Below are 142,499 nucleotides of genomic sequence, written 5' to 3'. Positions count from 1 at the left end.
TTGTGTTATTTAGGCTGCGTGTGTTTGGAGTTGCTTCTGTCACTAACTGATTATAAATTTCACTTTAAAACTAGTCACTAGTAATTCTTTCTGATTCAATAATATTTTTATGCATAGTTCTCAGTTCATAGGACATAGTATTTTGAGAGCCTTGAGAAGAAAGTTGTAACTGACAGTGCTTAGTCTGGAGCAAATGCCAGCACTAGTTAAGGCTGAGGCAAGCCTTACCAGGGCTCCTACACATCCACTCCATTTAGAAAACCAAACTTTATTCCTTTGGTTTGCTTCTGTAATTGGAAACCAGAAAGGCACTCTACACTGAACTAGTTCACTGCTGTGTAGTTCCTTTATGAGAATCAGAGTAAATCTGTAGATTACCCCTGACATACAGAAGTTAATGCAGCTTTGCCATGGAAGCTTCATTGTGCAGTAGACTTCATTTAGGAGATGCTTAACTTCTCCAAACTTTCATTGTAATGGGAAGTTATGTTCAGTGTAAATTGTAAAAGCAATTATTTAGAATTAGGATAACTTTTAATGCTTAGTCACAGCTTATGCATTTTTCTAACTATGCAGTAGGGAAAAAATACCCATTATGATCAGTGTGTCTGATACAAAATTTATAAGAATTACTGGATAGAAGTTACATTGGTTTTGTACCATGATGGAAAAAGTTTACTTGATATATATGGAGAGAAGGGTCAAGACCTCACCAAAACATAAACTATAGAAGACTGAGTAATAGGTATGATACTCTGAGCAGAACTTAAACCTTGAATTTATATCTATTCACTTCTGATTTTGGAAGTTGACCAAATTTCTATTTTTAGCTAGTAGATCCTGAGCAAGCCATTATCCTGTTCCATGCATGTTTACCTTGGGGCACAAAGATTACTTCACAACAGTTCTATCATACAGAGTACACCTAGAAAGCATTACAAATGTATATCATACCAAATGTGATGGTGTTTCATCAGGTTTGATGGCTCTCATTTAGAAAGTTTTTACACTTCCTGTCAGTTTACTGGTGTGATTTTTTTTTTTTTAAGTTATTTTTAGGCTTGGTCTTCAGCACCTACTGCATAGGAAATGTATGATCTTCTAATAAGAATGAATAGGTCACAGGCTGAAAGACCTCTTTATCAGGGTTCACTATAACTGCTTTTACTGTCTGCCTCAGCAGCTCAAAAAAGCAAGCTTTCAGGATTTTTGCATCTCTTCTTTTACTGCTGTGTAGTAAGCTCCCTCATTCCTTTCCTTACCCTATGAAAACAACATTTCTCCATCCATGAGGCCAGAAGAACATTGTGTAGTATGCTGGGAACACCCTGAAGGGATATTCTTCACTTACGCTTGTAATTATTTCATCTCCATTAGACATGAGTAACACACATGTAAAAAAAGGTAGAAAGTATACATATATACCAAATACTTTTGAATAGGAGAGAGGCTATAGACTCACCCCAAAAGGATCTTTCAAGAGTGTGAACCTTAACTGGTATATAAAAATCACAACTCAAGTACTAAAAATTCAGTTAATTTATGTAGTTTTCTTATGAGCATGCTTTGTAACAGCCTAACTGCTTAGAAGTGTTCAAATCTAGGTACCATTTTTTATCTTAGAGTAAATTTCTGTCACAACTATCTGTTGTTTAGAAGATGTCACTCTTTCTTAACTCAGCTGATTTTTGGTGTTGTTCTGCCCCTTCTCATTTTGCTTATGCTGGCAGACACGTTGTTTCCTTGTGGCCTTGTTTCTGTGCTTACTGTCTTTCCTTCTGTGTTAGTTAAACAGATGAGAGCAGTTGACTTTGGGTCACCGGTGGTTTTAGCATTATCTCAGATACACTAAATTGTAGTGACTGACTTCTAAGCTGCAGGCTGGAGAGATATCATGGAGCTGGGGTTTAGGACAGAAGCCTTTTTCTGAACAGCTCTGTGAAAGGGGCATAAACTTGGTTATCAGCACCTTAGATGATAAGGATCATAAAGTCTCAGAAGTCCATTGCCATAACCATGTGAAGCATCCAGCACTGTCAGGCCATGGACCTGTAGCAGAGCAATTAGAGTATGATGTGTTTCTTTGAATAGTAGCAGGCTTCTGTCAGTAACAGTAATAGTAGTTGCTTCTGTCACTAACTGATTATAAATATCACTTTAAAACTAGTCACTAGTAATTCTTATTGATTCAATAATATTTTTATGCATAGTTCTCAGTTCATAGGACATAGTATTTTGGGGCAGGAAGAATAATAAATAAATAAATAAAACCAGACTTATATGGTGATTATTTTTTCCTGACATATATAATTGATTTAGTAAAGAATAGAAGAACGGCTTAGTTTAAAGCTTGAAGCAAAGCTTGCTTCATGCTGTCACAGCTGTTTGCCCTCAAAGGAGGATGTGTAACACGTCACAGAATGGATTTCTTACCAAGTTTTCCATAGCTGTAATGAAATAATCTCAGGAAGAGAACAAGCACATACACATTTTCTCGACATCATTCAAAGCAGTCTATGCTGGCCAAAGAGGCTGATGGAAAGACTTTCGTGTCTATTTTCACACCAAAGTTCAGTTCAGTCTGGTAAATACTCTCAGGGTAGGCACTGCACACTGTAATACTGAATTTCCTAATGCAGAGGCCTTCATTGCTGCCATTTGGTTATTTTTGCCCATTGACCATGCTTAGTGATTTTCCTTGGATTTTGGAGATAAAAAGAGGAGTAAGGAGCGGTTCATTTGACATTCACCATTTCAGGAAAGTAGGGAAGACATAATGTAATCCATACACGTTCAGGTTTTTGAAGATACTAGCTTGAATATGTGTAAAGTTTGCAAATCAAGCTAGATATGGTAATGCAAAATTCTACACTAAAGCAAGCAGAAGAGAGCCTGATTTATTTAATTGAAAATTATCAAAACAAAAAAGTTCCTTAGTCAGTCTAGAGCAGCATAACTGACAGGGCTGTGCTGCTGTCTAAACCCAGGGCTGGAAATTTAGATCTACCCTTTCTTTTAAAGGAAGATGCAGGGAGGATTACAAGGAGCATGGTACATGTGTGAGATGAGCCTCACAGGCTGTGTCTGCACAACACATACAAGAATCACCTGTATTTTCACTCTTCAGTTGCAGCGAATAGCTTAAAAGTGAGACATCTGTTGTGGTTTTAGGGGAAAAATAACGGTTTTGTGAATATTGATGTTCCCTTCTCCCCCTAGTTTGAGAGAACCTGGACTCTACAAAGTGCAAGAGGGGATGAGCAGCTGGACATGTCTCTTTTAACTGCTGAGAAAAAAAGGACTAGCACATCAGAGAAAATAAAAAGGAAAAGAGAAGGGGAAAGCAGTACTCATACCTTCTAAATTTAGTCATCCAAACTTAGGTACCTGCCTGACATCATTTGCTTCAGAGAGAACTGATGGTCTTAAATTTAGGGTCTCCAAATCTTACCTTAGTGCATTTTTGAAGTGGATGGTGGCCTCTGCTCCTATTCCCTCATGAGGGAAAGAAAACAGAAAAGTCAGCTGAGAACTCTGACAAAGTAAACTGGCTCTCCCTGGAGTAATTTGTAGTAGAGCGTGGCACAAAACTGAATGGGAACCTGCCCCTGCATAGTGGAGAGTTTCTAAGCAATCTGATCCTATTATTCACTTATTTTGATGGTTACTACTTGACATAATTTTTTTCTTAACATGTAAGAGTTAACACCAAAAGAATTCAAGTGAGTGTCAGTCTTTAGGGAAAAAAAATATAATGCCCCTATGTTGAAATTAGGTCACACTCTACTTCAAGAGTTTGCCTCTAAGTCCTCCATACTTACTGTTTATTTCTGCAATTGCATGTGAACACGCAGTACTGTGGGTGGAGTTTAGCTTGATCTCACTGGGACAGCAGGTAATGCTGAACTGTCATTTCCAGTGAGCATTAAATATTGAAAACACATACTCAGCCTCTCTTTTTGGCAAGTCTTAAGTTTCCATTAGAAGCAGATGGTATACAAGGCAGGGCTAGGCACCTAACTATAAAGACCTCTTGTTCCTCAACTGTGTATTTCTACCACCTGACAGCCAGTCCTTCTCTGATTAGAGTCAAAGGAAGTGGGTGTGCCTTCCATTAGCAAAGGCGGAAAGTAATATTGGTGGAGACTTTTCCTCTTGTGAGTTTTCTTTTTGTGACTCTTCCTCCTAAAAGCACTTCTCTACACAGAATAGTACTTTGGGAGATGGACTGCCTAAAAGATGCTGTAGAACATGAGCTGTGGCATTTGTGGTGCTACACAGGATTTGCTGATGTGGGGGGAGGAGCTGGAAACACATCTTCAAGTGGCTCTTATTTAGCACTCTGGTTTCAAAAAGCAAGGGAAAGCAGATGAGCCTCTGAGCAATGTATGGACGTGTGATAAAGTCATTCCCCCTGAGCTGCTTGTAGCTGTAGAGCAAAGTGCAAGCTGGAGTTCTGAAGAAAATAGATTAGCTTTGCTGTGAGACTTGAATGTGTAGACTGAACTCCTAGACTTGGTAAGGCTCATCAATCAGAGCATTGCAGAAAGTGTGGCCCCTGTACACTGCAGCTGCCCACCTGTTTGTTGGCTTACTGTGCTATCCTGCAGTTACCTCTAGACAAGAGCTCTAATGAGCATCTCTCCAGCACCAAGCTAGAGCAGAACCACAGGTTTAAGGCAGCTGCCTCTTGCCACTTGGCAAAGTCCCTCCTTGGAGGTCAGTCCCCAGGACGCAGTAGTAGCCTGTACTTTAAAGGCAAACTTTTCAATACATTTTTGCACACTGTGATTACCTGTGGGAGCTGCATGCAAGGATCAGAGCACAGAGCCACTGGGGCTACTGGCTGGTACATCCTGCATCATTGAATCAACGCTATTTCTGACACTTTTAACCCTCTTAAATTTCATGGTATATGTAGCTAAATCGAACACTTAGTAGGACAGCAGCAGCTTCCTAGGAAGTCCTACAAATAGGTTTGAATTAGTCATCACTACAGAGAGCTTGAAGGACTTTGGATACAGCTTTAATAAGCTGCAAACATTAGATCAGGATTTACATCATAAATCTTGCCTTTTTGTTCTACTCAAACAGGAGTGTCTACAAATCAGGTTAATATAATTTAACAGTACAGTAGTTAAGTAACAAAAAGGACCGTAATTGGTAGTATTATCTAAGAAGCCACAGCAACTCTGCTTACAGCTGTCAGCTAAGATCTGACTCATCTAAGGTATTTTATAGCAACCATATGTTAGGCACGTCTATCTCACCTATTATGCAGAAAAATGATAACGTTTCCTAATCAGGATTTGCCACTAAGCAGGATTTTCCGTAAACACCTCGGTATTGCAAGTGCTATCCACAGTCAGGAGAAAACCTTTTGCAGACACTTCTGATTTGTTAATTTAATAAATAGAATAAGTGGTTGCAAATCTGTGGCTAGTACTGATTTAGCAAGGCTGGCTGTAGTTCAAAGTGTAGGTACATTACTTTGACAGTTGAAATGGTAAATATCACTTTAGCACAGAATTCATTAAGATAATTTAAGGGCAACCTAACTTTTGCCCTTGTTCGAAAGTTTCAGATTGAGGACATAGTCTCAAAGCATGTGATCATTAAAAATATTTTGCTGAGATGGTGCAAGCGAAATTGTATTGGTGTAGTATCTTTACCTGCATAGCCATAAAAAAGAGGGTGAATTCACGTCAGTATAGGAGAGAAAGACTAAAAAAATAAGTTTGAAAATACTATGGTCCTTTGATAACAATGTGGGTGGTTAAGTTAGGATAATTAATAATTGCACTTTAACAAAGGCAGACACTGTTGTAAGCCCCAATGGCTGTTGATTTTTGAACAAGGTTTAGATACAGTTCACTGTTACACAGAAACATGCATAAGCCTACACCCCTCTGCAATTTGACTTGACTCCTTCTTGCACAAAGACTGGATAAATGTCCATCAGCCTTAATTATTCCCAAGCAGTCTTGGGAATACAGGGGATGAAGCTGCAGTCCCAACATTTCCTTCTGTTCTCAGAAGGGCAGTAGTTTTACTGCTTAAAGCTCTGACTGACTTAAAAGCTTTTTTGAGTACATTCTTTATTATTTTTTTTCCTGAACTATGAGCTGTCAGTAAATAAAAATAAAAATTAAAAGAAAAAAAAAGTAGATATATTTGCTGTTTGACATCCTTGGCTTATTATAAAATTTCACAACTAGAAGTGTAGTTAGTTTGTTCCCCATTAAGATAATTAAGAGCATTTGAAAACTTGAAAAATAAGTGATTTTACGGATACCACATTAGCCCTCTACGGCTCTGGGTCATATATATGTCATCTCTGCTAAGTATTCATTTCTAAGATCCTCCCAAGCTCTGCTTTTTTGTTCTCTGAACATCTGATGCTTCTTGTTATTCTATAACCACAGATGTGCCCTCTTCAAAAAACTCACAATCTCACAATGCTAAACTGACAAGCTGAGTGTCAAACCACACACCCCAAGCAGCCCTGAAGAAAAACAGAATCACGCTTGAAGAAAAACAGAATAAATCACACAAATTGTTTCCAAAGAATGAATCTGAAACATTGCAAACTGTGCACAGGCATTGTTCCCTAAGAATGTAAATGTAATTTTTATGCTGACTTGCTCTATAAGCAGAGACTGCTCTTCGAAAGAAGAGATTAATTTGAACAACTTTTTATTTCCTTGTTTTCTCTCTCTCAGAGCTGAACCGGAGCTCGCTGTGGAGCCCAGCTGAGTCTCCGTTCAGCTGAAAAGCAGCACGGCTGTTGCTGCGCCGGCCGAGTTGCACAGGCCAGGTGAGGCCGCTGCCCTGGGAACGCGTGGTTTGCGCTCCGCGGAGCCGCTCTCATCGCACCCGTGAGAGGCAGCCTGGGGCGAGAGCTCAGAGAGCTCGCACCGAGAGCTGCCAGTGCTAGCACCGAGAGCTCAGAGAGCTCGTACCGAGAGCTTCCAGTGCTAGCACCGAGAGCTCCCGGGGCTCGTACCGAGAGCTCCCTCCCGGCCACCGCGGGCCCTGCGCCACAGCAGCGCTCTGGGCACTGCGCACTGAAGCCATTCATGCAGCTCCCCGTGGCCTGCCTGCAGCAGGACCCCGCAGCTCTCTCAGCTCTAGTGCCTCTGCAAGCCGTCCCTTCTCACACGGCCAGGGCCGATGTGGGACGAGATTGAGTCCACAATGCTGTAGTGCTAAGGCAACCAAATAATTTGGCTGGGCACTAATGCTGTAAATTACCTAAAAAGTTTTATGGTACTGTCCTGCAAAGAATGGAGTCATCTAGCCATTTTCATAAACTGTCAAGCACACTTCATTCTTTACAGCATGTTATCTCCTTCTCCCTACTGTTCAAAATTTGTCACAGCATTAAAGAAATAAAATACAATTTAAAAGTGTAGCTACAAACATTTACCTAGCTGCCTTGAAGGCTCTTTCACTAAGTGTAAGTAGTGCTATTGTGTGGACTTCACTGAAAGAAACTGTCTATTTTTTAATATGGTGACTCAAAGGTGAAACACTGACCTCCACTTCTGGTACTTGACTGCTGATCTGTGTAGGAGTAATGCTGGATTCTGAGATACATAATTTATATCTTAAGGGTGATAACCTTGAATACAAGATAGATGACGCCTGAAGCAAAGCTGATAAAGTCACCAGTGCTAAGAAGCACGAGGGAGGGGGGAATGGGAGCACAGGATAGATACATATCTTCACATCCTTATTTCCTTTACAAATGGAGGAAGGAAGTTCTCTGCAAGTTAGCCAAAGAGTATCCGCTCTTACAGTCTAAGAGTGCAATTTCTAAGAGCCATCAGCTCTTAAAAATATTGAATTCAGAATTGCACAGATAATACTCCATAAATAATACTCTATATGTTTTGCTTCTGAAAAACTTCTACTAAAAAATTCACAACTGGGTATAAAGCTAGAGTTATGGACACCTGCCCCACCCTGTTTCATATCTCTGTTTCTATCCCCTCTTCTTCCAAATCCTTCCTGTCCTTTCCATCTCAGTGCATGGCCGTTCCTTTCACTGTACCACTTCACTAATTCCGAGAGTTGGCACTCATCCTCCTGCCTGCTCCCTGTGTGCCGCTGTAAAGATCCCAACGCAGCTCTTCCCCAGCAAGAGACCCCCGGGTTTCCCACCCCTGCCGCTGGCTCCGTGAGCCCAGGAAGGGCTGGCAGCGTCCAGCCTTGCGCGTCCCTCCTGCCGTGCGCACACGGACCCACTGCAGGGCTCCTTCCCTCGGCACAGCCCGACAAACGGGCCCGCTCCCCCCTGCTCCTCCAAAGCGTGCCCGTGCCCACAGGGGCCTCTCTGCGGCTGCGAGGGCACTGCCCCAGGGCCACACGGCTGGTGCGCAGATGAAAGTACTCATACAGAGTCTTGCAACAGCACCTACAGATTAGTATGAAAGCTGTCTCTAAACAGGTATGAATCACCCAACAGCTATAGCAGTACTCCTGTGCAGAAATGATTAAGAATTCTTATGCAACTTTAATCAGAAGAAGTGTACTTGGTTGAAAATGAAACCTCTGTAGGAAAAGGTTGGTTTTGATTAATTTCTCAACTTGAAAAAATGTCCAAATTGTCAGTGTGTTTCACTTTGACGTTTCTAGACATACAGAGAAGGAAAGAAAGAATGAAAGAAAAAAGAAGAAAATCAAGTTTCAAGTCACTTTTCATTTTAAGATGGGTTAAATTTCATTGTATGATGAACTGGTGCAGTAACAGCTTTGCTCAGAATTTCTTGCTCTATAAGAATCCCCATATAACAGCCCCTGTATCTCTACAGGCTGTTACCTATCAAGGCCATTACCTTTCATAATGCAACCTCAGATTTTTTTTTACTGAAAAGAAATCTGCATTCCTACTTTTAATTAATTGTTGTAAGAAATTGTTTAGTTTCAGAACTTTGACCAGGATTACAGATTCACCACTGAAGATGGATCATACTGATCAGTGACTTCACAGGATCATGATTATTTTTGTTTGCTGATTTTTTTTTGTTTGAGCTAATGGTCTCCTTGTGGAATGTTTACATGCATTGAGGTGAGTGCTTTACCACTACCTGTCTCCTTTAGAATGATTCTCAATTGGCAGTTTTATCATCACTTTCAAAGCATTTTTCAAAGATACTAACCCCTTTTTCACAGAAAAAGAAAGTGAAAGGGGAGCGGAGTGACTCATCCAGGCACATGGACTATGTCACATGCAGAGCCAGAAATATACTCTGAGCTCCTGGTACCCATACTCATTGCCTGGGCATTAACACAGTTTGTACCAAAACTGATAGCAGTATGCACCATGTTGCAAAGGAACATCCCCTTCTGGTGGAACATACATTTGAAATTCAAAATATATTTGTTTGCTTTTTGGCAATACATGCTGTAATGCCTCCCCTACTCTTTTGCCTAACCCTACACAGAGCTGGAAGAATAATAAAAGTACATTGATCATATTTTTCCATATCAGTTGCTTTGCATTGATGTTGCTGATACTTTAAACTTGGCTGCACACCAAACAGAAGCGTTACAGCTGAACTGGGTCAGATTTTCATAAGTAACCACCACCAGATTTGGGTCATATCTGTAGTACAGCCACTGCAACCTTTAGACTCAGTTTTGAACATGGTTAAGTATGTTGAGGCCAAGCACTTTGAAGTAAGAGACTAAAAGCAGACCATTTGCTCTGGCCTCAAAAGTGAATGCTGAGCTCTTTGATGAATCTGGGCCTCTCCAGGCATCTTCTCTATTTATAACCATTCTGCCCATCAAAGAAGGCTACAGATGTAAGGGGAGCTGATGGCTGGGACAGAGCTACACCACAGAAGTTTGAGAGCTTGAGATCCTGTAGTTCAGAGCTGCTCATTGAGGCCACCTGACAGTGAACAGCTCTCAGGGAGAAGATAATGTGGCCACTCTGGTAAAATGGACTGTTCTAGGCTATACAAGAAAGAAAGCAGGATGGACTAGACCAAATAATGTTACTTTTTAAGAGTCTTGCATAATCAAAGTATGTTTGAAAGCAGCAGTGAACATCAGCATGTTTGTAGTAATAAAAGGTAAAAGAAGGTATGAGATGGTCCAAGGAATCCTAAGTACATTGTTAACTACTAATACAAACCAGTAGTTCTGATTCATTAGGAATAAGAAAGCAAGAAAGAAATACATTGGGGTTGGGCATGGGTAGAAGCTGTTATTACAAACTAGTAAGATTGCAAATCTCAAGTTTCTTCTACCAGGCATCCTTACTAAAAATTAACCATTCTATTAGGGAGAACAGAAATAACAGGGCTGCACATTAAGTGTATTGAAAACCAGGGTGGAATCCAGCAGTAAATGGGGCTGAGTATGAGCAAAGATTGTAAATATTAGTTCTTGGTTCATGGTGGGTTTGGGCAGCTGTTGGGGATATTTTTTTTTTCAATCCAGGCCCTCCATGTTGAGGCACTTTTCATGCAATGAATTCCATCAGCACAACAGGTGAGGTATCTACAATGTCTGTGACAGCAAACCTACAGCTGATACTGAACTTGCCTGGGATTAACACTTGTTCAGAGAGAGGAATAAGGAAGAGCTGGCATCAAGCGCCATGTGGAAACTTCAGCAGAGGTTTAGTGAAGAAAATAAGGATGTCAACAGGAGGGAGATGAGCTCACAGTGAGGACAAAGGGTGGGGGGAAGAAGCTGTCATACTAAAAATCTGTGCCAGTAAAATTGGCAGAGAATTAGAGCACATGGAGCTGTAGGGTGATAAGGAGGGTAGGTCAGTGTTACAGCGTGATCTGATTCACACAGTCACAAAATTTGTTTTAATACAGCCAAATGCAAGAGAACCTATCCGGGAGAAAAAGAAATCTGCGGTAGGGTAAGAATCTGCCTCTGAAAGCAATAATGAATACAGGGTGTGAAGTCAGGCTGGATAAGTGAATGCTCAGCACAAAAGTGTAATTATATTTTTAGCATCTCCATCTATGTTTCAATGTTATGTACTGCTTATATCTGTACAGATGTTTCTTTAAGTACAGTAGTAATAATAAGTAGAACCACCACAAAATCCGCGCGTCACAGACCTGTGAAACCATTGCAGACCCAAACCATGATGCAGATGGTGAAACACAGCGTTGTGTGGGAGTTAACTATTTCCACATTAACGTTATTCAATCACAGTGGACCATTTTCAAACAGCTTGCTGAACTTCAGAAAGTTTGCACAAAGGTTAAGGTTTGACATATTGAGACAGAATGGCTTAGTCTGCTATCCTCTAGTGGGAACTACAATAAATAATCAATAATAGAAGAGAAACAGACTCTTACTGCATCTCTTTCCAGGGTGGAAGCACTGAAAACATGTTTTTTTGACACAAATGCTTATTCTGAGGTCTTCATTACCAGGATTTCCACTAAAATAGCCATAGGCAAGAAAGCACTTAATCTGACTGTTGCATTAGGCTTCCTGAAACCACATATAGGTGCAATTCTGAGTGAAGCACAAGAAATTGTCCTTATACATCTAAACAGACTAACAGAATTATATTTCTATCAATATGTAAGGTTTTTATGAGGTCCTACTTAAAGGGCAGTCCTGTAGTGTGTTAGAATTGGGTTTTTTTATAAACCAGTGTGATTTCTGTTAGTTTATGCAAAGCATGCCTCTAAGAATGAAACAGATTGAGATGGGACATAACATCCTGTCACAGCAGCATAATTCATGACTGCACTCAGAAATCACTTCTCTCTTTAGATTTAGGTATTAGTTCAGAAATTACTTCTAGAAAGCAGTATTCTCTCTCAACCATTCAGTTCTATATATCTCTAATTAAGTGTTTAGCTAATTTATTACTGCTGCACATCTGTTATTTCTGCAGTAGTGGGTAAATACAGCACAGTATTTTCAGTGTTATTACCATCACTGTTTCTGTAGGTGTTGGCTCACTTCTTAATCAGAACCTACCCTTCTAACTGTGGTACTTGGTGTTTTGAGGCTGTGGGAGGAGGAGGACTCTGGAGGTCACCTGACTGCTCTCACCTTTGTCTCCTGAATGCAAGGAACCAAAGTAAGGGAATTAAGGGAATTTAGCTGCAGACCCCTTGAAGGTCTCCACCAAACCTGCTTGACTTCACAGGAGCTGCAGGTTGGACAGAGGTAAAAGTCCAATACTAAACCCAAGATGTTTGCTACAGGCCTAATTCAAATGTCCCAGAGCAATGAAAGGGCAGCAGAGGCACCAAACTGACACTCCACCAACATAGCAGGAGTGAAAAGACCTCTGGTCTGTGGGCCAGTCCCAAGTCAGTAGCTGAAGCCAGCTGCACAGCAATTTCCTGGTACATAGCTGAGAGCCACTGCTTTGCTCAAGCAAACCCAGTGATGTCATCCAGACACCACTCACAGACATGCAGCTACAAGCATGAGGTAGAGGTAATTGGCAAGGTCATTAAGGAAAGTCCATACTCCCTTGTTTGCCCAGATATAGGTCTCATTTCCTCATCACACACTTTGAGGTGAAGACACAGAAGTGCCCATCTCAGAACAGCAGCTTGAGAGGGATGAACTCTTTCAGGTGCTTTTTACCCCTTGGGACAAAGCAAATAGGACTGTGGAGAAGGGAAGATGTCCCACCCAACATGCCATGAGAGGGAACTGCAGCTTCCTAAGGAGGAGAGCACAGAACGAGAGTGACATTTTCCCAACATCTTGTTCTCAAAGATGGCTGAACTACAGTGACTGCCTGTAAACCCAAGCAAACAGCAACATAACAGGTAAAGCACTACCATAAGAGAGTTCAACCTATTTTGTTGATGGGCAAATGATAATAGGGACCACAGCAGCAACTCTTACACAACATTTAAACACAGTGTTTCCTATACGCTCATAATATACAGCAATCTCCATGAACAAGTTCTCTTAGGTCGTAATGACTGCTAAGTCACCCAAAATTTTTTTCAATAAAAAGAAGAGCACTAAACAATTCTGCTTTTCGAATGCAACAAAAAGATCAAATAAAGGGAAATTTGAAATAAATACCTGCTAGGACAGGACTTGTCAAACTCTACTCTGTGTGTTCTGTAAGTTTGAGAAACCCACACCCAAAACCACAGAGCAGTCAGGCAGGGTCCCATTGCAAGGAGGCTTCTGTCACACAATAATCTCCCCTCTCCACTAAGGCTGGGTTCTGACCAAGAATGCGTTCATCCTTCACCTCTGGTTTCTGAGGATTCACTGTTTTGTTACAGCACTGGATATATCACTTCCAGTTTAATGCAATGAATTTCAGGCTGACCACAATCAGGTGCAGAGCTACTTAACATGAGTTCTTTCTCCAGGAAGGTTTATGAGTAGCCCTTAGTGTTATGTTAGTCCCTGGCCTCAAGGAAGAACAAAGTGAAAAACAGATGCTGCAATAAGCACAAAGACCAAATGTGCTGAGCCACACACAGTTGCAGTGGAAGTACTGAAGATAAGAGTAACGCCCACTGTTCTGGCCTTTCCAGCAGCCAACAGTGACCAGGAAATGACCTTTTAGCCCCAGCGGACTGATCATTGCTGAGTTCAGTTGGCAGAGGCACCTCACCAGCACCAGTGAGATTCTTGCAGTACCAAATAGATGCAATCCACACACTGATTGAGCTACAGAGCTGCAAAAACATTCAGTTCTGTTTAGAGCACAGACCACTCAGATTTACGCTAAATATGACATATTAAATGTAGGTCATTCTACAGTCAAGTTCCCGTTCTTTAATTTCATTTAGAGTAAGACAAATCTGTCATATGTGAGTCAGCTTCAAAATGCTCTTGGAGCAGTGGGAGTTTCCCTCTATACAGAACTATGTAAATACCAAAAAAGAAACTAAAGATTTGACCTTTGTTTACCCAAGCGAGTCTCAATTGACCAAAAGGCATGTTAGATTTTAACAGTATTTCTAGGATTGATTCAGCTCGGACAGGCCAACTTCCACAACTTGACTGCAAGTACAGCACATCTGTCAGCAGGAAGCCTACACAGAGACTGCAGAGGTACCAGGAACCCACAAGTTACAAAATAAACACTTTGGTGCAAAAATCTGAAACAGGAGCAGAGCCAGCATGATAGAATGCACTGATTTATTCACTGCCTTCACTCTAGTGAGGATCCCTCCTCCAAATGTCTCCATCATCTGGCTCTCCCCGGGGAATGCCCAGAGGGCTGGAGAGGGTGCATGAGCAGTGATGAATCAAGCCCTGTCTGCACTTGCACATGGGGGCCAGTCATCAAGGGGTCCATCTGAAACTAGCCATGAGCACCACCAGCACGGGGGCAGTGCTGTCAGAGACGCCCCATCACAAAGCTCTGTGTCCCTTTGCTCACATGTAAGCCCAAGACAAATCCTCAACCAGGGCACTTTTACCTTTAGTCAGTCACAGCTTCATGACCGTCTCTGTAATACTTTGGGCAAATATTGACTCGGATCCAACAGACTGAAAATATTTGGTTTGCACCAGATGTGGTGCGTATGTATCTTTGAAACATTAGCTAAAGGAGTGATTTGGGAAAATAAAAATTGTAGGTGGATGTGTTTACTTTGCAAGGTTGTTCACATTGTGCCCAGATGCCAGAAGTGTGCGTGAAGGTTTCACCCACAGGAAGAAAGCCAGCTGTAAGTGCTGTGATGCACAGTCAAACTGTGTGCACGTGTGTTCCTGCGCCTGCAGCTCACCACATGATAGAGGAAGGGCTGAGGATCACTGGTGAGACGTTAACGGATCCATGTATTCCTGCTCTGAGGACACCTGAAAAGGTCTGTTAGCTATAGAACAATTACTGAGCTTATTGCTTCAGGATATAGGCTCCAAAGTTCTTGGTGTGTAGTGCTGGGGCTGCTTTCTGCAAGAACTTGGGCACCATTTCCACAGCCCACGGCCCACAGCAGCTTTGGAAATGCAAACACTGTGGGAAGGGAAGGGAAGGGAAGGGAAGGGAAGGGAAGGGAAGGGAAGGGAAGGGAAGGGAAGGGAAGGGAAGGGAAGGGAAGGGAAGGGAAGGGAAGGGAAGGGAAGGGAAGGGAAGGGAAGGGAAGGGAAGGGAAGGGAAGGGAAGGGAAGGGAAGGGAAGGGAAGGGAAGGAAGGGAAGGGAAGGGAAGGGAAGGGAAGGGAAGGGAAGGGAAGGGAAGGGAAGGGAAGGAAGGGAAGGGAAGGGAAGGGAAGGGAAGGGAAGGGAAGGGAAGGGAAGGGAAGGGAAGGGAAGGGAAGGGAAGGGAAGGGAAGGGAAGGGAAGGGAAGGGAAGGGAAGGGAAGGGAAGGGAAGGGAAGGGAAGGGAAGGGAAGGGAAGGGAAGGGAAGGGAAGGGAAGGGAAGGGAAGGGAAGGGAAGGGAAGGCAAGGGAAGGGAAGGGAAGGGAAGGGAAGGGAAGGGAAGGGAAGGGAAGGGAAGGGAAGGGAAGGGAAGGGAAGGGAAGGGAAGGGAAGGGAAGGGAAGGTGACTGCTCACTCTTCTCCCATTTCACTTGTCCCAGCTAATTAGAAATTAGAGTTCCAGTAAAAACATGCATCAAAAGCACACATCTAAGCAGAAAAGCACCTTTTGTTAGAAGGCTGAAAGTAACAGAAAGGTGGTTTGATTGGTTTAAATTACTTCAGTTTTCAATTCTTAAGTCACTCCCTTACCCAGCTGTCAATTCCTCATGTGCATCTACTCTCTCCTGCTAAAAATCATCAGTCAGGTGCAGCTTTGGCAGTCACAGAGCTTGCTCATGGAAACTGGGAGAGGGAGGGAAAGCACTTTAGCACCATTCAGTAACCTATCTATATTTCTGCTATCCAATATTTTCATTTTGGGAATTGATGTGCATTCATTTTGGGAGCCTTTCAGAAGGAACAAGAGTGTGAAAAGAGGTTCTTTTCTGTATATATTATACCAAATAAGTATAGAAGAAAAGAGGAAACACTGAATTTTGTTCAGTATATTTGCAGGAGGAACAGTATATTTGCAGGAAAAAACCTTAGTGAAATATTTGTTTGCTGGACCACTCAGGGCCAAACTCAACTGGTAGAATTTGGTACAGAACAGAATTATTCTTTGGGGACTGGAAATTCATAGCAATGCCCTTTAATCACCTCTCTTAAAATAATTGAATTGGCAGCACATCCCAGCCAGCACTTGAGGAGTACAAGAGTAACGTTTTGCTGAGTCTTTTTCCACAAGCCAATCTTTTAATCAGATACACACCACCTGGCACCTGGGGCTTTTATGCCCTCTGAACAGTCAACAGATTTTGCCCAGAGCAAGAAAAACCAGCAAGCCACATAATGATCCACACATACATCTACCTCTAATGCACTGCCTCCCAAACCCATTGGAAATTCAGGGATGTTGGAACTTTCCTGATCATGAAGAACCACTACAGCACCCAACCCATCCTTCCAGACAGCTTACCTACAGGCTTACTGTGAATCTCTGCAGAAAACTAACTCCAAAAACCACTTAGGGACTAAGCTTGCAACTCATCTGATAACACTGAGCTGCAGGAACATCACACCTTCCAAAAGGGGAGTTACAGATTGGTTTCAACATCATGATCAGTTAAACCAGCATCAGGAAAGAGATGAATCTTTAGCCATATGTTTCCTTGAAAATATTCCAAGTTCATTACCAGAGGCCAAGACGCTTCACAGTAACATACCATAGGTTCAGGAACTAAGGTTATTTTAGAGGAGCCCTAAAAAGACACTTCTCTGTACTCATGGTAAGGTACTTAAGCTCAGGCCTCAGTGTCACAGCAGCATGCAAAGTCTCCTAATGCAGCAGTAAATCTAGAAAGGCTATCTGAGGTTTCTCCCTGCCAAGGAAATTCTTTAGACATGTTGCAGTCAATGTGCCTCATACCCAAAGGCTTTTGAGCCATCATTCTCTCCATCCACTGATAGGGCTAGGACGTCCCTCCCCAGCTAGTTACTGGCAGTCCAGCAGGCTCTCAGCTCTGCGTGTCCAAGTGAGTTCAGCCTAGGTTTCCTTCCTCCAGATCACTGCCTGCATTTGAGTACTCCATCTCCCAAGTCATATTCAGGTTATAGTCCCCCTTCAAGGTGTTTGAGGGTTTCCTGTGGAGGAATCAAATCTGTCCAGCACCACCTCATGAATCCTTAGCCTGACCTTTCTGGCTGAAGCTGCCCAGAGCCTGGATGTGCCAGAGGCACTTACTACACACACATTTTCTCTCAGTATTGTGGTGGAGTTTCCTCCACCTCTTTGTCAACCACTGTTACAACATAAAACCGAGCACAACTGTTAGCAAGATGTGCAATTACCCTATTTTAAATTTCTCTTTCAAGTTTATAGGACTGCAAACACACACAAGGAGTCCCTAGCAGGTCTCTCTATGCCATGGACAGGTGAACTTAAACACAATCTCTTCTGGCCCATGACTTTCTTATACTGATGATGTCTTCCATGTTCCCTCTGTTCCTCTGCCCTGGCCAGCCTTTACACGTAGGAGCAGTTTAGTTTATTCTAACAAAAGTGAGTTTTAGTCCTCAGGGCATCATATAAAATTAAGTCATATTGTCAGTCCCATGAACAATGCTTTGTCAGAAGCAACAATGAATCTGCCATTCAACAGATCCTCATCTCAGTATGGCTCATTTACACTTGTTGAAGTTGACAAAATATTTTGTTATACTGGAGAAAACATAAAATGTCTCAGAAGCATGGCAGGGCAGCTGCAGTGTCAAGGTCATCAGAGATTTTATCATGTCTCTGGCTACTGTGGGCTGTGCTAAAAGACCACTTTAGCTCCTTTAGCCCATAAACCTGATTTCAGTTACCACCCTTTATTGTCAACATACATAAGAGCACCCCATTGGAGTAAAGGGACTGAAGAAATAGGAAACAGAGCACCCAAAACACAGATGAGGAGCAGGGCTTCACCATCACAGGCCTGTGTTTGCCATGCACTGTACTGCCTGGGGGCTCACATGCAGGAGCCAGATCTTGGCAAGGTTGACTGTCACCATCTCTCACACAGTGGTGACACTTTTCCTCTCACAGCATGGGGGGCCAAGAAAACTCAGACACCTGAGTCACCCCCTAGCAGCAGCAGAGAACAGGCACAGCAATGCCTGCAGCCCAGCCAGAGACAGAGGAGAAGCAGCTTTTTTGGTAGAAAGCAAGGCCTGGTATTTTTTGGCTTCTACACTAGTCAGGAAAATGAAGCACAAGGAAACAATTTTTTGTCTTTGTTGACAGGTTTTTTTACCCTTTATACCCTCCAGCAAAACAAAGCCCATCAGAGCTGCAGGACTGCCAGGTCTCTGGCACTGGTACCACCACTGGAGACTGATTCACATGCCAGTACTTGTGACCTCAGGGAGCTTCAGTGATTGTCAGCTGAGTTGCCACCACACAGCTAACAGGAAGAGGGATTGGAGAGAGGGCAATAGCATTTACCTAGGAGACTCTCACTACCAGCACCAACAGACACCCTCACTGTAACACACGCTGCACTCCAGTCATGCTGCTTAACTGCAGCATTTCCCCCGATTCAGGTGGACAGTGGTAGAACCCAACTCACCCGATGCAGTTGTCCTTTTGTGTTACTCTTTACTGTTATGGGAGCCATAGGATCCAACAGTTTCTGGGTGAGAGCCACACCTCCTTGCATTTTGTAGAGATCATCTTGGCTCTCCAGCCTCTGTTGAGATCTAAAAACCAGGAGCCCTTAACCTTACCAAAGCATCAATACAAAGGCTGTGGCAGCTTTCTCCAACATACAGAAGTTCACAGAAAAAATTGCTCAAACATGAGATTTCAGCAACTGAACATACAGAGGAACAAAACCAACATTCAAATGGCAAGTGGAAAGAGCCACAGTTAAAAACTAAACCACAGCAGTCTCAGAAGAGAGAAGTAACAAGCTTCAAGCATCTCCCCTTCTGCAATTATTTGGTGCCTAGCAGTTTGAGGCGCTTCACACTTAAGAAGGCACATGCTCTTCCATGGCCCCATGTCCTCCTGGAGTATAGTGAGTAATGTGAAAGGTTTCAGACAGATATATTTAGAATTTAGGGAAAAGTCAGAGATGACAGAGCTTACCCCACTTGCATAAAACCCCTTCCTCCCATAAATGCAACCGTTCTTTCCCATCCCTGCAAGGGTCTGTGACGCAACTTGGGCTGGGGAAACTGGGAAGGAAATGCCCGCTGGAACATCACCCCCCTTGCCTGGGATGAAGGGAGAGGTGGCAAACGGCCTCACCACCTCAACTGGCCAAGGAAATCAATCCGAAGATTGCCAAACCCCTGCAGGGAACAGCAGCAAGCCCTGCCAGAGCCAGGCCCTGCTGACAAATGGACAGGGAGAGAGCAAAGCTAACCTGGCTTAGTAAAGGAGCTCGCTAGCAAAACACCTCAGCAATGGTGGAAATATCACACAGGAAGGAGACTCTTCTCAATTGCCATTAATGTTAATTTAAGCTACTGAAAACACAAATAATTCCAAAACCAACTGACAGCAGATACATAGAGTACACAGCAGAGCTCAGCAAAGGTCAGGCCCCTTCAGCACAAAGCCCAGCACAAGCACACAGGAAGACCCAGCTCTTTGCTCTCAGAGCTAGAGGTGACAGCACCCTGACTCACACTCGCTATTACTCAGTGTGAACAAGAGCATCCTGGTCCAGGAGTTCCGAGCTCCCTGACTGCAGGTTTGCAATAAGGGATCTCTACCTCCAACCATCATTTCTGCAGCACCTTAGAGTTAGAACAGCTACATAAAGAGGATCAAGACTATTTTTTACCCATTCCCTTTTTGGGTCTCAGCCTCCTGCCTGCCTTTCCATGTTGCTGTGTTTCAGGGAGGCAAAGGGCAATAGTACAGGAAGAGCTGATAGTCTGTGAAATTGGGAATTTAGCAGGCAACATAAGATCCCTTGGCTTAAATCAGTTAAAGTTAATTGCTAGAAGGAATCTTTGGAAGCTATTTAGACCAAAATAATGTTTATTCTTTTCTGAATGTGGCTGATTCTTTTATTATGTGGCTGACCACATAATAAAATACTATTAATTTGTTGTGGCTCTTCACTTCAACACTTGAACTTTCCTACATGAAATACTAATAATGTATTTTTTTTTTCTTTTTCAGATGACTGTACTCTTTTGAACACTGGGAGTTAGCTTCTTGTCTCTTGCAATGATACCTCTTTTTCCCCTTTGAAGTCACCCCTTAAGTCTATCAGTGAGCTTTGGGAATGTATTATTCACAGGGGGGAAAAAAAGTGTAAAATATAAGTTCTATATCATAATGAACTGTCTGTCACCTCAGAGGATTACAGTTTCCCTTTAATGCCAGCTGGCCCTATTACAGTACCTAAATCAATGGAATACCTTGGCCATTTTCAACACCTGCTGTGCTGCACTCCTGCCAACCAGTGCCAGTGCGGTGGTGGAGCAGCCACCTCTGAGGCATGTGCCACAGAGGGAGCTGGCAGCACAAGGCAGCAGCTGAGCAGAGGAGCCCAGCATGGCTGCAACAACTGCCAGTGCCTTGGGAAGCTGAGCCTGAGTGAGCTGGGGTGGATGTACCCCATGCACTGCAGTATCCAGCTGGATGAGAGATCTCACATGTGTCAGAAAGTGGGCTGGACAGTATTAAAATAATTTTGATACCTGTTACATTATTTTCCTTCTATGTTTGCCTTGTTCACTATTCTTTTGTCATGTCACCTCTACTAAAAAAAAAATGCAGATGAGAAGCAGTATCTTGGAATAAGCACACAAAAGTGGTTTGCTTTCAACTTATTTGAAAGTAGTATTTATCACATGTTCCAGGTAAATCCATTAGGCAACATTATTCCATCAAGGTGTGGCCAGCATTTTTGTAATATATGAAATATTTCCTTCAGATTTATGTGGTCTCTTTACAGTCTGTATGTTGTGCATATCACAGACTGGTGTGACACAGACTCAAGAAATGTTCTGAGACTGATGTGGGGTTTTATTCATTTTTCTTCCCCCAGTAAAGAAGTTGGAGACAAAACTAGATACTCATATCCAATGCACATTCAGACATATCTTCAGCTTTAGATGTGTATCTAAATATGTATGTATGTATGTATGTATATATACAAATACCTTTAAAATCTGGTTCCATCATTTTATGTGCTTTATAATACATAACAGATATTTACATGCCTGAAATCTATTTAGACTGCTTTATCTCAGAGGAAAAAATACTGGAAACTACCACTAGCCTATTGACAATTTTAAAAAAATTACCCTTGGCATTTTCAGAAGCCAACTCCACTGCAGGTGAAAATAGACAGGATGTGGCTTGGCAATGGAGTAAGGTCTAAGATTAAGTAGGGAAAATCTCTGGAATTTTAACTCTAAGCAGGCATCTAGTAAGGTCTCTGCTAGAGACACACTCCATTGACTTACATGCATATTTCAGTGCTTTTCTAAATCAGAATTTCCTCAAAGGGCTTTATGCTGAGCTATGTTTCACTATTTAGAGTAAGACCCAAATCTTGCAGAGTAAAGGCAAAATCCATTCCTGATGTGAACTGGGGTTATGCTGGAGACGAATTTGATACAACTGACCTGTTTGGTTTTTCTCCCTTACGGGTGGAAAAAGCAGAGACTTGAGGAGCACACCTTTGTCAAAGTGCAACAGCAGCACAGCTTGCAAACAGAGTTGCACAAGTCTCGCAATCTTTCATCCAAGGCTTATTCTAGAAACCTCTTCCTCCCTCCCCCCATGAACTGCAACAAATGTTTTGCTTGAGGAAAGAGCAAGACCCAGAAGAGCCGCTCTCTAACTTGTGTTGCAATATCCAATCTGAGTGTTACTATCGGCTTTTGGAAACTGACTGTATAGCAAACACAGATGATGTTTGCATATTTTAATTTTAAACATCTCTGCTTGGCATAAGGATGGAACCTAATAAGGTGCTTTGTTTCTGCCTCATGAATTAATTCAGCCTGCTAACTGATTTGGATAAAGCATTTTGATTCCAACTAGTAAACTTGTTTTCTGTGCAGGCAAAACAACTTTTGGAAGCAAAGCAAAAAGTTCTTTAGCTTGCGAGAGAAGTACTTCTAAAGTATCTGTAAGAAACAGGCCTTTTATTTTTATAACCCACTTGTTCCACCCATGTCTTTTATATCAATCAGATAAATTCACCTTGTTTTTCAAAGCCCTGAATCCTGATAGCTCTGCACACTTGATAGGTAATTTAATCATTGTTGGTGTGGATGAACACAAGCTCAAATTAGCTTCTGAAAGGCTTAGTTGTCCCGTAGATAGCTCTGCCCTTCCACTTTTATGCAGGAACTGAGCTTCACCAACTGGTTAGCTAGAGGTGTCATTAAAAATTTACAGAAAGAAACAAAGGTGTGCTCCAGTGTCTCTCCTTACCCTTTCTACTGTTACTCTGGCAAACAAAAGGTATGGAACCTGCTTCATGAATAATGGGTCATGTAATATGCATAATGCATTTTTAATGGCACACAGTAATAACACTGAGAGAGATATTTCCAATCTTCAGACTTGCTCCACAGCCTCTCAGTAGCCTGTTCTGATTCTCCCCAGATAAATCTTCCTTTCCTTATCTTCATTTCAATTCCTCACCTTAAAGCCATGACTTTTCCCCACAGATAGCTGCATTTCACCTATACCAGCAGCTGGCACTCGCACAAGCAGGGCTGGGGACATGGGAACACCCTCCCATGCAGCAACACAAACATTTCAGGGGGTTTGGATCTGAGCTGAGCCCAACAGTGGTGCCCTGAGACACACCATTAACTGCACCATGCTCTGGGAGGAGACACACTTAAACTAATAAAACATCTGTGGGTTTCTTCTGTGAAGAGCATTCTCGCCACCTGGGCTATCTCCATGCTGCCTCCCCAGCCACCCACCCCACCCTGTGGTCAGCACTAGACTCAAACCACACTTGTTGCCCTGTTTGGAAATGGGATGCTCCAAGGGGACAAGCACACATTGCTATTATCATTTTAAAAGTAAATACCAGCAACTGAGCCGCTCGGGGCCTGCTGGAGCAAGGCCTGCCCAGAGGGAGGAAGGAGGGAGGCTGTGCCTGGCAGGAAAGGTCCTCCTGAGGGCAGAGGGACTGGGGGCAACAGCTGCACCCCGGCTAACCCATACCCAGGTCAGCACTCATTCCATCCACAGCAACAACTTCTCTGTGAAATAAATACTTAGCATCACCCTGGGGCAGCCCCAAGCCTACATGTGCCTCCAGAGCCACACCTTAAAGCCTCCCCTGGCCTGGGTGGAACCCAGAGCATCACAGGCCTTCCGCATAAGCACCGAGTCTCCTGCACTGACCTTCTGCATTAATTAAGCCAGCATAATGGGCCTAATGTGGTCTTCAGAGCAGCTGGCACCTCTTGTGTCTTGGTTGCCATGATTGTGGCCATTTTTCTGCTCAGCGAAAGCTCAGCCTGCAGTGCCCGGCCTGGGCAGCCTCAGGAGCAGAGCCCAAGTGGGTGAGCCCTGAGGGGACACGGCCACAGCCTGCCAGGGCAGCCCCGTGGGGATCCAACCAAGGTTCTCAAGGGTGACAGAAAGCAGAAGCACAGGGAGGATCTTGGTGTCACCAAGGCAGGTGAGCGCCCCAGCCTCGGGCGGGCAGGGTGCCCCAGGCCTGGGCCAGCCCAGCAGGGCACAGGAGGACTCTGCTTGCTGGGTTTTTCCAGAATAAATGTACAAAGCTGGAAATATGAGTATATACCTCTGTGGGCACACAAGATTACATGTACATGTAAAGAACCAGGCTACCATGCCGTGTGTGCTCTGCTGGGAAAAGGACAAGGGACCCCTCCATCATCCTCCTGCTTCTCTTTTGTATGGGCTGCAACTGCCAGATGGAGCCAGCCCTGCTGACAAGGCAAGCAGGCAAAAGGCCGTGAGTCCCAACAGGCTTAAGTATAAATGATGCACCTGCTGCTCAGGTGTCCCTGCAAACTCCCAAGCACAGACATTTAATCTTGGAGGAGACATTCAAATTGCTCCTGGGCCATGCAGGGACTTCTGGCTGTCTACATTTCCAAAGTAGAGCCTTAAAACTGCTGTTTCCCCCCTAAACCCTTTTATGGTGATAGTCCAAGCCACGATGTACCCTAGTCCTCAAAAATGTGAATTTTTATCTGAAATCAGTATAAGAATTGGACAAATAAATATGGCAGTTGTGTTCTTTAATGCTGCATCCCTGATAATCACTGTGGTGTATTGTAATGGCTGACATTCACAAATGTGCAGTTACATATTAAATAAAAATCACTCTGGACCATCCTCGTTACTTTATTAACTTAAAACCTTGTTCTAATAAATATGTACCAAGAAATGTAAGACACTCCATAAAATCTAAATAAGGACATTTACAAACTTGTCAACAAAGTAAAAACAGCTTTTTTTTTTTTTAACTGAGGTACATGCAGAGTTGTTAAGGCAAATTAAGTGAATTATACTTTTATAGTAAGTCCTGCCTACCTCAGAAAGTTTCCCTTTAAAAATTAAAAAAACAAAAATACAACTGATGCTATTGTGTAGCTATTTTCCAGTTATTAGAACAAGCCCAGAGTGTAGAAGCCAGTAATGGTTCTGGACAGAAAGTCTGTGCCTTCCTGATGCTCCTGCCCTCCTCAGGCAGGTTCACTTGTTGGATTGATTTCTATTTCTAAGGCATAATTCTGTGCTTTGGCTTTTCCACTGGTCTTTCACAAGCTTCCTTATCCCTAGTGGATGTAGGAATAAGTAACCCTCCGTTCTTCAAACACACTGGTAGTCAGGCCTTGGACAGACAGAGATGGCTCAGGGAGGATAACAAGGACATCTCTGTAACTGTTAATGCAGATCCTGATTTGCACCAGAGTAAGTGAGAGCAGGATCAGTCCCAAGTTGGTACCTTTGGTTAAAAAATAGCAAGATGTCAAACTCCACACTGGACCTGATCCTCCAGGTTTTCCTGACAGGAAGTCATCCAAGAGTGAACCCATTCAGCACTGAACTCAACCAGGGCAGCTGCTGATGGCTCTCTGTCATTACCCCATGTAAACACTGTTATACCCATGTTTCCCTGCCAGCTGATTCAAGCTACTGAAAACTTGAAGGGGCTCATCATGGCCATGGGAGAAATATTTTCCTGCTTGCAGATATTTAGTAGCTTATCCATTTTTGGAGTATTAGGCTTTATATCTAAAAGGCTTATATTTCAGTGTTATTTCAGAAACAACAAGGGGAAGAGAAAGAGAGAAACCCCAGCCTTTACTTTCCCCTTCCACAGTCATTCAGGTTGAGCTGGCAACACATGGCTCTGTCCTCTTCTTTCCTCTTTGAGCTCCTGTTCAGAAAGGTAATGCCAGGTCTATGTTCAAGACAGGGCTTGGGTCCAGCAGGGAAGCCAAAGGAGTCTGTTCTCATAGTGTTGTAGGTGTTTTCCATATTGTAGTTTGGACTCATTTCAGGCCATGCTGTGTCTCCCGGTGTCTCCGTAAATCCACCTTTCGTTGGAAGCCTTTGCCACACAGATCACAGCCAAAGGGCTTGAAACCTGTGTGCTTCCGACTGTGGGTGATGAGGTTGGAGCTCTGACTAAAGGCCTTTCCACACACCTGGCACTTGTGAGGCTTCTCACCTGCAAGCAGAGGGTGGGAAAGAGAGAGGCTGTGAAAGAGGCAACATGCTGCTTACGTGGGATCACAGCAAATATACACTGGTACTTAAAGTTTATCAAAGAGATTTTTGTGTGATTACCTAAGAAGTCATTCTTACAAGAAAACATGCAGTTGGGAGCCTGAGAGAAACCATAAGCTGAGCCTCCACTGCAGCTGAGCAGGCCCAAACTTGGGTGCACCTCCAATAGTCCAGTATAGTCCTGGGAGTAGCCTGAAGCACAGAGTACTCTCAGGACCCCACATCTTGTGAATTGATTTGTCTGCATGGGCTCTGTGCAATTTAAACTGGCTTTGTGTCCTGGAAACATGAGGAACTCCTGGAAAAGTGACAAATGCCTGACATTGATTACTATACCATCAGCATGAGGGCAGGTGGAATAGGTAGATAGAGATTGTTAAAACAAACCCAGTGATCTGGGGTCTGTCCCCAAGGGAGGTATGAGGGCCATTAAGTGAATCCTGAAGGGCAGGGTTCATCCAGACATCTGTTCTCTCTGTTCCCCACACTACAGTGCTGGCAGTCAGAGCCCTGAAGTTTTTACCTGCAGGTAAATAATGTAAGTGGGAATAAATGCAGAACTTCTACAGAGGAGTCAGTGGCAAAACTCCATGGGAGCGGGATGTAAGTATATTTTCATACTGTTTACTATCAAATAACAAATAAAAGGGAACCAAACCACAATATCAAGCAGGATTTTCACAGTGGTTTTGCACCTGCAGAGCCCACTGGCTTCAGCTGGGAACAACAAACTCTTTGGGTATTTGAAGATCAAATTCTCAGAATCAAAAAAATAATACAAAATGTGCTGAAAGCTCATTTCAAAGTATATGGTGCATATGAAAGGAATCCCTCATTCAGTTAAGGATTCACTTTTATATTAGTGATTTAAAAGCCCAGGCACAGTTTGTGGTCTTACAAGAAAATAATCTGATTCAGAATTTGTCTGAAATTCTACTTCATCAAGCCTCATTTGAAAAGGTTACTATGGAAATACTTCTTGAATTTCTTCATAAATAGTCGATTTTCATCCAGCAACCTTCAGTGAAAAATCTTTATAAGTAACATTTATTATTCACTGCTTGTCACCTAGAAAAGTCACAGCCAAGCAGTGCTACATGTAGTGCTATTTCTCTACATTATTTGCCCTTTTTAGGCTTCACCCTTTATATCTGCTAGTGGCCATTATCAGGGAAAAGAATTTTGGTCATCTGAACAGTAGGTTTGGCTGGTACAACTGATATTTCATGTCTACAGATTCTTCCATATCTTACACATTCATTTCCCTCTACTTCAAGTGAATGGTGCAGGTCTGAAAGGCAAGATATTCTTTTAATGATTTCTGATAAACCTGCCTTCTCACTGAATGATACCTTTGAAACTATTTCCTTTGGTGATTCACCTGCACTTTATATTAGTTTCCATGTTTATTAGTAACAGTGAAACTTGAGAACTCTGCACCTCTCCTTCCATTCTGTATCAAACTGCAGCCATTTCTCAGAAAGTCCAGATGGAAGTGCAGACAATCTCTGAACAAATATTTAGACTAAGACCTAGGCCCTCCAGTTTAGTGTTTGATCTAGAGGAGGAGATTCCTGTTGTTCCTATTGTAAATTGGTAGATCCTGCAAAAAACAGTGCTGTTATCAAATTCACCTGTCATTTTCCCGGGACCTTAGCTGTAAATCAAGGCCACATGAATATAATACTCTACAAATCATCTTACACAAAAGCCCTTTGAATAAACATTGGTGGATCCTATTAAGGGAACACTGATTGGATTGCGAGGATTTTTGTAGGTTATTTTGCAGCTGCTGTTCATTAAAGCACATTCAGATCACCCTCCTTTGCCCAAGTACAGCTCAGATCGTGTGAACAGCAGCAGGACAGTGGAGGTGTGTGCCCTGTCCCAGCTGAGGAGGAACGGACTGTTGCAGAGAAACCTCTTCAGAGACCTGCCCTCGTGTTGGGGCTGACACCAGCAGCTGCAGGGCTGACCTGTGTGAATGAAGGTGTGTTTCTTCATATCAGATTTCTGGTGGAACCGCTTCCCACAGTACTGGCACGGATAGGGTCGGGTGTCTGAGTGGATGAGCAGGTGGGTGGACAGAGTAGAAGATCTCTTAAAACTCTTGCCGCAAATCTTACAATCAAAGCTGCGTTCCTGCAGAGAGATGAGCCCAGACACACACATTACCTCACAGCAATGACCCCAGCATGAGTGTTGTGCCTTCTGCCTTGGCAAGAACTTACATTTCTCCAGAGAGCTGGACTGGCCTACACTGATGATAACACTGGCTTGATAGCAGCACCACATGATAAAAAAAAATAATACATCTCTCCTAGTGCTGTGCACTACTAAAATTTAATTGAACAGCTCTTCCTACTGGCAGGAATGGCCAGGTGGGAGCAACCCTGATGGACCAGACCAAGTCTGCCAACACACTTTATCAGAGGCCCGAGACACAGTCACTCTACTGGGAAGCCCAACAGCTGCAGCACTGTCCTGAGGCCACCTCTCCACTGTACACAGCAAAAGTGGGTGCCAAGAGCTGCTTGAGTCTCTTGGAAAATCCCTGTGATGGACTGAGTTCTGGCATAGTAACAATTAATTGATTTTTTTAGTTCCATTAAAATTCAAGTGGAAGGCATGTAGAGCACTTGGGACAAACAGCTTTTCAGCTTACTGCTTTAACATATAAAACCAAATGCATCAAGACCTCTCACCTCTCCCCTCACACATTCCTCTCAGTTTCTTATACCATATATCATCTCTTCTTTCCATCCTTTAACTTCTATTGCATCTTCCTCTTCCTTCTATGCTTTCACATATCACCTTTATTTGGCTTTTAATGCATTCTCCCCAAAATTTTGTCCCTTCCATGGACACATTATGCAGTGCTGCTCTTTTCACCACTGTTTGATGGATAGTGAGATATCTCCCTTCATTGTGTGCTCTGCTTGTTGCACACTCATGCAATGATAAATTAAAGAGCAAAAAATTAAATTGCTGTAACTCAATCCTCCAAAAGTCAATCTGAAGAAGGAAGATTTGCCAGGTCAGGTGGGTGGGGAAGGGGAAATATGGCATAGTATCAGCAGGTGGAAAATGTTACAAGTCCTCCTACCAAAATTAACCACCATATTCTTTTGGTATGTGACTCAGTGTGTTGCAACGGGTGAAGTCAGTGCTCTATACCTGAATGATCCTTCAGATGTTCCCTGCACTGACAAAAATTACTACAAACAAGGGAAGACTCACTTCTTTGTGGGAGGGAGGAGAAAGAATGAAGAGTGCTGCATCAGAAGAAAGCACACTGAGTTGCTTTAGCTGTTAAAAAGAAACCAATATCTGCATTACAAGTTCCAGCTCTGAGAGTGAACATTTATTATTTTTTGTTACTTCTGGAGTGCCAGAAGTGCCCAATGCTTAATACGTGTGCGAGATCTGAAGAATGGAAACAAAGCCTATGTTCTTTGATTTGATTAGCTCCTTTGCTAATCCTTTCCTCTGACTGTCACCATATTCTTCACCTACAACTTCCCACTGCAGCCCCCCACGTTCTTTCCCCTCCTCAGTTTAGGTCCCTGCCTCCTTGCCCTGTATTTGCCTTCGTGGCTTCCCCACCCAGCAGCATAGAGCAGCTGGCCCTGGCCCCCAGCCGTCTGTCCTGGCAGCCTGCCTGCTCTCACCTGTGAGTGCACGGCCTTGTGCTGCTCCAGGCTGACTGCATGGCCGAAGGTCTTGCCACACATGTCACAGGCAAAGGGCCTCGTGCCACTGTGTGAGCGGCGCACATGTACCTCAAGGCCATGCGGTGTGGAGAAGACCTGAGGAAAGAGAGTACACGGCGTCAAGTTTGCCAGGGAGAAAGGGCTGGGGGAGAGTCATACCCAGTGTGGGAGAAAAGGACTCCTACCTTGCTGCACTTGACACACTTGTAAGAGCCAGTGCTGATGAGCAGTGGGCGGCACAAGAGGTCAGTCTCCACTTTGAGGCCACCTGGCCCCTTCTCCTGCTGCAGCCCAGGCTGTGTTTCGGCATAGAGTCCAGGAGCTGCTGCTGGCGGCTGCTCAAACAGCCCCGGACCCGGGGAGCTGAAGTCACCATACAGTCCCAGGGAAGAGCTGCACTCAGCGCCATAGAGGGCGGGCTCGGAGCCTCGGTCACAGAAGAGCCCCAGGGCTGAGGTCCGCTCCAGTGTCGGGCAGGGCCTGTAGCTTTGCACAAGGTGCCTGAGCTCGGAGCCACCCAGGCTGTTCCACATATACGGTTTGAAGGGCACTGAGAAAGGGGGTGCTTCATCTAGGGATGGACACACAGATCTCTCTGAGGCTGTGGAAACACAAGGACATGGGAATTGGTGCACTTCTTGATCCAGACACTACAATGAGGCAGAACAGTCTCAGCACTCAGGCTTGTGTCCAGAGCCTGGCCCCTGTACTGCACTTTGAGGCTGCCCTTTCATCTCAATGGAAGGACATTTTATATTGCACATTAGGGTCTGAGTGTCCAGTACTACCTACTTGTCCAGTGTCCCAGCCAAATTATTTAAAGCCAACACCAATTTTGTCTACCTCCATTTCTGGATGCCTGGTTGTGTACACATTGATCTGACTAGCAAGACCCTAAACAACTCAGTCTACAACTTTCCATAGTTTTATCTGCAGCTTCTTGGAAACATGTATCTACCATGTCCCAAAATGGACATCAAAGCTGACTCTGATGGAGACCACACACAAACACACACACATATGTGCAAATATAACATTACAGAGGTGCCAGACAGAGCAAATGTGCTGAGATTTACCTGGTCAACAAAATGAAGAAAATCTTGTTGCACAATTTAATGCCCAAATCTAGTCTCTCAACTTCATGCCACAATTAACCATAACTATATTACAGCATAACTTAAATAAGTAACACCTTCTGAGGTGCTTGCACGTTATGCTTCATTTTTTCAGAAATAAAATAAAATAAAATAAAATAAAATAAAATAAAATAAAATAAAATAAAATATCTCCTCATTTGAAAGAAAATCATGGTTGTTTGAGATTGCTCTGAGGTTCTCCATGTAAAGAAATTTAATCCACCCAAAACACAGAGCTTTGTAAAGTCATTGGGATGGGCCACATTAAAACCTGAGAGACAAACCCATTTTCCTAACAGTTGTAATCAAAGTAAAGCAAATTTCCACCAGGGCAAGCTCAAATGCAGCAGGCTCTACAAGGCTTGCCTTCAGCAGTGGCATCTGACCAATGCAGTGGGCACATGAATCACATGTGGGGGCCCACAGCAGTCTGATAGAGCGGCAGGAGCACAGCCTTTGAGAGGAGTGTCTAAAGGCACAACTACTCAGGGAGCCTCACATGTAGGAAAGCACAACCAGGCAAGGAACATGAGGCACCAGACCCCAACTGTGTCTGCCAGAGATGCTGGTTAATGCCCAAGGTGCACTGCTTTCACTCCTCATCATAACAGGCAGCAGCACTGGGAGAGTCAAATATCTCCACTGGACAACAGTTTTAGTGAGCCAAGGAGGAGATGAATCAGTGAACTACTGAAATGCTGATGCCTTCATAGAGATATTGGCATCCCTTATAACTTGGGCTTCCAGAGTAACCTACATTAACCAGAAACTTGTCCACCCACAATGGATCTCTTACTCGTATCAGCTCCCATGGCTTTTTCAGCCTTTGACAAACCAAAATAAATGGGGGTGGACTAGGGAAAGAAGGCATGATGTGTTGGGCTATCCATCTGGATAGACAAGTGGTCACTGAGGGGTTACAGAAGGCAGTAGGAAATGAGGTTAAAATTGAGCTTTGAATGACTTGACTTTTTCCTATCTTTTACATAATTTTGGATATTAACAGTCTCAAATTCTTCCACTGAAATTAGTAATCTTTTGGTTAGAAATATATGCACATATACCAGCTGGGCCATTTGAAGAGAGTGATGAAATCAAATTAGCTGACATGGTGTTCAGCATGATTTTTCCTGTTCTGCACTGACTGCAAAGTTGTGGTCAGCATCACATCATCTATCTTGTGTCTTTGCAACCAGTTTCAGTGTTGCCATCTCTCACGATTTTATCACAAAATTCAAACCTATCTTAAAGTCCCAGCTCTTAAAATGGCATGATTTCATCAAGCCCTCAGCTTTGCTTTTGTTTGTTCTTGTTATAACTTTATTTTTTTCCTTTTAAAGTCAACTTCTAGCTCAAACTGTAAGAAAAGCATGAAAACAGAAACCCTCAATATTTCAACACTAGAACTGAATATCCATAAGGTATTAGTTACAATCTTGATTTCTGAGCCAGTTCATTGAGTGAGAGGAAAGGCTGACCTGATTTTTGAGCCCTTGGAACTGGCAGTACAGTATACAATGAACGTTGCACCACAGATCAGTTTGCGTGCAATGTTCCTTCCATCACCTCATGCTTTGGAGACCTCTCAAGCACAAATGCAGGGGAATTCCTCACATTATTCTCAAGCTATCCAAGCCCACTGGCAAAGCAATCTCCAGACCCTGCTCTGCCACACTGCAGGGTGTTTCTGTGTGTGCCTCTGCTCCACAGCATCTTGAGGGGGGAGCAGAGACAGAGAAATATTCTCCCTCTTTTTCCTAGAAATTCTGTGCAGCTGTTATAGAGACTACTTCTGGGAGGAAAAAAAAAAATCAATATTTGTTTTTGGAGGCAAAACAAACTCAACCTTAAATGGCTGGGAACAGATTGATATGCAGAGCAAAGAAAGATTCAAGTGTCCTCTTACACAAAACACCACACTTTCTTCACAAGTCCATTATACCCAGGGAAAGTCTGTCCTTCTGCAGCATCAACAGGCTCATCAGGAGATACTAATACTGCTGCACTGAGCTCCCGTGCACCTTCTGCATGTGCATATGCATGTGGTTACAGACACATGTAGAAAGTGAGGTTAAATAACAAAGTGATTTGCACTGATGGAGTTAACAGCTATTATGTCTGTATGTTGTATGACCGCCTACATCAGCAGCACAGTGCTCAAAGACAAAAGTGAAATAAACACAGCTTTCATTGCATACTGAAGTGCAACCTGCACCTATGTTCACTTCTAGAGATAAGGGAGTGGTAGTACTACTCACCACACATGCCTTCAGCATGATTTAGAACCATCATTTCCCATCTGCTCTGCCTGGCAGAGCATAAAAATTGTGCCCCATCCAAACACAATTGTAGGAATACAGTCTCTCACCACTGCATCTTGCAGAAGTGACCCAGACACGAATTCTGGCTTCACATTGAATCTGACAAAGCAGTTTGAAGGCAGAGGGGCTGGAGGAGGTGAGCTGTGGGAGGAAGCCCAGCTATCTAATCCTGTTGCCACTGTCCACCTCTCTTAATACACTAAGATAAGTTTAATAAAGCTCTTACAGTACTTGGAGTCCCATCCCTTCCCGGACCTCCTGTGAATGGGATCAGACAGCCCCAGGACTGCCCACCCCACCCTGAAAAATCTTGATCTGTGGACACCATCCTCATTTTGTAAAGTTACCTTCCCTGGACAGCCTGATGGTTGGCCGGAAGTTGATGAATCCCACAGTGAGGGAAGAAATGAGAGGGAAGGAGGAAAAGGCAGAGCAGACCTGGTAAAATACTTGCTCTATTTTATGTCTGTCTTTTTGACACCTCGTGAAAATGGTTCATTTTCTGTGCCAAAATTTATTTGGGAAAAGAGGAGCAGGAAAAATTCATTGGAACAAAAATTACACACATTGTTACAATCTGTGCAGAAATATTACCCGAAGAGGTATGCAGCAATGCTGCATTTGGTCTGGTGTGTCATTTGCACAGACTAAAGTGTCCTGTGGCTGATGCTAGACAGCATTTTGAATGTCCCCTCAAAGGAGCTTAGGACTCTTGAAAGAAGATGAGGCTTTAAATATGCAGATCCACATCATTACAATTAGCCATTCATATGCAAGGACACTGTAAAGACCAAGTGGGAAATGGTGACAAACTGGGACTAAGTACTTGTTTGCTGTCTGCCGGTAAAGCTGACACAATTTTTCCTTCATCAAGACAAAAATTGTTCTTTTTTCCACCCATCTCTTTTTAATCGAGGCAATAAAAAGTGGTTTTATATATATATGTGCATGTTTTTGTTGTAAACGACACCACTGTATTTTTAAACGAGATAAGTATTTGTGCCACCCTGGGGCCAGCATCTCCCACTGCTCCAACAACATCAAAGGCAGGACAAGGGAGCTAGAGACAGGCGCTGCAGCCGTGAGTTTCCTAGATTTGGGGTGTTTAAATCTGACTGTCATTGGGTTTTTTTTCCTCTGTTTTTTACAAATGTGTTTTTAGAAAAGAAAAATAAACAAACATTAAAAACACAAAACCCAAACAAAACAAACAAAAATCCCCAAAACAAAAAACCAAACAAACCAACAACCAAATAGCAAAAGAGAAGGACACGAAGGATGGGAAAGACAGATCTTTTTTGTATGCAAGAGGCAAGAAATAACCTGAAAGGGAATTAGGAAAAATGTCTAGCAGGTTGTAGAAGACACAAAATCAACGCTGCTTACTACAGGTATATAGATTGCCTGTACTGTCTTAAAAGACTAAAAAACTCTATGTAGGCACGACCCTGTTGGAAAATGCTGGGACCTTTTATACATAACTCGGTTTGCCTCTAAGAATTAATCACAAACCAAAAAATCAACACCCGATGGCATGACAACTTTACTACAGCCTGTCACCCACTGCTCCCTCAGCAGCACAATGCGGGCTGGAAAAGCAACCCAAAAGAAGTAACCCGAAACGAGTGCAAGGAACAGATTCTGGCAAATCTGGGGAAAAAATAATAATAATTTTAAAAAGGAACTGGCAAATCTGTCCCTTCTATTCGTTTGTGGTGGTGGCGCCTAGCCGAGCCATGCTCCATTGCCCCACGGGACGGGCACGGACATGCAGCCTGACCGTCGCCGAGAGCTGCTCGCCCCCGTCCTACCTGGCGAGACAGAAGGCGAGGGAGGTCTCCAGAAATCCTCGAACTCGGACACTCTGTCACACACACTGCCCTCGCAGCTGGGCGCTGACTCGGAGGTTCCATCTGCAGCCTCGGTAAGATGGGATTCCGGAGAAAAGCGCCCCTGGGAAGGCTCGGGATCGGGCAGGGCGGTGCGGCACAGCTCCGTCTCCTCGGGGATCTTGCCGTCTGCGGGGCAAAGGAGGAGGGAACTCCTCAGTGTGGGTCCGTGGTGGGAGCCAGCCACCTCCTGCGGCGGTCCGCTCCCGCCAAGGTTTGATGCACGACTCTCTCCGAGCCCGCATTAGCCCCTCCGGCGTCCCGCACGGGCCGCAGAGCCACCGCCCGGTGCCGGGAGCACCGAGGTGATGTCGGGCGGGTGGGCAGTCTCCGAGTGAGGCTGCGACCGAGAGACTCCTACCTGCACAGATCTGGGCTAGCACCGTCTCCAGCCGCAGGCTGTAGTCCTCGTCGGCGGAGCGAGGCTGGTGGTAGCTGTGCGCTTTCTTGCTCTTCACTAGGAAGGACCTCGGCATGGTGGGGTGCTGCCACGGCCGGCACGCCCGCACTCCCTCTCTAAACGCCGGGCACAGCGGCGGCGGCGAGCGTCACCCCCGAATGTCCTGCGGGGCGGCGACCTGCGGGAAGGCGCCGCGCCCGCCGGTGAGGGCCAGGGGCGCCGGCCAGGAGGGGCCGCTCGCCAGGGGCGGCGCGCCAGGTGGCGACGCGCAGGTGGCTCCGGCCACCGCCCCCGGCCCCGCTCGCCTCGCCCCCTCTTCCAGGAGCGCAGATAACTCAGCCTCCAACCGGCCCCAGCCAACGCGTTTTACCCCCCTCCCTCTCACCGCGGTCTTGGGGCCGCCCCGGCCACGCTTCGACGGCCGCTCCCGGATTGCGGAGAACGGGCAATAACAGCAGCTGGGCACCGTTCTTCGGACAAGCGGGGGCTGAGGGAGCTGAGGGGCGCGGTTGGGTGTTATCCCGTCCCTCCAAGTGGGCACACCGCGTCTCCGTGTTTGCCCCCGCGCCGGCAACCACGGCAGAAGTGGTGCCAACAAATCTCCCCTCCGAAACAGCTTATCACGTCCTACCGCCCTGGACGGGCTGGCCGGCGCGGGGTTGTTACCGGGACGGGAGGGGGAGTCGTTACAAACCAACAGCCTAAACCTGGCGCCTGAGAGGCTGTTGCTGTCGGAGGGACTGATTCACCCATCCCGCGCGAACCACGATAACACGAGAACGAACAAAACGGAATCTCTCCTGCAGCCCTCAGCTGTCGGCGCCGGGCCACCTTGCAGCTGCGGGCACCGAAAGCCGGGGCGGGGAAAGGAGACGAGGTGGGAAACCTCCTACGGGAGTCGGGGGGGACCGGGTTAAACAAAACTTCCCCGAGCCGACTTCTCTGGGGAAGGCCGGAGAGGTTCATTCGAACCCATCCACTACCGGGCCGCCTCTGCCGTTATACTTGACTTTGCAAATAGCGAGTTTAATCCACGTTCTTTTGGGGGTTTGGGGGACTTCGAAGGGTTGCAAACGGGGAAGAGAGGAAAGAGGCCCAGCCCGTCAGCTGAGGCCCGGGAACTGCCCCGCAGGTGGCGGCACAAAGCTCCGGCCCGCCCCATCCCCCCGGCAGGGGCAGGGCTGTTCAGCGCTGCTGGGGAGGCGCCGCCCTCCGGCACGGAGCCGGGTGGGAGCGTTGCTGCGCAGCCCCACCTGTGCCTGCGTTCATCCTTGAGCAGGGGCTAGCAGCCAGCGGGCCCACACGGAGCGGGCAGAGAAATCAAAGCGGCCCGATAACGCGTCAGTCACCCACCCGCTCCCCGACAGCCGCTGGGGGCTCCGGGCGCTGGCGCCTCTTCTGCCGCCTATTTCCCTCCAAAAGTCACACCGCGGAGGCGCCGCCGGATTCCCAAGGCCGGAGCTGGCCAGGCAGGTGCCGAGCCCGTGGGAAGGCGAGACCCGCAGCCCACCTGGCCGCCGTTCGCCCCGGCTCCCGCTGGCCGCGCCTGCTCGGCGGCCGTCGCTGCGGGGGCGCGGAGCTGGCGCCGGGCCCCGCGGCTGAGGCAGGGCCGGAGCGGCGCGGGGTCCCAGCCGAGTGAAAAGGGGTCGCTGCCGGCCCGGCCCGCCCACAGGCAGCTGCCCACGCGAGGCGAGAGAAGCGAGAACGCTTACCCATTTAGAGGGCCGAAGGAAGCTGTGATGCGGACAGGGTATGCGCGGCAGCCTGCTAGTTTGTGTGACTTTAAATTTAGCCTCCCTTTAAGGAGCAATGGTGCTTGAGTTGGCTTTTTTTTTTTTTTTTTAACTTTTCTGTCTCTCTCAACTCCTTCAGAGCTCGGCCCCCTAAACCACAAATTCCACTTCCTGAGCGTTAGTTAGGAGCTTCTGCAAAAGAAAAAAAAAAAAAAAGCAAAGAAAAAAAAAAAGCGCCAAAGCCTCACAAATCAGTAGTGTTCCCCGCCTCTGTTTCTCTCTCAGTTTTCCTTAAATGAAAACATCTTACCGCATTCCACCTCGCTGAAGGGACATCGAAGCGTCATTCTGGAATCGGGCGTTTCGTTTCTCTCGGGGTTCTGCTCTAGAAATTACACACATCTATCTGAACTATTCTTGGATCCCCTTCGACTTCCGCAACGAGAACAAGTCACAGATTCAAAACACAGATTGACTCGGGCGGGCAGAGGGCAGGGGCTGCGGCGGCCGGGGCTCTCCCTGCCGAGCCCGCTCCGCTCCGCATCCCCCCCTTTGGCCCGGCGGCGGGGGGAACACACCTCCCGCCACCATCGGGCCGTGCGTGGCGTCGTAATCGGGGCTAAGGCCGGGCCCTGGGCGACGGAGACCTCTCCTAGACTAGAAATAACTTGTTGTGGAAAACTCTTCTGGGATAAATACGCCCAACGGCGCTGAAAATACCTTAAGACCCAAGCCTAGAGGTTTGCTCATTTCCCTTCGGATTTAGGTAATGGTTAAATATGGAAGGGGTAGGCGAGAGGTGTCGTCCCCCCGTCCCGTTCCCCCCCCCCCCGCTCCGGCTACTGTCGCTCGACAGCGATTCAAACACTAAGGCGACAGGGGAGCGGAGCTAGGCAAGTGGGAAGAGATTGCCCTCCTCGTCTGCGTGCCGGTGCTCAGGTGCTAACTCGGGAAGGATCCGTGGGGCACCGGCGACGAGCACGGTAACGGGATTCGAGCCAGGCAGCGTCCTGCACCTGTGGGGATCCCTGAGTTGCACAATGGCGAAGCCTGCTTCCTTCTGCAAAAAGAAGAAGGTTCGCCTTGCTTTATGGACACACACGATCCCAAAATGCAATTTTACAGGTCTGATCTCGGATTCCTAATGCAGCCAGGAAGTCAGGCTCGGATCTTCGATGTTTTTCTGAGGTGCCTCTCAGACATCTCAGGCTATCAGCTACTTCGTTTCGGTGACTGTAGGGTCGCCTGAAATGCTACTCCGCAGTGAGCGAATCGAGGTTTAATACCGTTTCCCGTTCAGAAACGACTGAGACTGAAGTCGGACATGACAGAAGCAAACTTCAGCCTCCCTTACGCTCAGGAGTATGCTGGCTTTGAGACCAGATGCCTTTTTTTCACCACCAGCCCCGAAACATTTACAGAAAAATTAGCCTTTTGGCGCAAATTAGCCCTACGGCTCATTGGACTAGTCTGACTTCCCAAAATCTAACTAAGCAAGTGAACACCACCTCGAGTAAAACCGTCCAACAACTGTGTGATGCTTTACTGTGATAAAAAAGGAAGATGAATAACACGACTGACACCTTCATTTTTGCCGGAAAGTTCTTGGTGCTGGGCACAGCAGTTTTATTTACGGCATTTGTGTACTGCGGTCGCCTTGTTGCACTTAGGTTGATCACTCCGAAAATCATTCACGCCTTCAGCTTCAAGAATCAATGCTGGAATCAGTAGAAATAACCAGATTAGAACAACCAGGAGTAATTTCGTGTATGCATCTTCGTTGACTCACTGTGACTTTTTGCAAAACAGTCTTTCTCGTTTACCTCTGAAATGGGATGATAAATTCATGCCCTTTCGTTTATCTTGCTACACACCGCTTTGACTGTGTAGTGAAAACAACAGAACACATTAAATTACTAGTAACGCTCATAAATAATTGTGACCTGGTTACAAGAAAATACACATTCATCTTTATAGATCTAAATTCAAAATGTATACAGGTGCTGCTGTGGGCTGTAAGGCGTGGTGATCTCCGTTCAGAGGGTGCTTGCAGCCTTTCGGGAAGCGGGACGGGCTGCCGGGTGCAGAGTGGCTCCGCTCGGGGCTGTCCTGCCAGAGGTAGCCTGCTGAGCCCCTTGTGCTTAGCCCACCTGCGGGCGGCCCTTTCTCACCTACTGCTTCCTAATCAGGTTAAACCCCTTCAGCGGAAATAAATAAATCAAACGAGTGAACAAAGCAAATGCTAAATCCAGCATATAATCTTTCGTGTGAAGGTGGGTGCTGCACGGACACCGGGAAAGGACCTCCGGTTCCTAGAGTGTCAGCTTTCTCAAACGATTAGAGGAGAAATGATACGAAACTGGCTGTATTTAACGTTTTACAAAACTAGATCGTGCCTGAAGTATATCCTCTGCCTTCCTAGATCCCGGCTGGACGGGCGGTTTGTTTCATGCCGCCGGTGAGGACGGGGGAAGCGGGACGCGGGCGCTGCCCACCGAGCGGGTGCCGAGGCTGACCCGAGGCTGCGAGCCAAGTCTTGTCTTTAGCTCTGCCACCGGAAGGTGCGCGGGCAGCAGCCTTGGCCAGGACGTGGCGGGCTGCGGGTCATGGCACGGGCCGGCGCTAGCGGGAGCCGTGGGGGTTCGCACAGCCCGCTCTGCCGCGGGGCCCGGCAGGGCCGGCGCTAGCGGGAGCCGTGGGGGCTCGCACAGCCCGCTCTGCCGCGGGGCCCGGCAGGGCCGGCGCTAGCGGGGGCCGTGAGGATTCGCACAGCAGGGCCGGCGCTAGCTGGGGCCGGGTGCGGGGCCACCTCGTGCGCGCGGGCTGTTGCGTCACGTGCCCGCGGGCGGTGGCACGAGGCCGGCGAGGCGCGAAGCCACCCCGCGCGCTCGGCCCTGAGGGGAGCCCTTAGCGCAGCCTTCTACACCCATCGTCCCAGGGCTCTTCCCATCCCGAGAGGAGCTGCTATCTGCAGTATCAGCACGCCGAACAGAGGTGAAGGGGTTCAGCTTTTATTTTGGTTTAGTGTGACTTGTGTGCGGCAGCTCAGTAACCATTGAGACGGTTTTGCGTGTGCAGTGTCGAGATGTGTGACAGTGCCAAGTGTTCTGTGGTTCAGTGTGGAAAAGCCATAAGCCAAGCCCAGAGCTCGCACAGCGATGTAATTCATGGGAAATGTAGGGCTGGGTTTTAATGAAGTTACTCTAATGCTTCTCTCAAAGGGAGGGTGATACTCAAAGTTAAACATAAAAACTTGATAAGGTCCAGTTGAATGCAATGGCACATGATTGTTACACCATAGTGACAAGAGAGGGGGAGAAATAAATAAAAGGAGGGGTTTAAAGTAGGGTGGGATTATATTATAATCGTGTTTAAGATTGAAGAGCTACTCACTGTAATTCACTGCACGGTTTACAGTAGTTGCCTGGTGTCAGCATTAGATCTAAAACAACATCAGATAAGGCACCAAAGGTGACAAGCTAAAGGTGAGATCTCTGCGTTCAGAAGTGATGAGACACTTTGCAACAGGAGGAAGGATTTGAAGAACAGGATTTGGCAGGTTAACTGCTTGGTACAGAGGGGAGGAGAAGCAGTTTTCTGTGTGGGGAGTCAGGACTGGGAGAAGGCAGCAAAAAGGGTGATACTCTGGGGAATTTATACCCACTTTAAAGTGATAAAATTTGGGATCACAGTTATGCAGAATAATTCCACTGAAAAACTGCTAGAACTTGTAGCACTGTGCATTCTGTTGAGAGCTGTGTCTTTACTTTTTAAAAACTTTTTAAAACTTACTTTTAACATGCTGCCTATTGTTTTTTTCCGTTCAGCATCTTGTCACTACCTCCTCTATGGTCCTCCTTGTGGCATAAATGCATGCTGTAAATATGTCAGAAATTAATCAGTGATTTTGATTGCAATTTTTTGATTGCTGGGGAAACCAAAGTAACTTCTGCTGCTCCCAGAGCAGATTAGAAAATTATCACTGTGAGCTCAAATTGGAGAGGGAAAGTGACGGTAAGCTGTGGTGTTGAAGGGTGGGATGAAAAGAGGGATTCCAGCTTTGGGAGGGAATGGATCCAGAATGTACCTCCATTACAAACAGCAAAAAGTTGAATCAATTATTATAGAGCATATACTATGCAAAATGTTCTCATAGGAATTCTAGTTCTCAAAGTAGGGCACTAGAAATTTCAGTCACTTGTGCAGTACAGTGCAATTCAAAGAGTATGCCACATTGCTTTTGTTTTTCATAACTGAGAAATAAGGTATTAGTTCCTGGAAAAGGAGAGCATTAAGCTGTTGTATCTTGGATCTAGCAGTTGTATCTTAGTGTCCAGAAATGAGTAGGTATGCATAAATTAGCATGTTTGCTCTGAAGCTGAAACTTCATGCTATATTGATGTTACATTGAAAGTCAATTTACTGTGTGCTTTCCATCAGTCAGAATTTTTGTATCTGTTGCCTACTGTGTAAATGCATTTTACTGATTTTTCTTATGTCTTGGACTAGTGCGTAAACAAAAAAACACCCAAACCAAAACCAACCAACCAATCCATCCCCTCCAAAAAACAACCAAAAAACTCCATCAGCACGTAAACCCCTCAGAGAATTACAGAATATATACTGGTAAGAGTATTTCACGGACCAAAATGTACCTCATTTAATCTAGAAATCCATTAGTTATCCATAGCTTTCATCTTCCTTCTTAATACACAGAGTTACTAGCTGGTGTATGATTGAACACAACACTATAGTTTCCATATAGATTGCACTAACTTCTATCTTACAGGTTTTTTAGTTTTAGTCTCCAGGACTACCATAATGGCTTTCCTAGGGGATTTGCATTGTCTCTACCATCCTCCCAAGTGGATTACATTATTTGGAGGTTCTACAGGTAGGGGAATTAGCAGCATATTGTATAAAATGTGGATATTTTTATGCTAATGTATCTTTAGGTCATTCTAGCTTAAGTTTTTAAGCATCAAGTTTCACTGAGTCAATAACATTGTCTCTGATATCAAACAGTGATCACATTAATACCCCAGAAAAACATGCAGTTCTGTGTTGCAGTTCCACAAAAGGGTTCATTGCTGATCAAGTTCAATAGCAGGATGTACGAAGAAGTTTTGATAAATTTATGCAAACTCCAATGTGATTGCTTCTTTTTATCCTTTTTGTAGCAATGTATTTTAGTTAATATAGAAATAGCACATACAGTTGAAAATTGAATTTAGTGGAAAATAGTACTTTGTGGATGTGTATATAGATGATGCCTGCTTTTTGTTGAGAAACAAAACAACATAAAAACCTGACCAAAGTGAACAAATAGTTGTTGAGCTGTGAATGCAATACACTTTTCTTAACTCCACAGGTGTATTTTCTCCAAACTAGTCACATTACAAATTTTTCATAAGCGTTAAAAACTTCTAACACATGAAATGAAATTACTTAAAAGAGGTTTAACAATAAATGCTACTAGTACCTAAAATATTCACTCCTCTAGCATGGAGAAATAAGAAAATGTAGATGTTGAGGAGTCTCTGATTAACAAAGGCACTTGATTTTCAGATTGGGGAAATCAGAACCATTTTTACTACCAAACATAAAAAGCAATTTGCACAAAAACTCCACATATAGCAGGGCATTTCCTTTCCCTATTCCACCTGTCTTCTCAGCTGCAGCACTTGCTGCATATTCAGAAATCTGTATTTTCATGTTTACATGCTTTTTTACCTTATGCTTTTAGTATTCATATTGAACTTTTACAGCCTGCATGCAAGAGCAAATCTAAGCAAATAGCAATGTTTGTTGGAAGTTCACAAAAGAAAGGTCATGGTGTGTAGTATAATTAATATGTTTTATTTATTGACACATTATTATATATTATTGTCTATTATGTTAATGATTTGTCATTATGCTGATATATATTCAAATTATAATATACATACGCAAAGGGATTAGTGTCATTTATTTGCCAAAAGAGTTGGAGAAAAAGCAGAATGATTCTGAAGAGCCTATCCTTGACTGTCTTTCTAGGATAGTCTGTGTACAACCAAGTCTGAAACTGCAGTATGTTCAGTGATTCACTTTTATCACTAGAAGAGATGTAGTCAGTTGATAAGGACTTCTGCATGTTTTTATTTATGCTGTTATTCAGTATCAGTATTTATTCCATTTGTATACTTTAAAACCACAGAAGTTCAGGAAATAACCCTTGCCATCTAATCTCATTTGCTATCACTTGAACAGTAAGGCAGTTATTGCAAAATCATAACACTTCACTATTCAAACAGACAGAGTTTTTATGGCACTCCAACTGAAATTTATGCCTGCCACTTATTACAGAACATTACCTTTAAGAGAGGCTTGCAGCTGGTATTGATGACAGGCAACAAGACATTTGTCACCTATCCTCTTGGGCAACAATGATCCAGGTGCAAGCATAAATTAGCAGATGCTCATTGGAAGGAAAGAAGACAACTGTTACTCATTTGTGAATGAAAGTACTGATTTGGTTTTGCAGACATGACATTTTCAACAGGAATAAGAATCACTCAGCTAATTCAACTCAGAAGTGGCAATTTCCACAGGCTGTACTTGGAACTACATATTCACTGTCAGGATATGGGGAAATTTGGCAGAAACACTGAAACGAGTTTGAGCTGCAGAAATCAGTAATTTGGAATTTGTCACCTACATGCTTAAAGATTTAAATTAGATTGCACCTGGGCAGATAATATTGTTGAGATGCCTATAATGTGCTGTTTCCATACAGTCTTCTCTATCATTCTTTGAGTGTTTGTTATCTCCTAATTGTGCTGTTTCTTTCTGAAAACATATTCAAAAGAAATGTAAAGGAAATGCCTAGTGGGACTAGCAGATGCATTCAGCTGAACGCTTCCATACTTTTTGCAATTTTAAACAGCTGCACTGCTTCTCATGGGTAGCAAACTGGTTAACATACACACTGCCTATCAGTACCAAACTTCTGTATTGCTACTTTTTATTTAATAGAACAGTTGCAAACATTGCTAAAAGAAGTCTTAAAGATTACTTAATTACATAGGATTGTGATAACAGAATATTCTTGACTAGAATGTGTCTGCAAGTGCACGTAAATTTTCATAAGACAACAGTAGAATCTCTTGCTCTGTCCAAGAAACTAAGGCTGTTTGACTGGATCTCAGTTTTTGGGAGACTAGGAGCAGATTGTTCAGCTCTGCTTTTTCTGCTTTGCTCAATCACAGCTGTTTGGTGATGGCACCAATAGCTTATTTCCTAGATAGCTCTGTAGTATAAACTGTAAGAGGACTGAATGTAGATATTTCCACTGCACTGACCACGTCTTCATTAAAACTAAGACATGAATAATTCTTCACCTTATTTGAACCTAGCTAGAGCCTACAAGTAACTATGTGGTAACCAAGTTCTATAGCTTGGAAGGGACTAAACAGTAAATGCTGCAACCTTGTTAAATCATGAAAAATTTATTTTCATTACATATACATGAAGGTAAAAGATTTCAGTCAATAGTGTTTTGAACAAGCATTTCTGACATGAGCCTGTTAGTGTAGCTAGGCTGAAACTTAATGCAAAGTTAGTGTTTTGCCTTTATTTAGTAATTCACTTTTAGTGTATATATACAGAATTCATTTTCCTGTTAGAATACCAGAGACAGTAATATCGCAACATTTACATTCCTCATATAAAATGGAGTAATGTACATTTTCAGCTTGGTGTAGATACATAAATATGTACAAAATAAACATTATTGTAATTAACATATTCAGACCAGTTATTATTTAGCAACATCAAAAGCAGATGCACATAGGTTTAAGTGAAAATGGTGAAAAACACCTTTATGACATTAGTGACCATTATTTGCATATATGAAGTAGTACAGATAAAGGCTTGTCTTTCAAGCCTTCTGTAGGCATCCATCAACTTCAGTAAAAAACCAAAACTAATTGAGAAGCATAAGATAATTATATATATATATATGTGTGTCATGATCAGATGGTTTACTAGGGTCCATCTTGATCACAAAAGGATAACAATGTAAAACATACACATTTGTTCAGAGCATAAAATATTGCACAAAAGCAATTTCTTTTGAGGAAAATAATTCCTGTGTTTGTGATCAGCAAAAATGCTTCTTACACATTAAAGAAATAATATATTTGCAGTTTCTAAACCAAAGAACATTCAGTAATACTGTCAAAACTGTCATCCATCAACTTCTTTCCAGCCTATTTTATGGCAATGGTATGTCATTAGTAAGATTTGGCAAAGAGAGAAGGCAGATAGACAGTACATGTATATATTTATTACAGGCCAGACCAAATCCATAGTTACCTAAACCAACTTCTAGATGGTTTCAGTTTCCTCACAATTTCAGCCTTAAAGAAAGATGGAAGTCTTTAGTGCTAGTCACAGTGATAATCACACAGTAGTAGAGTAAGATTCCATTCTTCTCTGCTTAGAAACCATCTTGTCTGAATTCCCAGTCTGAAGGGCACTTTCCTCAGTATCACTCTCACTGCTGTCTACAAGTGTGTGATCCAAAGACATCTGACCAGTTCTCCTGGGAAGATGAAAGTTCACCCCACTCTCCTGTATGGAGTTAGTTATAAAATCTTCATCAGAAGAATGAAATGATTCATCATCTCCTGTGAAATGGTTGACAATGTGAATCCCATCAAAAGTGGGTTGGTCTGAGAAGTTTCTCTGGCCTTTTAGGCATTTGATCTGTTAGAAAAAGTGGAAGTTGACAGTTAATTATAGCTCAAGAGTCCAGCAGTAAAAAAACCCAAACAACAAAAACCAAACAAAAAAAAACAAGTTCATTTTCAACAAATACCTCATTGAACTCTTACTGGATAAAATTAAAGATCTGGAAGTAGCACATTTGATGAACACTTCAAGTATTACAGTTTTAAGGATTAACAATCAAGGTACTTAGAATCAGTAATGAGAGATTCCTCTTTTACTGCATCTTTAATATCCCCACAAGGATGGTTTCTATTTTCTAGAGTGGCCCATTTGTTTTGACAGCACTTTTGGGCTTAACATTTTACTTTTACAGCTCCATTCTTTCTCGTATTGCCTGATTTCTTACTTGAGAAAGCCCCCTCTTCAAAGAACAGGGTCACAAGTGAATATTGCCAGCTGCTCACAGTCACAGAGAAAAATCCCCAAGAATATGTTCAGTTCTGTCTATATTGTAGCATTAAGTGTCTTAATTATCTAATTCAGAGCCAATGAGATTTCAGATCAAGTAGTATGAGAGAAACATCTCTGTACAATATAAAGAGATTGTAGTTGCAACTTTAAGACAACATCAAACAAGATAAAAATTATTGTCTGACCACAGACAGATAAATAACATTTTAATTCAATGTGCTGCAGAGTGATACACAATTTCAACCATGCATTCAAGCTACTCAAAACTAAAACCCAATGCACTAAAGTCTGGCAAGTCCCCTGTTAATTTAATGAAAAATAACTGCAACTCATGGAAGACATTCTGGAGGTTGGTTGTTTTTGTGGTATTTTGGTTTGTTAGATCTAGAATTTCATTTTGGTTAGCTTTTAGTAGCAAATATCTCAGAGTCAGTTTGACAGTCTAAGAGTATTAAAATCAAAAATCCTGAGCATGCAGATAAACATTAAAAATGGATTACAGAACATTCCAAATGCCACTCTAAAAGCTTAAAAAGGAAGATGCACCAAGTGCTACTTTGGAAATGACTTTTTACAGTAAGAGACCTGAAGAATAGAAGGAATAAAATGCTGAAGAATTTCTTTACCAAAATCTGTTGATGTTTCAGAAATCAGAAGCAATATTCACTTTGATAAATAAAAAAAGTTTGTATGTCCTCAGTATTGACACCAATAGGAGATTTTTACCTGTCCATTTGGGGAAGAAGGAATCTCTGTACTTACCATGGGCTTGTTCAGAAGATGAGAATAAAAAAGGAGTTGAAAAAAGATCACAAGAGTCATAATCATGCTAGAAGCTATTAAATTGCATGTTAGCATGTAAAAACTCCAGCTTTTGGTGCTATAGCAAAAAAATCCCTGTTTTCTGTTAGGAATTGTTGTTACTGTACGTACTAACATTAGGTTTTTGCATTTTCTTCACAAACACATAGGCTGCTGGTGTTTCATGAGGACTTTGTATAAAGACAAGCAAAACAGAGCTCCACACTTGTACAACATAACTCATGATGCAAGCAAAATCAGCTTATGCCAAACATAAATATATCTGGAATAGATAATTTTTACTAGCTTATATGCCTAGATGCAAGAAAGCCTGGTACAGACATTCTTGTGTTACTTAGAAATACATTCTTGAAAATATCCTGCAATATGATCAGATTAGCTACCACATGAATTTTCCAAAACAGCTATCAATTTTAGTCACTAAGAAAATAAAACACAGAAACCCAACAATTTCCCTCCACCCTCACCACAGGAAAAAAAAGAACTGCTGTACGAGTGATTACGAACTTCATATTAGAGTAAGAAATTATATGCTTTTAGGTCTGTATAGTTAAGTCATTGGTTCATCTGAAATTATAAAGCTGATACTCAATGTTAGTTGTTTTGAACACTCAGAAAGGCAAGCCAATGACCTCAAATGTTTTCCTGAAGACTTAAACATGATACCTTTAGATGAAGTTATTTAGGTAACATGACAAAATCATGGTTTCACAGTTTTAGGCAGCAACCTTTCCAAATGGGAGTCTGTGGAAAATGCTGTTGGTGAAAATAATCATGAATAGACACAGCCTTTGCCAGTTCCTCCAGGGAGTCTCAGAAAACACTGTGTTATCTTTGTGCATCCTTTCATTAGAATAACAAATCTCTGACTTTCCAGAAACACATTTGATCTTCAGCTTTACACTTGCCTGCCTTTTTTTCTTAAGCACTCCTCACATACAAGGGGAAACAGACTGCTGTGAAGAAACATGAACATAGTGCACAGAATACACACTACATGTCTATCAATGGTCACAGAGCTCCAGAATTTCTGTCTGCTTCAGAAATTGCCACCTCAGCCAGAACATTGTGGCATAGACCTAGTTTGTATTATGGGGATCAACAGGCTGGAGAGCAACACTGTTGAAGAGGACAATGGGGTCCTGACACACAGGAGGCTAAGCTAAGCTTGAATCCACACTGTCTCTGTGCAGTGATGAAGGCTAACAGCATACTAGGCTGCACTGACAAGGGGAAGTGTACTTTCATATTTGAAGATTATTCAGGGGCCCTTCAACCTCATATTTGTTCAGGAATATTTCTGAAGGAGCTTAATTATTTGGAATTTTTATTGCAATCAGGAAGGCTTTCTATGGCTTCTCAAAGCATTTGAAACAACCTGCAGACAGCCTGCACTTATGCAATTAAACCAAAAGCTCTAAAATGGAGTTTTCCTAAAGTTTTGTAATCTCACATAACTTTACAGTCTAGCAAGTGAGGCTCTACACTTCTAAAAAAAAGTATATTTTTTCAAGGAGGGAACGTTACTGTCCTATTGGCTTAGGGCAGGGTCCATCAGCCTAATATGGTGCCTCCAACAATGACAACGGGACGTTCATGTTAGCAAGCCTCCATTCAGTTGTCCAGAAGCTGTTGTAGCAAATATGAGTGAAATCTTTTTCTAGCTGCTTTGGCATATGTTTGTAGACCAGCCATCCATGACTGATAATATAACTTGCTGTTTACCTCCACATCTTCCTGTGGCAGTAAATTCCAGAAATTCCTTTATTTGTTTTAAACTAATCTATTTGTTTCAGTAACTGCCCCCAAATTCTAATAATGAAGGAACAAGTGGTGAAAAGCAGTTCAGTGGTTATTATTCTGCAACTTACATCACAGTACCTTCTTCAGCTTTCTCTCTAGAACAGATGAGTCCCAATCCATTTTAGCCTCTCATCAACAGGCACTAATCAAGACAACTATCATTCAGTTCTCTTTAACGTCCCTACGGACCTTTTTTAAACTCTCTACTTCCATCCAACTCTCTACATATATCTCACATACCAAGTGGCAATACGGCTCCTTTTATTTGGTTTTTAACATACTTCCTATTAATGCCCAATGTTGCCTTGTCTGATTTGGCTGGTTCTGCATGCTAAGCCAGTGTCACAGGACTCAATACCTGATTTGTAACTACCAATTCTATGTTTGCCATTGTGTAGGTATGGCTTAGATTTTGCAATAGATGAATAATCATTTCATTCACACTGAAATTCATTTGTCAGCTTTTTAAGACAGACTTGAGATTCTTGCTGTCACTGTTTCATTTGAACATGGAAAAAGAGCTTCAGGTAGGAACTAAAGCCTTAGGCCAAGATCTTGCCATTCATCTAGCCAAGCATATCAAGACAATGGGAAATACAACTAAGGGCCTGGAATGCAGCATGTGTGGACCCAACCCAAACACTCCCCCATACCCTAGTTCTCCTCTGTACTTATCTCTGAAGGAACTACAGCCATGTTGAGCAAAGTATGGACTTGCACCCCAGGGTCTCTTAGTTTCTGTTCTCTTTTGTATGGTTGATATTAGTTAAAGGCTTTCAGTTTTGAGTCTGGCCTTCCTTCATGTGAAGGGAACTAGATCTCTGTCACTCCAACAAGTAACATTTAAAGGAACCTTTTTCTTACTGCTTCAGTTTTGCAACAATCTCAAATCTGATCACATCTGCTAAAAAAAAAAAAAAAAAAAAAGGCAACCAATAAAAAAAACAGGCCTGGTAAACCCCATGTGTTTTGCTTTTCATTCTCAAATCCAGGTCATATTGTCTATATTACTGCAGCTTTAACCCAGTTTTCACTACAGCACATTTACATGGTCTTCAGGACATTTCAAAGGGTTAATAACATTATGTGATCAAAATATATATCATCATTATCCCTTCAAAAGCCAGCTGAATCAAGAACAAAATCTTAATAATGTGTTCATTGACATACCTTCTTGTGTCTAAAGAATGCAGCATTTTAAAGACAAAATGTATGTCTACTGGTCAACATATGAAAATACTTAATTGTACATACTCTTAACAGGTAACAGTGTGCTTCCACCAATACAGGAGAGCTGAAAAAAGGCTAACAATCAGATCCTTGAACCTTAGAATAAACTTTCTTACCTGATGCTGACTGCCTCATCAAGCCAGGCATGAAGGAGAAACAGTAAAGAGAAATTTAGACATTTTAAACAATTCAAAAGGTGTTCTATATTAAACCATAAAATCAAGTTTGAAGAGTAATAGTTGCAAGCAAGTTATATTTCTAAGTCCCTTTGGTTTTTTTGAGAAGGGAACATAAGTTAAACTTTCAAGTGGGACTTTGTGAAAGAGTTCAACTTAAGCTCTGAAAGACATTTTTATGTTGTAACCTGTGCAGTTTTAAGTTAGGAATTCAGTGGTGAAAAGTCAAACTAAAATGCTACTGTCTGCTCCCTTTAAAAGGCTTCAGTAACTAATTCTTGAAATTTACTCAGTTCCAAAATAGTAAAGACAGCTTTTAACAAAGCTTGACAATAAGTATTAAATCTAGTCACAGTTAGATAACAAAGAAATACACAAGTGAGATTGAAATATGACCACTGCCTTGGGTGAATTAAATTTGTTTTGGCAGAAGGCAGTATGTCAATTTAAATATTTATTTAAAAAATAAAGATCCTGAATTCTCAGTGCTTTTACTTATAAAGAAGAGGAATCTAAAAATCAGAGTTCCTTCTTTATTTGTTCCAACCTTAGTAACAGTTGAAACTCTTCATAAGATTTCCTACTTAAAACCCAAACACAATTCAAAAGAGAACTAGGTTGCTGAAAATATGATCTAACCACATTTAGCTGAAGAAATAACTCATAAGGATTTTCAAGTACCTTTCCCATAATTCAGAAAAACATTGTCAACTTGGCACCATGAAAACAGATATTTAGAAAATTACAAGTCAATTTAAAAAAAAATCAGTTATGAACTATTAAATATAATCACATTTAACATGAAGAAAAGCAAATTAAAAATTCCGGAGTGTCCACAGCATCTAATGCTTATCATACTTAACAGCTGACTGCTACTTAGCGATGACTCTCCTATTGTAACAAGATGACTCCAGTTTAAGTCATACAGGTACACTATCACTTCTTTAAAAACACTCCCACTGACTACTTCTGGAAAAATGCTTATTACAGCAAATCAAGTAATTGGAGCATCTCCAATGGAATTTGTGGGAAATGTGCTGCCACTAAGGACACAAATATCAGTCCAGACAAATATTATATCCAGCAGATATTACAATGCAGAAACCATTCTTCCCCTGTACTCGGCACCGGTTAAGCTGCATCTCAAGTGCTGTTTTCAGACCTGGGCCCCTCAATTTAGAAGGGCTGTTGAGATGCTCAAACACATCCAACAAGGCTGGTGAAAGGTCTAGAACACAAGCCCTGTGAGGAGCAGCAATAGGCACTGGGGCTGTTAAGTCTGGACAGGAGTAGGCTCAGGGGAGACCTTATCCCTCTGTACAAGTCCCTGAAAGTAGGTTATAGCAAGATAGGGGGCCTTCTCCCAGGTAATCAGCAACAGGACAAGATGACAAAGTCTTAAGCTGTGCCAGGGGAAGTTTAGGCTGGACATTAGGAAAAAAGTCTTCACAGAAAAATGAGTGAGCACTGGAACAGGCTGCCCAGGGACGTGGTAGAGTCACTATCCCTGGAGATGTTTAAGACTGGATGTGGCACTTAGTGCCATGGTCTAGTTGATAAGATGGTGTTAGGTCATGGGCTGGACCCAATGATCGCAAAGGTCTTTTTCAACCTAGTTAATTCTGTGATTCTGTGATTATTGGAGTTTATAAATGGATTCAATCTAATATAGCTGCAGTATCATTTTATCCACTTCTTCAAACAATTGCAGCAAAACCTCCTTGAAACTGGCAGCACTAGCTAATCAGAAATCAGAGCAAGCAGTAAACTCCAGGCTGGATAATTCTACTGTGGACCCAAGCCAGAACAGCAGTGAGTGACAATATTAAATACCTGAACAGACCTAGGCTCCTTTTTCTGGCTGAGCCACTAAGGCTGCTATTCTTAAAAGTTAAAAAACCCAGAGAGTCTCTGACTTTTTTTTTTTTTTTTTTCCATCTATAGTAGGCTTAAAAGCAACAGTCATAAGGTACTACAACATTAATTGAATCCGCCCCACTCATTAGCTCTTTGGAAACAAAGATTATGTATGCAATTAATTAAGTCTCCCATTTAAGGAAACTATTACCTTTGTGTTTGAAACTCATATTTTAAAAGGATGACCAACATATTGCTGTACAACCTGAAATATTTATCTCATTATAAAATTAACTTTGCTGATTGTGCCACTAGAAAGAGATAAAACCCCTCCAGTGCATTGTAAGTGAAGAGCAAAAGAGCAGCAGAGAATTTCCAAGACTGAGTAATTTCAGACTTTGGGGTTTTTTTAACAGCATTTAAATATTTGGCCTCTGTTTTAAATTGCCAGCTTCTGTAAATCATATTCAGTCTAAGAGTAATACAAAATGTGTTACAAAATCCTTATAGCTGTCAGAAAGATTAAATAAAATCTATGGAACAATTTTAATGCATTAAAAGAAACCTCATCTCCAGTTGTCCATCTGTTTATTTCATACTGCTCTGAGTGTACTCTTAAATTTCTTGACTTAAGTTTTTATAAAAAGCAGGTTTTTTCAACATGATCATTTTGAGAGTACATGAACTAAAATGAAATTTGATGTTAAATTAAATATATGTTGTATATCACTTTTACCATAGACAAGTCTGCTGCATTGTAAACGTGACAAAGATAAAAACCAGCAACAAATGTTCAGACCAGGAGGTTTCCAGTGAATCAGAACAGGAAACCAATAAAGCGATCAATGGGAGGTCATGACTTTTTGATCACTGCACTGTATGGTTAAAGTATCTAGTTTTGATCTAGTGCAGTGTAATCAAGTTAAACTTTGAAGTTATGTATCAAATATGCAATGAAATAGCAACAGTGCTGAGGAATACCCAGCTTTAATGATATTTTGAAAAGAAGTCAGTATTTGGTAACTGTGTCAGGCTTTATTTCTTGAGGGAATTTTTCTAAGAGCTGTCAGGTTTGTTGTAGTGAGACTGTGTGCAGTTCCAGAGGAAGTTCCAGGATGACAGGCCTAGGAATTTTCCTTCTACCTACTAGCTAGTTATTTATAGAAAATTCCCAGAAACTCTTTCTACAAGTAGCTCTAATGGAAGTGTTTGTTTGGGGTGAGGATACAGCAACAAAAATATTTTAAAACAGCAGTATAATCACACTTAATGTATTGCAATTATTACATTCAAGAAAACACCTAAATCTCAATGCTCCTTCTCCCTGCCATATGCATCTATAAATACAAACGTTACTGAAACCTCAAGCATTAACTAGAATGTACTGGCTGATAGAGACTGAAAATGCACCCGTTGCAGGAAATGAACATTTCACACTTTTACTCTGTACTTTAAAAGCAGGACTTAAACTCAGCATTTTTAAATGGACTAAATAATATTTTTGCCTCTGACTGCAGAAATTACTCTCATCTGTGCTGGCTGCTCAAACTGATAAAAAAAATCTAGGAGGTGTTTCCACCACATGTCCACTGTTTGTTCTGCTTATATTCAGATAAACTTAGAGACCTATTACAAATTAATATATAGCAGTCTTCTCCTGAGCTTGTTTTCTCTCACAGTTGGCACCTGTGTATGGGTGCTAACACACAATTTCTGCAGGGAACAACCACTCAGATAAACCAGTAGAGCCTCAATTCCTCCATTTTTCAAACCCCAAAACTTGATTTATAGGTGGAAAAACATGACACACCCTGACAGCTCTAATCATAAAGCAGACAGGTCACACAGATTTAACAACCAAGAACATTATAATGCCATGATAATGAAATAACTATCTCTAATTGGTTTATTTGCTTTGGCAATCCACACAAAGGACACAGTGTAATTAATTATAGCTAGCTTTATTCATCTCAAGTGCTGCAATCGAGAACTATTATATTGCTCAGCAAGACACATCTTGAGCTGTGATGTGTAGGACACAGTCAGGAAAAAAAAGGGGGGAAATGTTTATAAAAACAGCATTCACCAATCTTCATTTATTTTAGCACTGAATTCAATCTATCACTAATGGCAGTGAAACAGTCAAGATTCATACCAAAAACCATTGCCCTCATCCAAATAAACAAAGTCATACCTGTTCCATTTAAGGACAGACTACATCATTGTCCTGGTTACATTGATCACATTTAGAGGTTTTCTTCATCCTCACAAGGGATGGAAAATATTTTGTTGGTGGTGCTACCAGGGAAGAAGGGAGAGGAATCAACCTTATCTGATGCAAAGATGATGATTCATTGAATGAAATACCACCATTATGGAATAAAGACTGTAATTGTGGGCAAGTGTAACATGTCTGTGTTAATTACACTGTGACCACGCAAAGTTAATTGAGTTAAACAAATGATGGTCATAAAATATACAGGGATGCCATTGTAGCTTCCATCTGTCTATTGCTTATTTAGCAAGATAGTTTCTAAAGCTAGTTGCTTTATTAAGGGCAACTAAATTGGCAGAAGTTACTGGATAATTAAGTCTCCCAATCAGTTCAATCTTTCAGTAATAATCTGGGTATTATCAAGCCAGTATAACATCTCTGATGTTTTTAAGGACAAGCTGAGTTAAAGGAATAAAGCAATTCACTTTTCTAAAGTATAGAGTATATATTTAACTATCCTGTGTAGACAAAGCTGCTACATTAGATTGGCTGTTTGCAAACCACATGACCTCACAAACGCTATCTTATCACATCACAGGTTCCTCAGACTGACCACAACCACTTAAATCAGACTCTGCCAGCACAGAAGTTCTGTAACTTTGACACATACTAGTAAAGCAACTACATTTTTAGCTGTCCTTGTAAGAGCTTTACTTGTGGGGAGGGAAAAATCTGATCATCTCTTGTCCAACTGTTTTTGCAAGATACGGTAAAAGAAAAGCACATGATTTATTGTGCTATAAACTTCCACCACAAGCTGAAATGCTTACTTTGTAAATCTGAGGGCTAACATATTTCCTTTCAAGGACAACATTTCTTATCAAGTAAGAAAACATTTATAGAGAGTCACATATTTTGAAATATTTTGAAAGCATTTGTCTAGTTAAAAAAACTATTACAAGATGTTAATGTGACTCTAGTCTGTATGGAGAAACAAGTGCTTTACAAGAGTTCATACAAGACTTTCAATCAGCATTACTGAGGACTATGATTTACCGAGAGATATGAAGGGAAAATAATTGACTGAAGTAAAAATTGACTGGAATGAATCCCACAAATATTAGCTGCTTTATGAAAGTGAGTAAGTAAAGTCACAGTTTCCAAGAGACAAATGTATTTGTGCTTGTACTACATGAAAAAGGAACAGTACACTTCTTCCATAAGAAATATTGGGGGGGGGGGGGGAGGGGGGCTGGGGAGGTAGAATAACTTAGCAAGAGACTGACTAAAAGAACATTATATCTAATTGCAAATAATTTCTGGTAGATTGAACTTTAACTACAATTTACTTTCCCCAGTTATTCATCTCCATTATGCAAAGCTATGTTATTTACTCCAAGTTATTTGCTCTGCTTCTGAATGTAGTCTAGTAGTGCATCAGATAAGAGAAGATTTGATTTGGTAAGCATTGAATTTGACTCAATAGAAGCCTAATAATAAAATTATGAGATGAAAAGAACAATGCTTCCCACTGGTATCCCATCATCAAGCCCAGATGCAATTATTATGAGAGAAATAGGAGCTAGGAATGCTGCTAGGAGTGGCCAGCTCATCTTGTGCTACTCCAATGGGCCACAAGCAGCATCATAATTTTGTTCTCATCTATGGCTAATACAGGAATCATCATTTAGCTGCTTGTAAGGACATTCCCTCATCTCTTCAGGGGACAACCTGGATCAATCTGTGCTGGGGCCCAGAACTACTCACTGATTTAAGATTATTAGCTAATAATAAAAAATACAAGGAGGAAACAATTTACATCTTTAAAACAAAGGTTACCTACCATGTAAATTTATGGTATTTAAGACTAAAGGAACTGTTAATGTGGTTCAATATTTCATTCTGTGTACTATAGTGCATTAAATTTTATTTAGGTATTTAATAGTGTGGTCCACATAGGTGAATTTTTTTAATCCCTCACACTGATGGGCTACAAGTTCACTTCCCCTTCTCCATTTCAGTTTGAGCAGTGAAAGCCTAGAAGGCTAATGCGAGTTGCAAGATTTATCCTTAATTCAGCCTTATAACCAATTACTCTGTTGGTCACAACTTATACATTATTTATCCTCAAAGTCATTACTTAAAGTGTCTTGAATTTTATTTACACAAGCAAAATCTTTTAAAAGCATAGTATTTAATCTCCAACTTTTATATCTCTTTTCATTAAGCCAATCTCAAAATGTTAGCTCACCAGGAGCATGATCAGACCAAGAGATAACACCTATATCAGAATCTTACTGACTACATTAGGTTCTTAAAACGTAATATCAGATCCATTCCTAGATAAACTATACATCTGTGGAAATGGAGGAGTAGCGAACTAATGCTCACTACTTCTTTGAGGAGCCATCAACTTTTCTGATACTGAAATGGGAAATACCTTTAAAAACACCCCATTTCCTGCACTGTCAATATGCAAGAATTTAATCTCTAGAATTTCACTTAAAGATACTATTATAAGTCTTCTAAATGCCTGAACATTATTTTGGCTGAATAGTAATGCTTCTGTTATTTGCCATCTTGCTCTTTTCCATCAGCCATGCCGAGATACCATTAACCGGGTAGGCTGTAGTTTGTGTTAGACCAGTGTGCCACACTAACATCAGAATTTTGGTTTTCATTCAAATATCAGACATACCTGCATATGATTTGCACATAATCCTTGCTTCTTCTCAAAATATTGCAACTAATTATTTGTCAAAAGGATCTCTCATTAGAAAGAAACAGCTACACAAAAGCTCTGTATTCTCCCTCTGACATTGGTCAATAGCAGATGCATGCACAAAAAAAAGACAAAAACTCCAGCAATCATCTCTAAATTAATGGTAGGTGGAATAGTCCCTGCAGATGCACAGATGTCATAGCAAAATTGAATGGGCTGTCTTTAACATCCATAGTCCTGTTTTCTAAGGATAAAATGTCTTAAGTGAAGGAAGTGCTGTTTCTGTGTGTTGCTGTTGCCTTCATAAAGCTGTCCTCTAACACAGATAGCCAATATACATCCACAATCCCAAACTGTAGAGGCTACTTGCTTTTGTACAAGCAACACGTTAGGCAGAATTCAGCTTTTAATATGAAAACTGTCGTAAGATTAAACCAAATCCACATTTGCAATACAATAGTATATAAAGATAAAACCCTGAAATTTTACAGCAAAACAAACACATTAAAGGATTCCAAGAGTGACAAAAATCACATAACAGTGTGACAAATGCAAACTTTGTCAAATTTCATGTGAAACAACTTAAGCACTTCAGTCCTAAATCACAAAGTCTGAAAGACTGGAAACCACTTGCTTTTGTCTCCCAAGGTGTCTTGTGGTCTGCCAGTGTAGTTTGTGGGTAATTCTAATCTTTTGTACCACCCCTGTAATCTAGGTAACACATACAAGCCTTGCAACATCCAACAGGAAGCAGAAACAGCTGCTGGGTAATATATATAAAGTGACTGCATATACAGAGAGGTAGTGCATGAAATGCAGAACTTCAGCAGTTTATATATCATTTAATTCTATTCAGTTTTAATTAAAAGGAAAAGGTGGGAAACTACAAACAGTCTCCTCCTTGTTTCTCCAGCATATGATTTGTGTTGAAAGAGTAACAGCTTGTTCAGTAGTCATAGTTTTTCTTAAGCCTTCAAATTTACTTAATGGAAACTTGTAACAGGCCAAACTTCCAATGTATTAATTTCCACAGTTTAACAGCTTTAACTGGGTACTATCTACTTAGCGAGATAGTCTTTTGAACAGTAAAAATGTTTCACAGAAGTTACTTTCACATAACATTTCTGCATCTAATCAAAGGCAACTTCTGTGAAATACTAGTAATCCTGGTGCAGCCTGGAGGTATCTAACCACAGTACAACCTTATGGTGTCTGTGTGCTCCTGTCATTTATATTACATCAGTTAAAGCACATGAACTGGAAGGTCAAAGTGACAAAATAGACTGATCACTAGACCCTATTTCTGCTGTGTCAAACACAGGGCAACCAAGCTTCTGTACTTACTGACAAGAGTAACAAAGGCTGCTTCACAGAAGCTGCAGCCTGTTGGGGCTGCACAATGAGAAAATATATCCCACTAAGCTAGAAGTCAAGAATGTTGCAGAGGTAGCTTTAAGAATGGGAGGTAATAGGAAGAAGAAAGAAAATGCTAGGTGGAAAGATTTCAATTAATGAAAAGAAAAAATGGCAACCAAACACATGATTCTGAAAAGGCAGAGTGTCTAAGGCTAGTACATATTAAAAGCTCTCAAAGAAGTTTACATCATGACTTCCTGTTTGTGATGATCCTCAGCATTTCACGTTTTCACACTAGTTTCAGCCTTCAACAATAAAGTCGTAAGTCACAACCACCTAACAACTTTGTGCCCAGTAAATTACAAACTCAGCCAATAAGGAGAGGAAGTACAGCACTTAATATACATGACTTATCACAGGATTAGCTACTGGATAACTAGAAATACTTCAATCTGAGTGTCCTTTCATTATGCATCAGCTGTTCTTTGAATACTGATAGGTTGTGTAAAAGATTACAGGATAGCTGTCAGTAACTTTCTAAGGAATGAGCATAAAACCAGATACGTTTACTAAAGTTCAAAATGTAAGTAAATAATAATTGATCTACATGTATTTGATTTCTGAGTGAAGTTATGGTTGCACTGAGGAATTTAATAATTAAGTCACTATTTTAAATAACATTACAAATTACAGTTAATATTTATATTCCAAACCATATTTGGTTGTTCAAATCAATGCAAAGAAAGAGGTGCATGTAAATAGATTTGAGATAATGTGCATAGATCCATAGAATTATTAAGGTTGGAAGATGCCTCTAAAGAGTCCAACCATTAACCCAACACTGCAGTGTTCACCAGTAAAGCAGAAGTTTACAGAAGTCTAGAGTTTAGTAAAGCAGAAGTTGACAACTTCTGTTTATAATGTTCTCAAAGCTCCAAATTTTGTCTGTTCTCCTGAAGTGTTCATCAACTACATGTTTAAGACTTACTCTGAAGTAGTTAATATTCAACTCAGATTACCATGCTACAGAAATCCTCTGGTTAGGTATAAAAGGAATCAGTCAGGCAGCTTCTTAAGACAAGCCAAAAGTCCAATAATTCCATTTATAGTGATTTTACTGTATTTAAATGGTTAAAAAAAAAAGACATATTTTTCTATTTAATTACCTTGTACATTTAACACCAATGTGGTCATCAGTTCAGTTTTGGGTGCCATACTACCAATCTCCAGTATGTGCAGTGTTATTCAGTAACAGGAACACAACTTGAATTTACTACAAATAAGTCTTCTTATAATATTATTTGAAGAATGACTGTAGCATTACTACTCCTAGTTGAGTAATAAAAGCAGCTGAAATTTATCCTTTAGGCTGCAAGCTGCATTATTCTTAAGAAATATGCAAAATTTTGAGCTCAGAAAAAGCTGGCCAAATTAATTTTATTTTTAAAAAATTTTGCTTATACTTACAAAAACTTCCAACCAATTGTCCTTTGTAAGCTGAATCCATCGATTAATCATTTGATACAGCATGCAGAGCTCCAACACATAGCTGATTTAGGTTACCACATTGAAATGAGTGAGAGGAATATCTGAATACTAAGAGCCAAACTTCTCTCACCCAGAAAGTCAAGAGATGGTACAGCAGCAGCTTGTTGCACCTGTGCCAAATCCCACCCCCAACACAACTTTCAGTGAACAATTCAGCTTTAAACACTGGGTAGTCATAGTGATCCTCTGCTGTCTTTATTGGTGTTCCTCACTGATAGTCTAGATTTGCCCCGTGCCTGGTTACTAGCCTGGCTTGCAAACACTTATGGAACAGCAGACCTTTCACAAGAACTCTGCAATTAGGATGGATTATGCTGCATTTAGGACTGATCACGCTGTTGCCACAACTTAGTACCATCACTATTGGATGGATGGTATCACAGAACAGAATGAAAGTATGTAGCTCCTCCAGGCTCCACTGACACAGAAACAGTTACATTCACACTGTTGGCCAAAGACATAAAATAGTGTTTATCCAAAGGCCAGAATATGGACTTAGCCTGCAGTCTGAATACCTATCGTGTTCAATACAGGATTTGGTCATTATTTTGTTCCATCCTTCAGATGGAGAACCTGCAACTTATCTGGTGTAAAAATGCATTGCTGGAGAGGGGAAAAAAAAGTTAAATAAATAGTATCAACATTGATGGCCATGCCAAGACATTTCATCTTGTTTCACACATATCCTTCCCACTCCTACCTTAAATTATAAATTGTGCTTTAATTAACATTTGCATTTATGTGCAGTTTAAAGTTACAATATATTAGAAGGTAACCATACAGTCACCAAGAGCTCTGTTCCTTTTCCAGTGCCTTTTACATGCTAACCAGTTGGGAGCTTGTGGTCAGCATGTCACATACACCATCACCGTATCTTCAGGAAGATGCATTTGTAAATGTGTAACGTTTCTTTTAGCTTTTGCAGAAGTAGAATCAAAGCAGCTAGCCAAAAGAACATAGTCATTAATGGATGTATGCATGAAGACACTTAAGTACAGATTTAAGGAAGTTGTTTATTTAACCGGCATTGACTGAATTATACTTCTCCTGACATTTACCAGTTGAAAGCAAACATTTTTGCCTCTTCCTGTTGCCATTTTCTTCAGATTTTGCTTTTTGAGGAAACACTGCTTTCCCTCTTAAGATTTTATTTTAAAAATAGACAAATAGATAGATAACAGTAAGGGGGGTAGGGAAAAAGAAGTTATTAGTAAACAAAGACTTCAGGCTTGAATAAAGTCTGTGTAAAGAAACATGCAGAATGCTGCCAAGGTAGCACACATCTATTACATACAGAGTTTCATAAAATCATAGAATGACTAAAGTCAGAAAAGATCTATAAAATCATCATGTCAAACCATTTCTTCTTACTGTTCCTATATATCCTAGAATGATTTCCTTTCTATAGTGTTTACCTAGTTTTGAAATTAAAAATTTAGCCACCACAAAGCACATATCTGGAAGAGGAGCAATTCTACATGGAATTACTCAAACTCTGCCATTGTTGAAATTCATGTTCTTCATAGCATTTCCTTTCTGTCAAATTGAAATGCTGATAAAGATTCGACTAGACTGAACTGTTTAGGAAATCACTGGTACTACTTAGAATTATCATTATTCTGTGAGCTTAGGAACCTCATCTTCTTCCCAACCTGTTCACGTTAACTTATACATATTAAAGATGTACAATATTGCTTGCCTTCATGACAATTCAATTGCTCAGCTAGGCATACAATAAATGGTTGTATAGAGAAAATCATGCAACAGCTTTCCAAGAGTATTTCTACTTTTCCCCCAAAGCAGTGTTTCTTACCTTTTAAACCTACAGTGAGCAGAGGAAAAAGTCAGTACAGTGACTTTATTTTGTTCATAACGCAAAAATACACTAAATACCCGACTTTCTTGGAATTCTTCAAGCAAGCAACAAAGAAAACTAATTAGAATGCTTTAATGGAGAAAGCCAGGTTATTGATTTTTTTAATCTGTGTTTAAGTGAGCTTAATGATTGGCAAAGGTGCTGGACTGGTGGCCCTAGAGACTATCCTCCATCTATAGCATAGTGATCTATAGCATAGACAACATTCCAAGATCCTCAACTGTGTTATAAGTCTCAAGGGATTGATCCTAAAAGCTTGGATCTTCTCAGATTGTTATGAAAACACTATCTACACTTAAAGAAAAGATGTGTTTATTTAATAAAAGCAAAAAGGCAATAAGCAATTAGGTTGAATTGCTCTAAAATCCTATGGTTTTAAGCAACACTCTCAGAGCTGTGTATGAAAAGGCTAGAAAGAGACTCTACTGCAAAGATGACCAGGCATTTTGCACATGCTGGAGTATTAGGTAAAGACATTTCTTCACAATGCAGCATGAACTGAAATGCGCCACTGAGCACACGAGTTACATAAGCCATTTTGGTTTCAAGACCTTCTGATCTTTTTAACAGAAAGTTACTACAACTATTAGAGCAAGGAAGTTTGAAGACAGACATTTCATAGATTGAAGGGTTTGGCAGTTTAAAACTTAAAAATCTGTTAACTGATATTAAGCAAGCATCCTTTTTTTTTTAAGCAATCTCAGTATACCACCACATAAAATTCATTTTCTCAACAGCAAGAACCAGAAAATTTACACAGGGATTCTTCTACTTGCACAAATGAGGTTTAGTTTCTAACTATAGTAGCCTTAATAGTTGTAGCAAATAAAGACATAAAGGGGCTTATTTTCATATATGTAGTTCCAAATGGAGTAAATGCAACACAAGTATGATCAACTCATGAAATTAAGGGAAAAGCCAAGATGGAACATAAATGCCAACCTCATTTAATGTCAAATCACATAACTAAATATGATTTTGTTCTCTTACATTCCAAGATAAAGGCAAGATTAATGTATAAGAGTTTTTATTGCATTCATTTAAAATAACATACTTCAACAAAAACAGGTACTACAGATGTAGTAACTATTAAATAAGCAAAACCTGCCACAGGTGAAAGGACAAAAGGTACAAGTGATCAGAGACTGTAGTATAATATCACTTACCTCATGATGAAGCTCAGCTATCTGATCTTTCAGTTCTCTGATGTACTGGTTAGAATCAGATTTATTAAGCTGCCCTTGAATTTTTCCTTCTTCTTTCTGTTTTGGTAAAAAAAAGGAATCATATTCAAATTATTCAAAGATCTACTATATTAAAAATCTTATTTTAACTGTCTGCATATTTTTGTCATGAACAGAAGCTATTCCCAGATACCACCCGGTGCTTTCATTTGGTTGAAGTTACAGTAAGTATCTAGAGGTGACAGTGGCTCAGACCAAGCTGATTCTCTCAATAGTACAAGGCAGGATTCTATGGAGGAGCATGAAGAACTAACAGCTTCACAGGTGGAATCCACACCCTATGTACATGAGATTGCATTTTAGTAAACCACTCCTACAGAATACTATCAATACATGGAACATATCTTAGTGTACTTTATTTTCACTAAAGTACAGTTTATGTTTAGCAACAAGACATTTCCTTTTGTCTCCGAGTGAACAAAGCAGTTCTTTCCTTGCACTGTGGGACATGCACTGGGAAACACTATGTAAGACAAGCTTCTTTCGGCCTGTAAGAATTGTAACATCCAAAATATTGTGATATTTGTCACATAGGAGTTTCAGAGAGTATAAATGAAGAGAGGAATGTCCCCTAATACCACTCCTTCAAGAGCTATACAGAAAAATTGGAAAGTAAAAAAAAAAACCAAATCCAAACAAAACTAGTAAACAAAAATAGATAAAGAGGAATATTACTTTTCTCTCATCTGTCAATCAAATGCAGCTCCTACATTTCAGGATGCTTAAAAATGTTTCACTTGCACTAAATGCCTGCAGCACTGCTTTCCGTCTTTGTCCCTAAGGGACATCCTAATGTGACTGAACCAAACTTGGCAGATCTGAGATAAATAATTGCCCTGATGAGAAATGCACTCCATGTCTTCTACTTGCTGCTAATAACAACTCTGCTCTTGCCTTTTTCCAAAGAAGTAATTTCTGAAGCAGCCCCCACCTCTAGAGAATGCAAGCATCTTGGTTTTATATAATTCTCTACCTTGACTGTAAATCACATACCAGCAATATATTACAGAAATACAAATATAATGGGAATCTCTTGTTTTTCTACCTATAGCTCATTTTGCTGAAGTTTTAATTACACTTGAAGAAAGCAAACAGTTTACTTCAACAGCCAAATTGAATGTCATTAGCAAAGAGAGATTAAATACTTTTTAGAATGAAAAGTGTTAACTGTTTGTCAAAATACAAGACAAAAAGCTATAATGGAGACATTCCTTTAAAGCACCCCTCTGAAATATAAACCTAGGACAAAACTATGAGGAGAGATAACATGCTACCTTCCAAACCCTTTTGCTGAGTGAAGAGAACAACGTAGAACACTGTCAGTATTGGCAATATCAATGCAATATCTGTTTTTTAAGGCTTTGTTTTACATGCATTGAGTTATGCCTTGCAAAATTGCTCAAAAATGATTTTGTCATATTCACTGTTAATTCTCACAATCATGAGAATATGAAGAACAAGATCCTTTAATGCATAACTCCATCCTGAACCTAGTTTCCAAGGTAACCTACAGCCAAAATCGCACACATACACAAGTTCCTGTCCTAAATAGATAAAAACCCCAAATGTAGCCTAACCCCATCATGCCTCTCTACAAGAATGACTACTGGTCTATGACACAAAAGCAACACAACCTGCAGACTGAAAACACATAAGCATATGAAAAAAATCTTCCTTACTGTCAGACACTTAGATTTCACACAATAAGCGTGACCTGATCTCTTGAGGTAGCAGGAATATAAGAGAGAAATGCTTAAGTCCTTTCCCTCTGTTTGAAACCTTGACTTTCCCATTTAAGCCTCTTACTCTATGGACACTACTATGTCACTACACACTATGCAATCAAAATGCAACAGTAAAACAAGGTTTTAGGAGAAATAGAACTGAGGTGCCATAGCACTTCTAAAACAGAAGTGCAATAAACAGCTGAGCTTCCATAGAAACTGGGTGCAGAAGAGGCCGTGAGACAGGCACTTCCAAGGTCAGTCCATATAAACTAACAGCAGAAGCAGTAATACGCAGGTTGGGTCTGGCATTCAAATAGCTGAAAAGCTGTTCCCGTATATCATATAGGAATTCCACACTTCCATTACTTTTAACTCGTGTTATGGTTACTCTTTATTTTAGAAATAACATTGTAAAGTTAATGCAGATATTACAGCATAATTGTGGGTATTTGCTGATGGAAGAACTGACTGTAGCTACAGTAAATTAGAGCTGAATGGAAGGCATAAGCCTAGCTTGCCCATTATTACTAAAAGGCAAGTAAGTTTCAGTTTTCTTTTCAGAACTACAGATTTTTTAGAGCTGGCAATTCACAAAATAAAAAAAAGTAACCCTGCAATGGCATTTTCTACAAACTTACTTTTTAAAAGGTCATTCTGTAATGTCCTCTTGCAATATTCAAAATGCAAGCTGATCCTTTTAACTTGCTGAAAAAAAATCATCTTCCTATTTAAATAATCCCATGTTCTGTGGGCAACCAAATCTGTCTACAGGGGATGAATTGGAAGGATGACATAGAAAAAAAAATTAGGACAAGGTATCAGAGTCTTCTTTACAGCTGCTGGTCATCCCCGACCAACAGAAAAACATAGTCTATTAAGTTGATCATGCCATTGTCTTTTAAAGATTCTTATGCAAGTGTACCAGTAGCAGTATGGCTCCAGTTCCAGTAGCAAACCACTGGAAAACATGCAGGAGTCAGAGAGCACAGCATTAAAATGTATTTTAATTTCTATCAAAATAATCTAATTTAAAGAATAAATAATAAGTAGACAGCTGAAAACTTATATACATCTAATGAACAAAAAAGTCCTTCAAAGTTTTATCTGTCATACTATGATTTTTAAGTTAGCCAATATGCTTTAATACTGTGAAATGAGACTGATATGTCTCATCAATACATACATTTTTAGACAAGTACAAAGTATTACCATGATCTTCCGAATTGTTTAACCTTCCAGTGACATTTCATGTTAGAAAGTGATCTGAACTTAATGCAAATTTTAATGTGAGGAACTTAAATTTGGTCGTAATATTCTTTAGCAGTAATTTTTTCTTAGGGGAGCTTGACACCACCACCCCTCAGCCTCCTTTTCTCCAAACTAAATAAGCCCAAAATCTTTAGCCACTCCTCACAGGACTTTTTTTTTTCAGCTTTTTCACCAGCTTCATTACCCTCTGGACACATTGAAGGACCTCCACATCCTGGATAGTGCAGCCCAGGACTGCACACAGTAGTCAAGGTGAGGCCATACTACCAGTTACTACACAGTCACACCAACATATGAAAAATTAAATTGCTTCCGTGCAGTTTAATGTCCTTTAATGCCTCCTGTTGTGGCATTTACTTTAGTAGGAACTGGACATGTAACTCTGCACTGCTTGTATACTGTGCTTGAATAGTTTTGTATTACTGTGCTTGAGCAGCTTTGTACTTCTGAGGAAAGCACTCAGATCAACAATATGGGTTCAAAACTGAATATTAAGACTCCACTTAAAATTTGTAAGTCTTCAAGGTATGAATGCCACACCTTTTAAAAGAGAATAGCATAAGCACAAAGTAATCTCACTGTTTAATTTTTAAAACCTAGAGTTATACACATAGGATGTGGGCTGCTGGTTTGGTTTTTTGGTGCTGAAAGGGAGCACTATTACAGCGAATCTGTGATATTTGGAGAAGTCACAACAAAAACTAGCTGGTTGCTAGGCAAATCCAAGTCATTTTAAATTTAAAATAAATATAAGGAGAAAAACATCAGAGAACATATCAATAAGCAAATTGTGGTTATTATCAGAATTGCAAAATAATGAAAGGTAGCCAATTCTAGAATTTAGGAATTTGTTTAAAACATCCTGCAGTCACATGTGAATGAATCTCTCTACACCCACATCCCTGGCATACTGCATCTGCGTATTGGCACCACTGCAATGCCTACCTCTCTTCCCAGAAGGTTTTTAGAAAAGCAATGCCAACTGGTATTACACTGTAATTAAAGATGCATCATCTCAATTTCACTGTTTTTGAAGATTTTTAACTGCTCCTTTTTAGTGTCTTCTGGCAGACCAGCTCCAACAGCACCACCAGGGTTAGAAATCTGTATCAGGGTAACAAACACCCTCGTGGCAGGTATCACCTCGACCCTAGGGACAGATGCTTGTAGCAGTGTACACAGCCAATACACAATCCAACCCCCTGCCCCAGAGGTTGTGCATACAGTGGGAGTAGCACGGGCAGCAAAGCAGGAAGTGAGCTCTATAGATCAAAAAAACCCTCTGTTAAAACAGAACTCACTTAGGCCCCTTCACAGTTTTGGAAGCTCTCACCTCTCTCATCCTGCTGTGAAGCAGTAGAGTGACTGTACTTGTGTGCATACCAAGAGTTATACTGAGAGCTCCTGAGAAGAAAAATCCGCACTCCAAAATTTTGCTCCTTAAAATGAGGAAAAGTTCTGTCCACCAAAAACTATCAGCTGAGAATTATGATTTTCATATCACACTTAAATACTCTTTTGTCTGGCTTTCTAAGAGAAAAGCATCTTGTGAAGAAGCACCAGCTAGTCTCAAAAAACCACCTGATGCTACTGAGAGCTCCTGAACATGTGTAGACCTTTCAAACTCAATCAGCATCGTTCCAGGATGTGTATCTGGCAACACAAGAGTGCAGGGACAGACTGCTTAAGAAAAATGCTGATTTAAAATACCTGGAACCATTACTGTATAATGGCCTCCCAAAATCAAGTTTGGCACTCATAATAGAAAAGGGTTTATACAACAAATAAATAAATCACCAGAAACCACCTGAAAAACACTGGAGGCCTTAAACCAACTTTTCCTCCTTAATCAGAGTTTAAGGTACAGAAGATTAGTGTAATCAAATTGCAGTTGCAGATGTTTCATCCCAAGAGGAGTACAAGTTTTCTGAAACACTAAATTATCACATCAGATAGGAAAGGAAATATCCATCAATAAGAAAATAAGCCATTTTAAATAATAAGAAAACATCTAGGGTTGTTTTCATTTTAATAACTGTGAACTTAAAAACACAGAAAAAAAAATGTTTACATAGGCAGTCAAAATCCAAGAACACTAGACAGCTGCTGTTCCTCAGATAACATCATTACAAAAAATGACTAGAACATAGGATGTTTCCCTAACACCCTTAATTTGATCTTTTCTGACTTAGAAATATTTACTTGGTAACAACTTGCCTCAGCCTCTTTTCAAGAGAGGCTTTAAAATTCTTACTTTGTGGCAAAAGACATTGCATTAAAAATGTAAATTAAGTATATTCAGAAGGGTAGATGTGGTAACTAGTGTCCTTTCAGTGACTTTATAGTGACTCATTCTAGACTTTCAAAAAACACATCACTAACATCACACACCACTATTGATAAGAGTAAAAAAAGTGTTTCCTGTAATTTGAAAAGATGGAAACAATTTCTTTACTGAACAGTCAGTACTTGGAAAAGTTATTAAACAGAGGTCATAGAAAGGCTTCATTCTAAAGAAATAGTGCTAAAAGTTTAAACTGTGGGGAGATTACTAGCACAATCATGGATTTCCTTTACAGTTGTTCTCAAAGCAGCTTTGACCGGGTTAGAGATAGAGTAAACGTGACAAAATTCTCTGAATCTGCCAGGAAACACAGCAGGAAGAAGTGATGTTACTCTCTGTCCAGATCCACCTAACAAAAAGAAGAATTAGTTCTTACAGATATTTTTTGCTTTAAGATTACTCAGATGTAAAACTAGTTTTTATATATGCTCTATAGTGCCCAACTCAACCCAGCCATGGGTAATTTTCAAAGGGTACTACATGTCACCAGCCTGCACAGAAATTGAGGGAAAGGGATTAAGCTACCAAGCAGAGGCTACAACTGCCCCACTCTTCTTCCTCAACCTACCTACACTTCCACTGGTCTAGTGCCCCTCACCCTAGGCAGCTGAGTGACTGCAGCTTGTAAATGATTTAACCTTGCCTACATTTTTCTATTCTTCTTTCAATTACTGTAGGGAAAAGCTTAAAAAATAAAAAAAAAAAAACGAAAAAAAAAACAACTTCAGTGGACCAAGAGGACTGCCCATATGCAATCAGAAGGAACACTTGCTTATTATTAGGCCAGAAATATTTGCTTGCTGCAGTTTGAAGCTCTCAGTTCAGCTAAAAAAAAAGGAAATACTGTCTTCCTGAGGAAACAAACTTGAAGCTTTGCTGATTTACTATAGACACAGACAATATCCATTCCTTGGCTCTTTTCATCTTAGGAAAGGATGAGACAATCAGGATCACACTGTGTGCAACCTGACCAGGACAAGCCATTTAGTTGTAGGGTGTAAATCTCTAACTTTAGTGAGAAAGTAAAAGCTGCACCTTGAATGCTGTGTTCCATTTTGGGACCCTCATACAAGATAAGACAGTGAGGTACTGGAGCATGTCCATAGAAGGGCAACAGAGCTGGTTTGGAGCCTAAGGCTTACAAGCAGCACCTGAGGGAGCTGGGGGCGTTTAGTCCAGAGAAAAGGAGGCTGAGGGGAGATCTTAGCACTCTACAACCATGCGAAAGGTTATACAGCAAGGTGTGGATCAGTCTCTTCTCCCAGATAGCAAGTGAAATGGCATGAGGAAATGACCTTAAGTTGCCTCAGGTGAGGCTTAGATTGAATGTTGGGAAAAATTTATTTATGGAAAAGGCTGTCAAACATTGGAACAGGCTGCCCAAAGAAGTGGTTGAGTCATCCTCATCCCTGGAGGTATTTAAAAGATGTAGATGTGTCACTTCAGATCATGGTTTAGTGGTGGACTTGACAATGTTGTATTAACAGGTGGACTTGATGACCTTAAAGGTCTTTTCCAATGTCAATAATTGTATGATTCTATGTATGCTTCTCCTCAGTGTGGAAATACAAAAAATAGCAGTCCAGTCATCCAAAAATCCATCCTTCATCCTTTAATAAATTGCTCAAATGTCCTGTTCAAAGCCCAGAAATCTGCTAAATATGTCCAACTTGTTTTAGGGAAGGGATGCCATTCAGAGAGACATGAATAAGCTTTAGGAGCAAGCCAATGGGAACCTCATGAGGTTCAATAAGGCTCAGTGGAAGGTGCTACACCTGGATCAGGGCAATCCCCCATATCAATCAAGGCTGGGGGATGAATGAATCAAGAGCAGCCTCACCAAGAAGGATTTTGGGGTGCTAGTGGCCAAGACTGGACATGAATTGGCAATGCATTACTTGGAGCCCAGAAAACTAAACGTGTCCTGGGCTGCATCAAAAGCAGTATGGGCAGCAGCTTGAGGGAGGGGATTCTGCCCCTCTGCCCCACACTTCTGAGACCCCACTTGGGGGCTGCTGGGTCCCCAGCACTGGAACAACACAGACTTGGTGCAGTGAGTCCAGAGGAGGCCGTAAAGATGATCAGAGGGCTGGAGCACTTCTAGGACAGGCTGAGAGAGTCAGGGCTGCTCAGCCAACAGAGGAGAAAGCTCCAGGGAGACCTCGAAGCCCCTTCCTAAGGTGGCTACAAGAGAACTGGAGAGGGAGTTTTGACAAGGGTGTAAAAGTCATAGGACAACAGACAATGGCTTTAAACTGAAAGTGGGTAGATTGAGATTGGATATTAGGAAGAAATTCTTTACTGTGAAGATGGTGAAGCAACCTGGTCTAAGGAAAGCTGTCCTTCCCATGGCAAGGAGGTAGGAAAAAGATCTTCGAAGTTCCTTCCAATCCAAGCCATTCTGTAATACTACGTTTGCCTCCCAAACATAAGCTGAACTGGCAAGTGAGAGAAAAATAAAGACATGATAGAGGAGTGAACAAATGCTGACAAAGTAAACCTTTGTTTCCATGTAACAGGATTATAACATCAGGGTTTTTCTTTGTCACTTCTGGGGCTTACTGATGTGCAACATAAGTTAAACTTCAGTTATACTTCAATTCCATGCTATTTTTGCATGGAAAGTCTGAAGAAAGAATATCCATCATGTATTGGACAACTCATTGCATTTCAATATACTTACACAAAAGTTTAAAAGCTCAGTATCATGAACTGAATGCTCAAACAAGACAAGGTGACATTTAGAATATATAAATAAATAATTTCTTAACATCATAATAAACTGACAACTTGTTGCAGAATTACATCTGTTATTGAATGATAGTTCACTCTCCATCCCTGTCACTAACCAAAACTAAGAGTGACCCAGAAACTGTGATTTAAATCTAGCATGTGTGTGTGTGTGTGCTGTCAGATCAGTTCTTATGTGGGAGTAGTGATACTCTGTGTTACAAATTTAACATCACTGTCTTGCACCTACACCTACATAAACATTTAAAAGAAAACCTTGCAATTTAGGTTAAGCATTGCTATGGCCCATGTGGACCTGGAAATTAATCCCTTGAGCTTCTCTGAAAAGCACCACCCCCTCAAAAAAAAGGGAAGGTTATGTGGTAGGTTAACTTCCTCCATTTTTATCAGCTTTGAAACAGCATGACAAGCAGACCTATTTGTGATGCTCTGTGCATCTGTACTTTAATCTTGGTACCTATGCACCAAGACTGGCTACATGTATTTCTGGTATTAAATATTGCATTTCAAGTCATTAAGGCAAGTTCTGATTAAAAGGGCCTCCGGTCCCCACATGAGGTGACAGCAATTACAGCAATGAGCTAATAGAAGAGAATTCCTCCAATGAGGAAGGCATCATCTAGATTTTCAATTTCCTTTAAAATTCTGTTTTGTTTAAGTCCTATTATCAACTGCATATTTTACAGTTTACAAGCTTTGGGACTTCAGGATTTCAAATTCCATTATTACATTTCTTTTGGTGCAGGTGTTTCAAAGGCTTTTGAGCATGAGTACCCAAAAAGGAAGTTTTGATCATAAGTTTCATATCTGCTGCCAAAACACACTAGTCAAAAATACCTGCTTAGACTCTTAAAAAAATCCAAACATCTATCACAGTTCAATAAAAGCATTTCAAGTAATGTTTACAGGGTCAAAAATAAATAAATTAACATTAGAAGAACTTATTTCTGCTAAATAATTAGTTTTAAATACTATAAAGTTCACACTCAAAATCTATATTTCACAATTGAAGAAGTTATCTTTCCTGCTACTGTAAGTTTGAGATCAGATATTCACCAAAAACCTAACAGAGTAAACCCATGAATGTGAACCTCAGCCAAAAAATTACTTCATACTCCACACTGTATACAAAGAAAGCACAGCCACTCTCACTTTTGTGAAGAAAATCAAGAATTTTACTAAGATCAAATTCAAGTAATCATTAGCAGGTGATAATCTGAGAATACTATAAAGACTGGAAATTGAAATGCATTTTGGAAGGAAACAAAAAACCTAGAATATTAAAAATATAACTAAAAACTGTGTTGTGCAAAATAGTACTTGTGAAAAGAAAGGAGAGATGATGTGGATAAACAACTGAACCTGAGAGAGTGCAATATTATGACAAAACAGGAGCAGTGTGATCATTGGATGTATTAGCTAGAATCAAAAAATAGATTATGTTCCTGCACTTCTTTCTGTCTCATGACAAGGTATTAAAATCTACATTCAATTCTGAGATCCCAAACTTAAGCGAAATATGGAAAGGGAATAGGAGAGAGCAATAAAATGATGAAGCATGGATGGTTTGATCAGTCAAACAACAGAAAACCAAGTCAGATGTATTTACACTAAAAAATGAATACAATTTGAATTATGTGACAGCTATCAAAAAATTCCCAACTGATCATTAGGGGAGTCACCATTTCATAAGATACTGACTACATTTTGAGAGATGTGTATTAATCAAATAATGGAAGCAGGATGGTATTTGAAATCTGTGCTAAAGTAAAAATAATGCAAAATGAGTACTCACTTCCCACCTACAAAATCACATCATTTGAAGAAACCTTTAAACTTCCCCTCTATTTTTTTTAAATGTTAATTTGAGCAGAAGATTGACCTTAACTTAGCTACACTTTTGTTATCTTACTAGATGATAAATGACTCATATGCAATGCTTACCATACTTCTAGATATTTCTACTGATCACAGCATTTTATGATTTAAAGAAATGATTGCTTTAACTTTCAATAAATTTAGTGCTTGCTGCACTAGAGGAAATATAGCAAGAATTCTTTATGGCACAATGAAATTTATTTCTACATTCTGTATTGGAAGAGATGAAAAAGATACAACTAGTTGAGAAATCATAGGGAAAAGGTGGCTTTGAAACAATATTATCATCACTTCAAAGGAAAGATTTCAGAGGGAAGAAACATGATACCAGCACCTGGTTTTAAAAACAGTAAACCAGACAGTAACTAGCTTGTAACAGTAAAAATAACCAAGAAAAACTTTGCATCAGAATTCAGAGAGCACAACAGTATACAAGTATAGAAAGGTCAGACTACAGTAAGACATTTCTCAAAGCCAAGAAAATACAAAGCACAGCAATTTCTGGTTTTCTCATGAAGGGAGCAGCAAGTTCATGGGACAGTGAAAGCTCTGAAAGGAACTGAAAGTGTAAGGAACAGCACAGACGCCAGAGGATGCCCCTTGAGATCCTACAGTGGTGTGGTAGCAGTAAATATTTCTGGTTTCAAGATTTACATGAAGGGAGTAAGAGTTTTACAATAAATCCTTCAATACTGATCATAGCAGAAGAGTAAGCACAGAAAAAAAAAAAAAGGTTGCTGGAATCAAAATTGTATGCATGTTTTTTTGGACAGAGGATGTTTTCAATCTCGTCTATTAATTGGTAAGAAGTATACTACCAATTATAAGCAAAAAACAAAACAGAAGTCAGAGTTAAAAAGACCACTGCCTTTAACATGGTATTTGTAAAGAAGGAATTATTAATAGCTCACAAGTATGTGCCCAAGTTGGATTTAAGACCTCGCTTGTACAGGAATTCAGCAATACATCATTATCCCACTTGGCAAAGGCAGTGCCTTGTATTCACAGTAGGCTAATGAACAAATACAGTAGAGGAAGAAAAAAACTCACTAAGTACAAAATCTAATCAGTATCAAGTTTCACATTTAATGCCATCACTTGTTACCTGGATTTCTAATTCAGCAATATGCTGCTGGAGTTCTGCCACAGCTGCAATGCGGTCTGCCTCACGGAGCCGTACTGCCATCACTTCTTCTTTACTCTGAAACAAGTCAGAAATGGGAGCTAACTAATACCAGTTTTAGCCAATTAAAGACTGTGCACTGCTTTTACCCAAAATCCTGAGAAAACTTAATACACTGCTATGCAAACTCCTAAAAAACCCAAATTTAATTTTAACCCATAGAAGGATTATGTAATAATCTAATATAAACTCCAAACTATAGTAATCTAAAAAAAAAAAAAAAATAAATCTCTGCAGTTTTGAAAACTTGCTGTTATAAATTTCAAGGTCCAGAGAACAACTGTCTTGTTTTCCAGAAATATTATACTGTAAATTAAGAAAAAGAATCAGCATAGTAAAAGAAACCAGCTCATGCTTTAATTTTGGACTTTATATGCATAGAAACAGCAAAGCTATGCAAGAGTTACTTAATTTCATCATTTCCTTTCTCCTAAAAAAAGTTTAAAAAATTAAATACAAAAGCAAATGTGTTCTCAACCTCATTTACTCTAGCTTAATCACAGTATATAACAAAGACATTTTAGAATAAAATACTAATGCACATAACCTACAATTGGCCTCCCATTGTAAGTTTAACCTACAAATCTATCTATAAATGATAGGTAATTTGAGTTTGAAAAAGAGAAAAAAATATCCTGTTTTGTGAGGCAAGTCCTCAAAACTTCAGAGCACACAACAGTATTATATTGTCAGCAGCCTGGTACAGCCACAGAGAGAAAGCAGTGTTAGATAATAAGGGAGCAATACTATCAGCTAAAGAGCAAACTGTTCTGGGGAAGAAATTAGGCTCAGGTACACTTACTTTTATAGCTGACTGGTGTAACTAAACAGTATTTACTGCAAATCAGTTCAAGCACTTCAGTTATTTTAATGTGTTCTGCAAACTAACAGTACTCAATCACCCTTCATTAGACAGTAGAGCTGAGATCAAATCGAACGTATCAAAGCTTATCCATACTAGCTACTTCTAAACATGCTATTTGTTTGGTTTTGTTTTTTTTTTTAAATATTCCTGTAATGGAGGTGGATAATCTACAGGACCCAGTTAACTGCATTTGTAATCAGTGGAGCCCATTTCAGAGAAATCTATCATGTGCTAGCCAAAGTTCAGCCATTCTTGCTAAATTCTGTTGCATGATTGCAACAAATGAAGCCAAACCGACAAGTCCACAGGATTGCATGTATTTAACTGAAAGCTGAAGGAAAGACTGGCTTGGTTTGACTTTGGTATCAGAGATGAGTCAATAGTGCTGCTCTAGATGGCACTGATGCTTTATCTCTGAAACAGAACATGTTCTCAATAATTACCACAGAAGTTGATATGGTAGGAAAGACAAGACTGGGTGGGGGCACAAATCTTAAGTTGTAAATTCTTTAGCACAACTGATTATAAAGATGAGTGGTGAGTTTCAAGAAAAAAAAATTGAAATTGAGTCCTTCCTGTAGAAGCAGTAGTTAGATAAAAAGGGAAAAACATAACAATACACACCTGTGACAAAAATGGTTGCTGTATAGGTGGTATGAGATGCAACTGGCTACAAAAATTTTTATTTCTGTTTAAGCATTTCAAGATATCTTTTAAAAGAAAAACACAGGGTCCTGAAATAACATACCAGTCTATTATGCATAAAACAACTGGGGAGTTGAAAATCCAAATATATATTTTTTGAGACAGTAGAAATATTGCTACCTAGCCAAGACAAAAATAAAACTAGAACATGATTTCAAACAATTTCAAAAAACAGAAGAAAAAAAATAATCCAACATCAGTTATTAATAGAATCAGGAATAATTATTGTTGTTTCTGATATATAATCAAATATTACTTGTAAAACATCTTACAGTGTAAATTGTAATCTTTTTCTATTAGCTGCAAAACAAGGTTCAGGATCTAATGTTAGCGTATGTCAGTGAAGATATTTCACTGAATATTGACCACAGCTACTTTCAGAATTTCACAGAATCTCTAAAGAATATGACTGGTGCTCTGTCTATTACTGTCACACTTTTCTCTAGCCCATGCTAGAACATTGTTCTACAAATGTATTATACCACTGAGAATAGTTGTATGTACTAACTCATTTATCAGGTTAAAGACATATTGCTCTATATATAGTCAACATGAAAACAGAAGACTGACTCTCAGTCCCTTAAGGATTAATGAGCACATTCAGTATCAAAAACTAACCAAAGTAAGTTACGGGTTATATGAAAAAGACATAATCAAGATTGTGATTATTAAAAAAAATCAGTAAAAATAATTTCAACATTAAAAAACAGTACTTGGGAAACCAGAGATTATGGCAAACAAGAAAGTCAATAGAAGCAATTTCTTCTAGTTAAGATTCAGTGTCTTTTTTCCTAAAAGTGATGGAGTTTGATGAGTCAGCAGAAATTATTTCTTTGCTGCACTATATATTCAGGTCCCACTAGAAACAAATGGAATCAGCAAGACAGTAAGAAAAATGAGAATCTGAAAGAGTCTATTGTTGAGGAGTGTCTTTTTATACACAGACACTTTTCTGAGTAGAACCATGCTTTAAAGTAAATGTTTATCTTTGTGGGACCACAAAGAAACAGCTCTGTCAAAACCTCAAGTGTTTTTTATGAGATGGTCAATTCAAGATTGTATTGTCAAAATCAGTAAAAAGAATTTTGGTTTTATGATTTATGCTTCTCAGTTAAGACAATTTTATTCAACAATGGCAGACAAGACTAAAATATACATTATAATACATATATTAGCACACAAGTATTCTCTTCAGGATGTTATTTACCTTGCATTCAATCTCTGCTTGTCTACGTTTTGCTTCATTCAACTGAGCCAGAAGTCCTTTGTTCTGTGCAGAAAGGTACTGCACCTTCTCCTGTAGGTTGGTAACCTCTTGCTCTGCCCTTCTCAAGTGATTACTATTGATCTGGTTCTGAAATTTATGAAAAAAAAAAGGAAGCAAAATACATGTTTAGGAAAGGATATTGATCTAACTCCCTGAAGTCTGACAAAACAGACTTAGAGATCATTTACCATAAAAAAACTTTTGATGAAAAAGCATTCAGAGGTGTCCAAGTGTAATCAGAAAAGTTTGCATGACATTTTGTTTATGACCAGGATATTCAAATTGTTCTTAAACAGATGACTCATTTTAAGAACATTATTGCAAAGCTCCAGTAGATCTCTTTTTCCCAATCTGTTGCCTAGGTAAGGCAGATTTTGTGAACTTGTATCCTAACTGCACTATGCACCAAGAAAGATCAGGTATGTCAGAAATACTGTGCACATTTCCCTGTCCAGTGAATTCCCAAAAGCAACATGGCACCTTAGTTGAGATCAGTGCACATGTACAAGTCACAGCATTTGTACCCGAAGCTGTGCACACCATACCACGAGAATGGCATTGCTCTCAGATGACAGCCAGACAGCTAGAGCACACACCAAGACTGCATGTGAAACACTCAAGTGAGAAGTACCCAAATACATGTAAGCCAGACAGCAGGATCTCTACGCCCCCTACTGACCAAAACAATATTGACACGTTAGAGAAAACTTTGAAAGGTAAGGCAAGAGGAAACTTGTTCAAGTGGTGCCTCTGTCAAAGAAGCCTTCATACGCCTTGCAGTTGGTTAATCTCTCTTCAATAGCACGTCCTTACATGCTCTCCTGGTTTCTGGAATTGCTGAACCTTGTCAAGTAAAGCTGTTGTTTGTTTAGTTTTTTGGATGCATAAATCTCTTTCAAAAAAGTAACATTTAGCAGGTATCTCATGGGAAGATTTCTTAGAAGTCTGTTACAAATCCTACTCAATCATTAACACATTGTGCTTATTAACTTGAGTGAAAGTTTTCTAATATAATATGAACTCACCTCTTCAGTGCGCTTTCATTGCAGGTGCTTAGCAACTTATTCCCTAGTTACACAAAAAAAATCTTGGCAGTCAAGGTATGATTGTCTTTTCTGCACAAACCTCAGCAGGAGTAACCCACGCTTTTCTATTCTGGCACATAAATGGCAAACCTTGTGATAAAAACCCCCCTGACCAATACACAGCTGCTTTGCTGAGTCCACAGCTCAGTAACCAGATTCATGACCTCAGCAGAAAATAAATCACCAATGTGATCACACAAAAGCACACACTGCTATCTAAATACTACTATTATCAGAATTGCCAATTAGATTTGTGAAATTTAAAATACCTTAAACATACTTTTGTTGTTATTGCACCTGTTAAAATGTAATGAATTAAGATGCACATACATTCAATGTCTACCAAGTAACCCAAATTAGAAATTCAGGAAGCATAGTCCTGGAGAAGATTAAAGAAGAGACAATAAAGTTGGAATGCATGCACTAGAGTCTCCCATCCCCATCTAACAGAAGTAAAAACATCCCACATTTTGGAACTAAAGTCCTGCATGTAAGCAGTGAAGGTCATCAATCAGGTATCTTTCATTTAACATCAAACTGCCAGCATCCAGCTCAATCCACATGTCCTAGTGTTAAATAACATACCTGTGTCTCCACCTCCATCATTCTTTGTTTGGTCTCTTTCAGCTCAGCCTGAGTTTCTGCTTCTCTCAACCGCACTGTCATCAGCTCATCCTGTAGCTCATTCACTGCATTTTTTTTGGGAGGATCTTTCCATCTTCCAGTGGTACGAGCTAAATGACGCTAGAAAAACAGCACATTTTTGCTGATAATGCTTGATCATTCCTGGTAATTTTCTTACTTCATCTAAGGTCTCACAGTTATATGAGGACAAATAGCTAGAGTTCCCCTGTTGATCCTGAAAGCTAAAAACCAATGGAAACTTACTGGTTTTAAGAACAGACAATTAAAACCTGAACGCATTAATTCCCAGCTACAGCAGAGTCAGTGAATTGCAAGTATATCCTGAGATTTGGTCTATTTCTAGCCCTTTCTAACATTTAGCAAAGTAGGAGTGCTGATCAGGTACTTCCCTCCTACCATAACTGGTAGCACAGGCCCTCTGCCATCTATAACAGCTAGGCACCAATTTCTAACATACTTTTGAAGTTAAGTTTCTTCTTACAGCTGAATTTAAGGGTTTTCTCACCTCAGCAGTTGGATCCATTATCATTAGTTTCTACTTCATCTCAGTATCTCAAAATTTTATAGTCTTTTGCTTTATCATTGAAAATAAAAATTCATAGAAGTGTATTGCTACCCATACCTGCCAGTGTTCCTCCAAATCTTTGACTTGCTGCCGTAGTTCTTTGAGACCCATCAAAGATTCTGCTTCTCTTAATTTTACTGCAATCAGTTCTTCTTGTAGTCTGGCAACATTTTCCTCATCAGGGAGGGAGCTGTTCCTCTGCAACAAGGACCATCCTCTTAAATATGTATTTGAATAAAATTGTGCTTAGTGAAACCCAGACCAAGAACATAGACATGGAACAATAACTAAGAAAACTTTAGGTGCACATCCTCTGCAAAATAAAAATCATCAAAAATCTAAGCTTCTGGATATAGTGAGTGTGTATAAATAACTGCCAACTACAAAAAAAAATTTATAAGGTAGCAGTTCTAGGTATTCTGACTTCAAGATTTCCCTGAATCCCTAACAAAAAAATTACATTTACAGTATTTGAATACATCATCAAAAATATGGAGAGTAATCTGAAAGGTTTTGATATAGTTGATAAAAAGTAAAGCAAACAGGGAACTGAAATTACACCTTAAAGCTCTAACATTTGTTTAGGTTTACAAAAAAAATAATGAATGAAAATTTATTTTTTAGAAGTAGGTCATCAGCCTTTGAAAAGGAGAACAGATATGCTGACAAAGGAACCATCTGTTAATATTTACAAACAACAACCAGTCAAGAGGTCTTAGAGATGAAAGTGCAAGACACATAAGGGAAAAAGCAGAAAGGTGAGCAAAGGCTAAACAGAAAACGTGAACACACCAGGAAAAGCAAAACGGAGATGAAATCCTAATAATAGAAACCTGGGGAAAAAACAAGAGGGTAAGAAAATGGACAGGCTGTCTACGATATCCCTACAACAAATCATTGGTCACCAAATATTCAAAGTTGAACTGTTCTTCATCACTTTCTACTTTTATTTCCCAGTAGTTGTTTTCAGCAAAATCAAGTGGTTTTGCAGATGTATAGTACTGTGACAGCTGTCAGGTTTTCCTGAGAGTTGAGTAAAGCACATGATTAGCATTAACAGAACACAGCACAACCGCCATTGATTAGCATTCCATGCTTCAAAATCACAGGATCTGAGTATTGGTAAATACAGGAAATGAGAGGGTATGTTTCTGAATGTTTATGGCACTGTCATTATGGCCATGCAAGTCTCAGGTTATTTGACAGAAGCTCCCCAGATTACACAACTCATCACTAATAGCAGTAAAGAGCTGCACTGGAGGAATGTGAGGGAGTTCACTTCAGCAGCCACTTTCTCACGTGCATAAGTTCATTGTGACAGACTGAAATATTACTGTATGTCTGAGTCTGTCTGGTACACTGGAACTGACCACACTATTCCACTTTTTCTTCACAGGTAAGTTTTCATTGTATGTTGTCTCCATACTGATGAAGCGAAGTAGTCTCCTGAATTTTGAAAAATACTTTATATCCTGAATTTTTAGCAATGGTCAATACAGTAAGAACTAACACACTATTAATACTAAGCCCATCAGATAATTGAAAAATAAACCTTGATTCCAGTGGGTTAATCTAATTTGCTAGTAAGTTCTAGCCTGGGTATATAGCTCATTAAAATTTCCTAAGGAAGCTAATTCCAAAGCCAGTACAACAGGATATGAAAAGCATGCTTTATATCAGGTCAGTTATTGAGGTTTTCTTCCTTTTGCTATTTTATCTTGCAGTTAAATTTTTCTTCAAATAAGCAAATTTAACAGTAGGTTTGAGTACAGCTTGAACTCTGGCATCAATAAGTTACAAGCTAGCATGGCACTCAAAAAGCAGCAGAGATTCTGATACCGAGCAGTGAAGGGATTCTTTCCCTGTCCATAATGGGATGGAAATGCTAATATTGAATCCTTTCTTCTTACCCTCCCAAACTATTTAGTTTCACATAATCTCAATGCTCACTCTAAGCCCACTGCTCTTGTTGCAGGATATTATTTTGAAACAATTGATGTTTCCTGTCAAGACTTAAGCAGAATCCAAGTTTTTCACTACAGCAAGCTTCAGGAATAGAAGAAAAGTGATCAGTTATTCACAAACTTTTCCCAGTGCAAACAGAACTTTGTTTCATTGTTGTACTTTCAGGTTAGAAAAGCATCTTGCAATCACAGAAGCATAGAAGAGAAGGTTCTAGAGCAGAGTTCTGCAAAGAATGACAGGGACCTGTAGTCTGTTTCTAGTGCTGTTCTGTACAGAGGGTCCTGGTTTGATTTACCTTTTCCATCTCTAGAACTTTATCTTGCATCTCCTTCAGGGCACAATGGGATTCTGCTTCACTCAGCCTGGCTTGGACCAGCTCTTTTTCCAGCTGTAGCACAAAGTCTTCACTGTATCGTGAACTGCATTTATGCTACAAAGTTTGCAGAAATATGTTTAGTATTAAGTACAGATTGTTTGAAAGGGGTTTATATACCAGATTTGGTGGGAAAAGTACATTAAAATGCTTAACATCAGGAATACCAGCATAAGTGCTTACCTTATACAAGTCTGTAAATGTCAATCTAGACTGCTAACAAACTTATCCCTACTGCTCTGCCTCTCAAACAACTGCACCTCCACACAGCCAAATGTGTCTGCCAGATCTGAGACCCCTACTAGTACTCACAAGCAACAACCCATACTTTTCTCTCACTGTCAACCAAATTGAAGGATTCTCAAACAATCTGTGATTATTTTGTGATCTGAAGAAAAAGATGTTCAAGAAAGACTAGCAATTACAAGGTTAACACAAGTATCACTGAAACCCTGTTCACTTAAACTCCAATTCAACAGAATGCTTTCATAATCTTGGATTTAAAATAAAACTACATATGCTTCAATGCACAATGACTTTGGTTTGCCTCTTTCTTCACTCCAGCTCTTGGCTCTCATTTGCTCATACTCTATATATTCCTTCTGAGATTCAGATACCTCCAACTGAAGCACTTACATTCAAAAGACTTACTTTTCCCACAATCAGTAGTTTAAAAATACATTTTATCTCTTTCCTGGGTTTCTTTAAAATTACTTGTCAGTCTGACAGATTGTCAAACTTGCTCAATAGGCAACACCAACCTAAATCAGCCTTTAAATTTCTGATTGAAGAAAAAAGTGGGTGATGAAATCCTCAAAGTGTAGTTGTTTAGTTACTTTGTTGACATAGCTACCCTGGAAATTACATTTAGAGGAAAATAATTTAATATACTTTTGATGTCATTAACTACATTATGAAATACAAGTACTATGCTTGGATGCATAGATTAAGTTTTAATTAACAATTCAAGTTATAAAATATTATTCATGATACTAAAGATACAACTGTGTCTTACTTTATGTTTGCATCAAACAATTTCGTTTTCTGCAACTAAAATCAGTAAAAAAATGAACAGAAGTCTTCAGTCCCACATGCTTCTGTTAGGATGTGACATTCCCTTACTTTTTATGTACAAATAAAAGGCAAACAGGACAAAACAAGGATTTAAATGTAACTATATGGTCAAGAAAATATTTTTTTATTTGCTTTTATACTTCTGCAGGCCAACTAAACCTTCTGTCACAACTTACAGTAAAATCCAAATTCAAAATGTACACTTCTCTTAGTGTTACTGTATTTCTTGTATGTATGTGCCTACAGGAAGCTGTAATGGAGGGGATAGGTACAAAGCATTAAAAGGCAAAGGCAGCTCAGGCAGGCAGCTTTTAGTGTCACTGACACCATCCACTTAAGCACTCAGCATACTGTGTGCAAGTGAACACACACAGAACCCAGATACAGTATGATCCTTTTACATTAATTCTCCCTTATACAATACTAATCTAATTCATATTATTTTCAACCCACACAATGTTTTTGCCTCAGCAAGCAGTGGAGGCAGACCTGATTTGAGTGTAAGGAAGAGGATGGTGGACAATGCTGATTCATTTCTACAGCTGCTTCACATCACATAGCAACACGAGTACCAAATGTAACACCATGCAGAGGCAGAGAAGAAGCAACCACTCTTTAATTCCCTCACTGTTTGTACAAGTTCATCCCATGATACACACAGCAGCTTAGATGATGGACTCTACATTTCATGTTCCAGATTTCTGTCTGTGATACATATGGAATGAGAGCAAGTGCAGCGTTCTCTCTCTTGTAAAGTAGGAAGTTCTCTAGTATTTTCCAGGACACTGAGAGAAAACAGCAGATTTAAAGAACTGAATACATGCTGATTTTGCAATAATGTAAGTGTATTCTATAAAAATCTAACTGATGTTTATCAAATAATGAGTAATAGATAATGTAAGAAAAGTTATTAATCCAGTTTCAGGCATGTGTCGTGCCATCTTTAAATCTGTCTTTAGGTTTTGCCTGCCTAAGGAATATGGTAAGAGTACTTTTATTTACTTAGCCACAACAAACTTGATATACTGGTAAAAAACCCCAGCTAAGATCAAAACAGACTAACAAGATCAAGATTCACAAATTAAAAGTTGTGAGTTTTGCTACCTAGTAAAACAAAGCACAATTTTAATAATTTAGTATATAAAGGTAATACAAGTTTACAGTTAGAACAGTGTTTGAAAACTACTTTTAAATTGACTGCAGAAAAAAAGATCTGCTTTTATATATTTACCTTAAGGCCTAGAATTTCTGACAAAAGCCACAATGCAAATACAGACTTTCAGGCACCACCAAACATTTTAACCACAGTAACACTTTCTTGTCCATGTTGAAGAGACATATGTAATATAAAGGGCTAAAACTGTAGTTCGACAGCCATTTCATTCTGAAAGAAACAAGTCCTTGCTTGGCTTCATACAACTGGATTTATTTCCACACAACTTTTCTTAAACATAACCATAGCAAATATTATTTTGACTGATGACAGATACAATTACACAATGTTACTCCAGTACACTATACTGAAGAGCAATTAACAGATGATTCAGCAGCTCCCAGCTAACTTTGTTTACACATTTAAGCACTAACTGTAGTACTTCCCTAAATACAGTATTCTTATCTTCTGCTTTTTCATTGCAAGTCAGAACACAGTATTAGGAAAGTATACTGTAAAATAAAGTGAAGCCTTCCATAAACTCATTTACAAGCATATATTCCCAATATCAATTACTGTGTTCTTAATTATTATCAGTCATTTTAGCATGAGTTCCTGAAAAGAAACTATGCATTATGAAGTTGCTGTAACAATAACCACATACATCACTATAAATTACCTTGCAAAATGCATATGCTTCCATCTGAATGCTTAGTCAATTAAAATTCTATCTTCACATAATATAGCTGAAGAGCCTATTTAAAAATAAGATGTGAACTAATTTTAGCTTGATTAGCCTCCAGTTTATCAGATTCAATTTTAAAGCATTCAGACTAATGAACCGGGTAATCATTGACAATTACAGTGTCACAGGGAAAGACAAGATTTGCATTCTGGAGGTGTTTTCATCCAGCAAGAAGCTACCCTTTTCATTTAGAAACACAAGGGGAAAAGAACAGAAAATAAAACTTTCAGCACATAATTATCAGGAGTAAGTTACAACAAGCTGATTACCCTTTCCCCCAACTCCTCAAATACCATTGCTCTTGGCATGCCTCAAAAGAAAACTGTATTTCATTCAAGTCAGGCAAAAACTTCCTCTATACAATTCTTGATTTACTAGCATACTAGCAGCATTAGGAAGAAGCCACCTTCCTCTTAATCATCTCATAACCCACCATGACTTGCCTTTGGCAAGCTTCTACATTTAAAGACCAGACAAGCCAGAGAGAGATTAGTATTATTTGTTAGTATAATGATTACCTCTTTAAGAAGACTCCACACTTCATAATGAAGTCATTCTGGTTTAAATAAAAACTATCTATAAATAGCTTAGCACAGTAAAAAATAAACCTGTATGTAATTTGGGCTTCTGGTGTTGGGCTTCAATCAAAAGAATACTCCTCTACCCTTCTCTATATTAAGAAGTGCTGCAGGGGAGAATTTCTTCTGACACAAATCCAGTAAATACCTTCAATACTTACCTTAAGCCATCCAACCTATGCTATCCAAACTCATAGAACAGATAGCATAAATCCTTGATAATACTCAAATACAAATATACAACCTTTATACAAAAGATATGCAAACCTTCTTAGAAATACAATTGTTTAGATAATTTTTGCTACCAACAAAACAGTGGGGTTTTTTAATCCCACAGTGTTGTTCAGAAGAGGCAGTTGCAAGTACTCTTAGGCAGTTCTTCTAATATATTTCTATTCAGAAATTCATATCCAAACACTAGAGTTTTTATCATGCTGAAACAGACGATTCAAGACTGAAAAATATGTAGATGATAAAATATATACAATAGATGCTGTATCTTTAAATAAGCACATGAAGTGCTATGAAGTGCAATAAGTTTACAAGTTTACAGTGCAATAATTCTTGCTTACAATAAACAAAGCTGAAATAATTAGAGAAGAAAACATTAAAGCAGACAAGGTACTCGCAAGACAATACTGAAAAGGAGTATTGCCAAGAACAAAGCTGCTGGCACTAGCAAGTGGCAAAAAATTTACCAGTGTACAGAAAAATATCAAAATTCCAAATAAATCCATGCATTCCCACCAGGTGGAGCCCTAAACGCATGCAGCTGCTTACATTTGTTGCTCCCACATCCATGCTTGGAAATAGTTAAAGACTGTTCAATTACATGTTTTACTGATGCAGCAGAATCTAGTGACTGCTCCTCACTTAAACCATTTTAACACTTTCACCACACTGTCTGATTCTGATGGGTCTCAAAGCCACAGTGCTATTCCCTGCACTTCAGAATAAGCCAGCGGTTAGGCACAAATCTGTCTGTAACCAGATGGATTTACAGTCTCAGTTCCACACACACTGTCAGTTATCCTACAGCCATGTTCAAGTGGAGGAAAACAATGCTGCAAGCATGGAAAGAAGGAAGCATGCTCATAATTTAACTTACTCTCCATTCTCACAGTACTTGTCTATTTGTCTGCACTCACAGCTCCAGCCCAGCCAAATTTGCAATCCACCGTTATCTAAGGTTTTGCTCAGGATCAGGTCCCATACCTGTCAGGCAACCTGTCAGGCCTTCCCATCATTGCTACTCAGTAAGGTCCCCGGGATGGTTAAAGGCATTAGCTTTAATAGTAATTTTCCCACCAATTAACAAATAAATAAATATAGTATCTTAGTCTTCTAATAACTTTTAATTGCATACAGGTCATTAACATGGATGCCTCTAAAAAACACATACCAAAGGTATGTGTACTATTGTAATCAGACAATAAACACCTGGATATCCAAAAGTCTATAAACTCATTGCATTTTACTTGAAAGATTATAATATATCTAAAAATGTTGGAAAGCATTACTAGACCATCCCCATCTTCCTAATCATAATTTCTTCATATTTTTCCCCATAAAGAAATTATTCAAGTTCTATAAAAAGCAGTATTTCACATGAGAGAGTAACAGCTCATTAATCACTTCTTACAACTATTCTAAAATGCGTGTCTTTTTTATACTGAAATGCATTAAACAGACATAATAAACTAGTCCTAGAATCTTGCATTTAAGTTGTGATTTCTTTTCAGTCTAACAGTAAATCTTTACCTTCCAATATGAGACAAAGGTATTTCTAGAGCTTTGGTGGAAGACATGTAAAACAAACTGCCATACTAACATTAAGAAACCTGGTAAGCAGCTGCAGTATACTTAGTTCTAGTAAGCTGCATTTCATACTCCTGAAATTCCCAAGACTCTGGACAAGTAGTTGGATACCACTTAAAACATATATGAGGATATTCACATCAACATAGTGGTGCACAGTTTTAGTCAGCAAGTGAAGATGCTAAAATGCTTCCCCCTGCCCACCCAAAGAGAAGATACTGAGCACTTCAAGTGTCTTAGGGGTAGTAATTTCAGTCTTACAGCAACAGTCAGAAGTCTTGACCATTTTGCTACCTAAAACACAGAGTGCACACAAGTGCAGCACTAGAAAAGGCTACTAAAAATTATTTTCCTGCTCCATATGCACATAAACCCACATTTTTAAATCAAGTTCTGTAGTTCCAAAATCAGGGACAATACTCCTCTACTTCAGCAAGCAGTAAATTTTAGCATATTCGGAAAAAAAACCCAACAAATACAGGTACACAGAAAAAACATTAATATGAAAGAAACTGACTTCAGTTATACACTAGGTAAGGGCACTGTGAATCAATGCTCAAATTTGAGTATTCAGAGTGACACAACTTGCAATGACTAGATTTTTAGCATTAAGAGCTATCAGAGGTTGTATGTGTGGTTTTTTTGTATTTATTTTGTGGAAGGGTTTTGGGTTGTTTTGTGTTGTTTTGTGGGAAGTTTTTTGAATTTTTTCCTTGGTGGATTTCGTTGTGGGTAGGTTGTTTAGGTTTTTTTATTAACTTATAACTTACACCTATCCAGGGTTATGAATCTCATCTATCAGTAGAACAGAGCAAAATTTCATTTAGTCCAATTTGTGTAATTTTAAGAATGCAAATCACAATGAAAAGGGGTTTACAAAGACAGCACAGAGACCATGTCATGTAATGATGAGGAAAAATAAACACATGTAACAAAGATGAGATGATGTGCTGCCAGGCTCCTTACCCATTGCTGCTGTTGCTGGAGCTCCCTGATGGTATTCTCAGCTTGCTCCAGTTTAGTATTGGCCTCATCACTCTGCTGTTTGATGGTGGCCAGCTCCCGTTTTATGAGGTAGTTTTCCTCAGCCTCCTGGGCCCTTGTCACTTGTCCCTTAGGACATAATTCATTTTTTTAAGCAGTTGACAAATCCAAGGAAAACTACCTTTGTGATGCTTAGCTGCTTATTTCATCAGATTGGTTTTGCAAACAGCACAGAGTACAATTGGTAGAAATTTTAGGACAAAGTAGTACTAAAAAGCTGCTTTAGTACTTTATTACAAAGTTCAGCATCCATTTAGCAAGCACAGTTTTGTACTTGCATTCAATAAAATTCCTTTCATGCATTATTACTCAGTTGTACATGCACAGATTGAGGTTCACAATATTCAATTTCATTGTTAATACAGTGTCATAGAATCAATTTGCCACAGGAATTTGTACAAAAAATTACAATAGGTTAGGAAAATTACTATAACGTGCAGGTATTGGGTTTATATATTTTTAGTAAATGAAATTAAACAAGTCTCTAGCAGGATATATTAGCTCTGTATTTATTCCAAATCAGCAAAGCAGGGCTAGAATACAGCATGCAAATATGCATGCATTAAAGCAGTTGGGGTTTTTTATGAGTAGAAGGAGAGTCATACAGTAAAAGACTAAAAGACTATACCTGTATCAATCTATCTGCCAAGGAAGCACTTTCCTACAAAGGAAAAATTCAGATAGGAATGAGGAAAAGGGAAACCAAAATAAAAGGGGCTGAAATAGTGACAAAAAAGACCAAGAGCTGATAGAAAGAAAATGCCCAAATTCTACCCATTTTCTGTGCACACTCTTTCTGTAAAATCAACAACTCTTCATATAAATGAAGGCAACTCAGACTGAAGGCCCCAGGAAGAAGATTTTTCTGCAACAGATTTTCTGCAACAGTCCATCTTTGTTACAAAAAGGTTTCAAAGCCAGATTTCTGTAACATTTAAAGAGATTGGACATTTAACATTTAAGGAGATAGGGTGTTTTTATTTGAATGGCTTACTTCCCTAATCAACGAAAGTTACTGAAGCATTATCTGACATGATTGAATAGATAGATGCAAGACACAATCTACAGTCCCCCCACAACATGAAACAAAGGCATAATTTGAGCACAGAGGGAACTCCACTAAGCACTGAGGCACTCATGCAGCACTACAGCTTCCACTAAGATGAAGCAGGAAAGTCAAATGGTGCAAACTGACAGACAAGTAGGAAATGTCAACTATGACAGCTAATGTTCTGTTTTACTGAACTCTTGCAGTAACTCCTTGAGCAGTTCATAGATTCTCTTTCCTTGCCAAACTTGCAAGACAAATTCAGTTTTGTACACTGACAAGCCCTACCATCCTGCTGTTGCATTTAATTAATTTCTATTTTATCGCCTCTGAAACCACTTAATTTTTTTGAACATTCTACAACAGAGATACACATCTATTCCCAGACCTTCTTTGTCCTTGAAACTTCCACTAAAACTGAAGTTCAAACTGGTAGGTAAGAGCTATTACTTAGAAGTTAAGGTACATTAAGGAAATCACAACTAAATCAGATGGGTCTGAATGATGGAAAAGTATTTTAAAAGTAAGTTTCCAACAGAAGAACTTCCTGTATTTTTCACACTTTATGATGTCTTTCACGATGATAACAATCGGCAGAAATTCTTATTAATAGATATTTTCTCATTTTGAATTGTTTTAATTTCAATTAGACTGGGATTTTCTGAAGGTGAATTCTGAAATTCTAAGTACAGAATTTGCAAAAGCACTAGCATCTGGTAGTTCATCCTGGATTTCATAACTATAAAAGAAAATATTTCAAACCTCTACAAGTGAAGCGTAAAACAAGGATATTACCTATTATATATTTGCCAAGGGCATTGAAATGATTCACTATAGCTTTGAGCTTCTCAAAGAGAGCCTAATCTTTGCCATTCATTTTATAAATCTCCAATACCAGAAACAAAAATGTCCATAAAATTGTATTTTTGGTCACAATTTTCACAATGTCCTTATTATGCATCTTTTCCAAACGAAATTCTGAAATCAGTTAATTAGAATTTGACATAGACGGACTGCTTTTTAAGAAATTGCAGTGAGGTTTAACATCTGAAGTGTGAGGTCTTTCAATTATGTCACTCTTAATTGAAACGTTACCATTTTCTTCCCTGTGAAATATGAACAACTGTTTGCAACTCACAAGAACATTCAATTGTATTTGTTGAAAGATGGTCCCTGTTTGTCCCTGCTGCTGGTCCCTGCTTGTCCCTGCCCTAAGCAGAACAGTTCAGATGCAATCTGCCACAGGAAATGTGATACCAGGATACAGGAGAGGCCACTGGAGAACAGTTTGCAAAATATCCACAGCAGTCTTCATGCATACTTTTGAAGTTTCAGTCAGCTACAAAAAAACCTAACAGAACTCTACTCCAGACTAAATATATGAAAATAAGTCTTTAGATATTCTCCCCACCATGTACCCAAAATTGCCACAAAACCTAAAAACTACATAGAATGAATGAATGGCAGTGTTCCTGTTCTCAATATGAATGCTGCAACATCTCTCTGGTCATTGGTAAGTCTGTCATTTTGCTCCTACATAAAAACACCGAGCAGCTTCAGGTTTTCAAAACTGAGGATTCTCTCACAATGACCTCTTTTCCAACCAACCAGTCCACTGTTTCATGGAGTCTTCTGGACTTTGAACATATGCTTCTAATTCAGCAAGAAAACAGTACCACACAAGCTGGGTATGTCAAAATGTTTGATTTTATAATCACTAAGAAGCAGCCATAACCTTACATATTTAAAGCACTGACCTTAATTTATTGGTGATAGCCATGTTATTTGGCTAAGCACTGCTAGTAAACACCAGAGATTATCAGGAAAACAGTAAACTATAATTCTAAGATTCCCATTTCATATAATGAAATTGCCATCAATAAAGTCTAAATTAATTGAGATAAATCTAATCCCCAACATACTTACTTTTTCTAGTGTTTCAATGCGTTGTTTTAGGAGTCTATTTTCAGTTCGTAACCTCTGGAAGGTAAACAGTTCACAAATCCATTTCTCAAGTTATGAATTGAAAGTCTGATAAAAGCAAAGCAAACTAACAACATTTTTATCTCATCACATCCGTGAAAATCAATATAAATCAAAAAAATAATTAGTGACCTTCTTAATATCCTTTCATATTACATACTAGTTCAAAATACGAGTTTAAACAGCTTGGTACGGCAAAAGCAAGAACACATCTCATGTTATGCAAAAGCATCAGCTGTATGTCTGCAAATGAACCATGGGGCTTAACCCCACACCAGACTCGACAACCCCCCCTTCATAAGAGTCAGTCTTCATGGTTAAGAGGCATGAAAGTGCACTCCCTGCACTAGGACAAGCTAAGGAGGCAGCTACAAGGTTTCCTTCCCTTTTCACACAAGAATTTACATAAATCTGTAAGTTTATACTGAGAATTACCTCAAATGCCTCAGAAGTAAGAATGAATTGTACTGAACACCAAACTTTACCAAGTGCACTTCCTGTAAATTTTAGCAGTCAGCACTGAGACAGAAGAGATCCATACCCCTCAGAACAGGGCATTGGATACATGTTCAGTAAATGCTTTCTTCTGACAGACTAAAAGGCAAACTCAAAATATGGTTGTTTTTCTATCTCCCCTAAAATAGTCTCTTCTGCTAAGTCAGAAATTGTTTACATATGTCCCAAAGTAGGCCCTAGAAACAGACAGCTTTGTATTGTTTGGTTGGGGTTTTTTGGTTGGTTTTTTGTTGGGGTGGGCTTCATGGTTTTTATTTTGGGGATGTTTTTTGCTTTCTTCTTTTTTTGGGGTGGGATGGTGGCAAGAACCAGAAAAGTATTTGAAATGAGTTTGTATACTAGAATCTAAAGTTACAGTTGTCTTTCATATGCTTTTACTTTGTCCTGTTCTGCAGAGAGTTGTCACTTGAGCCCTGCAAATCTGATTTGAGCTGCTGCTACAGCAGATACTGCTAACTGCCTCACTGCCTGGTACAATAATAAACTGCCTGAAAAGGCTCCTAATACCTTTGTGCTCCCAGATAAGTCTCACACTAATTTTTCTGAAGAACTGATGCCTTAAAAACTGATATAGAAAGGCAAAATGACTAGCAGTGGACAGGAAGAAGGAAGGCTGTACCTAACTCCCTCAACAGAGCTTTATATAATACACTTGCACATCATTTCTCTCAATGTCTTTTCTCATAGAACTGGCTAAAAACACAAGGAAGAAAATCCAGATCAAACAACATGCTGTGGAAAAAAAAGTGAAACGGGAAAAAAAGGCATCAAAAGCCTATTTATGTCACAAGAGCAAAAAGATGCAGTGATTAAGTACATCCAGGAAATAGGCCAGTTAATAAAAAGAGAAAAATAAACACTGGCAGCTTGGCTTTTTCCCCCAGTTTATATTAACTGCAAAAGCTCCAAAAGAAAAAGTGATTGCAGACAGAAGATACTACAATTTGGGTCCAATACATAAGAAAAATCAAGATCTTAAAATCAAAGACAATCCACTTAAGTGCACTCTATGAAGTCTATCCTAACATGTGTCATACAAACCTCCTGTGTGGAGCACCTACATCTAAACCAGCATATTTGGAACCTCTGATAAATGAGGGCATCTGTTATTAAGCTTTTGTCAGCAGGAAATACTAATAAAATAAGTACAGCAGGTCCCCAAAGATTTTTGTTTCATGTCCACCAGAAGCCTCAAGGTCACTGTAGGTGTCCTTTATGAACAGACATCCCCAATATAAAAGGTGAAAGAAAATAATTTGGGGATCTTAATTATGTCCTGCTACATGCAGAGATCAAACATGTAACTCCCCATCTAGGAATTAAACTCATTCATAAATAAATTTGCTGAGGGTTCCTTACTTTAATTTCAACTTGTTCTTCCATTTCTTTTGTCTTTATTGTAGTGTACTCTTTTTCTAGCCTAAAAATTAGAAATAGTAAATTATGATCAGAAACATTGTGGATAATTTACTTGTTGGTGTAATACCTAATAAATAACAGTAGAACAGAGATACAGATTATTGATACTTCCTCTGAAATGCACTCCTGTAAGTGCTTTGACTGGACCTTGAATTTAAACACAGATTTCAGTAGATATGACTGAACCAGCACTCTGAAGTGCAGGAGTTTTGTTTGGATACATTACAGTGGCAGCAATTTGGAGCTACTCTGTAACAACCCCTTTATGTGATACAGTCATCATTTCAACAGATTCAGCCAAAGGAAATCAGAACTTGGGAAGCCTGGAAGAAAAAGATGCAAAGAAATCTGAGAAAAATACCTTAAATATAAACCAATTTTAGCTTCTACCCAGCAAACCAAATGAAAAAGGAGGCAAGAAAAACCCACAAGCTAAGATAACAATGCCTCTACAGAAGGCAGATCAGGAAGTTCAGACTTGGAATGGCAGGATTTTCAACTACATACACTTGTAAAGGTTTGCAAAGAAAATATTTTTCCTGAAAGCTTTGTTGTTACTTCTTTTTTAGAGAAGACTGCTCACTCTACTGATCATAGGCTGCTGACAGAAAAAAAAAAAGAAAAATATTGACAAATTCAGCTTGGAAGACCCTGGGCACAACCTGCAGTGCAACAATGAAAATAAGGTACTTTACAATCAAGGGGTGACCCACCAAACTTAATCCTGGAAAATCACACTGCCTGCAGCTTGGCTAATCAAAACAAAATTTACTAGAGGCAGAAGAGACATGCAATTAAAAACAACAAGTAGTGGTATTCTCAAGATTTCGAACACCAAATGAAAGTTGTTTTACTGTTGTCAATGTTACTACAAAGTTGTATCAATCTATATTTTAAAAAGCACTAATTTTGACTATAAATGCACTTTACCACCATGATTATTTTTCCAGTTCCTGAGAACTAAAATCTTTAGAATTCAGGCCAGATTGTAAAAGTTTCATCTCTCTTCCCTGCTTCACTCTGAAAAAACCCCCCCCATTCTCCCTTCCCACCAGAAAACCACCCTCTACCCAGCCTCTCATTCAGTTCCTTTTTACAGAAGTGCTGTAATTCCCCATAACCTTCAGTTTTTTTCAAAAGCTTTTTTAATTATTTTTGTAAGTGAGATATAGCTTTGTTATATTTAAGAAAAATAGCAAATACTACTTTAGAAATTTTTTTTGCAGACAGAACTTCAGTTTTAACTGTTTATATAGTATAAAACCCCCAAAAAATGTAAAGACGAAAAATTCAAAATGAAACACTGAATAACATTTCTTAAGGGTAAACAAACAGTAACTCAGCAACAGTATAATCTATTTTCTCAAAATGTAATACCTACTTTTTCATCTTTTTTGCATTGTATTTGACCTGGTAAGACGCTTGGATTAATTTGTCTGGACCACTGTCAAACTGATGTGGAATGACCTTTTGAAAGTGCTAAAAGCAATCAGAGCACAAGATTACATATAATTAACAGCTGCAAGGAAATATACATACACTACACATTTCAGATATCTCTTAAAATTATTATAAACAATAATAAATAAATAATAAAATTATTATAATGTTACCTGTAACATTCCTTCCATGTCAAGTTGCAGTAATTCTGCCTGGTTCATCTGAAGTAATGCTAAGCCTACTCGAAATACTATCTCTAAACCCTGAAAAGAGAAATTAAAAAATATCCAACAATTATTCATTGTCAACAGAACAGAGTTTTTCTACTATTTAGTAACATTGGAAATCTCACCCAAGTAAGCACAAGTAAAGGGGCTACCGAAAAAAATCTCTCAACAAATGGCTTCTGTGTTTTTTTGGTTTTTTTTTTGTTGCAAGGACAAGCAGTCTGGCTATTTGTCCTGATGCCAGACATCTCCCTCAGGGAAGTTCGTGATGAGGCAAAATCTCGAGTGACAGGAATTCTCTAAGTCAGCTCTATCAACCGTTTTAAGTATATCTAGTAGAAAAGGCCTCAGTACTTCTCAAAAAAGCTGTTTTCATTTCAGACACAGCACAGTGCAGTTAAACTACAAAAAAAAAAAAAAAAAAAAAAGGAATGTATCACTACATACCCCATCTTGGACTTTCCTGAGGGCAAGCTGAAAGGATCCACCTTTGACTTACTGCTTTCTTAAAGCTGATTGCAGACCAAGCATAAGCTATGATTTGTTACTAGTTACAATTATGCAAAGCTCTAATCCTAACCACAGCATAGGTGTCTTTGTGATAATGACACTGAATAATTCCCTAAATTTCTTTGTCACCGATCTGCATCTGGACAGTAAAAGGAACTAACACTCCCGCTTCTTGGCTTGCATATCCCCAATGAACTTTAACTTTGCCCCAAAAGCAGCATTAGTTTCCACTGCAAACTCACCATAATACTGAGGAATGGATGTCCCTGCTTTATGCAATGCTAATGCACTGCATCCAGAAAGAACAGATTTGGGAACACGTCAACAGGCTTAGGGAACAAAGCTACCCACAGTACCAACATTCAGTGACTTAGCTGCTCTCCTCCTTGACAAACTGCAAACATAGACACCTTCCCTTAGAATAATCTATCAGCATAAGAAATAAAAAGCAAGACTATGAGATTTGTCCATCATGATGGGATTTATACCACTACCTACATAAGTGCTTTCAACAGCTACTCTTGAAATATAACGTAGGACTACTATTTAGTAGTTACCTCAGACATAAAGATATCAAATATTCTCGTTGCAATTGGTAGTGGAAAAGTTGTAAGGAATATAGTTAAAAACCATGACGATGCATACATAGAAGTGTGGAAACTCTGAGACTGAAAGTGCACATAAAGCTCCGGAAGATGTTCCTGGAAAAGAAGAGAAGTAAAATACACAAGTATGTTAAGCTTCTGCTTCTAGTTTTAGTGCAGACATGTTTTTGACAAATTTTGAATATAAGAAAATGATTGATACTCAGTACAGATAGCAGCTGTCTGTACTAGCAACAGCACTAGGAAAGATATGACACATCATTATCAAGAACCATGCAACAAAAATCCCAATATAGAATGTCCTATAGAATGTCTACCCTGCAAAGCAGATAACAAAAACACTTCCTGATCCTACAAGGAAGTCAAATGTGTAAATTCCTGAGTAATATCTAGAACGGGCTACTAAAAAGAGCTGACAAAACCTAGGGCTACATGATATCTCACCCCAGTCATCAAGTTAGAAACTGGATTACAAAACAGAAACCTATTTTTCTCCATGAGCCTGACCAAGAAAAACCTGCATTCCAAAGCTGAAAACCATTTCAATTCTACATATGAGGTTATATACCAATTTCCATCTTTTAAGATACTATAAATTGACTATGAAGACTTTGACTTTAGAATCTTCAATCCAAACAGAATTAAACATTCATATGCTTAAACTGCAGCAATACAAATCCTCATGCTTCGGTGTTTAAAGCCAGTCACTGTCTGCCAAAGGTTAAAAAAAATTGCTCACAGAGCCACATGCACTTACTTCTGAAGTTCTGAAACTAGCTATTATCAAGAGTACAGCCTGTTAGCCAACAGACATGACTACTCTTGAGCTGTAATTCCCAAGTTCCTTATTCATAGTTACTGAAGAGCAAGTTTGATAGATTTTGTATGTACCTGTATCATGCATTCAAACTGGTACATACAAAGGCCCAGTTCAGCCATGCTTGGTTTAAAGAGTTCTCGTAGTCTGTAATCTTGCATTAATTTAACAAACACACAGAATGCCTCTTCTTCTGGCATCTATATCAAAAATAAAAAAGCACAGTAAAGACTCTGGACAAATACAACAATATATCAGAGTAAAAGCCTGGGAGGATTTAGAGTTGGGGTTTTGTGTGTGTGCATGTGCACACAGTGGAGTGGTATTTTTGGTTGTTGGTTTGTTTTGAGGTTTTTGTTTTGCTTAAGGGATTTACAGCCAAATACTCCAATGAACTTTTGTATATATTAAATTCTAGCAAATAATTTCTAAACTGAAATGGAGGTCTGTAAGCTTTTTATTATATACCCTACCTTTTCATAAACCAAAAACCAATAATACAAAGGCAGCTTTAAGATAATCAAATCAACTGTATATGAGGTGATTCCATGTAATAGAAGTGAAATGAGAAGTTCATTTATTTTTGAAGTATCACTCACCAAAATAGCTCACAACCCTTTAATCCCACTTTAGCTCTGAGAAAAAAAATACATTCTCCCACTCCTGTACAGTATCTTGGCAAATAGAATGACACAAAGTAAGTATCATTTCACCTCCAGACTAAACAGCTGCCCGTGACAACATTGTAACAAAATTATGAAGGAAAACCATTGCAAAAATTCCCAATAAATCACCACAGTATATTATGCATTCTAGCATGGATTTTAAAAGTTCACAAATTTTAATTTTTTTTTTTACCTGCATAAGCAGTAATCCAACTATAAAAGCACTTCCTTGACAGTATCCAACCTCACGATCCACCAAAGAGTAAGCCTGGGAAATAAAGTTAAAATTCTTAACAATTAAAATCTCATTATCACTAAAAAGTAATCATAGCTCATCCTGCTATCTTGTTAATGACTTATTCTTCCTCTCCCCAAATCCAACAAGGGCAGGCATCCTATCCAGAAGTTTTAGTCAGACATTCTAGCTTCTACCTGCTGCTACAAATACTGGTCTCTGAGCACTTACAAAGTTAAAGCTGAGGCACACCTACCAAAAATACAGGCAGTTTTCAACTACAATTCAACAGGAATTTGCCAAAAGAGACCACAGGCATACAAATCTCACAACGTACTACTTTTATAGAACAGACCAGACAATGAAACTAGTTGTCTTCAGAAAAAATATATGTTGCAGTTTTTTACAGATGAATGAAATGTGGTGATCCCCATGCAGATGGCATCTTTGAGAGTTATGGAAATTATTATGATTTGGAAACCTGCCAACTTTTCTGTTGAAACTATGTTCTATGGAAAAGTCTGATCTTCAAAGTTTAACCTCTAGTGAAGACTAAGTAATGCAAGCAATGCTATGTTGGCATTTTCATTTGAATGCCAAATGAACCGGAACAACTGCACATTAGCATGTACCAGCCATTTGCTCCTGCTGCCATGTGCACTTCCTCTTTTTTTCAGAAATACCTACAAACTGAATACTAGTTCTGATTGCCAATGTTCTTGTCTTGGGCAATGCTGTTTACTTTAATTCATGGCACACTTCATTCCATGACAGTATCAGCAGTTAGTCTGTGACTTTGATCTAATGGCAACTTGGTTTTACTTTGTGAGATATTAAAAAACTTACAAGAATGCCATCGAAACTAAAATGGGATTTGTTAAATCATTGCAGTGTCTGTGTTTTAAAAAAAACTTACAACACGTGAATCTGGTGCAAGTTCTCTATATACACAGCAATCCAAGCTAGCACATGTTCTTGCTAGTATATCTTCAAGGGCTGAAATACCAACTCACCTTCATTACGTTGAACAAGACCTCCTGCCCAAGGCTATCTTTTTCTTTGAAAAAATCATGTTCGGGGTATGTTCTAGCAATGTCCCTTCTTATTAATTTTTCACAAGGAGATGTCATTTTTAAAAGCTCTGAATACTGATCCTTAATTGGCATGCTTTGAGCACTGCATAAAAGTTGCCAAACAATTGCTCTGAAGTGATGAGGTATACCTTTTCGAACCAGCTCCTAAGGAACAAAATATCAATTTATATTTCCTGAAAATATTACAAAAAATAAACCTAGAGAAAAATCAAATTCCTCACAATTTCAGAAAAAAATTAACATTACGGCAAAATAGTACTCATGCAGTTTAGAACATGTGGGATTATTAACAAAAGTAAGCAGTCTCTGAATAATTTTTAGTGGCTAAATTAGCTACTGAAAGTAGTCCCTTATCCATGGCAAGCTATGTGAAAAACTGAATAGTCAAGTAATTTTATACAAGAATTTCAGTTAAACAGAATTTAATACAATGTCTATAGTTCATGAAAGATTACTGAAGAAAACTCCCTAGTAATATTTGTAGCAATTGAGATCTAAGAAATCACCAACTAAAAATTACTTCCAAAATTGGTAAATGACAAAAAGTAGAACTAACCATAGCACAGTCAAATACAACAAAAAATTTGCACAGTACAGCTGTCATTTAACAAACTTGACAAGTTGTGTCTAATTTCTCTGGTGTGCCAGTATTTCCAAGCTATCTTTTAAGGAAGTATTTACATGCAGTTTCAGACACTGGACCAAGAAAACATTAAGTTTACACCTACTAAAGCAACTAAATGTATTTTATCTTTTGAAAAAAAAATCTGCTAGGTATTATTATTATACAATTCAAACATGCCCAGATGAGTAGACCTAAGAACCTGTTACTTGTCCTTTAAGAAATCACAAGGACAAGTAGTCTTGATGCTTGATCTGCAAACTGAGAAATAAGTATTATTCAGGAATTTAACAGACTGTCTTGGTGGTATGTTTTGCAACTGGAATCAGTCTGACCTAGAAGATTGTCTCTCCAAGATTATTTCCTTTATGTACCTTAAGAACTTTTTGTACCTTAAGAATACTTGTTATCAAGTATTCTGTCTTCTAAAAGCTAATTTCTTTCATTATTATTTATTCTGAAGCCACAGTAATCTCCTATTCTGCAAAGCTTCCTCTTCTTCCTGTTTGTTCCACACATTTCTCCTACTTCTCCAACATTACAGTTAATAAATGCAACACTGATAACTTTCAAAGATACTCTTGCTTTCAAGTTTTTTCTTAAGCTTGAACTCTGCTGCAGGAGTTTTGCATCACTGACCTCCATTTTCTACTATCCCTAAGTTCTCAATCCATCCTTCTTCAGAACCACCACAGTAATGCCACTCCAGCTATTTCTCCTGCCTACAACACAACACAAAGGGCTTTTTCCTAAAAGATTCCCAACTCTACCAGACAAGAACCCTAACACATCAGCTTTACTTAACTGTCTCTATCTATCCTTTGTCAACAACAGAATTGGACTGTACTTCAGTCATCTAAAGCCTCAAGGGCTACTAATAAAGCAAGAAACTTCTTGCAAATGCCTCATTAATGTACCTGATTGACATAATAATAGAGTTAACATCTCCAACTTTCCTAAAAGGAACAGCAGGAAAACACATCTGCTAGGCATGTCATGTGAACTGAACAGCAGGACTGAAATCATCCTTCATAAACTGCTCCATATTGGATTTCCATCCATGGAAGTGCTCTATAAACAAGAAGCAAGTTCTGAAGTAGATTGAGAGATGTAAAGGATGGAACACATCACCTTTGGAGGAAGGTATAGACACATCTAAAACCTAAAAACTTACCAGATTTCTAATAACCTAAGACCCGCCTTTACAGCCAGGACAAAAAGACACATATGCTGCTACCTATGTACATACTGGCACAATCAGGGAATAGGTGTGCATGCTCTGATATTCCACCATAAATGCAGACTCACAGTTAAGGTTGACTTTCAACAAAAAAATTCTGAAAATTATTTAACAGCAAAGGAAAACTTGGCTAGTTTTCGATATAATATTAGTCAGCAATATGATTAAATATTCTCTGAAAGTTAGTCAAATACTCCTAAAATTGTATTTGGCCAGCTCTAAAAACAAGTGATACTTGTGAAATGTTCAAACAAATTCTAACTAACCAGATCTTCTTATTACCATCTCACTTTTCCTTTCTCTTGCCAGGTTCCTGTGGCCTTCTTTTCATGGCCTTTTGGAACACCTTTCCAGAAACTGCTTTCCCTATGCAAGCAGGAAATCTTTAGTTCATTTTCTTCCTTTATTTCCTCTCTCAAGTCATGTTCTCTCTTCACAACTGCTTCATATAAAAGATACTTTACTTTAGCCCATTGTTCCGCCTTCCCACAACCTATTCATAGACACATTTCAAACTGTTCAAAAGACCCTGACACATTTGTATTCTGCACATAAAACTACCGACTACAGCCAATAAAGAACCAAAGCAGAACAACTCGCCTACTAACAAAAAAAATCCCACACTGCTGTGCTTGCTGCCACTAAAACATGGATATGTTCAAATGCACTAAATGCTTTTCAGTTTGAATTTAAAGTGTAATTGAGCTCCACTTCTGTACATGACCACAACTAACCCAGACTGGACACACTGCTCAAAATTCATCCAATACATCCAGAATTTAGAAACTATGTGTTCTTCTGCCTAAGGCCATCTCTGGGATCAACATACTTGGCAAGCACAAAAACCTAAATTCATTGCAGCCTTTGAGTAGAATTAATTATTAAGAATGCTTTAAAAAGTGAGCTGCTCAGGATATAGCAGCATAGCATACATATACATAATCATAGCATCAAGCTATCAGATGCCCTTAAGTTGATTTTCAGTAATTCCATTTTTGGAAACATAAAGCTAATCATCCCTGTACTCATGGAAATCTCTCATCAGAGGTAAACTGAAAGCTTTAGTATTCAAGATACAGTAAATGCATCTGGTTTTCAGCTGGGCGACAGGACATAGGAAGGTTACAAAGGAAGCACTAAGGCTTAGGAATGGAAAGATTAAACTGGAAGTTTGTATTACATATTTATTTTAAAATAATAAGCCCATCACAAAGATAAAACAGTATCACTTTTATCACATTAAAAATATATCCAAAAAACAGTTTCCAGCTTCTACCTTAACTTGCTTTTCTTTCTTCTTCCGTACATCTTCCCATTCATTCACAATCCTTCCCCACAGGATCCATGAGTCTTCTTCAAGATGGCTGAGATTGCTAGAAGCTGATGAACTAGATACAAGAGAAGATCCACTATTTCTTCTTGACCCATTTACTGATCGTAAGGATTTGCTATCTGTTTCCAAGAGTCTGCAAAGAAAGCACATAAAAAACAAACACAAGTTCTTCTAATCAAAGGATCACACTACTAATTGTTTTCTTGACAAAGAACACACACAGAGGTTCAGTGAAACAATTTTACCAGCATGGATTTGGACTAAATGTGTAAAGAACTGTTCAACGTTACTGCTTTCTCTTGAGATCGCAAGTAAATCTGCATACAGAACAGTTCACACTGCAGCATTTTAAGAAACAGATAAAAATGTCACCCACAGCTGTCATGCATCAGACTGACAAAGAAAACCTAAGGAAGTCAAATATCCTCAATGATAACATGAAATGTCAAAAAACTTTTAAAAAAATATAGTCATTTAAAAGACAAAAAATTGGCCTCCTGGAAGTCTAGCTGATTACACTTTTTTAAAATTGACAGTGTAAATAAAGACAGAACAATTAAAACCTCTGAAGTAATTTTAGAACAACTGACATTTGCTGACAAATGTTCACAAATCTATTCAGTGTTTTATAAATGCACAGGAGAAGTCCCAGACCTACAGACCAAGCGAGGCAACAGAAGTGATCGGTAGAGCTAATGAATGTGTAATTAAAGTGAGGAGTTCAAACGTGAGAACCTCTGGGGTTATCCAGCAGCAAAGCATAAACAAAGATGTGTTAAGTGCTAGACAAGTTCCTGAGGAGACTTCCCTGCGAGCTGGCTGCTGTGGCCATGGACTTGGCAAAAAGGCAATGCTTTGTTGATCCTCAGCTAATATTGAGGCCCATAAGCAGGGAAAACTTTTTTAGACCTAGGGCTAGGTAAGAGCAACAATCCAGACTAACTTCAAAGTGTTTCGCTATACCAAGAGTTTAATTTGTGCTTTAACTTCTAAGAATTCCCACATCAGTACGTCAGTCATGTGGTTGAATAATTTCTCAAAAATTAGTATGAAAGTTAATCCCACAGCATTTCAGCAAGGTCAGGTTGTTTTAGATAATAAACAAATTATAACCCAAGGTATATTATATCTGAGGTGGTATGGAAATCTCAGCATACCTACAATTTTTAAGCTCTCCACTATAATAAAGATATTTATACTAGCTTTCCCTGCTCCCAGCTTTCACCTGCTGATGTTTATGAAAGTAAGGGAAAAAGTAATTTAACTCCTGGAGACAAATAGTACAGATTCTGCAGGAGTATTTTGTTTGGAAAAGAGTTAAATAGCAATACCTCAGGGAAAAAAAAAAAAAGGAAGAAAGCCTTTTCAAGACAAATTTTAATTCGGAATTTTATTTTTAAAAACAAAAAATTCAAATAATTTTCCATTTATTAATGGAATGCATAAAATCTAGTTTTGAAGAAAATACTTTAAAAATCTACTTCAAATGTTTAGAAACCTGGGTTATACTGATCCATAATGAAAAATTAGTTTGAAACTCCTTCTCTCAATCCAAGACAATGCCTAAAGTCCAAATTCAAAGAAATCACAGAGAAAAAAAGATAGAATAAACATTAAGATTACAAAAACAAGGTTCTAATGAGACACTTCCAGTTTCCACAGGTTTCTGTAGAAGTTATACTAAGTTTCTGTAATTTGACCTTACCTGGCTAAACTCATTGTCCTTAGATCTGAAAACAGGAAGTTCTATTCACAGTAAGTCGCAAGTTCTGTGACGTTTAGCCACAGTTTTCTTTCATTTAAAACTTTATAAATGATTTACTAATGCCAAACAGTTACAACAGGACTCTGGACTGAGCTTCCTCTTTATTTTGTGGGGACTTTCATTATAATTAGATTACAGAATGCTACAAGACATAGCCTGAAACGATTTGAGTTCTTCTCTTTTCTGTTACCTAATTCATATTCTCCTTCTGACATAAAAGACTACAAAAAACCCAAAACCTTTACAAACATCCACAGCAGCAGTTCTTCCAGCAAGCAGAAAGAAAGGTTCCCTGTGAACAGAGTACAATTGTCAACAAAGTGCCACTGTGCTAAACTGCAGATGCAAACTGTTCTGAAGCTACAGTGCAGCCAGCATAAGCATCGAATTTCAGTATTAAAGGGCAGTATCTCACCAGCAAAGATACACTTGATAGGGTAGCCTCTAAACAGAATTCACACACAAGAATAATGTGGGAATAATAACATGTCTGGCTAAAATGAAATAATACCAGACAAGATTGGCTAGTTTATTCACTAAATGAAGAAAGCCGATTTGAGACAGAAAGCCCAAGCTCACGTTCTTCTTGCAACAAGCCAGGTAGTCTGACTGCAGGCCTTAACGAGAAGACTCTAGATGTAAAGACATTACATTTCAACATAGATAAGCAGTCCAAAGAACAGTTTACTTTTCAAATACAAGCTAGCTGTTTTGTCATGAACAGACTAGAAAGCCTCAGATTAAATGCAAATTAGCTTTCTTCAAAGTGCTATTTAACTATTTTTTTGCTTCTTTTGATAATTTTTAATTTGCACAGCAAAAATTACATGGAGTTCATCTTCGAAGACAAGGAAGAGCGTACAAGGTGGTTCTAGAAGCTTCCTTCTATTGTCAAAATCTGGACAGATGTATCAAATTCCCTTCAAATTCTGCCGCTATCAGGCTGCAGAATGTAGACATGAGAGAAGACATGCCAGGTGACACACAAGCATTACCTCTTCTCCAGTTACTCTCTTCCTCCACTGGAAGTTACTACCCTCAGAAGTGACTCAGCCGAAAAAATAAACAAATAAACAGACCAACAAAAACAAAACCCCAAGCCAAACAACCCCTCCCAACCAAGAATAAGAATAATACTATTAAAAAGGCACCAAACCACACACAAAAAATACTGCCAAAAAAAACCACAAAAAAAAAATCACCAAAGAGCAACCCCCTCTCCCCAAACCCACCAAATAAAAAAGAAAAATAAACCCAACAAAAAAACCGCACAAAACAAAACAAACAAAAAAGCCAACAAAAACCACACAAAAAACCCACCCAACCCAATCAAAGATAGAGTACCTCAACTGCCTCAATGCAAAGGCCAGCACACTCACAGAAGCTGGAACAGAAGCTAGTTTGACCTAAATTATCAAACCTTGCACTTCACTACAGCTCAGGGATAGCCATCTCCTGTAGGTAACAAAGCCCTGCAGCTACCTGCCAAGTCTGAAAATCTATTTGGAGCTGAAGTTGTTTACAGCCAACCTCTCAAAAACTACTGAAACATACTTTTCAAATACAACCAGATTTTGCAAAAGGACAGATGACTTAGGAGTCCTACCTCAAAAGTGCAAAAATGAGTATGGCTTCTGGAAATTCAGCATTAAGAAATTATACAGTCCAATTTAATTTCTTAGTGATATTGTGAATTTGCATCACTGTGCACATCAAGAGCAACTGAACCACCTGAAACTTGCATCTTGAATTGTACATGGGGCAGATAAATAGGCACCCATGGAAAGTTTATCATGAAAACTGTTATTTACTAAACATAAAAAGGCAAGATGAACAGAAAATATCTGATTAGGAATGTACTTTTAATTAATTTAAGATACTGTGCATGCAGCACCACTAGTGGAACAGCAAGAAGGTGGCTGAACAGGGTTCTATCTCCGTACATAGCAGACTATTAGCTGAAACAAGAACTGGATAAAAGTGGAATAAAAACTGAGAAATATTTAAGATTTCAAGAAATTCATAGAAATTATAGCTATAATCTTAGAAGGTAAGAAAGTTATACACAAGTCTCATCCCTGAGATGCTCTACTTTAAATTGCATACTAAAAATCACAGTGTAATTTCTTACTATTAGAGGCAGCTATAAACACTCCTGTAAAACTGTAAGAGAAAATCACCTTTTAGAGTTCCACAAAAACATAACTTGTAAAATACAGCACAAAAATACAAATTCTTAAACCTCTGGGCTTTCAAATTGAAGTGTTGTGCCATGAAGTTTTAACTAATTCCCTTTTAACAGCCTCTATGCTACAACTGCAATAAACCAATTTTAGTCTCATTATCGTACTTTAAAGAGCAAAGTTTTCCATTCACCTGTTCTGTTCCTCAAGTTTAGCAAGTAATTCCAAGTCGTCTGGGCTCAGCTGTGTTGGTGAGGATGGTGACAGGGCAGGTGTGGACAGAGTGGTGGAGGGGGATGTGGTGTGCAGGGAGGCAGATGGACTCGCCACCTGGCTGGCCATTTGACTGACGGTGTGCGATACCGTGTTCTTCACCCATGAGAGAGTGGAGCTCAGCTTGCCTGCAACCTTGTCTGTCGCCACCTGTATTGACAAAAAGAAGAAGATGCAAAAGTTGTCCTTTTTAAACTCCTTTTTTCCAGCAAACCTGCTGCATGGAACAAAGGAAAAAATATACAGTATGCACAAAGCAACACTGAAATTATTCATTTCTCCAGGACCCCAAGGCTGTCAGAAGTTAACACAAGCATCACCAGCAATACAGTATTATAGAAGTAACATGCAAGTATGTTGCTAATCCACAAAGACAAACCCCGAGAAACTCCTGATGTATACTCACAGAGCTCATCTCTGCAGTACAGAAATACCACAGGATCCAGGATCAGCTCCGACTTCCCATTATAAAAATAAATAGAAATAAAAGCTTATTTTAAAACATCTTGATAAACTAAAATAATGGCACAGAAACTATAGAAATATAGATACAGAAACGATCAACTACTTTACTGATAGACACTGAAGCAGAATATCAGTGTAACCCCCCCAGACCATCCACTGCTCACCTTCACTAATCCCTATAGTGCAGGACAGAAGAGCAGGGGCACCATATTTCTTATTTATGTCAACACAAAGCATCCTCCAGCACTGTCAGTGTACAGAAAACAGTCACAAAGAAGCTATGCCCATGAGTCTACAACAGCTGGAAGTCTCACAGTAAGGCATCACACTCTTTTCTTTCCCCACTTTCTCTTCAGGTCACTCCTACACCAAGCGTCCTTCATCCCCAGTCCCACTGCCAGTGCCTGGACAGACCCCAGGGTTTTGGGGAAAAAGCAAGAGGTGCTGTTAGAGTAAGAGAAGCACTGGGCTCGGGAAAGCAAAGGTTAACTGGTGCTGATCATTATCTGCTGCTAGTTCTTGACCAGGGCTATGGAAAGAAGAGCAGCTGTTGGGGGCATCTTCCAGTGAACCCCTCACTAGAGCTTCCCTTCAGCATCTGAAAATATATAGGCTTTGATATACAGTAATTCAGAGTTTAATCCTTCCCCAGCCCAACTCAGAGGAAATCCAGATGTACCAGAGGAAGAGGTAGCTGCCTAGCAAATGTTAAATCTTCACAAAACCAAGGCTGAAGAGGAACTTCTGAAGTAGTGCTGCTGGTAACTATTTATTTTGAACTTTGCTGATTTCCTCAAAACACTGAATTACGCAATGCCACAAACAATTCTGCAGTACAGCCTATAAAAAATTACTAAGATACTAAAGACTGAGATACAGGGGGAAAAAATCCCTTCCCAAGATCCTCCAACAGAATCTAATTAAAGCAAAGTTTCAACTGAAATAAAAAACTCCATCTCATCACACAGCACATTTATCTGAAGCACAATATAAAGACTGACTGATTGCTGAAACAGGAGCTTTTATTTGGATACAATGCTACAAAGAACTTTCTTGTCAATCAAATCCAGCAGTATTTTATTTTCACTTCATAGCAAAAAGAAGACACACACACAACACAGGCCAAACCCAAACAAGTGGTACTCAACCTTCCCACTTATTCTCCAACACCAACACAACAAAACAAACAAACACCTAAGAGCTCCCCCAGAAGACTAGAAGTTTCCAATTTCCATATGCTTAGCATTCACTCTGAAAATATTATTAAATTTTGCTAAAAGTCTTCAGAGGCAGGGATGCAAACCACAGGTGGGAATAGTAAGATACCAACATAAGCATCAGAAAGGTTCCAGCTGGTTCTTGTCACTGTTGGACAGCAAAAGTCAGATACATAAAAAGAAGAAAACAGGAAAAAGAAAAAAAAACTCACAACAACCCAAAATACAAAAATCTCAACACACATATTTTAAATATAATTTTGGAAAAAAAATGCTTCCAACACTAGCATTTGACACCATCCTTTATAAAAGAAAAGAATGAAAATTACTAGAGGTTTCAAAATTCTAAGTTTAATACGTGTATTAATATTTCACACAGTCTATATCCTTTATTCACTATTGCTATGAAAGGATAAATTACTGCTGTTTCACTTTGAATAAAATCACATTATAATGAAGGTAACTCATACATCTCACTTAAGACTGATTATTTTCTCAAAGGCTTTAAACTGCTTAAAATATCACAAGTAATGCAACTATTCCAAAAATAAATGCTGGCAGAAACAGGGCCAATCTTAATACAGTAAAAATTACTGCCATACGCAGCAGGCTTTAGGAGTCACCCACTCTAAGAATCTTAGGTATAAGGATTAGAAAAGCAATGATTTTGAGTAATATCCTATGTGGTGCAAACAGGAAGAAAAAACATACATTCAGTGTTTATCTTTACACAAAGTTAAATAACTGGGAAGACTTAAGGCATAAAACAAAATTCAAGGTCAATCTGGCTTATAAATGACGAGGCTTACACTGTACAGTAAGAGAGCTGAAGGGGGGATGGTGTAGCAACAGAAATCAAGAATCTTGCTAATATTCATTCACCAACATACCACTGGGCATTAAAAAAAATAACTCAAAAGTGTGAAGAAGACAATTATGTGAAGAATATCAAAAAGTATGGTCAAGAAAACCATGCAAGACAGCAGTTAAGTCACACAAAACAATGTGCCTAACAATATTGTTTCTCAGGGCAGCTCAGAGGTGTATTAGAATGTATTAGAAAATTAGTACCCCAAAACTATTTCTAGCCAGCTATCTGAAAACATTGACACACAGAACAGGCAAAGCGCACAAGTGCCAAAAGCAAGTGTTTGAACATCAAAAGGCTCACAGCCAAATTTGCATCAAAAACACATGAAGAATTTGTTTGGGGGAAAAAAGTTATGGCAGTCACCTAGGGCCAACCAAAATTAAGAAAACACAATTCTGATCTAACAGCTAACTAGTCACACCTACATCCTTTTTGCCAGGCTTTTCCAGGTTTCCTAAATATGTAAAGCCAGCTCTCTTAGCTTGTCAGCATCAGTGAAGACTCCTGAACCATGACATAGAGGTATTTAGCTATGTTATCATCATCCATTTCCCTAAACAGGATACAGTAACAGGATTTTTCATATTTCATCATTTCACCTATCTTAATTTCAAAATGTATAACAGTGGCAGAAGATTTCAGTTAATCTTTGAAAAGTGATTTAAAACCTTCTAGAAAACAGGTCACTGAAATTTGAAAATGAGAAAACCTTGGGCTGTATCCCAAAACACCTGATCTGAATAAATGCATACTTCATTAATAAAGAAGATTCTATATTTTTTTATATCTATGGCTCTAGTAAACTGACTGCAGAACTCCATATGCATCAGAACACTAATTGTCAAATAAGTCATATGCAGTTTTTAGCATTTCTTTCCTCTTTGTGATTTTACTCTAATCTGAGAAGTTGCTGAAAATTTATGTTTTGATGAGAAGTGAAAGTAAAATACTCTGACTTGGAATTACAATGTCCAGAAAGTCAATTATAAAATACCAGGATTTTTGAAAGTGAGTATATATTGTCATTAGTAATTTTAGAGATTTGGTTTTGATTGTTTCTTTTAAGTATGTATTTTCTTTTGGTTCCCTTTAAATACTAACATGCTTATAAAACTCAGTCTAAACTGTAATAGAAAATCACTGGCAACAAAGTAAATTATTTTGATGGTAGTTATTAGTAATGTTGATTCTCTTCAGGAAAGCATAGAAATAGCAACTACATTTGTTGAGCTGATTCTAGTGATGTGGAAAACATGGAATAGCAATATTAACAAGCAAAGGTCTAATTAATTAATTAATTTACCAAATTTAAGCTGCAAATCTATAGTTTGGTTTAATTATTTTTTCCTCCTGTAAAGAGCAATGCACCAGAATCCCTATGGACACACTGAGTATACCTGCCTTTTCAACTCTTTAGCCTCCTCTTAACAAAGACTGAAAATCCCTGCTATGTCACCACTTTCCAATCCCATGTACACCATTTCAACCAACAGCACAGCTGTACTTGGCTATCACTAAACCACCACTGTTGTGTCCCACCTTTCTGCTGACAACCCCTGCAATAAGAGATCTGTCACACATCAATGTGTACACACAGCACACAAGCGATTCCTACTGACTCTCAGGAGATCTGCACCTCTCCTCTGACAGAACAAAGGTTTCATTCTAGCCCTGACAGAGAAACTGGGGCTCCCCCAGTTACAAACCACAGTGACAGCACTGAGAATACATTTACTGTGAATGACAGCAGATAATTTCACTGGGCATCACCAGCTCCAGCAAACACAGGAAAATCTGTGTGAACATTTGGTTTAACCTCCCTTCTTTAGGGATGTGACTTTGCTTAACACAATATTCTGGAAAGACTCAAGAGAACAAGTCTCATTAAACCTTTAATCTTTGGGTTTTTTGGACAGTGTCCTCAAGGCTTTCCTAAATAAGTATTTCTTTAAAAACTTTGTTGTTATTATTTTAACAGGTACATCTGCAGGCCTGAAGCAGTATCTGCCTACAAGAAGGATGCTCTGCTCTTCAGTTACAAAGTGTCCTTCCCTTTGCTACTCTTCATTGCTGTGGAAAAGAAATTGTGGCGGGCTGTTTGTAGCAGTAACAAGGGCAGCCAGACACACCACAGCACCTCTCCTATGATCTTAGCTAGGACACAGTGGTAAATCCAGCTACACGTGAGACAGGACTTTTGCCCCCGCCCTCTCATCTCTGCTACTGCCCCCTCACTGCTGGAGCCCTCCTGCTCTCAAAGCTGCTCCAGCCCAGCGCTTCCCGGCCAAGCAGCGCATACAGAGCGTGAGCCCAGACTGTTCCTGAGTCCCAACACTTCCCAGACCTAGGAGAGCTCTCCACACCCACTCAGCTAACCAGCCCAGGCTGGAAGTTCCCAGTGAACAGAATTCTTTGCTCAACTCAGCTCAGCCAGTTTTTCAACTCTACAAAGAGAATTGGTTTCCTTGTTATTCTCAACATTTTTTTGGATGCTGAAATCCAAGTTACCTTTAAAGAAGAGTACAAAAGGTAACCTACATTGACTGCGATGCCACACCATCAGGATGCTCAAGCCATTTCAAATTATTATTGATGTGTGATCAAAAATAGACTTAATCGATTTTTAAAATGTGCTTTTTCTCTGGAGGGTGATCAGTCAAGAACCTGCCAATTTATCCAAGATTTTGAACACAAATCCCACTTCTAGCTCACTCCTGGGACACCAGCCCCCCTTCCACTGAAGATGGCTAGGTCTGGAGATAAACAGGCAGGGGCACATCTTCCTTACCCTGCACAGGACACATGGAACTGAGCAGGCATCTCCCAGCTCCAAAGCAGGCACACTCATTCAGGCTCCCAGTCCCATTAACCACTCCCAGCTTGCCAATGAACCCAGAGCACAGGAACCATTCATTGGCATCTGCCTGCCTGAGATCATGCAGATACCTCCTAAAGAAATGTGTGAGTTTTGAGTTTGAACATATTGATCTTTAAAAAGATGAGGGGGCACAAAACTTAATTATCAAAGACTTTGTATTCTTTCATTAAGAAAACTGAACTACCAGCAATTCTCAGCCACCTGATGAGCCAATCAGGCAAGACACAGATCTGTCTGCTACATCCTCTGAGCTATTGCAAAGACAATAAATGTTTATATTGATACTAAACACAGATGCATGATATGTAGCATATATATATATATTCCAACTGAAATATATAAAATTCAGTATCTCAACTTTATGTCTAGTATGATGATTACAAGGCTTTATTTCCAAGAGAACTACAATACTGTGTTTAGTTTTCCAAATTACTCAAAGGAATACTGCAATGAGGCTGCACATAAAATATTTTAAGTAAGGCCAGTTACAGGTAGACTGCAACATTCCACACTAAATACAAATGTATAAACCTCTTTCCCTGGGAATACTCAGGTCATCTTACAGAAGGCCTAATTATGTTAGCAGTCTGTGTATTTGCATTTGCCAGACAAAATCTGTTTTTCTTAAAAAAATATATTTAGATTTCTTTTAAAAAGGTATTTCACTGTACTCGTTGAATTTGCTTACTAAGTTTTTCCTGCATTTCCCCAAGGAACATTTGTATCAAAGAATTATATCTTGCTCTCTTGATTACTCAAAAGATTATAGATATCTTGAAACACTGTCTCAACTATTTTTCATACCATATGACAAAGTAAAAATAACTGCAAGCCTTACACAAACACTGCTGTATGTATAATTTGTTTTCCACCATTTCTTCTCTTCATGAAAAGAGAAAGAAACAGGAACTTCCAGAATACAGGAAGTAATCTCCATATTACTCTACATATAAAAAAAAGTCTGACATAATTGGGTCTGAAATTGTATATGTGGTTTTCTAGCTAGTTTTATAGCATTCCATAGAGCCAGTCTCTTTCCTGCTTCAAAGCTAATACCATTCTAATATCTGTAGAACAAATTAAACCAACTCAGTCAATGACACATGTAGGAGGTGAGTCAGCCTGCTGTAATGCTCCCTGACAAGCTAAAATCCAAATTCAGGGCTCAAACGTAGCTTCACTATAAACTTCATTTGGGTCTTTTATACGAAAAATTCATGTAACTGATTTCTACCAAAGCATGAGTGAGAAGTCTTCACTTACCCTCATATTCCTGATTTTTCTTGTAAAATAACCTGACAGTAGTCAGGAATATCATGGCTAACATTCCCTAGCTTCTATTTCACTTGATACACACTAGCTCTCAAAGTCCTTCTGAGACAAAAAAATAAAGCAGTCTAGCATTTTAGATTGTATAAAATTTAGGCTTTCAAAGCTTTGTGCAGCATTATTTTTTAAAACTCATCATCTGACTAACATGTCATGGGGTTTTGATGGTCCCAGAGAAACTTGAAGTGGCCAGTTCACATGTACAGCAAATATATGAAGTGTTTTAAAGAGGAACTTCATTAGCAATGTTGCAGCAACCCACTAAAGGTTGAAACCATCGCTCAAAGTCATATGAGTAACATTTCCATCACTCACCAAATTGTACTAAATTTCATTTCTTTCCAAGAACAATTCCAGGTTTTTAATTCCCTCTGCAGTCCAGTATGGTTTACAGTCTGTCAGGCACTGTCCCAGTGTGCTGAGAAGACAAACCACATTGCTTTTGCTGACACTATCTTCTGCTCATCTAGAGATGGTCCTTCATCAGAAAAAGTTTCACGTCTTACACAGGAATGTAACAACCTTCAAGAAACTGAGGCCTTCTTTCAAAGGAAAAGAATTAGATACAGTGCTTTTGTGCAAAAGATGGCTGAGAGCTCCTCAGAGCTGCAAGAGAAAATACTGATGGACTACACTAAAACCTTTAACAGAAAACTTCCTTTGTTCTCTTAGACCTCAGTCCGGAAAATTTCTTTGTATTTGATGTTCAGCATGTCAATGGCACACACATATACTTGAAGGACCATCCCCTTGGCTAACAAAACAGAGGGAACAATCAGATTAATCAGCTAAAATAAAATCAACCATGTCAAGTATTTTTATGCAATAGATTGGAAGATTTAAGGGTTTTGTCTTTTCAGTAAAATACAACTCAATTATTTAACTTAAGTTCAAGTATTATCGGGCACTTATGAAAGAGTAACACACTCTGAAGCAGACATGTTTATAATTTTAACTCCTTTCTATAGATTTTACTTTCCTACTCATTCCCCTAAGCCTAGCTTCCTCCTGGAAAGGGGACAGGTCTAGCATCTACACTACATTAGAACAAAAATAAACAAAAGCACACAAATGCAGATACATTTACTAAAAGCTTTAGGTCCATATCTTAGAAATAAGAAACAATTGAGTCCTATTTTTAAACATTCATTGATCCTCAATCAAAATCAATCTTTTTAACACAACTCTTCATTTAAAAAGGATACAAAATTTACAGGCAGTTAAATTGGTAAGTTTAAAAGGCTTTAGTACCTGACACATGAAAACATACCATTCCATGCAACTTTGTTTACGTACTAGCAGCTCAAGAATTTTTTAGGTCTAATTCTCCTTTTTACAGAGACCAGATTAATTTATGTCACAATGTGCAGGTTAGAACCAAAATGCTCACCTCTCATTTACTAAGCTGTTCCTAAGAGGTGTATGAAATGAAACTTATGGAGAAACCAAAGGACGCAAGCATGTCCCTCATGCTATATGATAACACTTAAAACTTTATCAATTACTTCCTAGAAGTAAAAAAAAAAAAAACATGACAAATGTTGGTGAGACCCTCACCTTCAGGATATTCCTCTCCTACAAATGATCAGCTAAAAGGCCAACTTTCTATCAGTTACACTCACAAGTGAAACAGTTTGTAAATGACTGACTGGTAACCAGCCTTTCTTGTGGAGAACTACAACTCATTGCAACCTGAAGCTGCTTACAGAGAAGAAATAAATGTAAAAATTTCAGCAGAGAGAAACATAACTAATTAGTAATTTCCACATAGGAAAGGTGTCCAAGCTACCCAGTAAATAGAGCAGATATAAACACAGCTCTAAACATCAATAGTCAATTCTTTTAAAACAATCCATGCCAACATCTGTGGTCCTGTAGAAATATTCCATTTTGCCCACTAATTTACTTACCATAGCCATGACTTGCCTTCACAAGCACAGCATAACTGGAAGCAGTGTATTTTCGTGCTGCAGAAGGGTCTTGCTCCATGCTAGTCAAGTCTGTAATAGTGCTCCAGAAGCCTTCTCTGAGCACATCACAGAGAAATCTAATTGTCCTTAGATATTTAATAAAGAAAAGGGAAATGGCTCTTCAGAGAAATGATGTATCTGCTCATCATCAAATGAAGGCAGTTATGTTCTGATTAGTTGGCCACTGACTTCTGCACTTTTATTTAGAAATAAGGGCCTGTTTCAAAACAGCCTACTAGGGGAAGAATGCAAAGGAGATCAATGAAACACAGATGCTTTTTTTTGTGAGTATGACACCAAAAAGTTCATGTAAAAATCCCAAGTCCACTTTAACATAATGTGTCTTACTATGGAATTTAAACTTGCTTTTGTAATCTTGTCTTTAGAAAGAATTGTGATCAGTCTTTCTCCAAAGGGCTAGGAAATACTAAGATTTCAGCCAAAGCCATAAAGTTCCACCAGTAATGCATTCTAATGGAGGAAAAAAATTACTTTGCTCAAAGAATACTGAGTTTTAACTCTGCTGTTTCAGGCAGCACAGAAGTTGGAATTTCTTTTTACTATGCCTGGAAGTAGTTAACTGCTTGAGCAACATATAATCAAGAAGAATGCATGGAAAGTGAGAGACATCAAACTAACTTCTCCACAATAGTTATGTCAACAGTACATGTTCAAAACTTTAGGTTTTGGCTAACTAATAATTTTTCACAACAATTTTAAGTGACATTTGATAGTTTTAGCCTTCTATAACAAAAGTTAACAGCAAGCTTTTCTAACAACTTCTTAGCTATAAGTGCATGGTTAATTTATGGCAACAACAATCCACTACTGAAAGACTGACCTGTCTGCCAGCCTGATGAAAACAATGAAAAAAAATGCAGTTAATGCAGTACAAGATACTGATAAGTCAGAATTCTAAGAACATGTTATGATGTCATCAAACAGGTATTTAATGCTATGCTAAGAATCACTAAGATTTAGTCATGACAATAGGCCACAAGAAAACTCAGGAGTTTGGGAAAATCAACAGCTTACCATATGGCAGAACACATTAACACAGCCTACTACCAAAATACTAAGTTTGGATTTTTCTTTATTTTTTTTTTAAAGGATTGAACCATAGAAGCAAAAGCAATACTGGTCAGAAAAGATGATAAAGTAACATAACCCATGAGAGACAGGTAAAGTTTGTTCAGGCAAAAGAACAAAATTATATTTGATGATGGCTTTTGGCTGCTTTCCAAGTTGGAAATTAGGACAAAATAGGTGTCCACAGTCATTCTATCACACCACCATAGTTCTTGTCCAGAATAAAAACCCACCTTACTATTTTACTTCAACCCCAAATATACAACCACCTTGCTGGGACTGGGGAGGATCACTTCTACAGACAACTAGCAAACAAAGTTGACAGTCAAGCTGTCAACATCACCCTTGTCATCATGACTGAAAGGACATCCATTGCCTGAATCCTAGAGCAGGCTCAAGACTTCTTCCTAGGCTGTCTGCAAAACACCACTTGGTGGCTAAACTGAACAGTTTCCAGAGTTCTCAGAAGTTAGACAACATTAAGAGTAATTACAGAAAAGAGACAATTCACTAGATCACTTCTTGCTCCTCTGAGCAGAGGTTTCTGTACACACACATAGGACAAAAACACATCACAACTGTGTGTAAAATGAGCAGAGGCAGAGCAGGCCCAGGCACTATCCATTACCAACTACCCATTTCTTGCAACTACCACTTGCTGGAGAGGGAAAGGATGTACCGCAATGCACAGACACTTGAGCAGAGATCCCTACAATGAAAGCAAGACAGTACTCCAAATTTAAAGGAATCCAAACATTGACAACACATGATGTTGAGTGTCACAAACACAGAAGGCACAAGGCTTGAATTCAGCATGCTATCTATAAACGTCAGTCACATATTCAAGAACTCAGGGAACACATTTAATAACTCAAAATTACATATTGCTGTAATACTTACTATTTGCCTTTTCTAAAACTATTACTGTTTTAATTTGGTCTAGAAAAAAGAATTATTTAAGAGACTATAACCAAGGCAAGTGTAGGTTGGTTTAGAAAGCAACATTCATAAACTCAGGGTTAGTTTTTATTGTTTCTTGGATCAACCAGAAAAAAAATTTTTCTTATAAACTATGCACTTGACACTTAAAATTATAGGTAAAATGTCAAATTCTGTCTGTTTCTTAAGCATTAGAATTTCTTTTCTCTACAAGTTAATGAAACTTAAGAGTCAGAAAGGGTAAACAATCTTACAAATGCATACCCCTAACTCAGTTGTTTTTCCCTTTCTAAATTGTGATATTAGAACCTTGAAATAGCAAAGTAAGCATTTCTGTTTTCCAAAATTCACTGATAAAGGATTTGTCTTCCCGTTTTTAAAACTTCTCGGATTACTATCAGTCTTACCCAGAAAATAAACTGACAGTAACTGTTTAGGCACGTCATTTTCTCTATCCCTTCTTCTGCCATCAATCTGGAAGGGCTTTTCTCCTATATCTTCCTTTCAACTACTCCAACCACCTCCTGCTTACTTCTTCAACAGCAATTAAACAAGTGCACAGAAGACAAAGATATGAAGAGCAATTAAAAAAAAAAAAAAACAAAAAACCCAAACAAACCAGCATTACCAAAACAAAATATCCAAGCCACCAGCTGTAGCTCAAGGAGTTCTTAAGCCTCAACCTGTGGGAGTGTAGGAAGAGACATGGGAAGGAAGTAGGGCTGTTCTGTTAAAGCTTTCTTCTCCAAACATCTGTTCCGCTTAAAAGTGCTGTGGGGCTGGATGGACACTCAGTGACAATCACTATAGCTGCTGTCAGCCCACTTGAAAAAATTCAGGCAATGCTGACTCATAATACTGAGTGCTTTCCTCCTGATCATGCCCTCCTTCCACTGGCTGTCTCTATTTTCTCTCCTAATCTTTACTTGAGAAAGAACTTATATCTGTGTATTTCAAAATAAGCCTTAAATCTTTATAAGCATAAATAGAGAGCTGTACAATTGTGATCAAAGCTGACAACTCAAGCTGGGAAAGGGAAAAGAAATAAATAGGCACATTTATACAAAACATTTTAATGCTATCTACCACTAAACCAAAAAGATCCAACTGCCATCTCCTTTAGGCATCTGAAGCAAAGTGAATTGGAAAAAAAAAAAAAATTGAATTTTTTGCAAATACTTTTGGAGATATGTAAAACACATTCAATATTATGTGTCCTTCTGTGTTTCAGTGTCTCCTTTCTGCATTTTTTGTATGTGAAATTTGAAACAGAAAGAGCTATCCTAGACTGATGTGGAATGCAATGGTTTGATACAGACAGCGTTAATGGCAGCTCACGCTGGAAACTGAAAATCGTATAAACCAACTTCTCCTTCGCTACAAAATTGCTTTATCAATGCTGACGATTAGCATGTGTTACATGGAATCACAGCCATAACTGAATAACTAAACCTGGAATATATAACAAGTAGACAGAACATTATTATTGACTGTTTACCCTCATTATATAATCCCGTTCAGGCTGATGCAGCAGGAGTTCTCGCATTTGAAAACTGACAATTATCTCGCTCAAGAATGACAGACCCGCGGGTTCCCGGCTCGGCGTTACGCCGATAAGCCAAGGAGGAACTCGCCCCCTGCAGACAGACCGGCCGGAGGCTCCCCGGGCCGCGGCCCCTCCCGCGGCCGGTGCCTCAGGGCACTTCCAGCGCACCCGCTGCCCACTCGCGTCGCGCCGGGCCGATGCGCGGAGGGGCCGGGACACGCCGGCCCTGCGGCCCCCGAGCCGGGCAGGGCCGCGCAGCGCGGCCTCCCCTCACTCCGCCCGACGCGGCCGCTCCCTGCCCGGCAGCGCCGCCCGCTCCGCCGCCCACCGCGCTAGGAGGGCCCGAGCGGGGGCGGCCGGCGGTGCCCCGACACCGCTCAGCTCGGCCCCGCCGCCGCCCGAGGGGACGGGACGGCGCGGCCGCGATCGCCGTGCCCCGCCCGGGCCCCGCCCCCCCTCGCCCCCCGCGGCGGGGCCGCGCGCCCGGCGCGCCTCACCTTGGGAGCGCTGCCCGCGGCGGTAAGCGGCGGCGCGTGCGGGCATCGGCGTCCGCGCCGCGCCGAGCCCCGCGCGCCGCTCCGCCGGCCCCGGCTCCCGGGCCACGTCCCTGCCCGCGCCGCGCGCAGGCGCACTGGACGCTCAGCCGCCGCGAGGGGCAGCCCCGGCCCCGCGGGCCCCCCGGGCGGGGCGGGCGGCGGCTCTGCCGCGCCGCGCTGCCGCGACCCCCTCACCCGGGGCTCGGGGGTCCCGGTGCCGTATGCTGAAAGGCCGGGCGGCGAGCCGTGCCCGCAGCGTGCCGGTCGCTCGGGTGCTGCCTGCCCTCGCGGAGGTCCCCCGCTGTGTCACCGTTGCCGCCTCCGCACGGCCCCCGGCCGTGAGCCGAGCCCCCGCCCGGCCCCGGGTCGTGGCATCCCCGCCGCCCGAGCTCGCTCCTCACGGCAGCGGCACGAAGCCACCACGCCCCGCCACACGAGGCGAAGTCGGTGCTCCGCGGAAAGCTGGGGTTTTGGTGTAATCAGGGTGTCTGCACAGGCATTTCCGTAACGCCGTCTCTACGCTAGAAGCTGCACTCAGTAATGCGTTCTCCGGGAGCACCGTCGCCTCGGGCTAGACGGGCCCGTCCCTCCACACATTTGTCAGACACGTTTCAGCCAGATGCCGATTAGGTTACACAAACAGTTGAGAGACTGTCTGCCCGGAGCAGATCCCCATCTAATAATGAGCCCATTCGCCATTGTCCTTCTACAGTGAGTAGAGACTCCTAGACAAAACCATACAGAAATTTTCATTTGGAACAATTGTAACAAAACCTTTAATAAATAATTTTTGTCTAAGAAATATTTATGAAAATAATACCAACACTACCAGAATGCATACAGGGCTCTACAACTCTGCTTTATAGCCAAGTATACAAAGAATACACTCTTTAAAAAAAAGTATGCAGCAATAGCAGGGATAGGTTATTGCCAGGCCTTCATCCAAATTCTTTTTCATTGAATTAAGGCTGTCACTCCTGTAAGCAATAGCAAAAAAAAGATCCAAAACAATTCCTACAAGTGATCACATGGGTCAGTCCAGTCTCCGGGCTTTACTACTACCTTGACAGGGCTTTACTACTCTGAGTCCTCTGCAGACAAAAAGGAGAGAGAGTCCCTGCTTGCAGAAGATGCTGCTCAAGCATCAGTAGTACTAGAGATTGATCTAAAACCCCTGCTTGATACCTTGCTCTCCAGAACACACCTAAGTAAAAATGCCTTATACAAGAGAAATTGAGAAATAGCGTTAATGGACCAAAAAAAAAAAAAAAAGTGCTTATACTTTTCCCCTATCAATGTGTCATGAATAAAAGGTACTCAGGTACTTCATTAAAGCATTGAAAATACTAACTTTTACCTTAACGTGCTCAGGGTGTGTATGAACAGCAGTCACCCTTCCAAAAAAACATAGTCACTAAAAGCCAGAGGAAGAAAAGGCCAGGGGAGCCCTTCATGCCAAATTTGTAAGAGATGCTGGGGTGGGGCAATAAACCCAGCTACAGTCTCTCTTTTGCAGGGTGGCAATGAGCAAGCATGGGGGTGTGGTAGGTTAACAGGCTGATTTTTTCCGTGGTGAGCTATTTGAGGAGTAAAAAGTCTTGTTACAGAGAACGAGAAATCAATTTTGTTTCCCCTTGTTTAACAAAAACACTAGCAAATCTTGCTTATGATACCATTGTCTGAGAGGCATTTGTCATGGGAGTAATTGCCCAGTAGGAGCAGCAGATTTTTTTAAGACTATGGATTTATATACCACAGAGGAGAAAAGACAATGTGCTCTGATAGAGGTACTTTCTGCACAAATTGAAAAGCACATAGAATTCTGAACTTTCTGAAATTCTGAAATAATTTTTCACTTAGGTTGAAAAGATATCCAAGATCATTGAGTCCAACCTTTGATCACCACCTTGTCAGTTAAGCCAAGGCACTAAGTGCCACATCCAGTCATTTCTTGAACTCCTCCAGGGATTGTGACTATGCCACCTCCCTGGGCAGCCACCTAAGCCAAAGCTTAACCACCTTTTCAGTGAAAAAATTATTTCTGATATTCAACCTTAACCTCCCCTGGCACAGCTCCAGGCTATGTTCTCTTGTCACTCGTTTCCAGGGAGGAGACACCAATCTCCGTCTTGCTACAACATCCTTTCAATTAAATTACTTCCAAAGCTAGCAGGTTCCTGCCAAGTAGGAACCACGCTAGTACTTGCCTGATGTAAATATTTTTTTTCTTTCATATTCTTGGTTATTTATATAAAATTAATATATTTTTTAAATAATGGCTTATGTATAACTAGCAAAGTGGATTGTTGGTATTTTTTTAGTGATAATGAGCATAACCAGACAAATGCATCATTAAGGAATGAAGATTCACTATTATCTGACAATGTCAAGAAACCTGATGCCACTTGACCTGTTTGATCTAGTGTATGTATATATATATGCAAGTCTATATTCTTGCTATAATTTATTAAATATCAATAACCCCAAGCAGCTATAATTTATTTTAAGTACAGTATTCAATTGAGATTTTTGTTGGTTTGATGTTTTTAATTACTTGCTGCTCGACTGGTTGCGAGAATTTCCCCTAGAAAATGATGGGAATTAGAATCCTACTAATATATACATAATTGGCAACTTTTTAAAAGACCAAATCTATAGATTTTTTTTCTGTTTAAGAACCCCTTCTCTGTGATATATCCTTGGCTAATAACTACCCAGGCATTTAACATAAGGAGACTTGGAATCGATCCTGCATTATGTGTAGACATTAGATGATAGCGGGGTTATTTTTTTCCTCAGAATTGTGTTTCTCTGATATCACAGAATAAATTAAGTTGGAAAAGACCTCTGAGATCATTGGGTCAGAGCTTTGACTGAACACCACCTTGTCAACTAATCCATGGCACTGAGTGCCACGTCCAATCTTAAACTCCTCCAGGGACGGTGACTCCACCACCTCCCGGGGCAGCCCATTCCAACGTCCAATCTCTCTTGTGAAGAAAATCCTCCCAATGTCCATCCTAAACCTCCCCTAGTGGAGCTTTAGACTACGTCCTCTTGTCCTGGTGCTGGTTGCCTGGGAGAAGACGCCGACCCCCATGTTGCTAAAACCGCCTCTCAGGCAGTCGTAGAGGGTGATAAGGTCTTCCCTGAGCCTCCTCCTCTCCAGGCTGAACTTCAGCTCCCTCAGCCGCTCCTCACAGGACCCATTCATTCTCCAGACTCGTTCCCAGCTCCGTTTCCCTTCTCCGGACTCGCTCCAGCACCTCAGTGTCTCTCCCGAAGGCACAGGCCCTGGCGGGAGGCAGCGCTGGGGATCGGACTCCGGGGGCTCCGGGGGTTCGGCGGGCAGCGCGGGGAGCGCCCCCGGCGGGAGCCGCCCGTGCCCGGCGGTGCTGCCCAGACCGGCCGCGGTGGGTCCGCCGGGCCGGCAGGGGGCAGCACTGCGCGCGCGCGGCCCCGCCCCGCCGGGCAGGGCAGGAGCTGCGGCTGCGCGACGCGCGCGGCCTTTTCCCGTTTGCTGCGGAGCGCAGTCGTTGTGCGGAGCGGGCCCCGGCCTGAGGGACCGGACAGTGCCTGGCACGATGGTCGGTACCGGTACCGGGGGGCCCGGGGGCATCGCGTCCGTTGTTCCGCGCCCGTCGTGCCGCTCTGTCCGCACGGATGGAGCCCGATTGCCGCGGGTTCGGGGCGGCCGCCCGGCGCCGGCGTGGCAATGGCTGCCGTTCTGCCGGGGCTGCGCCGCGGGCGCCACGAGGGGCGCCGGCCCGGCCCCGTTACCGGCTGCGCTGCCCCCACGGGCCGCGTCCCGCCGACGGCGGCCGGGTCGGGACCGAGCCTTGGGCCCGGGGCTGATACAGCTCCCTCTGCCCTGTAGCAGCCGCGCCGGGCCCCGGGATGCGGGTGTCGGACTGGCCGAGGGCGGGGGGCTGCAGGGGAAGGGGCTCAGTGGCAGAACGTGCCAGAAGAGTCACTGGCTGTGCGGGAGTGACAGGAAATGAGCACGGTCACTGCTCCTGTCCGTGCAGACGGGCACTCAGTTAAAAGATACTTTGGTAAAAGACACACGTTGGTTTTCTCTTGAAGCATTAGTTCCTGTCGGAGGAGTAGAATTTAAGTGGTTTGATGTGCCCATGTTTATTTTTTTCCATTTCATTTTATCTTTTTATCTAAAACATACTATTTTTATCTAAACATGCAGGAAAATCTGTATAATTCCTGATTGTGCTATAGTTTTACTCATGGCACGTTTAGTTAGAATGGTCTTGGTTTACAGGGTTATATGTTAATAACACGTAGTTTATGTTTCTTATCCAAGGGGTTTGTGAAAGTTGTCAAGAATAAGGCATACTTCAAGAGATACCAAGTGAAATTCAGGAGAAGGAGAGGTATTACTAAATTCCCTGTAACACAATTAAATGCCCTTGGTGAATATTCCAACTTTATTCACGCATTTTGCACACTGCAACTGTTGTTTTTCAGAGGGAAAAACTGATTACTATGCTCGCAAACGTTTGGTAATTCAAGATAAAAACAAGTACAACACTCCTAAATACAGGATGATTGTGCGCGTTACCAACAGAGACATCATCTGCCAGGTAAGGCCTGCGGTGTTTGCTGCTTACCTGCCTGCCTTGCCAGGGTGAAGTCAGCACAGAGAGGGAGGCTTGGAGCACCTGGGGTTTCTTAGGCCGGATGTGCAGAGTGTTTGTACTGTTAAACAGCTCCTTAGAGGAGGACAATCTTCAGTATTATTGCAACTTCAGTACTAAACTGTACTCATTCTAGTAAAGAAGTTTTACAAGTGTTAGCACTTCTGCTGTGAGGTTATTTGCAGCGTAAGATTGTGATGTTTTAATGATGCTGGGATAAGTAGAACATTTTTGGGAGAGGGAAGATGTCTCTGGGTTTGTTATGTTTTGCTATATTTAAAGGGCTTCAAAAAGAGGCCTTTTTTGCTTGGCTGAAGACAACCAGTTTGACAGTGTGACCTGTCAACCTGCATTGACTTGTGCTGTATCTAAATGTGACTTCTCTTTTGAGAGTTCTATTTCTGTGATGTTGGGTGGCTCGCATGAAGCACTGAGGCCTTATGATGGCTTTCCTGTGAGATTAAAGCAATCTGGTAAACAAGAACAGTAGGCATTTCTTCATGGTTGTGGTTGTGTGTGGCATCATATGCAGTTCTTCACCTGTGGCTCCCTTGTTTAATTTTTTAGAATGTTTTGACTAATTCTGAAGTTAAAAACTTAGGAATACTTGTTGTATGATAAATAGATGTTGCACTCTAAGAAGAAGAAGCAGCTAAATTTAACTTGTTTTTCGTAGAGTAGTTATCTGTTGAGAAAAGTCAGTTCAGTCATTAATGAGATTATTTTATCTTTGAAACTCAAAATGAAAATCAGTGGTGACAGACACTTATATCTGACTGATAGTGCCTTTCCAGTATGTCAGAATCCTGCAAAAATGGGACAACATTTGGATGTAGAAAGGAAGTGTAAGAAAAAAAAGGAGAAGGTCCTATACATGAAAGGAACAGCAGAAACCTATCTGATAGTCCTGCTGTCCCTCAGGAGACCCTGGATTGATGATGTTCTCAGACCACAATTAATAAAATCATTCCATAAGGTTACTAACAGTGTTACCACAAAACGTAACATACTTTTTATAATTTTTGAGATGTATCAGAAAGTGGGACAGAATTCATTGCCATTCATAATGATTCTTTAAAAGGTTGCTTTTGTAGGCAGTTTCTGGCCTCTTGATCTATGTGGGAAGGTAATTTACAGTTGCTGCTGACAAACGTTTTAGCTGGCCTAATAGAGATTTGATTTACTTGAGGAGTTTTTTACTCCTTTTGCAAAAACAAACAAGCCACAAGGGAGGGAAACAAACAAGCAATCCCCCAGCAAACCAAAGCAGCAGCACTCCTTGAGCTTGCACACAGAGGTTTGTTGTAAGATTCCCTATTGGTCTACAGTTTGTACCCTCCCCTGGAGGTCAGGTCATACTTAACTCCTTGCACAGCAATGCTCAGGGCTCTCTTGGACCTGATCCCTTCCAGTGTGGACCCCTCGTTTCCCTGACCTAATAAAACCATTGCTGGGAACCTCAGTCCAGGAGAGACTCCTCTACTTTCTTGTCTCCACTCCTGACGCTGTGCACCACAGAGCTTGGGGTGGCCCAAGACTCTGGAGGTTTCACTGAGGGAAAAGCCTGCTCCCCGCTCCTGGCGTTTGCCTGTGCCTGAGTGCAAAGACCACCATAGAGCCAGCCGGAGCTCTGGTGCAGTGCAGCGTCAGCAGTTGGCAGTCTTTTGCACACTCAGACCCAGTATTCCTGTTGGCTTGAGTAGGGGTCAGAGGAGCAATGTATGGAGCCCCAGTGGTGGAACACTAAGGTTTGTTTGTTGCCAGATTGCCTATGCCAGAATCGAGGGGGACGTGATTGTCTGTGCTGCCTACGCCCACGAGCTGCCCAAGTACGGCGTCAAGGTGGGCCTGACCAACTACGCCGCCGCCTACTGCACCGGCCTGCTCCTGGCGCGCAGGGTACGTACAGGCACAGCTGGGGCTGCTGCTCTGCTTCTCTGGCTCCTGCAGCCAAGGGAGAGACTTCCTTCAGTGCTGTCAGCCCACCGGAGTCTTGGGGGTTCTCAAAATCATAACTTTTGCTCTTTACTCTAATAGATCTGATGCGTCTTGTGACTGTCAAGTCACAGTGAGAGCTTTGGCAGCATGCAGTCTCAGCTCCAGCAGCCCACTTTTGTCTCAGCCCTTAAGCTTGGGGGAGGGAAGGAGGGTAAAAATGTGAGAAATGCACCTTGTAGAGTTGAAAAACATGTAAACAGCAGCCATCCATTTTCCACAGGGGTTCTTGAATAAGCCTTTAGGACAGTGGTGTACCTGTCAGAACAGAAGACTAGAATTTAACAGATAAACTTACAGTGGTGGTTGTATAAAAAGCTTTGTTATTAGTATTGGGTCCATACTTTTTGTAAAGAAATTTGTTAAAAACATGGCTCTGCTGCAAATTGACATTTTAAAGTATTGGTAGTTCTACATTATTATCAATAAATGGAGGGAATTTCAAAAGTGCATTTTCTTTCCCCACAGCTTCTGAATAAATTTGGCCTTGATAAGATCTATGAAGGCCAAGTTGAAGTCACTGGTGATGAATACAATGTGGAAAGTGTGGATGGCAAGCCTGGTGCTTTTACATGCTACCTAGATGCAGGTCTCGCCAGAACTACCACTGGAAACAAAGTCTTTGGTGCTCTGAAGGGTGCAGTGGATGGGGGGCTGTCTATCCCTCATAGGTAATGTGTGTTATGATGAATTTCTTCAGGGTTAGCCTGAGATGCTTCTGTATGTGACAGTCTACTTACACTAATCAATTTATGCTGAAATAATTTTGTACTGACATGGTAATGGTTATGTAATTAGGTTCTGGGTTTGGAGGTTTTTGTTGGTTGGCTTTTAATCTACAAATGCAGTTCTGATAGTGCTGCTGGGAATCTTAAAACTGTCAAGAGACATTATGAAACTTGTAGAAACTAAAGAGCTATCTTGTTGCTTTTATTAAAAATCAAGTGAATGTCCTTATCAGATCTTCAAAGGGTATTTGCTTGGTTTAAGTCTTCACCAAATTGTGTGTAGGTGTTAATTTCAGTGTGAAAAAACTACATACCACATAAAAATCCACTGGTACTTGCTGCAGTTGTCAGTACAACAGTAAGTCTGAGCAGTCCACCTTCATTTAGAATTTCCATGTGGATATTTTGACTGTCACCTAACACTGATATTACCAGCTGAGTGCTGCTTTCTGCTAGCAGCACTGGAGGAAAGAAAATACTGAGATATTTTGTGTGTTTTTCCTACCCTCTCCTATGCTGTCCTATTCTTGGCTAATTGTCCAGTTTTTCTGACTTGGCTGCTACATGATGATACTTGCAGTGACTGAACACACTGTAGTTGGTCCATGGTGTGTATTTGATGTACTGCAGTGTTTCAAGACGGGACTGATGGCAGCTGAGATCAACTTAAAACTTTTATTTTTTATTAGAGGGTTCTATCCCTCAGTTATCTGTAGGGTATCTGATATATCAGTCATTTCAGTGTGCATCTCAGCCTCTGAATTAGAGCCTTAATGTGACTGTACCTGCTGTCTGACAGCACCAAACGTTTCCCTGGCTACGACTCAGAAAGCAAAGAGTTCAATGCTGAGGTTCACCGCAAGCACATCATGGGCCAGAACGTGGCTGATTATATGCGGTACCTGATGGAGGAGGATGAAGATGCTTACAAGAAACAGTTCTCCCAGTACATAAAGAACAATGTAACACCTGATGGGGTAAGATTTATCCAGCTGGAGCTGGGGAATTTAATAGAGTTGCTGATAGGGACTTCTGTAGTAATGCAAATGAGTCTAATATATGTAAAATTATGTGACTCATGTTGTACGTTGCCCATGCAAAGAAAATATTTTTTTCCGTCATTAAGGGCTCTGTAATGCAGTGTAGAACTTCTGAAAATGAGATCTTTTTGCCTGCTGTGGAACTTAATATTTCTGCCTATAAATCCAGGTTAACAGGACCTGAATCTGTGCTGGACCACTTTCCCCCCCTCCTCAACAGAGAAACTAAATAAGAAGTTTCTGTACAGTCTCTTCGCTTTTCTCTTATCCTGCCCCAGAGCCTGTCATTTTTGTAGCTGTAGTGCTTGTAACTGTGAGTGAGCATGTGGTTGTGGGACAAATCTGTGGTACTGTTCCTGTGACCCTAGAAGGGAGTTCTGATATTCTAGATGAATGGAGAGAGCCCAAGGTAGCGATTAATGAAAGTCTAGACTGTAAAACACTTTATTTTAGTACTGCTTCACATTCTAGAATTAATAAAGTACTAGAAGATGGGTAAGAATACAGAGGTGCTTCTTCTACTTTTTCCAAGTATTAAACTCCTTTCAGATGGCTTGTCCTGCTGCCTGTAATGTTCTTGCTTGGTTCTCCTAGTAAGTGATGTTGGAGCTTTAAAACACAGCTCCCTCATATCCCCTTTTTAGGCTACAGCAAACTGCATTCTCTGTCCCTTCATTGTAGTGGGGTTTTGGGGTTTTTATCAATTTAACTAGTTGCTATTTTTTTTCTAAAAAGAAAGTAATATAAATGCCAACTTTATCTGCTTCCTAAGCAAAGAGCAGTTACAGCTTGAAGTCAGATGAAGTGAGTCTAGGACTTAGGTCTGTAGATAGACACTTGCTCTTTGTACATCTAAAAAGTTTCTCATAGCTGAGACCTAGTGTTCTGAATTAACCACCAGCAAAAATATTCCTAAAATTTGTGCCATTATGGAGCCAGAGTTGCCTTTGGAACAGAGCAGCGTTACTGCATGCCTGGGGACAACGCAGGCACAGGGATCTTGGATTTCTGATAATCCTACAACTGCACTACTATGGTAAACTTAATTATTTTTTTCCCCCCCCAAGATGGAAGAAATGTATAAAAAAGCCCATGCTGCTATACGGGATAATCCAGTCCATGAAAAGAAACCCAAGAGAGAAGTCAAGAAAAAGAGGTAAAGTTCTCATTCTTTTTAACATCTGTGTGACTTCTCCATTGGCAGCACCTTAGTTACAGTAAAACAAGTAATGCAGTTTTCCAGTTGTGTCACTAGTCACGTGTTCTGGACCAGGTTAAGGTACAAGCAGTTCTGTATAACCTTGGAGTTAACTTGAGCAGTAGAAATACGAAATTCAAGACCTCTTTACTATTTAAAAAATCAAAGTGAAGTAAGTCTGTAGCTTGGATAGCTGGAATAGTGTGTATCTTCAGCTCCTAGAGTTTTCAGTGGGAAAGCTGCTTCTCTTCAGCTGAGAGATCATTGACTAGTCTGTCACTACCAAACTATTTTGATATTTAAGGGTGTGGGAGAAAAATCAGGACTCAGCTATTGGTATTGGGCTTGATAATATATATACTTCAGTCACAGAGAGTACAGAGTTTCCTTCTAGAGAAATTTAAACTGTCCAGACATGATTTTTGTGGTGCCCCACAAAAAATTGAATTTGAAATTTCAAATCATAATGCTCTACAGCCTTAGAGCATTATGAGGAAATAAAGCATGTTACAGAAGTGGGAATATATTCTCCAATGCACTCTTAAGCACAGTTGTGATGCACTGCTATTTTTTTGCTTTGGATCTGCTGCACACTGTGCTTCCATTGCAGATGGAACTGTCCCAAGATGTCCCTGGCCCAGAAGAAAGACCGTGTTGCTCAGAAGAAGGCCAGCTTCCTCAGGGCCCAGGAGCGCAGAACTGAGAGTTAAGACAACTTCCACAGTTTTCTGTGAAGCTTTCAAAAAAGTGGCAATAAATTTATTGAGGAAGCAACTGTGTAAGACCAGCTTATTTATATAGTTCGTAAAAGCAGAGAGTATTTTTATGACCTAGATTTTCTGTACCTGAAAGGGGTTTTTTTTCTCCTCTCAAAGTACTGTGTGAATTGAGTTTTCACAGAGGAGAGGTGACAGACTTCAAAGACCAAGGCTGCTGCATCAGAATTACTTCTATAAAGATGGAGAAGTCAATTTGATTAATTTTTGGCATGGTTAGTATCAAGGACTAACTATAAGAGCTTGCTGCTTCTATCTAGAGAAAGATTTAATTTTCTTTAAAGGCTGTACCTGTCTTCATAATTCTTTCAGCATACTTCATGTTTGGGTGGAGTCTGGCTGGAGCTTAGGAAAAAAACAAGAGCAGTCTCAGTAGGTTCTAAAGCCTTTGCCCAAAGGTAACCTTGGGCTGTCATGCTCTTACCACCTTCAAGCTTTGGCTGCTACTGTACTGTCTTGAGCTGAATATTTCACATTATTTAGTTGATAAGAGAATTCACTTTTAAGTTGCATACACAGGGGTAGGTACAGGGGCCTGGTTAAGGAAACATTAATGAGGCTCCCTGGCAGTTGCACATCAGAGCCTTTCCCCTTGACTTCCCACACACTTGCCACGGAGCCAGACCGCATTCCCTTCCAGTTCACCCTTAGGCTTCCCTTAGCAGAGCCCACAACATCCCATTCCACAAGACAGTTTATTCCTGGTACAGGAACAACTCTAGATGGTACCTCTGGGGGGCACCCCATGGCCTTTATACCCTCACACTGCCCCACCCCCCTAATCACCCTGGTGCGAGTCTCCACCTCCTCAGTCTTCTGCCTCCCCTCTCCATGTCCATCCACCTCACCAATCACCAGCTTTCATCTTCTTATCCTAAAGGACAGCTCCCACCCAGAGCCCAGTCTGTGTTTCCCTCTGCAGCTTGCAGGCTGAGCCACCTGGAAAAGAAGTATTCCTCACCAGCCTTGTCCTGCCCTGGTCCTTTGCCTCCTCCCTCAGTTTCATAGGCATTTCTGTGTGCCAAATTGTTTTCCATTGCACTCAGAAACTGCACATTTTAATCACGAGTCAAGTAGGCTACATGGAGGAATGTTTTGCTCTAAGATATGGGTATTTGGTGTAAATACTGCTTTTGAAAAAAAAGAGGCCTGTGATTTATTGTAAACAAAAGTGTATTTTTTTCCAATGAAAGCTTCACCTTGATGCAACAGTAATAAAAATGAAGATTCTGTACAACAAACTGCACTATTAAACATATTCTCCAGTTGTTAAGATACCCAAATATGTTGGGTATTAAGAAATCTCTGCCCAAACAGCAGTCACTGTCAGATTTTTTTCACCAAGAACATGACACTTTACATTTTTAGTGCATTGCTGGTTACAAATACTTCACAGCTCATAGCTGGAGCACATTAGCAAGTTCAAGACAATAATTAGCATGAGCATAGTATTTCTTAAAGTAAAAGGCTGATGTTCACAAAACAATCTTAACCCAAGCTGCATATTACTACATCTGGTATGGAGAAATTACTTTATTGTGGTCCTCTACTTCAGTGTCATCATTCTAGGAATGCATTTAAGACATGATACCTAAAGCAGTTAACCTTTCAAATTACTTAAAGCTTGATCTTACCTCTGCTGAAAATTAATTCAGGGGCCAGGATTCAGAAGTACATAGATGACTGCCATTAAAATCATAAAGATTGAACAACTTCAGGTATAAAGCATTTATAAATTAAATGTTCAATAGGTAAGTATTGAGCATGTATTCAGGTGTATTATGGACATCCAGTTCTGCCTGATTACAAACACAGATGTGAATCTGAAAAATAGAAGGGTGCAGATTGAAGGTGGTAGAGTGGTCGTGCTTTGTGGAGTGCCAGGATCAGGTGATGTTAATTTACTCAAGATGAGTCTTAACAGTGACTCATAGATGCTACTAGAAAAAAAGAATAGTAACACACTGCAGCTCACTTAGTAACAAGCAAGGAATGAGCTGGAAAATATAGGCTCTCATTTGAGATTTTTTTTGTGAATATTGCACAATCCTGAACAATCCAGCTTCTGTGTTAAAATTCAGGTCTAGCTCTTGCTTACATATTTCCTGCAGTAGTTAAGAAGACTGAAGTACAGGTCTGTAGCTAAATGTGGAGGACAGGAAAGAGGCAAGACTACCCACAACTATTAATTGTTTCTCATGTCATACAGCAGATGCCTACACTATGCAAACTTCCTTTTTCAACTGGTTGGACACGTCTGCTATTCAGTATTTTTAAAAATTAGCTTCAGTTTTCATATAATAGCTTAGTCCACAAAGTCCTTGCTTTTCACTATTTGCTACAGCTTAATTTGGGTTAAAGGTTTCCACTGAAGTTTTTGAAACAGATGCTGGTATTGCTGCTAAACCAGATAGATGACTTTAAGAAATAATCTAAAATTCTTGGCTCCCACAGGGCTCCCCATACAATGACTTAATTAAAAATGTCAAACTACTTAAACATTCAAGATGTAAGCATGAGGTAACAATGTGTAAACAGAATCTGATTTGTCTCATATTACAACCTATACATTCTAGAGTAAAATTCTAATTTTCCACAGTTAAAAATTATTTAAAGTGCAAATTCTGCCATGCCAAGGTATTAGTAAACTTCAATCTCACAGTTCAGTTTATTCATAACAGCAGCTTGGACTTGGACACATTACTTGCAGTAGTGGTGTTTCTTCATAAAACTACTCAGGAAAAAAATCCTCTGCAGGTATTTCACAAGTGAGCAATGTTTTCCACAGAAATGGAAGCTGTTCCCTCAGCTGATGTGGTGGCACAGTGAACACTTTCATCCTGTTCAAGATCTGAAAAAGTGCACAGAACAGTCAAGCATGCAGAGTTGTTGTTTCCATAACGCAGCACTGAACACCAGAAGGACTTCTAGCCTCTGCCTGATCATTCAGTGGCATGTTCATTTTTTGAGAAGCCCTGTCATCAGTTACTGACTGAAGGGCAGGACTGAAAGAACCATTAATAAAATCTGAATAAAGAAATATCTTTTTTAAAAGGTGCAGATTGTTTTTATCAAATGTCTTAGGCCACCTCTAGTGACAGGCATCAATATTCTCTTCTGCTGGTGGAGAAGCTACGAGTCATTTGTATGAGAAATTTTCTTCCACAGTAAAGTTTTTAAGTTATTGAGTATTAAAGAATGCTCCATTTCCATCTGATTTGCTGTGACTTTAAGGGCAATGCACAAGTAGAGTTGTTTCTCTAGTTCTTCATGGATATCAGAAGGAGCACCACGAAGCAGATAGTCTTTAAGGAGCTGACAAGCTTTTGCTAAGTTTGGCTGAATTACTTCAGTGGTACATCGCATTTTGCTTTGGTCACATAGTGTTCTACAGTCTGTACCATAAATGCAGTCCAAATCTGAGTCACACTGACGATCTTTAATTATTTCCTTCAAATTAATCTCTGGCACTATTTTTCTCATGTCCATCATTTTCAAATCATATTTATCATTATATCCCAAGTTTTTGGCACTTGTATCACACATAAGAAAGTTACCATAAGGTCCATGGAAAATGTCTTCCACAAATTCTAAAAGCCCTATAGCTATTTTTGCCTTTCTTGGCCATGATGGAGTGAACCACTGGTCCATGCTTCTCCTGAAGCCAGAGGGAATGAGAAGTTCTATAATCCATGGAAGGCTGATTCCATAGAGAGAGGTATATTCAACTCTTTCTGTCACATAGAGATCCCCACAAAAACCCATCAGCTTGGGAGTATGCTCTTTATCCTGCAAGATCACCATTAATAGAAACTCTTCAAGCTGCAGGAGTGCCCATGCAGATTTTGCCTCTGGCAAAGAGACTCTTCCATCTTTGTTTCCATCAGCAAAAGACAGGATGAGATTAACCAGTTCTGAAAGATTTCCTTGTTCACCCAGTTTTGCCTAAAAGCAACAAACAAAAAAGATTAAGTATATGACTTCATTAACAACTCCCAATCCATCACTTTACCTCCAATTAATCTCATTCTAGGAATAATACTGGGTATGTTCTGGTTTTCATTGGTTATGGATATAACAGGACCTGCCATCGGGTGCCTGCAGAGCTTCCTTTTTGTTCTGTTTTCACAGGCACTGAGCATACAATCCTCTGAAAGTACTGCCTTTCTCTGCACTTCAAAATGCAAATATTAAAGTTCAATCATTGTTCTTGTTCAGACCAGTCTTTAGAAAAATTTTATCAAGTAGCTTCTTCAATATTCTCTAAGAAAAAGCATGCAGAATTCAAAAGTTTAGATCAGGTTTAGTTTTCAGCTGATTAGCCCTTACAAATATACAGGAATAATGTTATCAACTACATTTTGTCCAATTATTAAGTGTACCAAGACAAAACAGTACAAATCCCATAATTATACTTAAATGCTTAATTTTCTTATTTGATCTAACCACCTCCATTGTAGGAATACAGAGAAAGAAGCCATTGCTGCAATCAGAGCTGTTCCATTTTCAACTAGGCTGATCAACTTTTTTTCCAAATTTTCCTTAAAACTACCCTAACACACCTGCTGCTCACCATTGTTAGAGACAAAGCTGCTGTTATGCACAACTGACATCAGCCTTACATCATGTTTTCTATACCAATACTAGCAAAATCTATAGACATACAAGATGAATGCCAGCTTCCATCATTTAAAGAGTAAGGAAAAACCCCTGGTAATTAGTACTTCAAACTTCAAGATATGCACTGCTGGGAAAACTATTTTTGTGCTGATTATTTTTCTAGCATACCCTTGAACAAGGCTCATATGACAGGGTATCCTCTCCAGCTTCAAGGAAACAAGCCTTTCTGACAAAATAGAGTAAATAAGAATATACTTACTTTAAAAAGACCATATACCATTTCTTTGAATTTTTCAACGGTGGTTCCTCTTGTTGGTTTATCAAATAGGACTATTTCCTTCCTTGGTTCTGGGTCAGTACCAAAATCAAGTTGAGCAGCTTCTTCCATCTGGCATTTTATAACACTTTGCAGATTTCCCCAGATTCCTAAATAGATCTATGTAGAAAAAGAGGGGAAAAGTTATAAAACACTGTAGAAGTCCATCTGAAGATCACCCGTCCTCCAACCATTGCTTCAAGAGTCAAATAACAACACAGATCAGAAACTGAATCCTGTGTGCAGATAATGATTATGGCAATTATGGCTTCAAAGACAACACACTGCTGCAGGTACTTCAGAGACACTGCACTGCCAAAACACAGACAGCTTCCCAAACAACAGATTGGCTTGACTGCCACCTTTGCATAGCTTGTTACGAGGCTGCTGCTTCTACTGGTGATGCAGGATAGCAGAGAAGCAGTATGATGTACAAAGTATGCACATTCTGGCAAACTGTGGAAGGATTCAGTATATATTATATATGTTTCCAAAATACACGTAGCATAAAATATCCACATATCCCTTTACATACAGGACACATATGCTCTGCCTGTCACAGCAAATAAAGTTTGAAATAATCATTACTAAACAGATTCAACTTGCTAATGCTAAGGTCTACCTTAGTTCTAGATAATGACATTCCAGTGGGAAATAATAAAACTAGGATGGATGAGTAAAGCCTTACCTGGTTATTGGGCTTTGTTGACAAACATTTTCCAAAATACAATGTTTCTTTAGCACAAAGACTGCTACATGCTGACCCATCAATAACACCAGTCTTGTATTTATCACACTGAAACAAACAGGGGAAAAAAAATTAACAAATTGCCTAAGAAAGGACACAACTGTATCTCTTCCAGCACCTGAGTCTTGAAAAAAAACCTAAGAAAAAATTTTAATAACCCTATACCAAAATACTGTTAAGAGACGCAATTGGTTTTATCTGTAACTGAAGTTGTAATCTTACTTCAGCATGATGGAATATGAGAATTTGATTAAATCACATGTGGCACCGACTGAATTAGTCAAACACTTCAGAAAGCTATACTAAATATACTTACTATTATTTTCCTACAGTCATGTCCTCTGCACAGTTCTGTGTAGGTGGAGTACTGGACATACATAATCCAGCTGCCAATAAACACTACCAACCAGGAGATGAAGAGATATTTGATCCGCACGTATGACAGACGGACCTAGAGCACACAAAGAGAAAATATTGTTAGTAATTCACTGAGCAGCAGTAAACATTATTTACTATTTCATCTTTAAGGAATTTGACTTCCACAGTGATAAAATAAGCAGACTGCATTATAAGACTGCATTATATGGAACATTTGCTTCCTTCTGTGAGCAAAACTGACAGCGGAGGTCAGTTTGACTTATGTAAGTGGAAATAAAATTGATATATACATGAATAGAAGAAAAGGGTCAGACCCTCACAGGGCAAGCCAGACTGCAGGAACCAATTTGATCAAAATCATAAACTCCCAGAGCTCGATTAAATGCATTTTTCTCTAAGACCAATTACCTATGTTCCACTCATGGTAAATCAAATCCAACAGACCAGGAATTTGGCCAAAAAATAATCTGTGTTAATGTATAAATATATAAGATAGAGATACAATAAGCAGGGTGAATATCAGGGTCAGGTTCCATGTGCTGAAATTTCCCACTCCTTCCTTGAAATGACACCATTCATCATGCAAATAAAATTCTTCTGTACTAGCTGCACCTTCACCTTCACACAGCTGTATGCACAACTTTCCTGTTGCTTCTGTGGCCTCACATACCAAGTTTTCACAGGGACAGAAGGAAAAAACTATTTCTAAATTAAGAACTGAGAGAGAGCTAAGTGTTTTACAAAGTAGGAGGGATGTTTTGATCTTTTCCTTCTTTCATTTTTCTCCTCCTCAGAGTCTGGTGTGCTATCAGGTTGATTTACATACATCAGGATCAGAAACTAATTAGAAGATCAGGATCAGCTTTAGCAGCAGGAAATAAGGAAAGTGCATGAGAGCAGCTATATTTGGTCAGTATAAGATCCATTTCTATCACTATCCTGATCTTCAGCAATAGCTACAAAAGATGCTACCGAAGACTGATAACATATATTATATATACCAAGTGTGCTCCCAGTTTCCTCTAGAAGAACTTGCTAAGCCAGATGTGATATTCTATATTTAGTAAATCCTAGATCATTTATCTTTTACTAATTTAGTCACATTCCCTTAAAAATCCACATAAGCTTTTAGCATCCACAACAAACTTTAGCAATTAATTCACAGGTCTACTATTCACTACCAAGGTGAGGGACTGGACTTTATTTTGCTGTAGTCTGATTCATATTAGCTTTGTTTGAGAGCCCCTAGTTCATTTCTTGGAAGAGAAGAGTAAACTGTCTCTGTCCACTCTGTCCCCATCTGACATGATTTTTTAGGCCTCCATAATACACCTCCCTGTGACGTCACCTCTTTTCCAAATTGACAGGTCCTAACTTGACTGTTCATCATAGAGAAATTATTCCATATGTTTGAAAAGGTTCCAAGAAAGGTAGTAATGATGAGCAGTTTTGCCATCACATACATACACAGAACTGTAACAGATGCAAAAAGGAATTTCTTTTAAACTGAAAGACCGCAGTAATTTATTAGTATTTATTAAAATATAACAAAAAAACCAGTATGCATTATATCCTTTCTCTTGGAAACAAAAAAATCCAGAAAAAGTCAGTTTCAAAAGACCCAAAGGTGATTCCGATCCATAAAGCTGTGGTCCTGCCACGTGCCTCAGCTGTGCATCCCTATTCTTTCATGCCTTCGCATGCACTCACTTGACAATCATAAAACTACCTGGTTAAATAAAGAGAGGTACAATTAACTTTATACTCCAGTGAGTTGTTTTTTTTTTTAGAGGCAGGTTTTATAATTTTGGCATGTTTTAAATCTATTTCTAATAACCCTGTTATGCAGCAGAACATGAAGCACAGAAAACTACTGGTAGAATCTGGGGAAGATCAATAGAAATAAAACTGACAATTTCAGGGAAAGTTATGTCATGTAAAGCTGCTTGGTAACCAAAGTTTCTGGGGCAACAAACTCTCTTCATTCCTCAGTGTTTCTTGCTGAATCCTTCCATGAAGCTTTATAATACACTTTAAACCTAAGTGCTGTTTAATGAAACTTTGTATTATTGTATACATTTAATACAACCTCAGAGACCAGCAGCAGCCTGCAGGCCACAGGACCACTGCAGAATATTGACCACTCTCACAGTACAGATACTGTACATATTGTCCTCCTCCTTAGGCAGAAAGGGAACATACTTGAGACCAAAAATCCTCCCCAAATGCCATCTGACTACATCATGGATTTGGCAGGAAGTTCCAGAGAAGTTAGATTTATTTTGAGCTCAGCACTGTGCCAATGGAGTCGTGCAGCTTTTGACTTGAAAAAGCCGCCCAGCCAGTTCAGAGCACGAACAGCAGCATCCCTCTGCTTACAGACAACCAAGGTTCCACTCTCTGGTTCAAAGGGAATTGCTTTTCTAATAAGGACTTCCTCATCACGTTCAGCAAGAGGCCTGATCATTATTTGATTTCTTCCCATACATTCCCATACAGAATTTTAATTTTCTCCCCAGAATGGGTCTGACAGAATGGTAGACACACTCAGCTCACTTCACCTGGCACATGCGCACACTGTCCTAATGCAGGGACAGGGCTTTACTGAGCTGGTTTGGTGACACAGGTGATGCACCCTGAACACAAGGACTTACATCAACTGTGCAGATCACTGGAACATGTTTCTGAGCAAGAAGTCCCAGACAGCATTTAGGGAACAACACATATAAATGGACTCTGTTTGAAGCTGTGACAAACTGCCAGGAAACTTGTCATAAGAACATTTTTAGGGCAACAGAATCACTGAGAGTTCCAAAATTATCAAAAAAAGGAAGAAAGTGCTCAAAACAGGGAAACAGTTTCCTTTTCAACTCTACTCTTCCATCAAGACTTAAATATGAGCCAGGGAATGCAAGAATGAGGGAAGCACTTGCAGTGCTTGATGTTACAGATTCAACTTCTTCCATCACTTGTATATTCTGCTAAGTCATGTGCACTGAATAATAATTAGACATTCATCCCCTGAAATAGAACTGGAAAACCACTTCTGGCAAAACTCAAGCCTGGATGCACTCCAAAGCATATGGAGAGTAGTGAATCAACATGCAACATAACTTGACAGATTTTTGGTGAGTGTACTTTTTATTTAAAACACTTTTATGGTTAAAGAGTATGAAAGTGTTTCTTTGTTTAATGGTACAGAGAGCTTAATTCTGGAAAGTATTACACATAACTATAGTGTAGTAATCTTCTCCAAATCACAGTTCCTCACTCCATTTGCCTTACATGAATGCAATGGAAAAGGACAGATGAAAAAAAGTAGGCCAATCACATTAGAAATTCTGTTTTGTTCTCTGTTCAGGTTGATCTGTCTGTCACAGGAGGCATTTCAGGTAGGCTGACATGATGTCCAAGAGCATTAGCCCACACTGTTTTGGATGCCATGAACAGGACACATTCACATCTTTAAAAGTAGACAGTGCATGCTTATGATTATGCCAGTGTCTTGAATTATTTTGTATCCTGAGTAACCAAAGTGAGGAAAGAGAGCTGAGCCATCTTTTGAAATAAAATAATAACCAAGATGGAAAATGGGACATCTCTTCCTAAAAGATTAAACAAAGCAGAAAGGATTAAGATCTTAGAGCAAAGAGATTATTTAGGAAATTTCTGCCATGTGGGGCTTTAAACTTGCTTATTCTTTGGCCTTTCAAAGACAGTCTCTTGTACATTACTGAAGTCCATGGGGCACCTTTAAAGAGTCTGTAAACTTGGTCCAGAATCGATGGAGTCAAACTTCCACACATGCAAGTGTTCTTTACATTATTATTGTCATAAGCAATCCTGCTGGATAGTCCTCAGCCACACAACACAATTGGTAACTACAGCTGTCAGAAAGAACTTCAGGGCAATGTCCCTTAAATTTGGGACACTAACTCTCCTTGTCAAACAAAATCCCAGTGTTAATCACCCAACTGTAAAATTAAGTACAATTCAATTATTTTTGTGGTCTTCAGTGGTGTTTAACAGTTTGCCAGGTTTTAGGGTATTTTTGTTGTTTACTATTATTACATGATTTGCAGTCTAAGCAATCGCAAAGTTTTGTACTTCAGAGTTAAAGTCCTGTCACTATGCAGAATAGTAAGATTTACTCAGGGAGGCCCTAACACTAAGTTTTGGGCTGAGCTAAGGTAACTACGACTGTGTCCTGCTCCTTTGACATGAGCTGACACATGGCAGGATGTCTTTTTTAGGCTCAAAGATCATCAGCTGATTACCTATAGGTCTTGCATTCTGCACATAAGCTAAAGCATACATAAAGTAAGAGAACATTTGCCATAGAATATCTGTTGCAACCCAGCTCATAACATCCTGCTCCCATTAGGGCAGAAAAGCTGGAACAAGTATTAAGTTCTGCCTCACAGAACCTGATGTTCTGGCAATTAATTTCACAACATAACATTCAAGAAGTCTGGAACACCAGCCAACAAAAAGCTGGAACTCACTCAGTGATAAACTTCCACTGTACAAACATCTCCCCCGGTGTGCTACTTGAAATGCTGCATAGAAACACTACACAAGTCTTTCCACCTTGCTCATAGCCCTACCACTTACTTAGAGAGCATTGGCTGCTTTGGAGACAAATCTCAATAAAGCACTCAGCAATTAGTGTAGTTAAATCATGACTACATTTGTCATGTACCAACAGTAACATGCAGTGACAAGAAAAGCCAATATATTGATAGTTGCTGCCATTCTATGGATGCATCAAATATCAACATACATTCATTAACGCAGGAAAATATGTTTCTGCCACTATTAGATCTCCTAAAACAAGTCTGTAGAATATGCAAAATCAGCTCTCAGTATAAGAAAGCACAACTTGAATTTTTAAAAAAAAATCTGCAATAGAAGCAAACATTTAACCTCCTTGGCTTTTCTAATAAATAATTTTGTGGTCTTCTTGTTTCTTAGCAGATTTTAAAATAACATATTATGCTTGGAAGGCCTTAAACTAAATTTTGAGGAGAAGAGTAGAGAACAATGTTATCAGATGTTGTCATATGATGATAAGGAAGACTATCAAGGCAAAGGAGGCAAAAAATTTGGAGACTTCTAATTTGAAAGGTAGTGTATAGATTATGAATTAATTTTTATTTGTACTGAAGGCTTTATGCCATGGGAATCCAAATATTACACAAATATCTACTTCAGTAAATAGATCTAGAATAATCTTTTTGGTTTAAAACCCAAGTGATATGGGACCGGACTTGCAGATACATGCCATGAAACAAATACTAAAGAGGGTAAAATTGTATCTGGATGCTTCTCATTAACCATTACACCCCACTCCAGGTACTTCCAGGAAGAGAACCAGATTTCTCCTCATCTGGAAAAGTTCCAGATGGGGAGAAATTCAAACATTCAAGATTTTAAAATGCACCAATATTAAGTTTAAAAATTTTTAATCCATTGATCACTAAGTGTATCAACAGATGACAAGCACATAAGCAGCATATATAAGAAAAGCAAACATTATTTATCTCCTCCAACTCAACAAACGCTCACCTTAGTTACAATCTAGTTAAAATACAATCCAGCTGGTAAGGGGAAACCCAGCGGATAAACCATCAAGCCACCAGAACGTCACGACTAACATTTCACCGTAGAACTTCCTATGACACAATAGCCACAGTACTTCCAACCAGAACATCCTTACTCTACTAACTGAACTAATACAAACAAACATGTACCTGCATACAGAAACAAAAAAGCAAGTCTACGAACGTACAAAGAAATGCGGGGAGCAGCAGAAGAAAAGTACCCGACATTAATTTTTTAGAAGACACGCAGAAAAGGGCACGAGTTACTCCTGCAAGCTGCGGTCGGTGCGCTGGCAGGATGGATGCCTGCAGCACGGGCGGTAGGTGTAAAGCAGGGGCGCGGGGCACCGCACAGGGCTCCCGGGCCGCAGCAGCGCCGCAGGTGTCGCTGCCCCGCCGGCCGTGCCGTGAGCCGGGAGCCGCGGGCCGCCTGCCTCCTAACAGGTCCTGCGCCGGCCGCTCCGCGGAGCGGGAGAGGCCCGATCCCACCGGCTGGCGGGCGGCGGGAGGCACCGCGGCCCCGAGGCCGCCGCCACCTGCTCCCGTGCCCCGACACCCGCCGGCCGTGCCCGGCGCCGCCACCTCCCGCCGGCCGGGCGGCAGCGCGGCGCAGCCGAGCCCCGGCCGCTGCCAGGCGCCGGCGTGAGGGGAGCGGCGGGCGCGCCGGGCCGGGCCGGGGGAAGCGGCGAGAGCCCTGCGGGGGGCGCCCGCTCCGGAGGGAACTTTGCGGGGAGGGACGGGCGCCGGCACCGGCCCCTCGCCGGCCTACCTGCGCGGAGTGGGGCTTCCTCAGCCAGGCCCCCGGGAAGAGCCGCCTCGCCATGGCAATCACACATCCCCGCAGCGGGCGGCGGTCGGAGGCGGAGCGGTGAGGAGCGCTCCCCCGCCTGCCGCTGCAGCCGCGCCGCCGGCTCCGCTCGGCTCGGCGGGGAAGAGCTGCCTCGGGCACTGGCGGTGTCAGCGGGCAGGGCGGGCGAACGCCGCCTCAGGCACCGCTCACGCCGCTGCTTGAAGGGGCGACAGCAGCAGCTGCGAGGGAGCGAGGCGGGGCTGAGGCGGCGAGGCGAGCCCCGCCCGCCCCGAGCCCCTGGGGTTGTCCCAGTCCCTCTTCCCGCTCCAGGGCCGCCCGGAGCCCGTGGAGCCGACAGCCACCCCCGAGCTCTCCTCGTGTCTGCCAGAAAGTGCTCGGGGCCCTGTCTGGGGACAATTATGGAGAAGTCAGTTAATAAATAACGCGTGTCGCTGATTGCAAACAGGTTCCTGTTATTTACTGGGCAGAGTATTAAAAACAGCTGCAGGCTCTTTACAGTCTTTAAAAAACCCTATCAACCAAAAAACCCCCCACAAAACTCCAAAAAGGTGTAGTTCCTCCAAAATAAGGAAAGAACATTTGCTTGGACCCCTACTAACACAGGTGAGTAAATTTTTTACCCTGAGGTTGGTGAGAACAACTTGAATAGGTTGCTCAGAGAAGCTGTGGATACTCCAGTTGAAGGCCAGGTTGGACAAGTCTTCGAGCAGCCTGGTCTGTTGGGAGTTGTCCCTGCCCATGGCAGGACGGTTGGAACAAGATGATCTTTAAGGTTCCTTCTAACCCCAGCCATTCTATAATTCTTCATTAGTGCCATAAAGTGAGGAAAAGTTACCTATTTTTTCTTCAC

General features: G+C 40.2%; 4 protein-coding genes and 1 non-coding gene across 14 annotated transcripts; 2 read left to right on the top strand and 3 right to left on the bottom strand.

Moving 5' to 3' along the window:
• Nucleotides 1-24,305: 24,305 nt before the first annotated feature.
• GFI1 (growth factor independent 1 transcriptional repressor) lies at nucleotides 24,306-38,969 on the bottom strand. 6 transcript variants are annotated; one of them, XM_088060624.1, is made up of 9 exons: nucleotides 38,902-38,948; nucleotides 38,727-38,785; nucleotides 36,883-38,621; nucleotides 35,132-35,348; nucleotides 34,693-34,899; nucleotides 29,610-30,025; nucleotides 29,383-29,520; nucleotides 27,688-27,853; nucleotides 24,306-25,652 (listed from the first exon to the last, which is right to left on the bottom strand). In XM_088060624.1, the coding sequence occupies exons 4-9, from the start codon at nucleotides 35,244-35,246 to the stop codon at nucleotides 25,474-25,476; spliced, it is 1,221 nt and encodes a 406-aa protein (XP_087916750.1). In that variant the 5' UTR covers nucleotides 35,247-35,348; nucleotides 36,883-38,621; nucleotides 38,727-38,785; nucleotides 38,902-38,948; the 3' UTR covers nucleotides 24,306-25,473. The 6 variants fall into 6 exon arrangements, with proteins under 6 accessions (XP_087916750.1, XP_014106102.1, XP_087916749.1 ...); XM_014250627.2 differs by having other exon boundaries at nucleotides 36,883-37,095; nucleotides 37,214-38,969; XM_088060623.1 differs by having other exon boundaries at nucleotides 38,727-38,969.
• A 3,093-nt stretch (nucleotides 38,970-42,062) lies between these two features.
• Nucleotides 42,063-118,825, bottom strand: EVI5 (ecotropic viral integration site 5). Of its 4 annotated transcripts, XM_014250833.2 has the most exons (21): nucleotides 118,746-118,813; nucleotides 106,351-106,402; nucleotides 105,865-106,094; nucleotides 101,667-101,856; nucleotides 98,448-98,672; nucleotides 97,393-97,467; nucleotides 96,609-96,734; nucleotides 95,670-95,813; nucleotides 94,549-94,638; nucleotides 94,317-94,414; nucleotides 92,876-92,936; nucleotides 90,944-90,997; nucleotides 88,598-88,630; nucleotides 87,892-88,038; nucleotides 81,480-81,614; nucleotides 79,277-79,417; nucleotides 78,595-78,753; nucleotides 76,865-77,011; nucleotides 74,010-74,105; nucleotides 62,858-62,953; nucleotides 42,063-45,651 (listed from the first exon to the last, which is right to left on the bottom strand). In XM_014250833.2, exons 2-21 carry the CDS (start codon nucleotides 106,357-106,359, stop codon nucleotides 45,346-45,348), a joined length of 2,562 nt encoding a protein of 853 aa, XP_014106308.1. In that variant the 5' UTR covers nucleotides 106,360-106,402; nucleotides 118,746-118,813; the 3' UTR covers nucleotides 42,063-45,345. The 4 variants fall into 4 exon arrangements, with proteins under 4 accessions (XP_014106308.1, XP_005521033.1, XP_087916370.1 ...); XM_005520976.3 differs by lacking the exon at nucleotides 106,351-106,402 and having other exon boundaries at nucleotides 118,746-118,825; XM_088060244.1 differs by lacking the exons at nucleotides 81,480-81,614; nucleotides 106,351-106,402; nucleotides 118,746-118,813.
• Nucleotides 118,826-119,005: 180 nt separating this feature from the next.
• On the top strand, nucleotides 119,006-129,167 carry RPL5 (ribosomal protein L5). Its single transcript, XM_005520975.3, has 9 exons — nucleotides 119,006-119,227; nucleotides 122,006-122,371; nucleotides 123,103-123,172; nucleotides 123,267-123,382; nucleotides 125,201-125,335; nucleotides 125,900-126,102; nucleotides 126,959-127,136; nucleotides 128,267-128,355; nucleotides 129,008-129,167. The coding sequence occupies exons 1-9, from the start codon at nucleotides 119,006-119,008 to the stop codon at nucleotides 129,105-129,107; spliced, it is 1,479 nt and encodes a 492-aa protein (XP_005521032.2). The 3' UTR covers nucleotides 129,108-129,167.
• Nucleotides 126,719-126,815, top strand: LOC148183685 (small nucleolar RNA SNORD21). Its single transcript, XR_015773410.1, has one exon. It is a non-coding gene; the product is annotated as a small nucleolar RNA SNORD21 (small nucleolar RNA).
• Nucleotides 129,168-129,296: 129 nt separating the features above from the next.
• Nucleotides 129,297-142,026, bottom strand: DIPK1A (divergent protein kinase domain 1A). 2 transcript variants are annotated; one of them, XM_005520972.3, is made up of 5 exons: nucleotides 141,608-142,026; nucleotides 135,174-135,308; nucleotides 134,798-134,905; nucleotides 134,053-134,229; nucleotides 129,297-133,118 (listed from the first exon to the last, which is right to left on the bottom strand). In XM_005520972.3, the coding sequence occupies exons 1-5, from the start codon at nucleotides 141,659-141,661 to the stop codon at nucleotides 132,306-132,308; spliced, it is 1,287 nt and encodes a 428-aa protein (XP_005521029.1). In that variant the 5' UTR covers nucleotides 141,662-142,026; the 3' UTR covers nucleotides 129,297-132,305. The 2 variants fall into 2 exon arrangements, with proteins under 2 accessions (XP_005521029.1, XP_087916329.1); XM_088060203.1 differs by lacking the exon at nucleotides 141,608-142,026 and adding an exon at nucleotides 140,989-141,066.
• Between the last annotated feature and the right edge of the window lie 473 nt (nucleotides 142,027-142,499).

This window comes from Pseudopodoces humilis, chromosome 10 (genome assembly GCF_049639895.1).
Source record: "Pseudopodoces humilis isolate 2021_Gansu_Grassland_sample_001 chromosome 10, ASM4963989v1, whole genome shotgun sequence".
NCBI lineage: Eukaryota > Metazoa > Chordata > Aves > Passeriformes > Paridae > Pseudopodoces > Pseudopodoces humilis.
This window is presented reverse-complemented; position numbering and strand designations above follow the sequence as displayed.

What these genes read in the sequence shown, in the direction of transcription:
- GFI1 (XM_014250627.2), bottom strand. Translation starts at nt 35,246, where the DNA reads ATGCCGAGGTCCTTCCTAGTGAAGAGCAAGAAAGCGCACAGCTACCAC. An exon ending in AGTGTGTCAAGTGCAGCAAG is followed by an intron (nt 29,521 to 29,609) that starts GTAGGAGTCCTT and finishes CTCTTTCCTCAG; the next exon opens with GTCTTCTCCACACCGCATGG. An exon ending in ACAAGGCCGTGCACTCACAG is followed by an intron (nt 27,854 to 29,382) that starts GTGAGAGCAGGC and finishes ATCTCTCTGCAG; the next exon opens with GAACGCAGCTTTGATTGTAA.
- EVI5 (XM_014250833.2), bottom strand. An exon ending in AAGCAGAGATTGAATGCAAG is followed by an intron (nt 74,106 to 76,864) that starts GTAAATAACATC and finishes GACTTGTTTCAG; the next exon opens with AGTAAAGAAGAAGTGATGGC. An exon ending in TTGCTGAATTAGAAATCCAG is followed by an intron (nt 62,954 to 74,009) that starts GTAACAAGTGAT and finishes TTACCAAAACAG; the next exon opens with AAAGAAGAAGGAAAAATTCA.
- RPL5 (XM_005520975.3), top strand. Translation starts at nt 119,006, where the DNA reads ATGCTGAAAGGCCGGGCGGCGAGCCGTGCCCGCAGCGTGCCGGTCGCT. An exon ending in GCCCCGCCACACGAGGCGAA is followed by an intron (nt 119,228 to 122,005) that starts GTCGGTGCTCCG and finishes TTCATTCTCCAG; the next exon opens with ACTCGTTCCCAGCTCCGTTT. An exon ending in GCCTGCTCCTGGCGCGCAGG is followed by an intron (nt 125,336 to 125,899) that starts GTACGTACAGGC and finishes CTTTCCCCACAG; the next exon opens with CTTCTGAATAAATTTGGCCT.
- DIPK1A (XM_088060203.1), bottom strand. Translation starts at nt 141,066, where the DNA reads ATGTCGGGTACTTTTCTTCTGCTGCTCCCCGCATTTCTTTGTACGTTC. An exon ending in TTTTTTGTTTCTGTATGCAG is followed by an intron (nt 135,309 to 140,988) that starts GTACATGTTTGT and finishes TGTGTGCTCTAG; the next exon opens with GTCCGTCTGTCATACGTGCG. An exon ending in CAACAAAGCCCAATAACCAG is followed by an intron (nt 134,230 to 134,797) that starts GTAAGGCTTTAC and finishes TTTTCTACATAG; the next exon opens with ATCTATTTAGGAATCTGGGG.